Raw genomic sequence first — 134267 nt, forward strand, 5'->3', positions numbered from 1 at the left:
TAGAGTATATCTCTTATATTAGTCTCTAAAACTTATAGCTAGTTATAGATTTAATATATTAGTTTAGTATATTTCTTAATAAAAGAACTATAGATTTTTAAAATACTTATAATAAAAAGATCTAGAGATTATAGGTATTTCCTATATATCTAGAGTTTATATTAAAAGAAACTATAAAAGGGCTTTTAATACTTCTAAATAACTAAGTAATAAAGGGTCTTAAGTTTGTATATAGGGGAAAGAGTCTTAAGAGTATTATTAATTCTTAGTATTAAGCTATTTATACTAAGTGGAATTAGGTTCTCTAATACTACTAGTAGTATTAGTAAAAGTATTTATATTCTAATAATTCCTAGAGGGAGCTATACTTACTTAACCTAATATTCTTACTATCTTAGTAATTTATATAGTAGAACCTATAGATACTCTATCTAGAGATTACTAAGTATAGTAATAAGTACTATATACTTATTACTTACCCCTTTATTCTAAAGCTCTTAATTAATAGAAATTAAGGTTTAAGTCTTAATAATCTTTATTCCTAATACCAAGGTGTAGAATATAATAGAGACTACCTCTAATAGGGACTAAAAGTAGACGAGAATAGGTTTATATATAGAAGGAAGGTAGATAATATTAGGGTTGCTTATATTCGGAGGTAATAAGTAATACCTACATTCTTTAGTAATAATAATATCTTTAAGTCTTAGTTTATTACTATAGTTCTAGAAGTAGTGTTATATAGCCTAAGCTCTATTTTAGACGCGCTATTAGAAAGAGTCTTTTAGTATAATATAGTGATTATTATTAATCTTATAAAGCTCTTTAGTACTCCTACTTCTCGAAAAGAGTATCTTTATACTTAGTATTAGAAGGCCCTTAATTAGTTTAGAATAGCCTATACCACGCTTTACTAAGTGGAGAAGTATTATTTTAAAGATATATCTTTTATTAGAATAGTAGAAGATAATCTATTTATAAGCTAGAAGTATCTATAATCGGAAAAGAATAAGTACTAGTTCAAGAATAACTATATAGTTTATTATAATACCTAGAAAGTTATAACTATAGTAGATTAGTATAAACTATCTATAGATAAGTCTAATATTTCGAACTATAACTTATCTATTACTAGAAGTGTAGCTTACCTTCTTTTAGTAAGAATTCTAAAAGCTTATAGAGCGCCTCTAGCTAAAGAACCTTCTAGTAATAAGTAGTTTAAGGCTAGAGTTCCTAAGGCGAAGGGGTCTAATTAAGAAGAGATTAATAAAAATAAACTAGTTACTAGTATTAAGAGTCTAGCTTTTCTATTAATATAGGACGAGCTAAGCGTTTTTAAGTGACTTAAATTAATTTACTCTATAGTTTCTATAGTATAAGTAGTAGTTACGGACCCTCTATATAATTAGTTAGTAGATTAGCTTTATTAAGATATTATATCTAGTCTTAATCTAAACGCTCTTATTATAATTAGTAATTAAGAGATAGCTAAGAATTCTAGCTTTAAGAGTAACCGATAGTCTCTATATTTAGAATTAAGTAGAAGTTAGAAAGGTGCTTCTAGCCTTACTAGGGATTCTATAGAGGATATTTTTAGTGTAATTAGTAGATCTATAGAGAGTATTTCTAATAAGATAGATAGATCTATAGAGGGTGTTTTTAGAGGTATTAAAAGGCTTATTAAGGGTAGTTCTAGAGGTATTAAGGTACCTAAGAATAGTATTTCTATTAATATTAACTAGCCTAAAAACAGTGCTATAGGTATAATTAAAGAGCTTAAGAAATAGATTCTACCTTCTCTAATAGCTTTAGAGAAGAAGTTAGTAGTTACTATTATATAGGAGCTTAAGAAAGCGAATTAGAAGGCTATTTATAGGGCTATAAAGGAGGTAAATATATTAGAATAAGTTTATAGTAAGCCGAACTGCTATTAGTAAGAGAAATTACTAGTAGTAGGTTATAGTAGCGCTATTAGTAAGAGGACTTACTAGTAGTAAGTTATAGTAGTAGGGTTTAAGGTTCTAATTCTTTAGTAATCTTAGCATTTATCTATACTACTATTTAGAGGATTAGAGTAGCTATAGAATAGCTACTAGGTAAGGGAGATATATAGTAGTATAGGAGGTTTATTATATAGAAGCTAGTATAGAGTGCGCGTACTAAGATTTAAGAATCTTTATTAATCGATTAATTAAGTAAGACAACTAAGATAGTTAGTATTAATTATATTATAGTATTAAGTATTACCACACTCGTTCTATATATTATTTAGCCTTATATAACCTATTACCGTGATTCTATCGCCGCCTTAATAGTTCTACCTTATTATCTCACCTTTGCGGACGCGTATAACCTACTCACCTGAGTCTATACTTAAATCCCTTACCCACAATATTACCCTATAATATTATCTACTATTATTATATCTTACTCTATTCTCTAATACTTTAATTAGTATTAAACTATACTCTAGTATCTACTATTATTATCTAGAGATAGTAGCGTGTTACACTACTAAGCTACTATATAAAGCTTCTATTTATTTAGCTCTACTAAGCTTTATTAAGCCTTTATCAACTACTACTATATATAGAGGCAGCTATACTTATATTATATACTTATAAAACTCTTAAAAAAATAAGTTTAAACTACTTAATTTTTAAAAATCTAGTTATTTTACCTTTACTAGCTAGAGGGTAAAAATTAAGTAAAAATAATAGAACTTTAAAAAGTAGTTTAAGTAGCTTAAATGTTTTAAGTATCTTAAGTATTTTAGCAGCTTAGTAGCTTTAAGATCTTAGAGATAGCTTTAAGAATTTAGTAGTAAAATCTAATAGCTTAAAACTAGCTCTAAGAGTTTAGTAATAAAATCTAATAGCTCAGAGCTAGCTTTAAGCTACTAGAGTTTTTAGAGCTATATATAAGTATTACTAAGATAGTTAAGCTATAAAATAAAATGCTAATATCTCTTTATATCTTACAAATATATTAGTATATTAGATTTTAAATATTCTATAAAAGTAATACTAAAAGTAAAATAGTAAGAGCTCTAATTAAAAAGAATAGAAATAGTACTAAGATATAATTAATAAGAATAAGAATTAATATTACAAATAAGATTAGATTAAGTTATAAGAATACTAGATTCTTATTTTAAGTTAAGTATACTATTTAATAAGTAAAAATAGTATAGACTATATACTAGGCTACTTCTAAATATCTTTATACTATAATTCTCTTAATATAAGTAATTCTCTTAGAAGTAGCTCTATTAGTAGAATTTTTATAACTTCCTTAATTCTATTATTTTTTAGTAGAATTATCTTTATTATATTATATAATTATGTTTTCTAGAAATATTATACTTTTCTTAGAAACTCTATTTTTCCTAGAAAACTCTTTCTAGGAAAGCCTAGTTTATAATACACTCAAGAAAGCTAGTATAGACTCTCTATTCTAGAAGCTATTTTAGTGAAGGAGCTGTTTTAAGCCTCTAGGTGAGCCTAGATAAGTTCCGGGTAATAGCTTAGGTGATATAGGTGAGTACAGGTAAGCGAAGGTGAGCATTATCACTCTAGGCTAGGTGTCGCATTACCTAACTCACCCTGCTCACCCGCCTAAAGCGGTATCGTCCGCATTAGGCGACGACGGGGGTGTCGCAGATAATCCATCAATTTATCTACCTACCTAGGTAGTTAGGAAACGCTAGCGTCTTGATAAACTCGAACAGGACACCGTTCGACGCTTTTGATTCTACTACGTAGGGCCGAATTATGGGAGAAGATTCCAAGCCAGCCAAATTAGCAATGGCCGTACGCAAAGTCAATGCATGACGATCCTCTCTACAAGCAGGCAGTGTTGCTTGATCTTGGGGGCTGTGCAATGGAGCACATCTCGCAGCTTTCACTTAGATTTCAAGGCCAGCAACACAGGGTGCTCTGCTTCTATCCGTCACACTCATCTATCACTACCTTCAGCGTCTTTCAGTTATATCACAGGTCTGGCCTCATCACCGTGCCCTCCCTTTGTTATTAGGCACATTCATCACTAGATTAATAGCACTTCCCTACCTAAATCGCGATGCAGTTTAAGCGAATTGTCCAGTATGTCTTCCACGAGCGCGATGACCGTTGGAGAGGCATCATCCGCTATGGGCCACTACTCCTCATTCCAATCTCCATATCCGTTATCCTCCTCTGGATCTTCAGCACCGCCTCCCTCGTCTACAGCGCCACGATTGGCATGGAAGAGAACTGCTACAACTGCACCTACGGCGCCTGCGCAGGCCGGATATCCTGCTACCCCGTCGCGATCACACCCGGGTATTGGGATAGCGCAGCAGAGGGCGCGTAAGTGACTCCTCTAATCTCCCTCCAAAACCCACAACCCACAACCCCTGCTAACAAACAGTCCCTCAGCTCCGAAGTCTTCGCCCGCATCTCCATACTCATAGTCGAAACTGTCCACCTCCCCCTTCACCTCTGGGCTTACTTCCGCTCCCGCCTGCACCCCGTCTGGGCTCTGTGCCTCTCCATTGCCCTAGTGGGCGGCTGGCTCTGCCAAGCGATGTTCGCTTGGGGAAGGGACGACATCGGCGGCGCTTACAATACGGCGGTGTGGGATGGACTCGCCACTTTTAGAGCCGTGCTGGGGTTCGGCGTCGCCATCGTATATTTCGTGTATATGGGGTTTGCCGCGCATGCTGTTAAGCTGTGGAGGAAGGCGAACAAGCGGAGGGCTAATGAACGGGAGGAGGAGTGGAGGACGACCATGGGAACCGGGAGGGGAGGGAGTGAGGAGGCTAGAGTTGATAGTATGGAGCTGCAGAAGCTGTAGAGGAGGAGACGGACGGCACAAAGAAGAAGGCGAGCATCGTCAGTGCAGTACGAAGCTGCGAGGAGGTTGAATGTTTAATGTGTAATCAGTTGTACCTCAGCAACCACGGACGACGGAGCAGGCTGAAGAAGCGGCCGAGACAGCTCAAATAGAAGAATGTGATTGCACGCTAGCTAATCTTTTTTTGCCTCGGACGGCTCGCTGTCGGTATGTATGTATAGATATATGCATCACTTACCTCTTTCCCATAGCAATGCTCTGTTTTGCTGTTCGCAGTTCTAGGGTACGATGTGTCAACACCGCATCCCTTGGCTTGATCTCATGGTTATGCCTGCTTGTCCACAACGTGCTTTTTGCAGGCGAGCTGTGAACGTGGTATCATGATTTTTCGTTGTGCAGAGCCTATGTGAGACTTCATTGCTTAATACAAATGCATGGGAGATGCCTCTTCATGCAAAGATGCAGAATCACCTTAAACGAGTCCACAATATCCACCACAAAACCCTCGCTGGGGCACTAAGCTGTGCTAAGACTCCAAACCACGTCTTGAAGTAATTTGGCTCGCATACATATTTAACTTGTCAGAGGCGTGCTCACAGCAGTCACGAAAGCTTCTGGTCAGTTAACACTGGGACTTGGAGCGCTGGGTCAAGATCTAGTTGCATCTGAACATCACTCAGTCAATCATCCTGCGGATACTTCACGCCGTTGGCCTTCCTAACTCGATCCATCAGTCTCATCATCCGAGCCGTCTCCTCTAAAGGCATGATCGCGTTCTCTCTCCTTCCCTCAGCGATATCCAAAGCGACCGCATCGGCTTCGTAATGGAAGCCCATTCCCGGCCTCTCGAACTCAAGCACCTCCTCCTCTACACTCTCATTCAACTTGATCCTGAAGCCAAAAGGCGCTGCCGCAGTGCGTCCAAAGACCGTCACACTCCCAAGATCGCCCTCAACGCGGCAGAAGTCCTCAGGAGACTTGTGGAGGACGGTCGCGGTGCAGATGGCTGTCCGTTGAGGTTGAGTCTCACTCGGCGGATAGGATAAGATGACGACGTCGGAGTAGTCGATACCATCGACTATCGTCATGGTGCTCATTACCTCCGGCTCGCTCGCCTCGACACCAGCTTTGCCATCCAAAATCACGCGGGCGAGGGTCAAGCAGTATATACCGATATCGAGCAGTGCGCCAGCGCCAAGGGCGGGGTCTTTCACTCGCGAGGTCGGCGACAACGTCGACATCTGCATATCAAGCCCAAAGTCGCAGAACAGGCGATGCAGCCCACCGACACGTTTCTCCACGTGCAGGATGCTGTGGAGGGAGGAGACGAGGGGGAAGAAACGCGTCCACACTGCTTCCATGAGGAAGACGCCTTTTTCTTTCGCGGCTGCGATCACGGTCTGGGCTTCTTTTTCATTGATGGTCAAAGGCTTCTCGCAGAGCACATGTTTGCCTGCCGCGATGGCGTCGAGGCAGCTTTGCGCGTGCAGAGCGTGCGGGGTGCCGATGTAGACGATGTCGACGTTTGGGTCGTTGTAGACGGAATGGTAGTCGTCGTAGACGGTTGGCCGGGGGGCGGAGCTTGAGGCTGAGGCCCATATTGTCGAGACGAAGGTATTGCCTTTTTGGGTTGATGAGGACCCGATTGCTACGAAAGAGTGCGAGGCCCGGGCATCGGGACGATCGAGCAGAAGATCACGAGTGAACTCTGTTGCAATCCAGCCGGTTCCTGGTTGTCATCCCTTAGAGCTTGTAGGAGGCGGTAGCTTTCATTCTGCAGTCGTACCTATAACTCCCCAGCGGAGCGACGGTTGGATTTTCTCTGTCATGATGGCGGCTGTGCCTTTCGAGATCTGGTTATTGAGCGTAGAGGTTGTACAAGGGTTTGTGCTTATACATGTCCCCAGGAAGAGTCATATGCAATTCGCTCTATATTGTAGCAATAACACAAGATTTGAGCTGAAGGACAGAAAGAACGACTTGAGAAACTGCGAGAGTGCTCTTTACGAATTATTGAAAGTGGATTGCTGTTGATTGTTATGGTACAGTCCACTGCTACGCCGCTTACATATTCGGCCGCATCTCCGCCAGGTGACGGAACAAGGCCGCTTGTTCGTTCCCAGTCATTCCAAGCTCTGTTCCTCAAAAACATTTGATCAACATGTCTTTCACTTCTTCGAGCCAGTTTTCGAGCGTGAGGTGTCTCTGCTTCTTCATTAATGTGGCACACCTACCTGGCCTTCTCTGCAGAGGAAGAGAGTTCAGGACTGGGGGGGCGAGGGGGCTGTTTGGAGGGAGGCCTGTGACTGTTTTTTTTTCCGCCGCATGTCTCCAGGTTCTCCAAGCCCCTGTTTCCAGTCCCTAATGCGGGGTTGGCTTAGGACGGCGGCAAAACAGCCAGTGGACATTTCAGCGGAGCACTGAGTAGCTGATCAGTCAGGCGTGTTAAAAAGCAGGGCTGTAGCCAGAAGTTGGGATGGGCGCAAATGATACAAGCCAACAGAGCATTTGCAACGGCGCAGAAGTTATCATGACTTATTTCGACGATCTTGTCTTCGAATTAACAATATCTCTCTGCACCTACCTAACTACAGCTACCTACACTACCGCGCACTCCACGCCTCTCCCCCCCAACAGCTCCTCCTTCCTCACTCCGCGCCCTCAATTTCATAAAACTTTCCCAGCAACACTAGCCGTACTCCGATCCTTCGTCTCCACCTTCCTCAACGCACTCTTACTAATCCCCTGAATCTGCCCCAACAACGCGCCCCTATCCCCTCCCCCTCCCCCACTCAGATTCGGCATCGGAGGCGGAGGAGGCGCACCACCAGCCGGCATAGGAGGCGGCGGCGGTGCAGCGCCCGGAAACGCGCCCGGCATCGGTGGAGGCGGCGGCGCGCTTTCCAACGGCATAGGCGGCGCAGGAGGCGGAGACGAGACCTGCGGACTGTCGGGCCGGGGGGACTTGTTGTCCATCGACGACAGCGGGCGCGGCGGCCCCATGGTGCCGAAAAGGATGGAGGCGAGTTGTTTAGCCGAGCCGCCGGTGGGGCGGTCGTCGTCGTCTGAGGAGTCTGCGTCGGTGGTAGTGCTGGCGTCCCAGTCGTCTGTGTTTGATGTGTTTGCTCTGCCGCGCGTGGGACGGGTGGCGGGGGGGGAGGTGGTGTCGAAGGAGGGGGTGCGGGCGGAGTCTTGTGCCGCGATGCGGTGGAAGGGGTTGGTCGAGACTTCGCTTGCTGGTGGGGGGTTTTGCGTCACCTGGGCTTGGACGGCGGCGGCGTCGTTGGCTTGGGCCATTTTCTTTAGGAAGGGGTTCTTAGTTTCTGTGTCGGGCGGAGGGCTTGTGACTGATTGAGGTGAGCTGGCTTGGTGTGGTAGGGGCGGCGCGGTCGGTGGCATGGGTGGTGCTGCTGGCGGTGCGTCTCGCGCAGGCAGTTCTTGGCTGGCGGTTGGTGTGGTATCTTGAGGCGTAATCTGTTGGGGTCCTTCTTCGTCTGAAGAATCCTCATCACCCAATCCCTCGAGCTGCAACTGAAGCTGACGTTCCCGTTCTCGTGCTGCTTCAAGCTCCGCACGCTGAGCGGCTAGACGCGCTTCCTTCGCTTTGGCCTCCTGTTGGGCAGCTTCTCTTCGTCGCTTCTCCTCTTGCTTCTTCACTTTGCCTGCTTTTACCTGCTCTTCGAGGGCACGCAGACGGGCCTGAGCGGCCTCTCGCTCTTGAGCAAGCTCTCGTTCTTGCCGCTGCTCTTCGTCTCTGTAAAGAACATTAGCCTGTTGCATTTAGTATAGCATTTGGAGAATATCGCATACTCCATCTGCTTCGTCTCTGCTTCCTGCGCCTCTTGCTGCTCCCTCAGAGCTTGACCAGCAATCTCGTTGTCAGCACGCTTCATCTCTGCTTGCCACTGATTCTTATCGCTCTGAGGCGCTTCGGCCTTGTTCTTGCGAGATGGTGGTGGCGGAGGTTTCTTAGCATCGGCTTTACCGACTGAGGGTGGGATGACGCCCTCAGCCTCCAGCCGCTGCAACCGCTCTTGCTCGCGCCGTTGGTCTTCCTCTTCAGCCTGGCGAAGGCGATCTTCTCGTTCCTTCTTCTCACGCTCCTGCCGTTGCTGCGCCGTCTCACCAGACTTGCTAGGAGCGCGGAGACCGAGCGCTGCAAGACGTTCTGCCATGCGTTGTTCGGCTTGCTGCTTGATGAACGCTGCGCGCTCTTCCGCTGTCTTGTATGACGAGTAAGACGTGCCAGTAGAGGATGGAGTTACTGCAGGGCGAGAGGTCTCCGAGCTAGGCGCTGGACTGTCGTTGCGTGTCGTCGTTGAAGGTCTGCTTGACTCATCACGCGCGGAGGGTGATGCGTAACGATCCCGCGAATCACGGCCCGTGCTATTCGAGGATTAGCGGACAGATCAGCGTGCAACAAGGGCGGGACATACTCTTCTTTCCGGACCTTAGTCGCCCTGCTACTCCTCTGCAGATCAAAGATGAAATCCTTAACCTCATCCTCGACACCCAGACCATCTTCCCACCTTCTACGCTCATGCTCACTAGACGCGTCCTGTGCCCCTTCCTTCAGGCTGTCTTCGAGACCCTTACCAAATTCATTAACGCTGTCCTCAACGTCCTGGACCATACGCTCATTGGTTTCTCTCTCGCTCTTAATACGGGAGCTCTCCTCTTCAAGCCGCCTCGCTGCGCCCTCGGCATCGTCGCCAGTCGCTACTTTCTCGCCTCGCAGGGCTGCAGACCGTTGCTGCATCATAGCTCTTGCGCGCGCTTTCAATCGGTCAGACTCGGTGACTGCACCGCCGGGTCCACTACCGACGATAGCAGCCGCGGCGTTTGGATGTGCCTTTGCGTCCTTCAGCCGGAACAGTTCGAGCTGGGCGTCCGCAATGGCGCGCTCTGTGCGTCTGACATGAGACGCCAGCTCTGGCAGCCGATCTCTTAGGCCTTGCAGCTGTCGCCGGAGTGTCCTACGTTCCGCGTCAGAGTCGCCTGAGTGGAGAGCAGCGCTCGGGTGATTATCGATGTCCTCCTGTATACGCCTGATCCGGTGGTAGAGATCCTCAGCATCGCGTCGGTCTTTGCGGTCGAGTGCATCATCCTGCTCTGCCGCATTCTCGTCCTGAAAGTCGATGGCATCGAGAAGCACCTGCTTCTCGCGAATCATCTTGCGCAGCTGATCGATGGACGGCTCATCAACCGAACGCTCAGACTGGGGAGACGATGGTGCAGCGGGGGAAGGCGAACGCCCACCAGCGCCAATGCGATGGCGAGCACTTGACTTGTAGCCAACCATGTCATCGTCATTGTTGCGGAAGACCGTGGCATCTTTCCGACCCGCAGCAAGTGGGCTTGGGGCACGAAAAGAGTGGGTCTTGAGGTAGCTTACACCTGTTCTTTGTGGTTGCAGGAAGGCGCCGGAATTCTTTCTCTCCTCTGCATCCCTAGAGATCAGAGACTTCATGGCACCTACAGAGTCGTTGAAGTTCCTCGTCGACGGAGGGACCAGCTCCGGTGGGAGCCGATTGGGAACCGGGTATCCGTTGAGTTTACGATAGATGAGATGCATGGCAACCGCAAACTCGTCCAGATTGAGCCTGCCCTTGTTGTTTGGGTCCGACAGCGTCCAAATCCGCTCAAGATCTGCCTTGTCCAGCCCACTTTGACCGAAAATCTCGATTGCCTGATCACCAGTGACGTAGCCCTTGCCAAACCCATCCCATGCCTTGAAGAGGTCGTCGTAGATTCTTTTCTCATCCTTCGTGACTGCCCACGGTACGGTTGCGTTGCCGCGAAGACCGGTTGTTGTGAAGCCAGCTTCCCGGCCAGGCTGCGGCATCATCTGCTGTTGCAACGCCTGGATGTTCGGGAGACCGGATGCAGGCGCGTTGACTAGGCCCCACTGGCCGGGCATACCGGTGGGCTGAGCATTCAGGGGAGCAATCATGCCAGTTTGCTGAGGAGAGAGACCTGTACCGAACCCGGATGGCATGGGTGGCATAGGTGGTCGAGGCCCATTGTAACCAGTGGCTTGAGGCATGGCGCCAAAACCAGTGAGTTGCGGTTGGAGACCTGTAGGCTGCTGGCCAAATCCAGCCTGTCCCGGAAAGCCTGTCATCTGAGGCTGCATGCCGGTAGGCTGGGGCGCTAGTGTGGATAGCAGCTGGCTGTTCGATATTTGAGGCTGTGGCTGCTGTATCGTAGGCGGAGATGCTGCATTCTGCCTTAGAGGCGCATCGAAGTTCGGAGCGTTGCTTTTCGGGGGCGCTTGCGGTCGGTCGTCTGCCACGTTGAACGATATAATGTCCACCATGCTCGACACCTCGTTCTTTATGCGGTCCGGTATCGTGTTTGGAAGCTCCTTGCCAACGAGCTTGAGGTTGCACAAGTACATGGCGAGGGCGAACTCTGGAAAGAGGAGCTGTCCTGATTTGGTTGTGTCTGATAAAGTCCTACAATTCTTTAGTACCAGCGTCGCTACCTCCCTGGGTACCGCACGTACCAAATATGAGACAGAGCGTCTCCCGGCAAGTTCGATCGTAGGAGCAGTTCTCTCGCCTTGTCACCGGAGAGCGCCTGCTCAGTGCCTACAGCAGATTTGAATAGCTGCTCGAATTTGGCCTGGTCAGTCGCCGCGATAAATGACAGTCTGATATTCGGTATCTTCGAGGCACCGCCTGTCGAAGCTTTCCTTGGAGCAGCGGGTGCGGATGCCGATCTAAACGAATCTGCCACCTGCGCAGAGGTCATTCCCGTGGGCTGTGGCCGCTGAGACTGAGCAGGGGGTGGCATGCTCTGCTGTCCAGTCTGGAAGGCCTGCTGCTGTGGAGGCTGTTGAGGCTGCTGGAAAGCCTGCTGCTGTTGGCCCGGGTAGCCAGTAAACTGTGGCTGCATTGGCTGTTGCTGCTGCCCGAAGCCCTGCTGTTGGGGCGGATACCCTGTGAACTGAGGCTGTAATTGGGGCCCGCCAAAGCCTGTGGGTTGCGCACCGAAGCCTGTAGGCTGCTGGAAGGACTGCTGTTGCTGCTGGCCATACTGAGGACCGCCGCGCTGGCTGTTGGCGCCGCCGAGGAAGGAGCTTGAGCCGGAAAACATGATGGCGTGAGACTGTGGTGCCGAATGCAGTTACATGCGGCGTATTCGATGCCCGGTGGCTCGGTGGTGGTCGTCGTGGTGCTGGAGTGGAGGAGGAGGAGTGTTCGACAAGGAGGTTCGGTGGTTTGGTGGTTTGGTGGTTGCGGCGGACTGGCAGCATCCCCGGAGCGACTGGATGCTCGTGCTCGACTAGCGCCGTCATCCGCCAAGGCCCAGCTGGCTGAGCCTCAGAGATGCATACGAGTACAATTCTCTCGTTCCTATACAATTGGATCATCAAAGAAATGAGCGGACAGCAGGACGGAGATAAGCCGGATAAGTCTGGCGAGGCTGATATGGCCCAGGTAACTGCGGCTACATGCTCAACTGCGTATCAGCTAACAATGTCCAGGCATTCAAAGATCTTGCCCGAGGGGAGCAGACGGCATCAGTCCTCGAGAACCATTTGACGGCCCTCGAACGCAAGATTGATGAGCTGCTTGCCAAAGCCGACGAGGACCAGAGAGCCTCTCAACACCGTCCGGAGATCAACGCGAACAATTCTAAGCAAACCACGAGCGGATCCTCGGATGCGAGCGGCAGCTGAGAAACGTCGATATTACTTGGGCAAATTGCTTGCCTCTCGAACAAGATGCGGCAGACGCTGAGAAAGTCAACCGCCTTGCCCGACAGCGTTACGCTTCCTCATCGGACAGCGGCACAAATCCACAGATCAAATTACAAGAGGCAGCACTGCGGATACATGCGGTAGCAGCAGAGAAGTGGCGAGCAGTATCGAGGGCACGCTGTCGTCTGCGGCAGTCACTGTATCGGTGTAGAGGCTTCCATACCTGAGAACAGGTTAAACTCATAGAAAGAGCTGCTATCATATCCCTCCAATGGTCGAGGGCTTATCTAGTGGGGTATCGTCAAACAAGCGTTGCAAATTAAAACCTCCGTCACTCCCCTTCTCCACCACTCCAACTTCCGTGATTATACCATCGATAAGCTCCGCGGGCGTCACATCAAATGCCGGGTTCCATACGCCAATGCCATTCGCCGCAATGCTAACCGTCTCGACGTTCTGCAGGTCCAGCGAAGCCCCGTCGTGTCGCGGGCCCTTGATCATAGTCACCTCCTTGCCCGGCCGCTCTTCTATCACAATGCCCTCGCCGCTCTGAGTGTCCAGATCTATCGTCGTCCTGGGCGCAGCAACCAAGAACTTGACACCGTGATGCTTTGCTGCTATCGCTAGCGAGTACGTGCCTATCTTGTTTGCAGTATCGCCGTTGGCAGCCACCCGATCGGCGCCCACTACGATAGCCGCAATGCGCTCTGATGGTCCTTTGAGCCGTAGCAGGGCGGCAGCCATTGAATCGGTGACAAGAGTTGCAGGAATATTATCATGAACAAGCTCAAAGGCAGTCAACCTGGAGCCTTGGTTGTACGGCCGAGTCTCGGTGCAGAAGGCGTGCTTGAGGGAGCCGTTGGAGTGAAGAGATCGGATGACACCAAGGGCCGTGCCATAACCTGCTGTGGCGAGAGATCTTCTACTGTCAGCAAGCTTACACCAAGCGGACGGTTCACACACATACCCAGTGTTGCAATGCGTCAACATGCTGACTTGCCCGCTCTTCCCTACCTCCGTGTTTTTCACTACCCACTCGGCACCATGTTTACCGATAGCCTCGTTATCCTGTACATCGTCCACCAACATCTTCTCCGCGGCCTTGATGTACGCTTCCTTTACGGCCTCTCCCGATACACTGTCGTCCTTCGCAGCTTCCTCGACAGCCTTCTTCAGCTTTCGTGCCGCATCCGCCAGATTCACTGCCGTCGGTCTGCTCGTAACCAGGTATTCCAGCTTCTCCTCAATGAACACCTTGACCTCCTCTCCAAACTGCGAGAGCTCGCCCTTGGTCGCGATATTCTCAAGCTCGACTGCCAGGGCCAACGCCGCAACGATTGCTATTGCCGGCGCGCCGCGCGTGCGCATTTCCTTGATGGCGTGCCATGCATCGGTGCTGGTGCGGATATCGTCGTAGACTTCGGCGTGAGGAAGTTTCAGCTGGTCCAGAATCTGGAGGGAGCCGCGCGTGTACTTTATTGCTTGGAGAACCATCTTCCCGATCTCCTGAAGCTTGGTTCCATGCAGATGTCACGGAAAACTTCATCCCCACCATACTGCCAAGAGAACCCTGGGCAGAAAGGAAAGGCGGTACGGCCCGCTAGGAACCAGCTTGAATCATGACGTTTTGTATCCTTGTGCCCCACCACGCTTTTCTGTCCCTTAAATTCATCAATCTACTCCCATGCCCCTCTTCCGACCACAGTCCCTCACCTCCGTCCTAAAGTCCCTCACACCAACCCGCACAATGTCGTCCTCCACTCTCTCCCTCAAATCCACCCTCCCACTCCCCAACTCCAAGCACGAGATCCCCCGCCTCGGCTTCGGCGTCTACCAATCCCATGACCAAACCTGCGTAAAATCCTGCCTCACCGCACTGAAAGCAGGCTACCGCCACATCGACACGGCACAGTACTACGCCAACGAGTCGCTGGTCGGAGACGCGGTGCGGCAATCGGGTGTTCCACGCTCCGAGGTCTACATCACGACGAAGATCCTGTCGCCCGGGTCGGACGCGGAGAGCACGTACAAGAGCGTTGTGGAGAGCGTGGAGAAGATTGACGGCGGTAAGGATGGGTACGTGGATCTGTTCTTGATCCATAGCCCGAACGGGGGGAGGGACGCAAGGAAGTTGATGTGGCAGGCGTTGGAAAGGGCAAGGAAGGAGGGGAAGGTGAGGGATATTGGGGTTAGTAACTTTGGGAAGGGGCATATTAAGGAGTTGAAGGAGTGGGCGGAGGTGTGGCCGCCGGCTGTTAATCAGATTGAGGTCAGTTGCTGCTCTGCTTTCGGGGCGGGACTGGGTTGTGTGCGCGAGTGTGCGGGCTGATTGTATACGGTAGCTCCATCCGTGGTGCCAGCAGCGTACCGCTGTCTCCTACTGTGAGGAGAAGGGTATCGTGGTGGAAGCGTACTGCCCACTCGTCCGGAACCAGAAGGCGGATGACAAGACGCTCAAAGCGCTCGCGGAGAAGTATCAAAAATCAACTGGCCAGATCCTCATCAGGTACTGCTTGCAGAAGAACTGGGTGCCGCTGCCGAAGAGCGACACACCGAGCCGTATTGAGGCCAATGCGGATGTGTATGGTTTCGACATCAGCAAGGAGGATATGGAAACGCTAGACGGGCTGGATCAAGGAGACAAGGGGGCGATTGTGCAGGCTGTAACGAACTAAGATAGAAGAGATTATACAAGACGAAGAGAAGTGCATAGAGTGCAGATAGTTGTAAGTTACCATTTGCCCGCCAAAATCTCGGGAATCACCTCTGGGACAATGGTCCAATTCTGTGAACCCTCTGCGTCTTGTTCCGCAGTTGCTTCCTCTACCGAGTGCTCTTATTCTCGCTAGCGCTGTTCCCTAACTTTCTTGAACGCATCAGCGAACTTGCTAAACACCTGGCGTGTGTCTTGACCGATATTCTCAATCCGTTCGCCCGATTTCTCTATTTGTTCTCTCCCTTCCTCGTTCAAATTGCGCGTTTCGCGCTCTGCTTCCTCTTGGTACCTCTCCCGCGCTTCTTCAACGAACGCCACCTCTCGATCCATCATCTCGAGGCGCCCGAGCAGCGCGTCTCTCACAGCTTCCGCCGCTCTCGCGTTCGCTCGATCCACCTCTTGCTTGATGCGTACCACTTCGGTGACGAGAGTAGTTATCGATGGCGTCGTTGCGTCTAGGCCAGACGCCGAGGTTCTCTCACAAGCCACCAATACCACCTGGGCAGCCCTTTTGCAATCAGTCGTCACCGCTCGGCACTACAACCGCATCTAACTGCTTGGAGTATTCCGTTCTACTCTTAGTACTATGCCGGTTGGTTATGCTGGGCGCCGTTCTAATCTGCTGACAATTTTATGACGGCTCGGCGAGTCAAATCACTATACGAGTTTGTGTATACTTTGCTTTCTCGACGAGCTGACGCCGACAGAAAAGCTTTACTAAGCATATGCCAGCGAAGAACTGTCCATCCTCTCTGTCCCTCTTATGCAGAATTCCAAGGCCCCCACGTCTGTAATCTTTCTCACGAACAGCCTCAAGCTTGCCAGAGATCACATCTGGCGGTCTGACCAAGGCCTCGACTTCTACCGTCATGCGAGGACTTGGTTCCACGTGGCTCCTACAAGCTTTATAAAGGCTCCCTTGATCAAGCCCTGAAAGCCTTCCACATCATGAAACCAACTACCAAAGATATATGGAGATGGCTTCCGCGAATGGGAAACGCATAGGAAGAGGAAGAAAAGTGTGGCGGCGGCGAAGAGCGCTGAATTCCCAGCGCGCATGGATATCAAGGTGTCGAGCGAGGAGCTGGTGGAGAGGGCGGGGCGTATTGTGGCCCTCCAGGCGGAGATACCAGCAAAACGTGAGCCTATTGACCGTAAATTTGACCGCCTGGTCCGCAAGATCCTGATCGCTTTCACGTTTCTTTCAGTCAAAGTTTTCTTAGGGGCAATGGTAATGATGGTCCTTTTCCATCCGTACCCTTCGCATTCGTACAAGATAGCAGTCTGCTGAAAGGGGCATAACCAAGGTGAAGGTAAGCATAGGAGAATCTCTAAAGGAGTATGTTGCGAAAAGATTTGTGCTTTGAAAGGAGGTTTTGATGCCCTGGAAGAAGCCATCACCATGAACGCCACCGATCCAAGCTTGCACATTGAAGATTCACTTACGGCGAAGCTCCTCACGAAGGGAAAGGACATCATGGATATGGTCTACAAATACCGCGACTTGCTGTGCGGGAGCACCCTGGATGACTTCCCTGCTCTTTCCAACGACTACATCAACACGACATTGCAGCGGAACAACCAGGTCATGCACTACAACGCCCTGACCACCCTCATTCTGGAGGCACGCATCAAGCGCGACGCAAGCCAGCATACCCAGGTGACGCTTGGGTCTGAAGAAGCCATGCCAATCAATACGGAGATACCTGCACTAGCTGTTTCAATCAAGAGCAATTACCTCAGTCACACTCCGCAAATGCTAGAGAGGAGGCTCACGCACAGCCCGGCCCGTTCGCGCTGTAAAGAATCGGCAATTCTGCCGTGTGGAACCAGCAACCAGACCTCAGTAAGGTGGCTAAGGCATGGTTGAAGCTTCCCGGATTGAGTAAGAGCTTCAAGGGAGGTTGATTGATCTTGGTCCGTCTGCGTGAGTACGGCACGCCGTTAAGGTCACAGCATAAAACTTTCTGGGCTATGATGCGTGCTATCATGATGGCTGTTTGCGGGCTTTGCAGAGTCCAAGCAAAGAAAGAACTCCTAGTGAAGCGTCTTATTACCACACCTGTTTGATCATGCAAAGACAAATCAGTAGAATCACCTGGAGTCTGTAAGAATATCACGCAAGCTAAAGACATTGCTAGCAACACCATTAATAACCCTCTCTTGTACCGTTCATAACTGCAGTTGTCGGCTCACTTCCTGCATCAAGCGCTTACGCCTGGCATACCTTCATGAGTACTAATTCTATCTGGCCCAAGTCCGGCCTACGCTACAGTAAAGAACAGCTGCAACTGGTCGCGCCGCTAGAATGGCTCGATTTTGAGTCACAGGCCATTTACAAGATCAACAACAATATCGTCAAGACCGGCGGCAACACCGAAATGGCAGAAGCCCTGACTATGAAGATCGTCAGCGAGAAGACGAGTGTTCCTGTGCCCAGAGTCCTCAACGCCTACCGACACGAATCTGGCAATGGCGGGACCCACGGCACCATAATCATGGAACAAGTCAAAGGGGAAGAGCTGGGAAATATCTGGGACGATATGACATCCGAAGAGAAATCCGCGATCATTGAACAGCTCCGCGGTTATATGGAGGAGTTGCACGCCATTGAAGGGTATTTCATCGGCTCGGTCAACAACACTATGTGTGAGGACCTGATGCTCAATCTCCATCTAGGAGCATTCGATCGCTACGACAACGAAGCCTCTTTCCACGAAGACATCATCAAAGCCTTGAGGAAGTACGAAGACGAGGAATCTGCCAAGTGGCGCAGCGGTCAAAGAGAGTTGCTGAAAGGGCCGAAGGTCGATCTTGTTGCAGATTTCTTCCACGCACTTCCTCCGCACAAGATTGTCCTTACGCATGGGAATCTCAAGCCGCGAAATATCCTAGTCCGTGAGGGTAAGGTAGTCGCAATCACAGGCTGGGATGCTGCGGGCTACTACCCGGAATATTGGGACTACATGAAAGCTTATTACAAGGCGTTCCCGGGTTGTAGGTGGGACAGAGACCGTGCAAGCGACTTTGACTGGCACAAGGACCGAGCAATCGACAAGATCCTCAAGCCGTTTCCTCTGGAGCTTGCCGTGCTGATGCATGCTCAGAATGTCCTGCAGTAGTGTGCGCTTCAGTGCACCAGAGAACAGACTGGCGGTGTGGAGAATGTCAGTGTACGTAAGGGAAGGAGGGAACATGTAGACAGTACCTTCGACGGATGCAGCTGTACCCATTAGCACTCTCTGAATACAAACTTCAACACCGACCTTCCGCTCTTGCACCTCAGAGTCCTTCGGTCAACCGTCGAAAGTAGAAGAACAAGGCAACTTCATGCGAACGATGTGACTATGCAATGAAAAGGTGGGTTTAGACAACAATTGGAGTGCCTGAAGACCAACGAGATACCAAGCAGTAAATGAGAACAAATCATCATGACGCTGGAATCCTTTTGATACAAGTGGGCCGGATTTAGAGTACGGCAAGCGGCATTTGAACATCTTCAAGAGGCTTTTTATTACCACTACAACAAGTACGCGCTGAGACACGCTCCCATTAATAAAACCAAGCTCCGACTTTAATCAAAACGTACGCCTCTCGCTTCGAACGCTCAAACTTTAGGTAATTGCGGCCCCAGAGAGCTGACCACAGTCCACAATGACAACGTCCCTTAGCGGACGATCTCCGGGCCCCTTCGGCGTGTTCTCGATCGTCCTGACAACATCCATTCCGTCGATGACTTGGCCAAATACAACATGCTTGCCGTCCAAATGCGGAGTTGGGACCGTCGTGAGAAAGAATTGGCAACCGTTGGTGTTCGGCCCGGAGTTCTGACGGAGCATTAGAAACCAATTGGGGGCAGGGAAGGATGGGGAACAGTAAAGATGCACGTACCGCCATACTCAGAAGTCCGGGTTTGGTGTGCTTCAGCTCGAAGTTCTCGTCATCGAACGAGTCTCCGTAAATACATACTCGACCTGTGCCGTCACCGTTGACGAAATCGCCGCCCTGGCACATGAAGTTGGGGATCTGTGAAGTTTGATTGTCAGCCTGGCGTTTCTAAACTGGATACTTGCTGTATGATATTGTATGCATTGGTACGGGTCGATAAGTGTAGCAGAAGGTTGCACACATCGGCCACCAAGCACGTGAACACGTGATGGAGGGTAAGCAGACGGAGCCAACTAGTAGATACGTACAACTCGGTGGAAGATGCTTCCTTTGTAGCCTTGGGAGCGTCCGTTGCGGTCTTTGTATTCGCCAGTACAGAATCGCCTGAAGTTCTCTGCTGTTGCCGGCACAACGTTTACAAAGAGCTCCAGCTGTATGCGCCCTACGGGTTGACCTGTGTGGAGTTAGCCAGGCCCAACTCATCAGATTCTGGAGGAGACAATGAATGGATTTGATAGTTTTGATATCTAGAGAAGATCATAATGGCGAGAAAGACAGCCGCAAAACATGGCGAAGACAATCTAATGATGGAATGATACTGGTGCTTGAGAAAAGGAAGAGACATACCACCAATAGCAACATCGAAGTAAACCACAGGGTTCATCGGATTCGAGGGACTCGCTACTTTCCTCGAGGGTGCAGCTGCAGGAGCCGCATTTGTCGAAGCGGCATTCGCGGTCCTCGCGGGCGGATTGTGTGCTGTGTTACTCGTTGGTGCAGTATGTGATGTTGCAGCAGGTCTTGCGTTGACATCGCCCTGCTCAGCGCCGCGGCTCGACTTGCTGGGCCCGCAACCCATGATTGTGGATAGCGCTGAGGGTCTTCCAATGGAGGTGTAGCACGAGTCGCACAGATATTAATGTTCAGTTGGGATAGGGTGGGTCAGAAAGTCAACAGCAACCAGGTTGGAAGCGAGAGAAGCAGGTATCCCTGAGGGTGGGCCAGCAAATCTTTAAATGGCGATTGCTCAAATTGGCAATAAGGGTGATGCGTTCGAATACCCTGTTGGCTCGACCAAGCTTTTTCCAGTTCGTGGGACTATGATGTCATTAGCCGTCTGGACCGTCGCACTAGGAACCTTATTTGCAATGTTGAGAACGGTGACTTCTTACCTCTGCTGTATGATCTGATGGCAGACTTCGGAACTACTTTGTGCGAGTAATTGCGACCCGCCGAAGCTGTGTTTGCTGTCCGCAGTCGGACTTCAGGTTAAGTGACGAGCCGGGGAAGAAGTCTTACTTGCCACGCCCGGACTCTCAGGGTGTATATCTCCCTCCTCCAAAGCGTCCCACCTGCGCTCAAATATGATAGACTTGAGCTTTGTTGCTCCATCTCAAACACCTAAGCGACATGGTAGAGACTTATTCATGTTCATGGCATTGAGTCGGTTCCATCCTGAAAATCAATCCTCGATTGCGGGTTGCTCGAAACTGCGGTACTAAAGTAACCGGACAATGCTTAATTAAAACCATTCAATGCTTGATCTTATGGTGTAAACTTGGCGCTACGGTCTTTTTGGATGGTCTTTTACGGTTTCGCCTGACTCACATCTTAAACCGTGGAACGGTTAACTAAGCGGGTACTCAAAGCAATATATAATCTCAAGCGTCCGCCTCGTTCAAACTAATCACAACAGCGAGCGAAAAATCACGCTCTCCACTGCTACAACATCTCATCATCCATTCTGAGGAAGCATTAGTAACAGCACTTTCTATCAAAATGGAGCAACCTCAAGCTTCACTTCCTCAAGGCAAGACGGCGGGAAGCAAGAAAGGCTATCCAGAGCCACTTGTCATACTCCCCTCAACAAACCACACCCACAGCATCATCCTCCTCCACGGCCGCGGAAGCAACGCGACACGCTTCGGCCTCGAGCTCCTAAAAGCCAAGACATCCACCGGCCCGACGCTTCAAGAGCTCTTCCCCGGCGCCAAGTTTATCTTTCCCACGGCAAAGAAACGCCGTTCGACAGCCTTAAAGCGTATCCCAATCAACCAATGGTTCGACAATTACTCACTCGAGGATCCCGCTCAGCGGCTGGATCTGCAGTATGACGGCCTGCGGGAGACCTCTGCTTTTGTCCACGCGCTGATTCGTGCGGAGGCGAAAGCAGTCGGGCTGCGCAATGTCATTCTCGGCGGGCTCAGCCAGGGCTGTGCGATGTCTCTGCACATATCGCTGAATTACGATCCTAGCGAAGTCGAGAGAGCGTCAGATGAAGGCGGGCCTCCGTCGCTCGGCGGATATATCGGCATGAGCGGATGGCTTCCATTCGCTGAAAACATCAGCTCAGCTGCCGTGCCCGCCAAGGAAGACGGACAGGATGCTGATGACACCGACCCCTTCGGTAGTGCTGACTGCCCGGATGACGACGAAGGGGTGGATGATTCAGTTCAAGCTCGGCAGCTTCGAGCTGCAAACTTCGCGAGAGACATTGTTGACCTTGATCCGCTGGATAAAGACGAACAGCCAGTGCCATCATTCGCGAGTGTACCCTACCTCTTGGGTCATGGAACGGCGGACGAGAAGGTGTCGGTGCGCCTGGGTGAGCAGGCGAGAGATGTACTCCTGCAGCTTGGATTGGATGTGACGTGGAGGGCGTACCAGGAATTTGGGCATTGGTACAAGGAGCCGGATGAGATAGATGATATCGTACAATTCTTGCGGGAGAAGGTTGGAATGACGCCTGCGCGATCGGAATAACTTAACAGTAGTCAATGTATGAATCCGGCACTGAGGCTTGCACCAAGCCAAAGATGCGCTCTAATACCTCCGTAGCTTGTTGAATCGGCCTACAGAAGCAGATAGGCAGGTCGAACATCCCATCGCGTTCAAGGTGCGCAGCAACGTAAGTGTGTGATCCGCGAATCACCTTGAAATTGCCGCCGATAGGCGGTTCATATTACTAGCATCGCATGCAAACTCTCTTTGTATAGCGCCCAACCTCTGCCGGGCCATTGCGTCACCTCTGTCTATCCGCCGCCAGTTCGACCCTATGTTCAGAATGGAGCTCTTGCATCTTATGTATATCCGGGACAGGATGCTGCCCGTTCCACATTAGCGGTATGGAAGAATGCTGCTCCTGCGCCGCCTGCGATCCCTTGGACGTCTTCTTTCTCCGCACCGCCCGAGCAACTACGATCCCGAGGCCGAGGAAGAGCAACGCTCCGATAGCTGCACCTACTCCGATGCCCGCCTTGGCGCCGGTCGACAGCCCGTTGTTGTGTGAGGTAGACGCCGGGGCTGAGGACGTTTGGGTTGATGGGGAGGTTGAGCTTGCGGCTTCGCCCAGGACCAAAGGTATGGAGACGGCGTCCGGATGGTTCGGCCAGGACAAACAGCAGCTGCTACTATTACGCCCGCAGCACCATTTCGTGGTGTTGTAGTTGTTATAGTCGCAGGGGGTTATCCTACTGTGTCTACCCTAGGTACAAGATTCTCGTAAGTCACCTAACCTTGGTATGGCTCTCAGTAGGTCTATTCTGCTTGAGATGTAGCGAGGCGTACCTACCGAAGCGGTCTCACACACGTTCATCAGACAACCTTTCCAGTCCGGTGAGCTGCATGAATCGCGGAAGTAGTCATAATGTTCCCGGCCTTGAGAATCGACGTACACGTTCTGGCAGAGACCGTTTGGTAAACAGCTATCTCTCACATCGCGCCCTGTACCGGGCGCGTTGGTCCTGTTCGTCGCGCAGCACATTGACGTGGGCCCGGAGGCGGAATTACATGGTTGATAGTCCAGATCCGTGACTAGAGAGCTGTCGGCGTAGTAGCAGGCCGCTACTACCTGACGGGCGAATGCGAAGGAAAGCGTAGAAGAAAGACAAGGGAGATTATTGAGCAACATTGCTCTCTCGTATGATTTAGGAACTGATTACATTCGAGAAACCAAGAGAGAGGGTTAAGATAGAGGAAGGAGCGCCAAAAATGGGAGTGCGGTGGGACAGGGTCAACCGGTTACGATGGACCAGGCGGCACTGCCTGACGCGGGGCGCCCGCATCCTTACGACTCTATTTTAAGGTCTTAATGAGAATAACTCGTATTCCAAAGTCTCTAGGTAAGCAAGGCTCTACATATTGGATTGAAAAAAAACGCAAGAAGCTGACAGATGACTACGCGTACGGTGAAACTTTAAAGAAGTACTAGAAGTCCTCACAAGATAAGTGCGCGGATATCTCACATGAATTGGATAGAGTCATTTCGTAATCGTGAGTTTTAAAACGAAGTTGCTTGATCATCGAACGCGGTGGGAAGTAGAATTGATAGTTTCTGATCAGAGCCACTCAGAGCGTCTGCGCAAAATGCGAGAAATGCGTGCTGGTGGTTCCTCGGTTTGGCGGTTTGGCAATTTGGCGGTGGCTTGTCGTACAACGTCAATCCAACCGCCACACTGCCTCCCGAGGCCGTACAGCGCCTTAACACGTCCGATGGGTAGTACCGCCGTCTACATGAGTTCTCAGCTACCGGGCCAGCAACTGATTGGTCCCAAGGATGTGGCTCTCAAAGCTTGAACCACAATACCTTCAGAGACAAGCTCTGAGGCGCTAATGCGGACTATCAATCGGACGTGGGAGGCTGGTGTAGATGAAGCATGGAGGAGATACTGTGGTGGGCTGTGCAAGGCTGTTTCAGCCTTGTTCAAGCAGTCAGACAAAACCAGACGTAAGACGCTGGCCAAACCTGTGCTGGGCTGTTTGCAGCTCTTCCCATTTCGCCGAAGTGTAAGCTCGTATCGGACTCCTCTATAGAGCTCAATGTCATTCGCTACTAGCAACTGCGGCCATGCTACGGACTAGCAACCCACTGGCAAGCGTACGAGGCTGCCAACACGGATACTAACCTTCGTGCCTGGTGTCAGCAGCTGACTTCTTTACCAAATTACACATCATTTACGAACGAGCTTGGAATATCTTTTGACGTGGAGTCAATCGGTACAGCAATTGCATATCACCCGGTTGCTCTGGTATGTTTCCATTCTTGAATTCGACGCTCGACTGACATTTATAAATTACTAAAACATCGGGGATCTAAACTGGGTATACCTCACGCTGGTCGAGACCAGCGTGTCCAACAAACCGTCGGACGGTCGGAAACGGTTGGACGGTCGGCTATTTCGCCAACCAACCGTCGAGTAATTTATAGCCGTCCAACCATCCGCGAAGGGCCGACGTTTGGTGTTAAAACGGTCAAACGGCTTGGCATAGGGCTGCTAGTGGTTCTAGGCTTAGAAAGTCATCACGTGGTGTTCTTAGCCTTGAAGAATCACGTGGTGGTAAGGTAAGGTCGGGATAACCATCTTTCGGCACCCGCTTTGCGAGCTAAGCGCCTCGCTTAATAGCTCTATTACCCTTTAGGTATAGATCCCCCTAAGCCCTGTCTAACCGTCTAACGGAGCATTCTTTAAGCCCGGTCGCCGTCCAACCGTTTGCGGTCCGGTTTGACCCCCGACCAACCCGTTTGAACCCTCTGACAACGACGGACGGTTTGTTGGTCTCGACCATCAACATAAATATTCTCTTTAAGTCCATCCACGTACGTAAGGAACTAGTGATATCAAACGTTGCTTACACAGTTCAGGATGGTGTATCAGACGGTCAACAAGGCTTCAGTGATCGAGTAGAAGGGCTCGCTGAGACTTTCTTCCCATGTTCAGAGCCAAAGTTCGCCTTTGGTGAGGCGGCGTTCTGGTTTGTAGCTGCAATTGCGATGCTCGTGGGGATCGTCCCTGGCCTTGCCCCGGGTATGGTTGTGGGTGTGCCGGCCTTTGCTGGGGTGGGTGTACAGCATGCATCATATGCCCTTGAGCTAGAGTAAGGACGCCGATTCTCAGTTGCGCCTTGCTAAGGCTATCCAGGCCCAACACTGGCCTTCAAACATTGGCCGAAATGAGTAACTATGCTGCCAGCTTCGGGGAGACAACCCGCACAGCTATGGATATGGTCCAATAAGACCTTTACAGGAGAATTAGATAGATGGGGCAAAAACATACTGTAGGTTCTCTTGTGGATGATACACGAATCTCAATTGATATCGGCAAGTGATTGTGTGTTGAAGAGGTCCTGGAGTAGTTGTCGAGACAGCTTCATGGGATTAAATTCAGACAGCAAGGTCGCCACGCTCGGTGTATATTATACACCGAGCGTGGCTCTCAATCGGGGCGTACGGCCGGTGCTTTCGTCACAGCCTTTGTCTTTGCGCTTGCTACGCCGGCCATTACCGCCCATCGTCTCACTTGTGGCTCTTTGCATGACCTCTTGAAGCGTTGCTTTGGTTGAGGGCAGGAGCAAGAATGCATGAGAAAGCTGCAGCATCGCTCTTGGCGACCGGAGCCCGACGGATCCCGACAAGAAGGCAATACGTCAACGACATTCCAGGAGACCGGTTCGGGTGTTTCGTGGCCGCCATATGAATACATAACAATATGCCCACAAAGCGTGCTCTGAAACGTCCATAGAAGTCGACATCTCCCACATCGTGACCGAGATGCCTACACACGCGGTAAGTGCGAAGCGTGGCCACATCCATGAGCATATGGCCAATGACGCCGATGTAAATATATCGGCTAACTCGCGCATTTTCACGCACAAAGATCTTAGGAGCAACAGGCTCAACAGGAGCCGCGACTCTGCACTATCTCCTCGAAACACAGCCGGAAGACTTACGGATCAACATCTTCGTTCGGAACAAAGCGAAGCTCCTGTCGGCATTCCCTCAGCTAGAGAAGATAACGAGCCCAGAGATCCACATCTACGTTGCGCCCATCACGGATCGCGAGACGCTCACGGAATGCCTTCACGGAGCAGAAGTGATCTACAACTGCATCGCGGGCAACCGATCCAAGCGCGGAATGGACATCGCCCAACAGGGAGCAGCAGGCATCATCGACGCACTCAAGCGACTCAAAACCGAAGATCTCGAAGAGCCGCCAACCGTGCTGGTGAACCGGACCATGTTCTATAACGAAACCATCGACAACGACATGTCCGGTTTCCAGAGGAAGATCGCCGAATTCCTCCTGCACTTTCCCTACACCGACATCAAGAAGGCGGAGCTGCTGTACCGACACGAAGCCGAGCAGCCGAAACCTATATTCAGTTTCATCCTGATGGACGGCCCGGGCTTGCACGATTCCGTGAGCATGGAGCGGACGGGCCACAAGCTCGTTCTCACGCATGAAAAGGTCGGCAAGGAGCTGAACTACGCCGACTTTGGCGCTGCGTGGGTAGAGGCGGCGTCCAGGAAGAAGGAGTTGCGGAATCGCGAGGTCGCGGTGGGTTCGACAGGGAAGGTGAGGACGGAGTATTCGGTGCTGTTGGGTTATCTGTGGCAAGGTCTCCTGGCACATATCATCCCGTGGTAAATCATGACGTTAGGCTACGGCGTCGAAGGCCTCGCTGTCCAGCAAGTATGACGAAAGGAAAGACTTTTGTAGGATGATTTGATGACTTTAATGAAATAGAGCGTGCTTTCATTCTTCATTAGACTCTTTATACAGGTCAGAATTGTAGACGAGGTGAAGAGAGGAGATCGTTCTCACTTCCAGCATTGCCCACGGGACAGCAGATCTGCCAATACTCCTGTGCGGCCACGTAGCTATTAAATACCCACGATGACATCGACAGACATGCCGTCTGTTGGTCTTTTCGGTGAGAACGGCGTCCGAAGTATCGGCTGCCTGTTTGACAGTTTCGAATGGTCTCTTTTGAGTCAAGAGAAAGGATGAGATGTACGCGAAATTGTTGGTGTAGTGCTCCAGCGGTGCTCTGCTGTTTGACGAGGTGAGTGTGAGGGAGAGCAACGCCGCCATGCCGCGACCCACTTGCTCTTGGTAAGAGCTGTTGAAGGGGCCTGCGCCGGAGTAGTGCGTGTACGTCTTGTTGGCGATATTTATGCCGAAGAGACCGTACATAAGGCTCTGCAGGCGACTTAGTCGTTTAACCTACAGTGAATGGGTGATGAAAGGTCGGTGGTTTGGACATGGCAATTCGACTCCATCTCATCTTACACAACGCGATCGTGCCACGATATGCCTCGGCACTCGTCACTCGTCACGACGCGTGCAAATGGTGTCTGTGCTTCTTGAACCTCACAATCTCCATCTCCATCTCCATCCGCCGTCGAGTACTTTACAAAGTAATTTGAAGCGTCCAAGCCCGCCGGGCAGTGTCGAAGGCCACCAAGATGGATGGATCTTCTCCTTCGTCGTCCGGTCGACCGGCGACAGGTGGACCAGCTCCACGAGCAGTAAGTCGACACGATGCTCATGCTCCACAGCAATGCCTGCGCCGTACCAAGACTGTTGATTGCGCAGTGCGATGAATGTCGGTCCAAGAAGACGCGTTGTGATCGTGCTTCACCCTGCTCGCACTGTCGAGCATCGGGAATGACATGCCGGACGACGACGCAACGCAGCAAGGTGCGACCAGAGAGGATCCACCTCACCAAGAAATAGTTCGTCGGCGCCCTGTATTACGCGCATCGAAGAGCAATCATTGATAGCAGGCACAGTGAAGGCAAGCTCGATCTGATGAATGATCGGTTGGCTCGCATTGAGCATATGCTTCAACAGCCTCGCGACCACGCTCAATCATCTCCGCCGATCAATGCGCCACCGCGACCTCTTTCACCAGTCTCCAATGGCCCTTGGAACGACACATCTCGCCGTTCGCATTTCGACCATGTCTCCGCGGCTCCTATGCCTGCCGGTGATACGGGGACTCAAGCAGAGTCCGTGGCAGCGAAGAACGTACTTGAACAAACCGTTGGCCATGATCCGGACCCAGCTGTCCATCAGGATTCAGAGCTGAGAGCTGCTTTGGACGCTTTACGCAGCATTGTTCATCGCGCGCAACTTGAGGCGACGGGCGCTCCAAGAGGCCTATTTCCAACCACCTCATCTTCATCGGAAACTCCCGCGCCAGGCTGGGAACAAGTCGAAGCGGTCTTAGAGAGACTTGAAAGTTCGTCAAGGCAATGTTGTCGCTGATCCGTCTTGCCGCCCCACTGACAATCCTCCCAGCCTCTACACCTGCATACTTCAGTTGGCTTTCGCCAGCTTTGGTTGACGCCTTCCTGAAGAAGTGCCGATCTATGTACCAGCGGGAACAAGAGGGCTCTCCCACAGACAAGCTTCTCGTTTATTCGATGATGGCCAACATATGTTCCGAGCTCAGCGGCAGAGATGAAGGAGAGCTCGCTGGTTATAACTACGGCCTTTCAAGGAGCTTCTCCAACTTGATGTTGCAAGTGTTGGCCACTTTTCCAATGATGACGCCTGCATGCTTGGACGCTGCTGAAGCGTTGATGGTTGCTGTATGTGCAGTCATCTGCTCTGAACTAACAGACGCAAGTATAGCTAAAATACTGACCTGTTCAGGCATCAACAACAGTCGCAATGTGCAAGCCTTTATTGACCTGGTCATTGACAGGCGCCACAGCACGTATGTGTCAGTTCCTAGACTATCACCGGCTTTCGCGACTGAAATCTGAGTCCGGTCCTTTATTACAACGTAAGATTGTTCTATTTTGGAGTACTTACGTCTTGGACCGGAGCAATGCGCTCCGCCTGGGTCGCCCTCCAGCGATTCAGGACCGTGACATTGACAGTCCGATGCTAAGCGACGAGAACCCACCCGCTCTTGTCGCGTTGGTCAAGTTCTGGGTGGACACTGGATGCGTGCAGGGCAAAATCTGTAACAGCTTGTACGGACCAGCCGCGAAATCTCTGTCGTCCGATGCACGAGCTGCAACAGCGGAAGCATTTGCGGACGAGCTAGATCAGATTCACCAACGCAGGCTCAAGGTAATGCTCAATCTCCGAGTGGTGTGAAACATTTCTGACCATCTTTGCCAGACCAACGCTGCTATGTTCGATCGACAAGCGAGCATTCCGGCTGCTGATCTTCTGGTGTCTGGCGAGAGCGTGAGGCACTTTGGAGCGCTGTAAGTCACGAAAAGTCGCAAATGCCATCGAAAAGGCTGACGGCAATAACATCCAGAACCATGGCACTCTCCGCCATACCCCTGAATCATCCACGCTCGTCCCGAGCACTCGAGACAGCCCGAAAATGCCTTCAGGTCAATCGAGAGAATAGTAAAACCCACATGAAGAGTAACAACGTATATGCCTGGACCGTATACTGCCAATGGGTGCTTTTGGACGCACCGTTGACGCCCTTTACTGGTGTCTTTTGCAACGTCATTGCGAACCCGGAATCTTCACAAGAAGACCTGCAACTCCTTGAAGACTTCGTCGCCTCGCTGCAGCCCGCCGTGCCGCTTTCCGAAGGCGTCGAGAAGTTTCATCAGCTCTGCTCGATCTTCGTCAACGTTGCTCGAGCGTATGTGCGAGCGAAAGCCCAACAACGTCATGCCAACGAGCGTAGCGACGATTACGATTTCTCGCAAGCTCTACAGCCCGCAATCGGCGAATTTGACGAACTCTCGGCGGCACTTGGTTTCTTCGGACCAGATTTCACCGCCTCACAAGATTTGTCCATGGGCAGCGAGCCCGGGACGTATTTCAGCGACGGTCTGAATCCCAGCATTGCTGAGCCAGCTATCAAGCCGAGCCTGCTGGACTGGCAGTCTGGTAATGTTTCACTCTATGGATTGCTAGAACAAGACCTCAATGACATCGCTTGTGGCAACCTGGGTGAAAGGCAGGGCAATAATTGAGCGGCGGAGTGTGGTGCAGATACGAAGGGCATGACAGACCTTCAAAGTCACAATGTGCCGATCTTTGAGCACAATGTACTTGGCTCTCGCTTTGTCCACGTCTACTGGCCCTCAACCTTCTGCTTGAGACGACAGATGCCCGGATCAAAGTCTACTGTCGTAATCAGGACAAGCTCGTACGCTTAATCCCTGCTGCCCGTAACAATCCACGAGTCGAGGTCTTTACTGGAAGTATCACCGACGTTGATCTGTTCGCAAAGGCTTTAGAAGGCTCCCATGCAGCTTCTCTGGTGGCCAGTGCCAACGACAACATACCAGGCTGTCATATTAGCCAGGATCTGGCGCGCACTGTGATCGCAACACTGGAGAGGAAAAAGTCCGAAAAGGAATATACGATACCAAGGCTGGTTCTTCTTTCGTCCGCCACCATTGACCCGTGGACCAGTCGCAAGAGCCCATGGGTGAACGCTATCGTCAGACGATCTGCTTGGCACGTGTACCACGATCTCGAGTGAGCTGAAGCATTCCTGCGCCAGCACGAAGATTGTGCGCCTTACGTCTACATCAAGCCCGGAGGATTGTCGGTGGATGTCCAGAGAGGCCACCGGCTCACCTTGGACGAGGAGGAGTCGTTTGTCTCGTATGCCGATATTGCTGCGGGCATGGTGGAGGTGGCGGACTTCGGCAAAGGCGAGTGAAACAAGAAGAATGTTGGCGCGGTGAACGCCCACGGCAAGGCGAGATTCCCGGCTGGTACGCCCAGGTGCATTGTTCTGGGCCTGTTGCGATTCTACTTTCCATGGCTGCATGCGCATCTGCCAACCGGTGCCGGACCTGCGTGAGACGCCGGTGGTGTCTGTGGTCAATGCGAGTTCGATGGGTAATTTCCTCGATGCTTTGTAGCAGATACACCCGCGTAGAAATTTGCCGAGAGGGGTTTAATTGGTACTATCAGCCGAACTCTCTAATTGTTGATCGTAACGAAGCGCCATCATGCTGACATAGCCATACGTTTAAGATAAGTCATTGCATGCGTATGGCGTTGATGGTAATGTAGAAAGAGGTCCAAGGGGAAGTCGTCTTGAAGTGGTGAGGTGTGCCAAGAAATCTGCGCATGCCGACCGGAATCCGAGAGCGTTCAAACAATACAACTCGCCGTGCAGTCGCACTTGACTGTATTTCATTCCAGTGCTGCGCTGCGACTCCGTTCGATGGTCTTCCTCGACGCCTGTGACACAGAAGGCTGATCAATATGCTTGACTCCGAGAAAACTCTGGCAGCACGCGATTCCACATCCAACGACCCAACAAGCAACAAGGAGGAGCGTGGGGAGTCGTTGCGAGAGCCCTCACCTCTGAGCAAACAAACACTGGAGAAGGGTGAACATGATTCTCATAAACCGAATGACGCGGATGAAGATGCGTCGAAAGAATCTGAAAGTAAAGGAGGTGTTGGTGTCTATTTTGTAAGTGCGCCTGATCACCGCTGTGACATGCTCAACATTCCTGATGACCCTAGCGAATCTTCAAATACACAGACCGCTTCGACCGTCTTCTCTACGCCATATCATGTTTCGGAGCCATCGTTTCGGGCGCATCGCTGCCGTTGATGACGCTCGTATTCGGTGCATCGACTCGAACATTCAGCAACTACTCGATGGGCAACAGCGACGCGCAAGCATTCCAGAGCGAAGTCAACGGACTGGTCCTCTACTTCGTCTACCTTTTCGTAGGTCGATTCGTCATCAACTACATAGGTAAGGTTCCTTCTCCCTTTTTACACATGGTCGTCTCCCTCACCAGATTCGCAGGAACACTATGCGTGTGTATCGCGGCAACCCGCACAACGAACTCTCTAAGGAAGGCTTTCCTCGACAGTCTGGTCAGAAAGGAAATCGCGCATTTCGACATAGTCGACAATGGATCCACAGCAGCTCAAGTTGCAACGAGTAAGATCGCCTTCGCTCCCTCTGTTGGGTTGTTGCTGATACAAGTGTCCGACAGACGGCAATCGGATTAATCAGGGCATCGCCGAGAAGCTCTACACATTTGTCAATGGCATTTCGCTATTCTTTTCCGCCTACGTTGTCGCACTGACCGTTCAATGGAAGTTGGCGCTCATCACAATGAGTGTGATTCCGGCCATTGCAGTGACCGTCGCGGGCGTCATCAAGTTCGACGCACCGATTGAGGCTCGCATCGTACGTTCGCCATGCTCGCAAATGTAATGAGGTCTTGGAGCCTGACTTCTCATCCAGGTGAAAATATACTCCCGTGCTGCGACAGTCGCACAAGATGCTCTGTGGTCGATCAAAACCATACATGCATTTGGCGCCGGCCCCAAGGTCGTCAAATGGTACGACGAATACCTCCAGGCCGCACATCAGGAAGGCAAAAAGAAGTCTCTCATTCTCGGAATCCTCTACTCCAACAACTACTTCCTGACTCTTGCAGGCAATGCTCTTGCTTTTTGGGAGGGTTACCGATTGTTTGCAAGCGGTGAAATTCCGGACGTTGGTACGGTCTTCACTGTCGTCCTGAGCGTAACGCTAGGCGCGACATCAATTCTGAGTGTCCTGGCACCTATCTCAGCCGTAACGAATGCTTCTTCAGCTGCGGTGGAACTCTTCGCTATCATCGACAAACCGTCGAAAATCGATCCTCTCGCTTCGGCAGGCATGCGGCCGGAGAAGTGCACAGGCGAGATCGAATTCCGCGATGTAGCTTTTGCTTATCCAGCGCGCCCAACGGCGAAGGTCCTCCGTCGGCTGAACCTATCTGTCCCGGCAGGAAAGACTACGGCTCTTGTCGGACCCAGTGGATGCGGCAAGTCGACGCTTGTTGGCCTTCTCGAGCGCTGGTACCAGCCGGCGTCCGGACATATCCTCTTGGACGGCCACGACGTGGCCGAGCTTAATACGAACTGGCTCCGGAGTAACGTTCGACTTGTCCAACAAGAGTCTACCCTCTTTGATGGCACTGTTTTCGACAACGTAGCGAAAGGCTTGGTGGGCGAGCAAAAGACCCTCTCGCGCGAAGATCAGGCGCAATTGGTTAGACAGGCGTGTGAGGTTGCAGATGCTCATGGCTTTATCGAAAAGCTTCCTCAAGGCTACGACACAGAGCTCGGGGAGAACGCCGGTATGCTGAGCGGCGGGCAACGGCAGAGGCTATCCATTGCTCGGTCCATCATCTCCGATCCGAAAATCTTGCTCTTCGATGAAGCCACCAGCGCCCTGGATCCGCAAGCCGAGCGAGTCGTGCAGGACGCTCTTAACCGTGTGTCAAAGAACAAGACCACCCTGGTGATTGCGCATAAGCTTGCAACAATCAAGAACGCCGACAGCATCGCCGTGATGAGGGAAGGAGAGGTAGTAGAGCAAGGCAACCACGCCGAGCTCATCGAGCAAGACGGCCTCTACGCAGCCATGGTCAGAGCGCAGGGTCTTGGTGACGAAAGCAAGAAAGACCAACTAGAGCACCACGACAACGAAGACCATACTGACAGTACGCTCCGGCCGCTTGCTTCACGTCGCGAAACGCAACCAGCTATGTCGTCCAAAGATCTCGAAGAAGGCCAGCCTGACCACCTCACCGCCGGCACGCTCCATTATTCGCTGTTCAAATGCGTCCGCATTATGTTGAAGGAGAACAAGGCCATGTACAAATGGTATGCGCCTCTCACCTTCGCCTTTGTGATGGTGGGTGGGACCTATCCGGCGCAGGCGCTCCTCTTCGCCCGCTTGCTGAATGTATTCACGATACCAGACGAAGAGGAGGCCCGATCAAAGGTCAATCTATTCTCGCTCATGTTCTTCATCGTTGCTCTGGCCAATCTTGTGGGATACTTCGCCATCGGCGTCATCACCAACATCATCGGGCAGGCTCTTACTCATCGCTATCGGCGAGAGATGTTGGAGCGTATTGTCTCCTGCGACCAAGACTTCTTCGACTATCCTGAAAATTCGTCCAACGCTCTGGCCTCCAAGCTGTCTTCGGTCCCGTCGGCGGTGCAAGAGCTCATGTCTGCAAATATTGGGCTTGTTGTGACCGTCATCGTCAACGTGGTGTCCACGAGCGCACTTGGAATTGTGATTGGCTGGAAGCTGGGACTCGTTATGGTATTCGCTGGACTGTCCGTCATAGTGGGTGCCGGATTCTTGCGTGTGCGCCTCGACATGCGGCTGGAGAGTTCTACCGAGACGCAGTTCACCAAGAGTGCCAGCCTGGCATCTGAAGCTGTCGGTGCCATCAGGACGGTCAACTCTCTGACGCTCGAAGATTCTGTCTTGCACGAGTATAGCCAGTTGTTGGATAGTATCATGGCGCAGGTCATCCGGAGTCTGGTAAGTCTCTTTTATCGAAAGTGAGTAGATCGGTCGCAGGAGTGCTAACGAGACCGGTATCCGCAGGTTCTCACACTGATACCCTACAGCTTCTCCCAATCGGCTGACTTTCTCGTCATGGGACTAGGTAAGTGAAAGCGCACACCCTCTTGCAACTCCAAGCCCCTGTACTGACGGGACTAGGCTTCTGGTATGGATGTCGTCTGATCGCCAGTGGAGAGTACACGGTCACGCAATTCTTTACCATATTTCTCGCGCTCGTTTTCGGAGGCCAGGCCGCAGCCCAGTTTTTCACTTACACAACATCCTTCACAAAGGGAGCGTTCGGCGCAAATTACATGCTATGGCTCCGAACCATCCAGTCGAAGATCCGTGTGAGCGAAGAGAACAAGACCAAAGGGCCATCGGGAGACGATGCGCCAATCGCACTTGACAGGGCCGAGTTCGTTTACAGGCAGCGAGGCTCTGCGAAGGTGTTACGAGATGTGTCCGTGAAGATCGAGCCAGGATCGTACGCCGCACTCGTTGGGGCGTCTGGATGCGGCAAGAGTACCGTCATCTCTCTGCTGGAACGTTTCTACGACCCCACCTCTGGCCGCATTACGTTGAGTGACAAAGACATCTCATCTCTGTCACCTGCGTTGTATCGTCAGCATCTTTCCCTGGTACCGCAGGAAGCGCCCTTGTACCTCGGGTCGGTGCGGCAGAATATTGCGCTGGGGCTTGAATACGACCCTTCGGAGGAGGAAGTGCGAGAGGCGTGCCAGCAAGCCAACGCGCTGGAGTTTGTCTCGTCACTGCCAGAAGGGTTAAACACACATTGCGGCTCGCGAGGTCTGCAATTTTCCGGCGGGCAGCGACAACGGATCGCCGTTGCCCGAGCCTTGATTAGAAAGCCGAGGATTCTGTTGCTTGACGAGGCTACGTCTGCCCTAGACACGCAGAGCGAGAGGATCGTGCAAGAGGCGCTGAACAAAGCTGCGTCGACGAGGACTACTATTGCTATAGCGCATCGGTTGAGCACTATCAAGCATGCGGATCTGATTCTCGTCATGGAGGGCGGGAAGATCGTGGAGAGGGGTACTCACCGGGAGTTGCAACAGCTTAATGGGCGGTATCAGGCCATGTGTGTGGCCCAATCTCTGGATGCCTGAGTTGTCGTGGCCATGACTTTGTATGATAGTGCTGATGGGAAGTTATAACAGAGTGATAGAGGTGGCCAGTGTAATGAACTCATGAGAATTGGAAGCGCTTCCTTAGGTACCATCTCTTGCAGAGTCGCAGGGAGAGCGCGAAGGCTCATCAGAGGGATGTGTGACACCGAATTTAGGGCTGCAGAAGGTGTTGCCAGCAGGACGCCCGCAAAACCCGTCGTCGGAATGCCGCTCTCGAGCCAATATCCGGTTATCGTAGAGTATCGAGACCAGACGGACGCTTTGGTTATAGTCTTCCGAAGCGGCAAGGCGAAGGTGGCACGGTTTGTTCAATGCTCGCTTCTCACCCCTCCTCTCTCTCTCACTCATGCTATCGTCCGTGGATCACAACAGCAGGCGCGCTCGAGCACCGTCCGCGCAAGTTGGCCGACTGTCAAGAGCGAACACGTGAGTGGCGTATCTCTCTGCTCTGCAAGCACCCCGCGGCGAGACCGAAGGCTACAGAGGTCAAATCACGCGCAGCGCTGATCTCTTGCTCCGGCCAGCGATTTGCCATGTCTAAAGGACATCAGCCTCCAGGGAAGCGTGCAGCGTGAAGCCGTCCTACCCGCGAAGGTTCCGGAGAATAAGGAGTCACCCGCTTGGTGGTCAGCTGGTGAAGAAGGGCTGCAGTCGCAACAAGAAGCTGTTCCTCGCCGGCCTTGACGGATTCTGGTTCCAGGAAATGCTCGACCATGTTGCATAGCCATCCGACGTCGATGGACAATGCTCTTCGAAGGCGGCGGGACCGAATGCCAGCATCCAGCCTTTTCAGCTCCATAAGTGGCATTGGCCAATGAGCAGTGCGGGGCCGAAATCACCGCCATCATCCTGCTCCTCCTTCCCGTCACTCCTTCGTTTCCAAAGCCTTGGTGTTGGTCCTAATTTCATCTTCACGATGGAAACTTAACCGCACTTCTTCCAATTCATCACAGAGAAGACACATGTTATCGGCGCTGGCGAGAAAGGACCAGAACCAGAAGGATCATCTCGTCTGATATCTCTAGACCGGTGAAGCCACGATTAACATTTGATCATCGTCTTGCAGGATGGAGACTACAGTCTCGAGTTCAGCTTTCCCTTCTACTAACGCATGCTGAGTCGCCGTGCAATCACTGGACAAAGTATGTTAGCCGTTACTCTCTACAACCGCCAGTCGCCGAGCCGCGGCCATGGCTCACAGGATTGTCCGGCACTGGGCAAACGCTGAGTTGATCCTCCTTCAAGATGCTGGGTATGCTGTCCGGATGACTCGCGTTCCTCGGCTATGTGGCCTGTTGCCTGGAAGTTGATGATTTTCTACGACATGAACGGAGCTTGCCAGGAGTCAAATGACTAACCGGGATGTCCGAGTCTCCACGGTCATCGCCCATGATCAACCCCGATTGCAGACCAGGCAGTCCGTCGTCCGCTTACGAAATGCATCTGTCTGAAGGCCGTAAACCAGCCTCGATCGACTTCGACCACTCAGAGACGGTTCGCCATCACTAAGACTCCGCTATCTTGATGGCAGGCAGCGGCCCGTCGGGAGCTGAAGGTAGCCTATGCAAGGTTCTTTAACTTTGAACACCGCTTGCACGTGGTGTCTGTGCGATATGCTTTCGATAAAAGGTGCTAAACGGCTTCAGTTGGACTGTTAACTCAGCCCTGCGCAATCGTATCGGCCTTCCATTTTGTCACGGTTTGAACTTGATGTTCCTCGGCGTCTGGATCTTCTATTGTTCCGAGGTCACCCGCTCCTATACTAAGATCCCTTCGGAAGCCGACCTTTGATGGCATCAAAGACGACCTAAGGAACCTTATGACTACGAGTCGAAGCCGATCATGGGATCCAAAACACCAGATGGTCATCGTCGAGGTCCAAACGGTATGGGAAAGAAAGTGTTCGCTTCGCGTTGTAAGCTATTGTGACACCCTGAGCAGAGTCACCGGCACGCACCCCAATTGCTGCCGTCAATCCTCCCAAGCTGGCCGCAGCAAGTGGCCTCCTTCATGGTGCACTCGAAGGGGAAGACGAAGACGGAGAGGACGAGGACGATGACAAGATTGGAGCTGACCTGAAGTCCGGTGGTCAGCCCAACAATAGTAAGCCAACTTGAAGTTAACACACACTTGAAGCTAACCCCAGAAGGCAAGAAGAAGAAGAAAAGAAAGAGTAACAAGAAGAAGAAAACGAAGACACTGGGTGGACAGCAGACGACTCCTCCGAGGGTTGCACTCGCCGGCCTCTTTCACGATCAGCGATATCCGGAGGGCGAGATTGTCAAATATGTCACCGACAATGACAATCTTCAGCGCACTACGGCTGAAGAACTTCGTCACCTATCTGTCGTGAACAGCATGGATGATGAGTTCCTGAATGACTATCGCAAAGCTGCCGAAGTCCATCGCCAGGTCCGCCAGTATGTGCAGACGATCGCAAAGCCCGGCATTTCCATGAGCCAGCTTGCCCAAGAAATTGAGGATGGCGTTCGGGCACTGACCAACCACCAAGGTCTTGAGACCGGAGACGCTCTCAAAGCCGGCATGGGGTTTCCGACTGGGCTCTGCTTGAACAACGTAGCTGCTCACTGGACTCCCAATCCTGGAGCTAAGGAGGTTATCCTCCAGTACGACGATCTCCTGAAAGTGGATTTCGGAGTTCATGTCAGCGGTAGGATTGTCGATAGCGCCTTTACCGTGGCTTTCAATCCGGCCTACGATAATTTGCTCGCGGCTGTTAAGGCAGCCACCAATACTGGGCTCAAGGTAAGCGAATCTGCCCTGCAGCACGTCTGCAAAGCTAAATAAACGCCCAGGAAGCTGGCATCGATTCCCGGATGGATCACATCAGTGAGGCAATCCAGGAAGTAATGGAGAGCTACGAAGTCGAGCTCAACCGAAAGATCATCCCTGTCAAAGCGATTCAGAACATCACTGGCCATAACATCCTGCGCTACAAGATCCATGGCGACAAACAAGTCCCCTTCGTCAAGACCCGAACAACCCAACGCATGGAAGAAGGCGATGTGTTCGCCATTGAAACCTTCGGCAGCACTGGCAAAGCTTATCTCAGAGATGACGTAGGAGTTTACGGCTACGGGCGCAATGAGCATGCCAGCGCTGCTGGTCTTCACCATGCCTCCGCCAAGTCGCTGCTGAAGACGATCGATGAGAACTTCGGGACTCTGGTCTTCTCCAGGCGTTACCTTGAGCGCATTGGAGTGAAGAATTACCACCTCGGCATGAGATCGCTCGTCTCGAACGGCATTGTTGAGTCGTACGGACCGCTGGTCGATATTCCTGGCTCTTATGTCGCACAGTTTGAGCATGTGAGTAGTTCACGAGTTGAAGACCGCGGAATATGCTGACGCAACCTTCTAAATAGACCGTTCTGCTGCGACCTAATTGCAAGGAGGTGATCTCCCGAGGAGACGATTACTAAGGAAATGTGGGATGTTGGGGGTCAAATTGATTCTGGGAATACTGGCTGTATTTGATTCTCTGTGGTCCTGACTTCAACAGTCATGGAAAAACACATTGGTAAAGCATTTCAACATGCCTTACTTGGCATATATCTCGCCGATGACACTCTTTTTAAATCGCAAAATATCAAGGATCGAATAACACCATATTTCATTAACCTAAGATACTGCACTATAAGACTCTGCGCTTTCGTTCTATCGCTGATGTCTACTACTAATACAAAGGAGGGGGTATTAACTAAGGAAGCGGCAGCCGCTTAACTACCCTCTAATATTATTAAGAAATATTAACAACTAGTTTATATAATTTAAATCTGTATCTTCTATTCACTAAAGATATATCTAATATGCTAGCCTATCTCTATAAACGCCTTAATGTAACAAGGTACTATTACGAGATAATAAAGGTACTATAATAGTTAGGTTCCTAATTAAGGAGATAGAGAATAGTGCTAAGATATAGTTAATAAGATAAGAATTAATATTATATAGTAAGATCAGATTAATATTATAAAGAATACTAGATTCTTATTTAAGTTAAGCACACTATTCTAATAAACAAGAACGGTACCTTTTATATACTTATGCGCTAATACTATACTTAGTATAATTAGTATGCTTAGTATACCTAGTATGCTTAGTGTATCTAGTGTACTTAGTGTGCTTAGTATACTTAGTATGCTTAAGGCTGCTAAGCCCTTTAATCCAACTAAGTATCTTATAGGTAAATACCTATCCCGTATTTTATTCGTGACACTATCCCCCTTCTAGCTTAGCGGTGCCCTACCGCTTAGCGTACTTATAGAGATGTGCCCCCTACTATACTAGGCTTTATCACTATACCTCATTCTAGTCGTAAATTAAGTACTTTTCGCTATAAAGAACTTACTAACTTTATTAATTCCGCCGGAGACATTATAGTTAAACTGTATAGTACCTATAAATAGTATACTTATAAGTGTTAGGTTTATATTCGTTTAGGAAAGTGTAGCGAGTGCTTCCGCTAGGGTTAGCACTATAACCTTCGTGTTTCTTAGTCTAAATAGGACCGTTTAAAGATAGAGCGAGTGCGACTCTAGGAATAAATCTTAGAGGCGTACTAGGCTTAGGAAAAAGCTTATTAAATCTAAGAGGAAGCCGTCCAAGCCTAGAAAGCGGCTCGGCGCGAGTTAGATAAGGCCTTCGTCCGGGAGATGTAATTACAATAGCGGCTAGACCTTTTAAAGTAGCGTGAAGCTAATATAGTAGTCGTTAAGCTAGTAAATATTAAGCGCTAGGAGCTATCTAAATCACTCTCCTCTGCTATACCCTCTAAGGGTTCAGCCTAGGGCGTGTAGCTATTTTCTTTTACTTAGAACGCCCTAGACAGTAGTCTAAACCTAGATACTAACTTCTAGTTACTTAACCCTACTGTCGTCGTTCCTTTTATCTTAGGGGCTAAGTCCTCTATCTCCGCCCCTTATACTATACAATAATTCGTTCGCACCTATTAAGGTTTATAAGTAGTTCCTAGGTGTTCTCTAACTCTAGGTATTCTTTCTATTTTACGAGGTAGTGTAGTTCGTTATTCTTAAAATTCCTACTACTATCTAAAATCCTTTAGGCCTTATATCGTCCTTCTTATTCTATTAAGTAGTTATTAGATACTCTTACTAATATAGGTATTCCCTTAGGCGCTAGTTCTAGCAGCGAGACATGGAATACTAAATATATTCTTATTCCCTCTAGTAAGTCGAGTTCATAACTCATATTCTTAATGTTTCTAATAATCTTAAAAGGTCCAATCCTAATATAATCGAGTTTCTTGCTTAGCCTTATTATCTTAATATTTTTCTAGAGGAGGTAAACTTTATCCCTCTCTTTAAGTATAGGTCCTCTAGATCTATATTTATTATAGTGAAACGCTAATTATTACAATAGAAATTTAATATCTTTTCGTAATTCTTAGTATATTTATTACATTTTCTCTACTATTAATCTAGCTGCTTCTACTAGTGTCTAGACTTCCCTAGATTTATAGAATATCTAGGCGTAGTATCTATAGTTAGTGTAGAACGGAGTTTATCCCGTTATTTCGTTTACGCTTATATTATATACTAGCTGTGTAAGCGGTAATAGTAATACCTAGTTTATCTATCTATAATCCACGTAACCTCTTAAGTACTACTCTAGTACTTAGTTTATACGCTCTATCTATCCGTCTATCTATAGATAGTAAGCTATCGATAGCTTATAGGATAGTTCTAGCTATACTATAAGCGCGGTCTAGAAGTTTAATATAAATAGTTTATCTCTATCTAAGATAATCTCCTTAAATAGACCCTATATTACTATTATATTTCGGAGGAAGGTGTATGCTAGTTCTTTAGTATTAGACAATTCTTTATATAGTATAAAGTGTACTTTCTTTATTAATTAGTCTATAATAGTAAGTACGAAGTCGTATTTCACCTTCGTTAAAGGTTCTTTAGAAAGAGGTGATTTAATAATAAAATCTATAGCTACTAAAGCCTATAGTTGTGTTAGTATTACTACTAATTTTATTAACCTATACGGCTTATACCGGATTACTTTTATCTTATAGTATAGATTATAAGATGCGATGTATTCCTCTACTTTCTTTCTTAGTCTTAGAAAGAAGTAGGTGCGGTTAATTACTTTAACTATTTTATAGATCCCGCGATATTCTTTAGTTGGACTATTATAGTATTATCGAATAATCTCCGTTCGTTATCCGGGTAGTACGTACACTAGGCTTTTAAATAATAGTAGACCTCTATCTATTTATTTAAATCCTTTAAGAGTTTCGGAAAGTGCTCTCTAAGTATAAGCGTCCTATATATATACTTTCTAAATCTAGTCCTTAAGGTCGTTATTTATAATTACTATAGTAGCCGCTAGTATACCTTAATTATAAGTAATCTTTCTATCTAGATACTATTCTAGAATTAAGCTAACTATCTAGGGCTTTTCTTTTATATAATCTAGTCTTCTACTAAAAGCATCTACTTTCGCGTTCTTAGAGTCTTTCTAGTAGTAAATTTTAAAATTAAATATTAATAATTCCTCAGACTATCGCACTTATCTATAGTTCAACACCTTTATAGTAGTGAAGTACACTAAATTCTTGTAATCCGTAAACACCTAAATTAGATACTTTACTCCTTCTAGATATACCCTCTATTATTTAAAAGCTTTAATAATAGCTAGTAGCTCTTTATCGTGGATTTTATAGTTTAGTTCTCCTATAGCTAAGTCTGAAGTATCCATCTCGATAACAATTACTCTAGTTGGGTTAAATATTATTAGAACTAGTTCCGTGCTAAACTGTTCCTTTAGTATTTAGAAAGTATTATTAGTTTCCTTTTCCTACTAGAACCCTTAATCTTTCTTCGTAAGATCTATTAGTGGCGCTATAATTTAGGAGTAGCCTCATATAAACTTTCTATAGAAATTCGCTAGCCCTAAAAACAATTATACGTCTTTTACTAACTTTAGTATAGGCTATTTAAGTACTACCTACACCTTAGTTTTATCTATCTAGATCCTATAATCCGTAATAATATACTCTAAGAACTTAATCTCCTATTAATAGAATTAGCTCTTCTCTAGTATAATTTATAAGTTCGCTTACTAGAGCGCTTCTAAGACTTATCTAATATAGTATATATATTCTTCTTTAATCTTTAAATATACTAGTATATCGTTAAGGTAGACGACTATAAATATATCTAAGTATTCCCTTAGGATATTATTAATATATACCTAGAATATAGCGGGAGTATTAGTGAGTCTAAATAGTATAACTAAATACTCGTAGAGTACGAAACGGGTTTATATCGCCGTTTTCTATTCTTCACCTTCCTTAATTTAAATCTAGTTATATACTCCTAGAATATTGAATTTTATAAACTATTTACCTCCTTAGAGTTAATTCTATAACTCTAAAATTAAAGGTAACAGATAACTATTCTTAATAGTTATATTATTTAGTTCCTAATAGTTAATATAGAGTCGTAGTTTTTTATCCTTTTTTAGTATAAATAGGATAGGGTATCCTGCGGGTGACTAGGATTTCTATATAAATTCTTTCTTTAGATTCTTATCTAGGTATATTTATAACACCTCTAGCTTCTTTAGTAATAGTAGGTAAATCGCTAATTTCTCTAGTATCTTACCTTCTTATATAGATATTATGTAGTTCTATACCTAATATACTAGTAGGGCTTCCTCTAGAGCCTTATCTATAAATAACCTTATATAGCCCTTATATTTATCTAGAATAGATAATAGGGCTATAGTAGACGCGAGCTCTTATCACTTACTCTATAGAATTTATACTTACTTAGAATTCTTCCGGACTTCCTCTATAAGTTTTTTAGCCGAGATTGCGTATATCTTAAGGCTATCTCCTAGCGTATCTTCGCTTATCTAGATTAGTTTTCCCTAGGAAAAGTCTAGTATTTAATAAATCTAATTAATCTTAGGATTCGCGTTCTTAAGCTATAGTAACCCTAGAACCACGTTATAGGTTCCTATTACTATAATATTAAACTACATATCCTTAATATAAGGTCTAATCTTTAATCTAACTATCTTAGTTTCTTAGTCTACTAATCCCTAATTATAGCCTAAAGGTTAGCTATCTACTATAGCTACTAGGTAGGCATTAAGCTTATATTATAACCGCAAGCTAGCTCCCTAGGCGAACTATAGTAATATAAAGTTCACTATAGTACCTAAATTAATTAGTACTTTAGCCTATTTTTAGCTAATCTTAACCTACACTTATAGGTTTCCGGTATATCTTATTACCATAAGGGTGTGCTTACAGTATCCTACCCTAGGTACCTAGATGCCCTTACACTTATTTAAAAGTCTTTTAGTAGGCGCTTCTATTAATTCTTTAGCTAGAAGGCCCTCTAGTTTTTTAAACTAGAGCTTCCCGAGTTAGAACTCTCCGAGCCCTTATTCTCCACGGGAGTCTCTATACTATTATACTAGAATTTACTTAGATTAATCTAGTGTCCCGGATTCACTTATAGATCCCTAGCTATAAATTCCTATTATAAGGTCGTAACCTTCTATCAAAGTTCCCTAGAAATATAGCCTCCCTTAGGGGTAATATATTCTTTATCTCTAGTAAATCTTACTTCTATAGGTGGATATTCTCGCACTATATTATAGTATTTATATCCTAGGTGGGGTATACTATTAAGTATCTACCCTAGCTAGCATATATATTCTATAACTACAACTAGTCATCCTAAGATAAGGTTGTAGACTTCTTTATATAGCTTACTAAAGCTAATAGCGGATCTCTACTATACTTTATATACAGTTAGGCGGACCTTAATCTTCTAGAGTTTTTCCTTAAATTCTAATTATCCCGCTTATTCTTCTATAAGTTTATATACGTTATAGTAGGCTTAATACTATACCTTAGGTGGGTATCCTTCTATAATAGGGTTTTAGTCTAGTACCCTTTCATCTAGCTCCTTATCTAGGACTAGATTTAAGATATTAGAGCCGAATTCTTCTTCTAATAATACCGCTTCCTTCTTAGTAAGCGTGCTTAGTACTATAGTAGGTGAGAATAGGCCTTTAGCCTACAAACCCTAGCGACTAGATTCCGCTTAAACCCTTTCCCTAATTAAGAGAAGTCGTAGTTCCTCTATCCTTTATCTCTTATTATATATAGAGGTCCTCTAACTCAGTTCTTTCTTAGTAACTTATAATACCTATTTTAATTATTATAGTTTTAGAAACTATCTCGATTTGTTCTTATTACTTAGGTGTATTTAACACCTATTATCGTAGTATATAGTCTAGAATATAGCTCTATAGTAAGTTATAGTAGTAGCTAGCTTATCTTATCTCTTTAAGCTACTTATCTTTACTAGTAATTAGGTTTTCTTTAGCTACCTATAGTCTCAAGCGATATATCTTATGTAATTATAGTTAAAGCACTTTCCTATAAAAGGCTTTCTTTATTCTAAGGATAATTCTTATTCTCTTAAGGGCGTCCTGTATCTTCCCTATAATCTTTTCTTAGAGAAACATCCCGGACGTCTCTCTATTACGTTAAGTTCTATAAGTTAAAGCCTATATAGGTCTTAGTTATACCGAGTAGGGTGGTTCTATTTACGTCCTACCACTACTAGGGTGTTATAGCCTTTCTTCTCTAACCTTTATTCGTATAGTTGATTGTTAATCCTAATTAACGTCGAAATTATTTCTTATAAATAATCCGGTCGGTTGCTTCTAACTAAGTTATTCTTAATATTTTCTTTTAATTCTTAGTAGTACTATACGGTTAAAGCCGTCTCATCCTATAAGGTATTTAATACTACTAATTAAAACTAGGCAGCATAATTAGCTACTAATCCCTTCTAAGTTAGGTTTATTAGTTCCCTTTCTATAGTATATGCTGCGTTAATGTCTCTAAATACTTATTATATTTTTACTTTAAACGAGAGTATATTAGTAAATAGTTCTATTATTTCCTAGAACTAGTTGCGTTTATTATTCTTAAGGAAATCCTTAAAATAGAGCTAAATCTATTTAAATGCTCGTCTCTTTAGATAGGTAACAACGAATATTACTTTATTTTCTTTCTAGAAACATTTCTAGTTATACTAAATATATAGGTTATATTAGAGTAGCTATAAGTCGAGTTTATTACGCTCTCTACTATACTTATCTAGTACTTTAACCTTAATTAGTTTTAGTGCTAGGGGTAGTAGCGGTGCCTATCTCCTTATAGGTCCGGTGGTCGATCCTATAGTAGACATATCGGCGTGTTAATCTTAGGTGCTCTATAGAGTAGGTACTTAAAGTGTAATAAGGTGCTATTACGAGATAATAAAGGTTACTATAATAGTTAGGGCCCTAATTAAGGAGATAGAGAATAGTGCTAAGATATAGTTAATAAGGTAAGGATTAATATTACGTGGTAAGATTAGATTAATATTATAAAGAATACTAGATTCTTATTTAAGTTAAGCACACTATTCTAATAAACAAGAATAGTGCCTTCTATATACTTATACGCTAATACTATACTTAGTATAATTAGTATACTTAGTATACCTAGTGTACTTAGTGTGCCTAGTGTGCTTAGTATACTTAGTATACTTAGTGTGCTCGAGGCTACTAAGCCCTTTAATTTAATTAAGTATCTTATAGGTAAATACCTATCCTGTGTTTTATTCGTGACACTTAATACTATATTAAGAAGTCTTATAGTCGCGCGCTATTAAGCGACTGCTTTCTTAGTAAATACCCCGTCCTTTATATACTTCCATGTCGAAGAAAGCCGATTCAAGACTTAATTGCCGTATAAGAACTATCTAATAGAAATAAAGCGGATATACAAGTAATTACATTAAACTTCTTTCCCCGAGTTAGTTAAAGCTCCTTTAGCCTAGTAATATCGTGATAGTAAAATCCCATTCTCCTAATAACTCTCCTAGCTCTTTAATTGAGAGAGTTCGTTTCTTGCAACCGATAATATACTATTACTAATATCCACACCTATTATAGAGCCTAAAGGACTAACTAATCGAGCTGCAGTAAACGCGACTAGTCCTATTCCGCATACGAAATCTAATATATATATACTAGCAGCCTTACTTCGTGCAGTTGAAATACTTACTTAATTTAGACTAGAAATATCAAAAGTGTTTCTAGGTATACTATATAGTAAATACTAGATTACTAATAAACCCTTAGGATAGAAACTTGGAAGTAGGCTATTATTATTTTTTAGATACTTGCAAGTTCGAATTACACTACGGACGCCTTGAAATACTATATAAAGCTAGTTGTAGTGGTGAACCTAAAATCCTAGTAGAGCGGACTGAGACTACTAGGATAATAGAAGAAGACCCGGATAGTGTTCACTATAGTCTTTATCTTAATAGTAAGAAGTAGAAGAAGTGTTAATAAAGCAATAAAGCGTAGTGTAAATGTATCCTATAGATGTTAATAACAAGTAAGATAGTGTTACCTTAAAGGCTATTAGAATAAAGATCCGCGATAGGAATAAGGAAGTTAGCTTTAATAGGCTGCTATTTACTTTACCTTAGTATACTATACCGCTCGATGTATAAGAAGCTACTAGGTATTATTAATTAATCTTAGTTTCAGATTATAATTTAATGAATGTCTTTATCTTCTATTTTATAATTAGTCTAGCTACTCCACTATTAATAAGATCGCGAGACTAGTTTGATTATAAAGATATAATAATAGACATTTTATAAAGAACGGGTTATTTACTAAGAAAGTAGTCACTTAATAGCGCGCGACTATAAGGCTTCTTAATATAGTATTAAGGCGTTTATAGACGTGAGCTAGCATATTAGATATATCTTTAGTGAATAGAAGGTGCAGATTTAAATTATATAAACTAGTTATTAATATTTCTTAATAGTATTAGAGGGTTATTAATTAGCTGTCGCTTCCTTAGTTAATACCCTCTCCTTCGTAGATAGCGCTTGGTTCTTGACGTGTCAGGCCGTGCTGGATGGCTGGCAGCTACACGTGACTGGCCATGCCACCTGCCGAAGGGCCCCGTCACCGAGTTCGAGTTACATTCATCCCAAGGCGTTCGTGGTGTGATTCGAACTTGCGAGTATCAAAAAAACTTGTAGCTTCTCTTTGATTGAGCGTGTCATCCTTAGTGCAGGGGCCATGCTAATCTTCTCTATTAATAGGTTAGTTTCGGTAGGATTCGAACACGCTGCACAGACTTGCTCACCTGTATCGTTTCAAATTGACCAAATGCCCGAAGGCAACAACTTGACCAGTTTTTAAAAATATATAGTAAGGTTGAAAGGCGACACTGTTTATTTATGTCTACACTCTTCCCTTCGTCGTTGTTTACCCATCATTTGTGCAACGGCGTGGAAGCCAACGTGCAGATGACACTAAACTGTCTCATATGATGTACGGCTCTTCAGGTCGCCCAGTTTGTGCTGCGGGGCATTCTATCTTCTTATTTTAGAGTCTACTTCCCTATCAGAATGCGTAGATTTAATTCGGCTGCCCTCGTGGGCGCTTTATTACGGGGTCCCAGCCCGGCATTTGCTTCGCAGTGACGAACGTACCGGTAACCACCAAGTCCGCGCAACCAATGAAGCGACACTGCACTGCACTGCACTACCTGTTGATCGAGAAGCGCCATTTGCCGTCCTCTTGCTTCACGTATTTTCACTGGATCTCCGTGCTGATCAGAGGCGCGGACAGGTTGGATATTGACACTCGACCCAGACTTGGCTGACCAGATCTCGACAGACTCCACAATACCACACCTAGGTAGCCAACGCCGAACAACAACACGTAACAACCATCAACGACCCCTTCGTGGCAGCCTTCTACCGCCGCTAGGCGTATGCAACCCGCCGACCGGGACCTCGACCAACAACAATGTCATATTACCTTGTCATTGCACTCTGCGTTACCTTTACAAGGAGCATGACTTCTTGACGCACCTGTACCCCTCCACATCGACGGCGGTAAGGCTCATCTAGCCACAGAAATTGGCCGCGAGAAGCGCGAGCTCTGCGACGGCAATGTCATCCCTCTCTTGTCGACACTCGCTTCGTCTTCCGCCACCAGCACGCGCGCAACACTGGCGACTTCGAGCAGCGGTACAGTGTCCAGGAGCTGCTTGGCAAGAGACAATTCGCGTTCTTCTCCTTGCATGGGTATCCAACGCGCTGCATGACCAGTAAGTTCGCGAAGCGGGTCAGGCGGGGTGGGGGGAGTGAGATGGACAGCATTGCAGTAGGGATCGGCGTAGTAAAAGTGATGAGCCATGAGAACGTTACCAACACTCCCGGCCACAGTCACACAAGCGGCTTGCCGCAAAGGATAAAGCTTGCAAAATCGACCCCAGGCCAAATCCATGTATTCCAAAAATTTCCTAGGCTGGCCGACGATTGGTAATACAGCAACAAGCCCCGCGGCATCAGCACGCGGCACGGAGTAGCTGTGGACCTCACGGTCTTGTATCAAGAAGTAGATCACTATGGACACCTACTAAACAAGTCCACCAGGCACCTGGAATGCCGGTGGATGAGAAACGGAGACTGAACATATTCGCGCACAACCACTTCGACATCTGATTCGTTCACGACGCTATCTCGAGATGAATCGGTTCGTTTTCATAAGTAAGGAGCCAATTCGTAAGATCAGATCCGTGATGAAGTATGCAGCAGCGCCCTCTGCTGATCTTACACCACACAACACCCCACACAATTAGAGTTGCGTCAGGCTTGCGGTCTTCGAGACGTTCAATCTAAATGTTGACAGTGTATGGCAAGCAGGAGCACAAGGTCATGTTTCGTATTGGCTTGCACCAGCACGTGTAGACGTGACGCAAACTGGAAGTACATCGAGGTGATCTTGATAAGCAAGAAGTACGCCGTCACTGCTCCGCTGGTGAGGGCCGCAGATTCGGAGCGGCCTGCAAATATCCTCAAGCCGATTCCGGAACATTGCCGGCTGCTAGAGTGTGTTCAGCACATAGTTGCAAATAGTCTAGAGTTGCACTCGCATGAAGGTGAGAACGTCAGCATCAAATCTGAATGAGCTATGTTTGAGCTGGCTCGTTCAAATTTAGGCTCGGCGAGAGGAACTCCTAACCAGAGAAATGCTCGCTGAAGACGTGCACCGGAGGTGTTAATATATTGTTAATATGTACGGAAAAGACCAGCAACATTATCGCTTCCTAGTGCTCTTATATGGTTGAAGTTTTATTCTCCTTCATGATGTTGCCTCTCCCACGTGACTGGGTCATTACAACGTCAATCCTATCTCTCGTCTCCTTTCGCGACCTCACACAGAGCTACATCTCCAGACTGCAAGTGTCTCCGAGATTACCCTGTAGAAATCACACATCACTCTAGCACGCGTATTCCCCGTGGCGCCTTTCCCTCAAGAACTCTTCGGAGTTCATCAGGACTGCTCATTTCAGCAGCTCCATTTATTCAAGAACTCTTCGGAGCAACTCTGGTACGCGTATTTCCGCGCCACCTTACTCAAGAATTCCTTGGACACGCGTACTTCCCGCGTCTTACTCAAGAACTCTTCAGCCACGCGTACTTTCCGCGTCGCCTCACACAAGAGCTTCTCGAAGTTTATCAGGACTGCTCATCTCAGCAGCTCCTTTCTACACACCAAAGAACTCTCCGGGGTCCCTCAGGACTGTGCATCTTCCGCAGCTCCTTTCTACCAAAAGAACATGGCTACAGCTCAAGGCCTCATCGACGGCTTTATGGACGAGATACGCCGCTTGATACGGCTGGCTAGAGCAACGGAAGGTGAGCAGCCCCAGATCAAGCGAACCTCCCCGCCTTTAATGGGTATCCCTATCGAACTAACAGTATCATGGCCCGAGGATGACCCGGAAGAGTGGGACGATTTCAAGGAGCTGCTAGTCAGCATACGCCAACTGGCACAAGACTCCAACCTTGTACACTCCACGTGGACCGAGATTGACGACGACAATGATGAGCCTGCCTTATGGTTATTAATGGGACATGAGGTCTGGCAAAGCGTCCGGCAAGATCGCCTCAGAGGTAGCCGAATCTGGTCCGTCAGCAATAACTTACCACTGAACTCTCCTTCCAGAACGCAAACCGTGGTTCTCCGCCGAGCAATTTCGGTTCTGCCTGTCGAAGATGAGAGGTCATACCGGACAGAGAAACATTTCAATAGCCATCGGGCAGTGTATCAGAATATTGCATGGTTCTTGCAAGCGTCCTTGCGTCTCAACCCCCAGGACACATCAGAGGTGCTAACATACCTCTGCGACCGTCAGCTGGCTGAACGCATCGACCTTGTTTCGAGCTGGAAGTCACCGGAATTCGACGTCAGTCTTACCTTACCCATCAGGGCTGCGGCAGAAGCTCTCCGTTATGCCGTCTATGACGGATATTACGACGACCTCCCCTCAATAGTACAGGATCAAAAGTCGCTGCTAAATCTTGCGTCCGTGCATCAAATCTCTGCCGTCAACAGGAAAGTAGAAGGTATGTGGGCCATATTATTTCATTGCCGTACCAAGGCCTACCTGGAACGTTGCCGGACCCTCTCGCCGTCCTTCTATGTCGACTTCGGGGCAGCTGTTGGCTGTTGGCCACACGTGCATATACTGGACGGTGCCACGGCAAATCGCAGACACGGCCTCTTGCTCTTCTTTCATGTAAAACCCTCCCAGGACACCATAGATAACGCCATGATTCATCTACGCAAAACATTGGGGTTGCCGGTCGACGCACCACTCATCCATACAGCGCCAGATTACCAGGTTACGGAACCCATATTTCGCGTTGACGGATTGGCTGCAATGCGTGTACGCGATCGACAGCTGTGCCCGCGACTGCGGAAAGCAATCAGAGGCAGAGAACAGGCGGATACAGCCATTTTGGCCTGCAGAGACCCCAGCGCGCCCGAACGCAAGCCAGTCACCGTCGTAATTTGGACAAGGACCTCTCGTGAGGATCACATCGAGTCCCTGTCAACCATCAGACAGATTTGGAGTACGCTTGTTACACCACCACCGTGTCTAGAAGCATGGCATCCGGACGATCGCTTGGTCGTTGCACACGAGCAATGCTCGTCTTCTCAACACCCGTGGCAAGATCGATTACTTTGGAAGCGGATACCACAAGACCGGCCCGTATTCCTACTCACTGCGAATCCCGACCGGCTAACGAGGAGGAGCGGTGAGGTAGCCTTACTTGTGGAGCTTATCCAGAATACCGGCGGTGCCTGGTGGAGTCGAGGGATCGTGGACCTTGGTATGGAGACGGGAGAAGAGGCGGACCGGGAATGGCAGTGTGTAGGCGAAGAAGGCGTGCTTAACCAAGTACAGGCACAGCTCGTCCTTGGTAATCCTCCCCGTACATCACCCATGTCCGACGACTAAGGGCTAATCGAATCACAGGTCGTCAACGCGCTTTACAGGGTGGATATTACTGGCGGAGCGTCATAGCCATGACGCGATTGCTGAACGCTGCACAAGGCCGGAGTAGTCAGTTGTCGCAGTTGGCCGTCATCCGTGCTCTGGTCAAACTCGTGTGCGAAGTCCACCAGATCACTTCCGTACTGATCTGCCCGCGCACATCTCCGGGTGCCGAGACGTTGGAGGATGACAGCATCAGCACTTCGATCGTACGGCAACAGACCTTTCTACAACTCTTTGTCCCGGCTGGCATTGATGTACAGCTACTGCAAGGGAAAAGGGTGTCTGCATATGACGGGTCCTACATCAAGCTTGTGGAGCAAAAACTGAAAGCTATGTCTGTCTCTGGAAACGTCCTACTCCTATCCGTATCATTGGACAGGATGACGCGGTCTGAAACAGGCCTAGCTAAACTGACAGAGCTCCTCGGTAGGGCAGGGCACCGTCACATTGCTATGGCAATGCTTTGGGACCATGAAACCATACTACACCCAATAGAGGCGTTACAACTCGGGCCCTCTCATGAACATCACTCAGCCGTCCAAAAATGGTGGCAAGACTCGATCTGGGAACAACTTCGCGCGCCAGCTGCCAGCTCGCTCACTCTTCCCACCGTTCAGCCTGTCGTATGGTCGTTTGCTGACTATTCTAGTGCAGTTCCAATTGCTCCACACGTCGAACGCCATGTTAGCAAAGCCGAGATGTTCGTGCTGTCGCTTCGCACGTCCTCCTTCCAGGGCGAGAGGGACCTCGCTCTTCCACAAGAGCTTCGACGAGAAGATGAAGGAAAGGGCCTTACTCCAGCTCGCGCGATGGAGTGGGAGAATTTTCTTGCGTCACAGGTCGGCCTTCCTACGGACCAAGTAAAAGTCGTTTACGCAAACGGGAAGACCAGCTGGGCTTGCACCTGTTCCTTGCAGGCTTCCCACAGTCAGGATTGCCAATGCAGGTGCGCGTTCTGTGACGGATGCAGGGCCTGTCCGTGCAATGGCGGAGCTTGCGACTGCCCTTTGATATGCAACTGCTCTTGTAAAGGGTGTCACGTCAAGGTTAGTTACCCTTACATGGCTCCGATCCAAGCCGTGGCGAATACCACCGTAAGGCTGTTGGAGCGCTATTGGTGTTCCAGCCGCGAGCTGATATTATTATCAATATTTCATGGATGCTCTATTCGATCACCGATCAAGCAGTTATATACTCATTATATACTGACCGAAACCACAGGAGTCTGAGACTCGGGAGCGGCAGCACAATCACCAGTACACGGCCGACACTACACGCAAATGCAGGGTCGAGAGCTGCAAGCGTCCTGCTCCCCTAGGTTCCGGTCTCTACTGCATACCCTGTTACAACCGCATGCGCAACACTAGACCGTGTAGCACCCCTGGCTGTCGAGGACTTGCTCCTATAGGTGGTGCTGGAGGACCTTTCTGTAAATCATGTTCTAAGAAAAACGGGTATAAGGATGCTACAACAACACGACTTTGTAAAACGCCAGGATGTCCTAGAACAGCTCCCCTAGGCTCTGTATACGGGCGGTATTGTGGCCCATGTAGGAACAGAACCGGGCGGTCGCAGAGGCGACGCCGCAAGGTTGCGGGCAAGCAATAGCTAGTTCTTTGGCTTATCAAGCCGACTGATGCAATTTCGGAGCTTAGAGATCTTCAGGCTTTTCATGCTTAAGAGTGCTATCGTGCAAGCTACAAGACCACTGAGGAGGTCTCGTCGAACCATTGTTCTACAAGCGTGTTGAGCAAGTACAAGTAACCCACTAAAGAGCCTTGAACCGCCTGCACTGAATCCAGTGATGCCCAGACAGAGTACACGAAAGTATCCTAAGTGAGAAGATCACCCCAGCCGCCACAACGCTCGCCGAGAAGGCGTATGTACCGATTCCATAACACTCTGCAACCCCGCTATGCAAACTTCAGTACCGCCGTACTCTCAGCCCATGTCTAAGCTTGGTAGCAGTGTGTTCCAACCACCTTAACTCGTCCGTGTGCCGAAGAGATCACTGTCGACAGAAGTCAGTGTGTGAACATAGGACAGTAATCCGAGATGCGCTCGTACCTGATACGATGAAAGACCCCTTCGGTGCATCTCCGTAGAGTTGTAACCAGCACCAAGACCCGAATGTCCGTTCATTGAGCCCGGTCTCCCGTCCTCAGTAGCTTTGTGCTTGTGTGGGGTATGTACGGAGGGTGGCCTGAAAGCGAGCAGAAATAAACGCGTTAGCTTCGTAGCCGATACGGATGGGACGTGCAAGGACTCTGAACGTGAGGCAAAGACCACAAAAAGAAAGTCGAGACATACCCATTGATTTCCTTGTCCAAGAGCAAGCGCTCTTTGGCAGCATTCGGGATCCCGCGCTCGAGGAGATAGTTCATGTAGTGATCGGAGATGAGGTGTACAGCCTGCGCAGGGATGCGCGACTTCTGCCGCACCTGATCCAGGACGCCCTTGACGCGAGCATGGTGCGCGGACTTTGTCTTGGAGTTTGTCGGCTGCTCAAGCTCGAACATGAAATAGTTGATCCAGAACCGCTCAACGTCAAGATACCAGTGCTGGTTCTTCTGATAGACTTGTCGAGCCTCTTCCGGCAGATCCTCAATCTTCCACAGCAGGCGCGCCCACTCGCTCACCAAAGCACCCTTGGTCTGCGTGTCAAGCGAAGGGGACTCAATCTGTTCTCGGTATGTTGCGATGGCTGCTTCAAGGCCGCTATGGCGAAGTTGTAAAGTGGCTAGCATGATAATCGTGTCGATATGTCCAGGAATGTTGATGAGGATGGCTTCATAGATAGCCCGCGCAACATCCACCCTGCCGGTCATCTCTTCAAAGAGCGCGTACTGGTGCCGGACCAACGGTTCTGCTATTGCAACGTACAAACAGCTGGCACGCTGATAGATATTGCGCACCTCTTCTTCCTTTCCAGGTTGAGCAAGCATCCATCGGGAATAACGCAGCCAGAACTCGTCGTAGAGCGCTGCCGTGACTAGACACCGCTCGTATAGGAAGACGACGCGCTGATAGTCGCCTTCAGACTCCTCGAAGTCCAGGTATCTCCGCCAATTCGTGAGCTGAGCATCGTCAAGATCCGTAACGTGGAAGTACGGCCGCTTGATCTCCTGCTCATACGTCCACCGCTTGGTTGTCTCGGTCTGGGTTCGGTTGAAGATCTCGAGATGAAAGTTGTCGATCCGTGTCCGTAGTTCCCGTTCCAGCTCTGCATCACCCCTCCCGCTAAGCATAGGATCCATGCTGATGGCGGAACGAAGCTGCGCGACAACATCCGAAGGGGCGAGCTCGATGATTGGACGTGAGGCGGCGAGGGTACGGTACCGCTCAAAGTATCGTGCATACTGATGCATCGGGATATGGATAACACGGGTCAGGATGCCGAATATTCTATCCTGAGCTTCAAGGCGCTCTTCAAATTCGACGTACTTGTCCCAAAATGGATGCGCCAAGAAGTCAAGGCCAACACAGTTGGCGCCTCTTTCGAACAATCTAGATTTTGCTTGTCAGTCGTGGCAACACAAACGGAAGGGAGAGCTAGGGAGGTTGAGCGGGGAAGCAAACATATATAAACTGCGAGGTCAGGTGCTATATAGCTCCAGCACCATCCCAATCATCTTGCGAAACGGATAGAAAAATCGGTGGCTTGCGATGCAGATCAAATTAGGCAGCGAAGACATGAAAAGCGTCTGAAGACTAGTGTAAGAAGGACTTTCGAGAATGGGTGGCGGCTGTGAGTATCTCACCCGTTGCCAGTCAAGAATTGGGGGATTTTGTGTGTCTGTCCTTGTCTCTCTCTCTGTCTCTCTCTGTCCCGGTCCCGGTCGGTCTCGTGCTTGTGCTGGTGATGGTTATGGGAAGGAAAGGGTTCTGTCCGCGATACTTACTCTCGAATCAAGTCCGAGTCGTGACTAGTCTCGACCTTGAAGGCGCAGTAGTTCGTCCAAAGATCTACAGAATTGGTGATGCTGGCGACGCCCCGTTCGTAGACCTGTCCTCGTTCAGCGTCTGGGACGAGTCCGATATCAAGTAGCCATCTCACTCACCATCTCGGCTGCCTCAGTGCCCGCGATGGAGAATTCGATGTCGGCATATTTCTTCCAGTACCCGAAGAAGAGAGGGAATCGTGCAAGGAGACGGTCGTAGACATTGCGTGCAGATGCGATTGCTTGCGGGCTCGAGTTTCGGTTCAGGCCGCCTTCCTGCGACTCGGCTGCGCGGACGAGCTTCTCCCATGATTCGAATTCATCAGCGTTCGCAAGCTACGAACGGGTGGTAGTTAGCATTCCGCTAATATGAGAGGAGGGGGGCCTTCCGCAAGCTTTTTGTAACGTACTACTTCCGCGTTGAGCTTCCTAAGCTCGGCGTTCTCCTCGTCGGTGCCGCCAAAGCTGATGTCGGCCATGCTGTTTGGAACGCTTCCCAAGGACCTGAGGGCGTGTCTTGATAAGATCTTGTGTCGCTATGTGTTGATGTGCGCGCGTTAAGATGGCGGGTTGAGAATTGAAGATGGAGGATGAGCGACGGAAACTCGGCGCGAGGTGCTCGAAAGTGGTGCTCGAACGTGGTGCAGCTTCGAGGGCTTCCATGCCGAAAATGTCCCGTTAAGCCTCCTTTTTTGCGCCCCGACCTTAGTGCCAACCTGGAAGTCTGCCCCCATCACGCGTTCAATACTGAGGAATCACGTACTGTGCTCTCAGTTGTGAATTCCTCACCAGGACAGCACAGTATCTGGGGAGCAGGAGATTGATCCCCAAGAGATTTCTCCATGTTCATAGCTATATAAACGTACATCTAAGTAGAACGTCTTGAGCATTCTGATGTTGATGAAACACTGCCAGCCACCAACCAGCTCGAAGAGTGTAGTCCCCACTGCGCATCAACGGATGTCCCAAACGCCGTCCAACCGTGCCGTCATATAGCTGCTTCGCCTTGGAGATACTTCTTGGTATCACTCGCTGCAAACGAGAAAGGGCTTTTGGACATATCTGGACTCCGTGGACTTATCGGCAACGCAAACAGGTCGTCTTCCTTCTCGTCCGCTTGGCTTGCTTGCGGTGGTGGCATCCCGCCCCCGGCGAATGCGTTGAGTGACGCCATACCCCCACGCTGCTGCTGTTGCGCGAGTATCGAGGGCGGCGGTATCTGCATCATCGCAGTCCTAGGCACCTCGGGCCTTTGCGCAGGCTTCGCCGCCAGTATCCCCGGGCCTGCTCCCTTGAATGTCGCAAAACTCGACACGGCGACGTCCGAGCCCTCGGGACTGAGCGGATTCGCTCCGCCCATGTACCCATCATCCTGCGCCCTTGACCCCAGCTCTCTCTCCGTCGTCCCCAGCCTCAAACCCTTCAGCTTCTCCATCAGCCGCCCACCCCCGGGACTCCTCGGGCTCTGCGGACTGAGTGGTATCCCGGCCATGGCGCCCGTCGTTCCGCTCGGCAAACTGATACTGCTCGGTTTAGTCGTGACGCCGAAGTTGCGCTCGATCCATTCTTTCTCCTGCACCGCCATGGTGAGGCCGACGCTCTCCACATTCGTGGCGCTCTCGGTCTCGATCTCGCGCTGCAGGCTCTGCAGCCGCTTCTTCGCCCATATGGTATGCAGCACGCCCTTCTTGCCCTGCGCCCTCGCCGACGCGCCCAGCTCCGGCGGGAAGATCGCTGGCAGCGGGTTCGTGCGCCATACGACCTCTCTCCTGCTCCCTCCCTTCTCCTCGCCCGCAGGCAGGTGTGTAAGCGTCACCTGCGCCGGCACGCTCGCTCCCGGCGGAATGAGGAAGTAAAGCCGGTTGATGTCGTTGCCTGTCTGGTCGTCTGCGCGCAGGACGGTGCTCCGGCTCTTGCCCTCCCAGTCCACGTGCCAGTCGCCTCGTACGCCCCGTGTGCTGTCGTCGTCCTCCCACTCGACCATGAGGATCTTGGTTCCATCTTTGTTCCTGCCGGGCTCGAACTCGAAGCGGGCGAGCGCGTTGGAGTTGGATGTGCTGGGCGACTCGACTTCGTCTTTGTAGACGGTGAGGGAGGCGGTGGACGCGGATGTGTCGACGGGGTTGAAGGGTGGAGGTGGCGGGGCGGTGGCCGCAGCCATCTGTAGGGAGAGGCGGACTATGTACGCTGGCTACGATTGACCGATTTTCAACGAAGCCGCGGGTATTTATTGGGGGGGCCAAGACAGCTACGAAGTCGAGACGGCGTTATGGTAGTGATCTTGCATACACTCGGATCTGTACACGAGACTGCGGTTGCGAAAACTACGAGTGACGCGGCACTGCGCTGGCTGCGTATTCGCCATTCGGGGAGCTCTGCCTGCAAGGTTTCGCATTGCTTGGCCGAGGCTAAATATAGACGTTTCATCTCCAGGGTCCGCCAATCCCAGTAGGGCCATTGCCAAGGAGTTTGTGAACTCAAGCCTGCAGAGACATCATCAAGGGTGCAAAGGAGCTTCGGCTGCTTGAGTTGCTTCAGTTCCCTGTGGGGATTTCGATTCGTGATGTTCCCGTTGGGAAATCCGATGCCTATACTGGCTCTGTTTCTATGTACAACTACAAGCTCTGGCGACTGCACTAGCACCAGGCTGGTTCCCTTCCATGCAATGACCTCAACAGGCCAATGTTCCCGTATGCAAAATGTAATGCGAGTGTGGCCGTGATGCCGTGAATTCGTTGCAAATGCCCACTCATATCTCAACGCCGGTTGAGGTTCGCCGCCCTCGATGCTTCTAGCAATGGCCAGATTAAAGAAATACAGAAGGGGTATATAACTGAAAAACGCAGGAGAAAGAGTGTTGTCGCAGTACTGATCCAGGTACCGCGGTCCGTATATGTAGATGCTGAATGCTTTTGTGTGTAAAGAAAAGTAAAGACTGTCGAGAGAGCAGAAACAGACCAGGATGCTGCTCCCATCAAGGAAGGAGAAAGGTGAGACCTCTAGATCAACAAGAAGTCCCAGCCTTTCTGCCGCATCACGTCCCGCCAGTGGACGCTCTGAATCTCTCCCCTTGCGGATGCGTCATCGTTGATGCGCCAAACGTCCTTCAGAAGCTCGCGAATGCGTCCGAATGAGCCGAACTCGGCAGAGTCGCCAAGGCGTCCCACGCGGTCAGAGAACATGTTTCGGAAAGAGGAGCCGGGTAGAGAGACCGATCCAGCAATCAACAGCGGCCAGACCAGCGAACGGTCAAATCCATCAGAGCCTGCGGGTATGTAGAACATGGCGTCGGTGAGCGCGGCGACCAAGTTCGAGATCATACCGCCTCTTCGGTCAAAGTCTGGCACCAGGCTGCATAGGTAGATGCGCGCCGCAAGGCGGTAGACAGCGGTCATGTTCTTGCCGAGTTGCTTCGGTCGGATGGCGCCAGTTGGAGAGTAGACGTGGGCGATTGTTCCGGCAGCGGGCTCCAGGAGAGAGATCTGCTCGCCAAGCATTGCAATGTGAGCGCATAGTTGCATCTCTTCCATGCCGTCCAGCTTCAGGGCTTCCAAGCACGCAATCTCCGAAATCATGAACATGATCTTGTCCTCGCATCCCATGAGTTCGGCGAGGCCAGCAGATGAGTTCGCAAGGTGCTTGTCCCGGTAGGTATCGGCGAACACTGGAGTGCGTCCAAGCATTGTAGCTCCGAGGATATCGATCCACGCTGCAAGAGTCATGTTGAAAGGAGGCTGTGCATGATTGTTCCCATTCAGCTGCACCAACTGCTGCGGTAGCTCAAGCTTTTGGATGAGGCTCGTAGCGGCCTGATAGTGCTGATGCCAGGGAATATCTGGGAGGCTGTCATCTGGGCGGCCAACGGAGCACTGAAAGAAGATCATGCCGAGAGTCGCTTCGAGTATCTGTGCGTGGTCGGTGTCGCGGTTCAATGCCTCGCAAAGCTCGGAGACGGTCGCGAAACGGTGGCGCATGATGTCGTTATCAATCTCTGCGCCCTCAATGGACTGCGTCGCTTTCAGATGCTGCGCCGCAATACTCAGACAGCAGTGTAGATAGGTCTTGTTCGACTCGAGTGCGGGTAAGATTACATCGGATCGCGCTGAGCCGTGCTGGTTGACCTCCAAGATGGGGAAGATGAGTCGCACCACATTTCCAATGAAATGGTTGAGCAGATGCTGATCGCAATCGTCGACCTGAACCAGAGCTTGATGACCGGGCGTGAAAGGGTCATGCGGAAAGTCGAAGAAGTTGAATTCGACTGGCTCCTCCGTGAAGGACTCCCTACGACTCTCGAAGTAGTCTTGCTGGACCCAGCTGTCCGGTTGGAATGGAGTGCCATGAACAGGAGGTGGCTGATACGTGCTGAATGTCGAGATCGTCGACTCTCGTTGGGTTGGCATGTCGTTTACGAAGATCTGTCGCTCGGTCTTGATATCCACTTCGTACGGTGAGAACAGAGGCTGCTGCGGGTACGGCGTGTATTGAGGCGGTGGCATCGAGGTGGCATCAAAGAATTCCGGTGGAGAAACGTGGTTGAAATCCAAGGAGAACTGAGACTCGATGGAAACTGCCCGGGTGCGTACATCGGAGAACCCATCGGAAGTTGGTAATGAGTGGCACAAGCTTGGCGGAGTGTTGGCGCTCAACTGCACACCGGGCTGGTTGGTCTTCTCGGAGAGTTTCGTGCGCTTGATGATGTTTTTGATGACTTCCTTCTGCTGTCTCCGCTGCTCGTTGATGCTCCACCACATCGGACGCTTGTACTCGCACTTAAGGCCCAAGTGCTTGCAAGCGCGACAACCAGGTTTGCCTTCGTCGCACTTCTTTCTTCGTAAGCGACATGTGAAGCAGCCTGCTCTTGCTGTTAGCGGAGTCCGAGCGTCGTTTCCGGTTGCGCGATTATACTTGCCAGTGCGCGAGCGCCTGTGCATCTTGGCAGGACTTTGTTTGGCGTTGGCTGTTGAGGACGTTGCAGCCATGTCTGCACCAGGTCTGGCGTTTGGTGTTGAGGTACTCGAAGCCATGGATATGTAGGGGGAAATGCGCTTTTATTTGAAAGAACGATAAACAATGCGACAGGGGACCGCGAGGCAATTGATCAACAGGGACAGTGAGGCTTGACCGGGGTAGTATTAGTTCTGAAAAGATAGACTGTCGAGACCGACCAGCGGACTCGGACTTGAGTGATAGAAAAAGGCACCAAATTACTCCCGTCTGCCGTTGCGAATGTTCCAGGACGGTGCCGGGTCGAGTAAGTTATACTTGTGGGGGAAGAAACAGGAAATGTGAGCTAAAAGGGACAGACTCTAATTTTAGATTAGCATATGAGAGATGGCAGGCCGGCAGCTTCCCGTCGCTAGAAAGGGTATGGCGGCAAGCCGTTGAGGGGGGCCGTTGGCACTTGCTATTGGAAGATCTCTAGCGGACGGCTACTTGGCAGCCAAATTATGGGTCAAATCCAGTGAAAGAGGCTATTTTTGCTCCCGCATTGCTTGTCTCACGCCGCGGTCATTGCTTTTTGTGAGGGGTACATGAAAAGCGCAGGGCAAGCGGCAGACATGACCAAAGCTTGCACTTCCCTACGTAGATCAGGCTAGACATCTTAGGACGAGCCAGAAAAGGGCATGGCCTTTGCGGTAGTCCCTGGAGCAGAGCCGTGCTCGAGTATCGAGCCCAGGCAATGATCATAGGCGTACCCGGTTAGAGGCTGGCGAGCCTCTCCCGGAAGCTGCATCTGCAAGCGAAATACTTGCAGAAACGATAGCTCGCCAAAGCGGACCGTAGACGGGAAATGAAAAGGTGCCGATCGTTCGCGCTGAAGCTTCGACAAGGTCGCCAATACGTACACTTGATCGATCGTCAGGTAGCTGACATCTAGCAGAGGTCATGAGGACCAGAAGCTTTCACAAAAACATGCTGGGTGCTGATTCGAGTACTACAACAACTAGCTCATTCCGCTTCCACAAGCGCACTCGTGACATGAGTGTTGTACGTGTCCGCTTTCTGGGCCCCGACGTCGGAGCAGGACGGGCACACAAGGTCCAATACATCATGGTGGCGGGCTCTTCGGAGAAGGCCATGCTCCTAAGCTCACCGGACATATCGACGGTGCAGCTTGGCACAGGGCATGTTTCCCGCGAAAAGCCGTTACGCACACAGGAGTGGAGATGGCAGGAAAAGAAGACGGGACAGAAGAGAGCGTGACTGCTGCCATATCGCATGAACAGGTTGTGATAGGATGTGATGTGGTTGCGTCGCGCAGATTGAACCTTGCGCGATCTGTTTTAGCTTCTGCTAATGCAAGCCGGCACGCTCCGCTCGGCCCAATCACAATGCCAACCAGAGCGTGCTGTCGGCTATGATGGACAAGGATTGACGCCAGATCCGCCGGCTTGGGATTTCGTGCATGGAGACTTGCGTTGCTGCCGACGCTTGCCTGTTTTCTGTTCGTCTCTTGGGGCCGTTTAAGCAAGCTGATAAAGGCCCCTAATTAGCCGCCCAGCACAGAGATCGAATGTCCCAAATTAGCAGCCTATGCAGAAAACACCAAGCTACGATTGATCGCTGGGAATTGATCGCAAGCGGAGCTGTGATTTGCTGGTGCCCGAAAGTCGAGCATTTCAAGCTGCGCGAATGGCGGCACAATCTTTCAACACCTGACTCGAGCTCACCTGGAAAGTGACGTTCTCTTGCCATCCGGTAGCCGATGAGAGCGCGATTTTAATAGAGTGAGTCAATTTGTGAGAAACTCCCCATGGTACTTTGAACCCCGCGATAATGGGCCTGTGGGCCTGCAATGCGCGATATCAGAGCAACATCCGTCGAGACTTGGTGCTCTGAAGGCTGCATCACAACGGCCACATGCATGCTCTTTACGCGTGTACACAGTTATCGTGCATGAGACTTCGTGTATAACAAAAAAGAATCCCTGTTCGCGCTGAAATAGTTCAACAGCAGGCAGACAGAAACTCAGATGGAGATCATGGATGTGATAGCGAGGGTAACTCCAGTTACACAGCAGATGCAGCATGAGCGAGCCTGCTTTACCGACACTACCGCTTCATGCGCCGGTAAACGTTCACAGCAGTCAAGACCTAGCTAGGGTAGAGTTAGTTTCACCCGCTGCCATTGACGGCTGTTCTCGACACCCATCCAAATGGACAAATCGTTTTCTTACCGTGTTGAGGATGCCGCACAATTGGGTCATGTCCGCATGAGCTGCCCGTCAGGTGACGGCGGTGTGGTCGTATCTACACACTACAGATGGTGAGAGCAAGCGGTTAATCGGGACGTCCCTGCACGAGTACAATAGGCCTCGGAGCAGGCAGTTGCTATGGGTCCTCACATCCCGAATGAATTGCGCGACACCCCAAAGAGCGGTCTGGATCCAAAGGACCGGAACATTCAGGCATGGAACAAGTTCAAGAGAGACTGACGCCGCGGTAAGCTCTCCGGCCGCGACCTTTGTAGTACAGGAGCTCCGACAAGATTGTCACACTGCGTTGAATGGGATGAGGTTGTGGTGGTCCGGCCGCGTCTGGGGAACGGCTGTTGGCGGCACTTGCTCCTGCAGTCGCGTGCCTGCAGGCTGCCGTAGCACGTTGATCCGAGCATCAGAACACTTTCCAGTGTGCCGCATGAACTGAGGTCCATATCGGCGTTGTGATGCGGCCTGCCGATACGAAAGCTAGCGAGGAACGTCCCACAGTGGGCTTGACGAAGCGCACGAACATTACAGCCCATCACAAGGAGACGTAGAATAGAGGCAATCTTGCCGCGTTCGCCCAGTCGCAAGAACAGATATTTTATGACAACCCCTATTGGTGGATACTCTAAACAACGCTTAACGATTGATCACGACTCCTCTTCTCCCAATGGTCGAGCTGCACCGAGGCAAATTGACTGATCTACAGGGCATCTGTTGGGAACGAGGGAAGCTGTGTTGGATAGAGTGAGTGGCAGAGGGCCACGAAACGGGCCACACTGCCAGCCTCCGATACTCGAGTCACACAGAGGCATGGCCGATGGTGCACGAACTGGCCGTGGAAGGTGGAGCAAAAACGCAGATGACAGAAAACGGGAATGAGGGTACGGTGCCGCGCCGTGGTAACATCCGGTCAATGCCTGTCAACCCCTCCTCTCAAGCGTGGACCAACGCCCTTCGTGCCGTTCCCCGTGCCGAAGCGAGGCTTGAGATTCCTGGATGGCTTGCCGTAGCGTCGATGGTTTCGGCCTACCAGCGCTATTCTGGGGTTGAAGAGCAGGAAAGAGCTCGCATTAGGCCATGGGCGCCCTGCGAATGAGCGTCGAGTGCTGGGGGGTAGTCAAAGTCCACATACCCTGTTTAAGCGCTGGGCTAAGGCGTCGGTGCACGCGGCCGGCAATCCTCCGCGACGGAGATTGGCGTAAAAGGGTCTGGGTCGGGTGCTTTGGCTGCACTTGGCTGCACTCGACAGCGGTGCTCCAGGTCTTCCAGCCAACCTGAGTAGCTCCCTCCAACGCCTGTCGCCGTATCCTGCCAGCTTGTCACAAGCGGAAAGGCTGGTCTGCTGGCGGAGCACACGATATGCGCCCGCCTGCCATCATGAGCTTCTACAAGAGGACTTCGAGGCGCCCCAGACCCGCAGGGCTTTCTGAACGTTTCAGCTTTTTTACTGCGTCCTTCACGCGTCCGATCATAGAGCTGTTTTACTGGCAACAGTGACGAAAAGTGATACCTATCTGCGCTCTTTACCAGCATTGTCGTTTAGCGTTGCGTCCCATTCACTCTCACTCACAATGGTAGGATATAGTCTGGCGCTTTGCATTGCGGAGAACTCGACTCTGATTGTGTTTCAGCAGTCAATGACACCGATCACGCCGCTGGAATCCGGCGTGGAGATGTTCCAGAAAGGAAAGCTGCAGCCATTCTTTACCGCTCGGCAAAGCAAGCCTCGGCCGGTTTCCGAGGTTACTCAGATATTCGATACTGATTTCGAGGATGATGAGAGTGAGAGCGAGAGCGAGAGCGAGTTTGAAGAAGACTCCCCAAAATATAGCTTCGACTCTGTGAGTCTCTTTCCTTGAAATATGCTAGTGCTGCTGTCTAATCCTCCTTAGCACGAGAGTAGACGCAGTCAAACCACCATTTCAACATACGATGAAGTATCCACGCCGCACTCGAGTCGACAGTCCATGTTTGAACTGCACACACAAGCTCAAATGCAAGCAATGAAACCCGTAGAAGGACCGAAAGGTCCTCATCTCTTTCGTGCATCACAATCGTCCTCTGAGTTCTCTTTCGACTATGCGCTGCAAATGTCGCCTCTACTGCCGAAGCAGCCGCCGCCGAGGATAGAGACCGCTTTCCGTGAGCCTATCCATCCTCGAGCCTTCAACAGTCTGCCGGATGCGGTGGCGGGTCTCGACAGCAGCGAAGTCCGTACGTGGAGCGCACAACAAGTTGCTTCGTGGATGTACAGCTCCGGCTTCGAGGAGTCGATAATAGAGAAGTTTGAAGTGCACGATATTACTGGCGCGGTCTTGCTCGACCTACAATTCGAGGATCTCAAGGAGCTAGATATCCAATCATTCGGCAAGCGTCATCAGCTGTGGAATGAGATCGACGCACTGCGTGGAAACGAGGGAAGAGACAGCCCTGTCCATACGCCCTTCCAAGATATCAGTCGCCCATGCACTCGTAACACCAGGAATAACAGTACGCGAGACCGTTCCCAATCCCGGGCTCCTCACGAAGGGTGCGACAGTGCCGTTGACGGAAACTTCACGCCAATAACGCCGGGCGACAGTCGGCGACGACGAGGACGAAAGCATCGCAATGTTGGCGATGATATAATTACCCCGGCGGAGTCTGTATCGATTGTCGCTATCGAGCAACTTCTGCCCAAGCCACACAAATGTCCGAAAGGCGAGCGGTGTCAAAAATGGAAAAAGCAGCAGAGGCAGCTGGCGCGGTTGCAAGAAGAGCACAGCTTCCCTATCTCCCCTGAGAAAGGGGGACACATTTTCGTTGCCGGAGATCCCGGTAATGCCGCAACTACGGCGGCGCTCCACTCCAATATCGATCTACAGCGCCCGACTTCTGATGCTGTACCGTCAGTCGTAGCGTCCTCAGACCTCCTCGGCCCAGGCCAGCTTCCTGAATTTGCCCTGCAAGAAGACTACCTGCGGAACTTCGAGCTCCGAGATCCTCAGGAGAACGTGAAGCACTTCCTGTCGCTGCAACACATGGAAGCGCATCACATGCACAATTCTCCGCCACCCATGGAGCCTCCTACGACTCCTCCTCTAGAGATGTTTCCACCTCTTCACCCACCAGAGCATACCCCAGGACCACACTGCAACCTCAAGTCTCTACCAAAACTCAGCATCCCTCGCTCTGCTTCTGCTAATCCTTACGTCGGGTCGCAAACTCTTCGGCCGGCCGGCCCTTCCATTGCAAATGGCGTTGACGCGTTCACCCCCTGCCGCAGCGCCACCGCTTCCCCGGGAGGGGCATCACTTTATCGCTTCGGGACACCGGCTTCTGAGATGGACGTGCCCGTTACTGCTATTCTCCTCGGTCCCGTTTCACGTGACGCCTCGCAGTCAGTGCCGCCAAACATGCAGTTCCGTGATCCCGTGCAGCGCAGCGGTGCAACATCTCGTGGCGAGCACTGGCGGCGTCCGTCCCTCCTCCCACAGCTCAACGAGGACGAGGTTTTCTCGCCTACGTCGCCGTCTTCGGACACGCTGCATGAAAGCAACCCAGACTCTCAGGCCGCCCAAACTACGGGAATCCATGACGACGCTAAGACGTCGCAGCAGCCGAAGAAGAAGACCACCGGCTTCCAGTACAGCGGCGTCAACCACCACGGCTGGATGAAGAAGCGCCGTACCAAGCTCCTCCGCCATGAATGGCAAGACCAGCACTTCCGCCTTACTGGGACTCAGCTAGCCATGCATGCGAATTCGCTTCCCACTTCCTCGCCGCTCGACACTATTGACGTGGATGAGTACGCCGTTGCATGTTCGTCGCTCGCTTCCAACAAGCTCGCCGCGAAGCTGAAGACACTCAAGATCGCGGGCGAGAAGAAGAATGCTCAGGGCGTGGACCCGACTGCTTTTACATTCCAGCTCGTGCCGACTGGACCGAATGAAAGAGAGGGGACAGTCGTGAAGAAGGTGGTAAATGGGAAGACGCACCATTTCGCGGTCAAGACTCGGGATGAGCGGATTGACTGGATGAGGGAGCTGATGCTTGCGAAAGCGTTGAGGGCGAAGGGAGAGGGTTACGAAGTTCAGGTCAATGGCGCAGCAGTGTAGGGGCTGCTGATGAGACGGAAGATGGCACTCACTTGCTTGAGACTGGTTACACGTTCCTTTCGGTTTTTGATATACCCATTGAGCTCTTTCTGCTTTTGACAGCATACTACATAGCATTTAACGACTCATGACAGGCGGCGGGCCGCTGGGTAGCCAGCCTCCCGCTGTATGAACACATTCGGTAGCTCCACTTAAGCAAAGTCTTTACTCTGCGAATCCGTCTTCCTGAGCTCATGTGTTTCGTCAACTTGACTCTCCAGTCACACAACCTTACCTAGCATCGAAGAAAACACAAATTGAACATCCAGGCGAACTCTGCCAGCACGGCCGTCTCACAGCCTTTAAGCTAAGGACTGACAGTGCCGAAGGCCTACACATATCGAGGTACCCATGCATTTAAGGCCAAGAGCCCCTTTCCGTCCGCAGAGGAGTAGAGAAACTACAACGTTGATTGCTGAACACTCAACCGGATCTAATGCATTGGACTCTAATGCATTCATGGAGGTTCAACGAACCCGCTTTCACTGCCTTTCGGCCTATCAGGCCTGAACAACATCCATTCTGGCACGATTTTTGCTACCTCAGCTGTGGATGGGATTGGGTGGATGAACACACATGAATTCTACAACACCCCATCCCGGCCTCTAACAACACTCGAGCCCACGTTCTAGCTAGTAGGAATGCACCGATTTGTTATTTTGCTTTGCGTTCAAGGGTGTCAGCAAGCTGCGCTGTCTTGTGTGCGCATCTTTATGGCAGATCTCCGCCTTCTCTCACTTCGCCCAAGCTTCGTGGTGTCCATTGTCCATATCACAAAAGCCGCTATGCTCTTGCATTCGTTCTGCTCCTGAGTCGCCGCTATGCGTTGAGGCTGCCGTGTCACGATCCTGCCCAGCGGCAGTGTGTATGGCCCAAAAGGTGTTACAGACAAACAACGGTCTTCCTTTCCTGGCTGCTGCAACAGCGAAGGACGGAGAATCACGATCCACATAACAGGCCTCAGTATTCACCGCGGCAGAGCCAGTATCAGCAACATCACCAAGAAGTCAGGCAAGAGAGGCCATTCGGAGAGAATATGTGCAAATGCTTCAAATAAATATGTAGCAGAGCACATCTACACTATTGATCGACCGTTTCTCAGAACAGAACCCCAATACGCCTGCTACCCAAATCAACGTGGCTGTAAAGGAAGCAGACCGGGGAACCCCTTGCTTTGTTTCTCACCACCATTACGCCTGCACTTCGCCACGTCCGCCGTTGTTGTCCCTTTGACGTATTCAGGGGAGGGGAAAAAGGGAACTCTCGGAGCCACACTCAGAATTTGACAGGTAAAGGTGATGAGAGGTGAGAAGGAAGGCATCAGACGCGGAACGCTAGAAAAGCAGGAAACACAAACAACGCACATCGCCGAATCTGGGTATAAATCAGAACAAGAAAAAGCCAAGCCAAGCCACCAAACCCCTCCCCTCCCCCCCTTCCTCCAAACAGCAAAGAAAAGATTTGGCACGACAAACCCGCGATGCACCCACGGGAGGAAAGAACATGCCTACCAAGACCAGCTCCACCCGAACGTAACCCTCCACGCATTGAAGGAACGAACAACAACCCGCACACGACGCAGCGAACGTGCAGCATGCGCAAACGCGAACTCAAGCACAAAAGGACAGTTGCGAGCAAGAATAACCGCCTTCGTGACCTTCGTGACCATCGTCCGCGTCCGCTCACATGACCACACATCCATTGCCGCCCTGCGCAGACTTCACAGACCTGACAGAGGGCGCGCGCGCGTGCGCATTGCCGCCATTCACGGCCGAGGGAATCGTCCGGGTGTTCGAGCTACCGGTCTCATTTTTTGGGCCTTTTAACGACTGATTCGGCCGCATGCCGCCGCCTGCAAACCAGCCGAGCACTGACGGTGGCCGGGATTGCTTCCGTGGCCGCCCGCCTCCGTTTCCGGTCCCGCCGCCGCCTCCGCCTATGACCTCGACCAGTGGCACGCCTACGACGGCCGCGGCACCGCCTGGGGGGGAGCCGTGGTGCATGGGCGGGGGGGGGATGCCGCCTATACCGAGGCCGGCGGCAGCACCGTGCGATGGTGGGACAGGAATGGCGGAGGGGCCGGCCATTGCGGCTGCCAGAGCCGCGTGCGAAGCATGGCCGACTTTCGTCGACTTCCTCTTCTCTTCCTTGCCTTTTGAGTTCTTCTTGCCAACAGGGTGGACGGGAAAGGCGCCAACGCCGCCGACGTCGATGCTGACGAAGTCTTCTGGGACGGCAATAATGGCGTCGGCTGCCTTTTCCTCCTTCTTTTCTTTTTTGGGCTCAGCCATCGGCCACATCATCATGCTGATTTGCCAGTCCGGCTGCACGACTGTTTCCCAGACTTGCGGGAGGATGATCTCGCCGTCCGGGCCGACGAGGTCGTATTGGCCTTCTTGGACGCGGGGGCCGAGGCCTTCAACGTGGAGGAAGGCTTGTTTGATTAGCTCTTCCATGCCCTGTTGTAGCGGTTAGCGTACTGGTCAAAACTGGATTTGACAGGTACATGAGAGTGACGAGGGTGAGAGCAAAGCGGAGTGATACGTACTCTCCACGTCTTGCACAAGTGCCACGGGAAGCTGAACTTCCTTCCTACTGCATCCTTGAACCTGATCGGCTTCTTCGCCTCATCCGGCTTCGGCTTCGCGGCCTCCGCAGCCGCCGCAGCCGCCGCCGCAGCATCCTCTTCGGCCTTCTTCTTGTCGGCTTCAGCCTTTGCCTTCAACTCCTCAGCCTCCTTCTTCGCCTTTTCAGCTTCCTCCTGCGCGGTCTTAGCCTCCGCAAGCGCCTTCTCATGCGCCGCCTTGGCGTCCTCAGCCTCCTTCTTTGCCTTTGCCTCAGCCTCTTCCCTCGCCTTCTTCGCCGCGGCAACAAGCTTGGCGGCTTCCTCAGCAGCCGCCTTCTTCTCCGCCGCTTCTGTCGCGGCTTTCGACTCCGCCTCTGCTTTCTCCGCCTTCCGCGCCGCCTCTGCCGCCTCCTCACGCTTGAGCTGTTCCTCCTTCTGGGCGATGAAGAGCTTCTCCAGCTTCTGCAGGTTCATCATTTCGGCCTCCCGCTTCTTCTCAGCTGCAAGAATCTTCGCCTCCGCTTCCGCCGCCTTCTTGGCCGCGATCTTGTCCAGCTTCATCTGCTGCTGGGCCATCAGGAGCGACTCGAGCTTGGCGATTCTCTCGCTCTCCTCCTTCCGCGCCTTCTCTGCTGCCTCTTTGGCTGCTTTCGCCGCAGCTTCGGCGTCGGCCGCAGCTCGGTCATTGATTAATTTCTCCAGAGCGGCTATGCGAGACTCCTCCGGTGAAGGTCCAGGAGGAGGTGGCGGCGCAACCACGACCGGTGCGGGTGGCGGCGCTACGGGTGCCGCAGGCGGAGCGGATGCTGGAGCTGCCGGGGGCACGGAAGGCGTAGCCTCATGGGGGGTGTGCGTTTTGGGCGGCGCGGGGCTTGGGTTGTGCGAATGCGGATGTTGTGGAGGATAGGGAGGGTAGCCGGGATAGCCTGGATAGCCTGGATACGGCTGACCGTAGGGCTGTGGCGGGTATTGAGGATAGCCGTAGGGCATCATGGCATAGGCGGCATCTACCTGCTCAGGGGGTCCGGGCCGACCCATTGGATTCCGTGGACCTCGTCCCTGTCGGCTCGTTTCAGGGAATGGGTAACCTGGAGCGCCAGGAGTGCTATGGCCAGGTGAAAATGGGTATCCAGGTGACGCAAAGGGGTTTGGGGGGTAGCCGTATTGTTCTGGCCGGGAGTATGGCACCAATGAGTCCATCGGCTGGCCTGTGAAAGGGTTAGGGACCGCGTAGGGCGACCCGACACCTGACATCATGCTTGGTGGGTAGCCGTTAGGTGGTACGGAGGGCCATTCCGCCGGTGGGTGTCGGTGCGGGGGCCGGCCGTGCCCGTGGCCGTACGGGTAATCGTCGTGCTCCACACTGCCGGAAGAGTCAGACGGTACCCGCCTGCTAAAGTCTCTTGGGTCTCTGTATTCCGGGTAGTAAGGGTCCCGAGGGGCCTCACGAGGTCGAGGGGGATCTCGGACGGGTACGCGGTTGGATGACTTGCGACGTGGTGGGGGTGGGGGACGGTCATGCGCTGGAAGGGCTCGGTGCTTGCCGGACGTTCGAGGTCGAGAGGCAGAGTCGGAGGGATAGAGGGCGTCTTCGGAGAACTGTTCAGCGCCTACCTCGCTCCAGTCCGACTCGTCGTTGTAGTCTTCTTCTTGGCTCGAGGGCGACTGGGAAGCGGTGACTTGCACTCCAGATTCTTCTTCGTCCGAGGTAGACACAGTGACCGAGCCCGTGGAGTTACTGATGACGATGTTCTTCATCCTGACACCAGTGTTAGTGTGCTTGGCTGGTGCGCGCGGCTCGGGGGCAGTTGCGGCGACGCTGCGCTGGGTGCCGCAAGGCGTACAATAGCTGCGATCGGAAGGGGTGTACTTGGACGCGCGGATGCAAGGAGCCGTAACGTACAGACAGCAGCGCTCAGCAAGGAATTATCCCACTCTTGACCTCTCTGCCAGAGAAGAGGTCGAGTGGTGATAGCCTTGCGGTCAGGTGGTCATGCGCTGAAACCGTAAGCCGTAGCCGGCAATGGACGAGCCGAATTGGGTTTGACGTGTGTCGCTACTCGTCAATGTTTCAGGACGGGGCGAACGCCAACGCTGCCGTGGGGTTCGGTGTGAACAGCAATGTTCTTTGATGAGAGCAGAAGCTGGAGGGCGCCGATGCGAACACAATGCGGTTTCCGTCACTCAAGTAGGATGTAGCGATGTTGTCCGCGAGTACAATGGAAAAGGGGTCTCGCCAGTGTTTGGAACGTGGCAGAGGCAAGGCTGACGATGATTCGAGGATGGCTGCCCCTCGTTACGTCTGATGCGTCTCAGGGCGGCTGCCCAGCAATGGCTGAAGCAAGGACGTGATTTGCCGGATGGTCGACGGTGGCCGCTGCGGAGAGAAGGGCGCGCTTCCAGAGCAGGTGGTGGCAGACTGTGCGCGTAATGGATGGAGTAGCAATGAGGTGTGAGCCCGCAGCCAGCGTTGGCAGCAATGGCAGGGAAATGGTGGGATGAAGAGCGATCGGCTGTGATGAATCGAAATGAGGAGCGCCGTAATCGATAGCGGTGATCCCGGGCCTTAAGTTTCTAGCGCGTCGCTCTTTGGGCTGGAGCAGCGCCGAATCTGTCCGGGTGCTGATGATGGTTGTTGTTGACTGCGGTGATGTTGTTTTTGGGACGGAGGCAGGACTCAGCCCTGCGGTGACGGCTTGCTGCAGCAGATGCCTGTCGTTTTCTGTGCAGCTCCTAACCGATCAGATCTCGCGCCGAGTCGGGAGGGGATTGTTCTGGTCTGCAGCCGGGCTGCTGAATTGGGCGGGATATCAGCGGGGTCGAAGGGAGGTAAGGTGCAGTTAACATGCCTGAAGTCTGTGGATGCTAGGTGTTGAGGGCTGATGGCGGAGGGGTGTTCCGGCAATCTTGAATTCTGCCTGGGAGCACGATGATGATGGAGGAACGGATGGGGTATCGATGATTGGTGGTGAAGAGGATGCGCAGCGTCGCGGAGGCAACAACACCAGGGACGACCTGACGGGAATCCTGTTCTCGTATGCAAGGCCGGTGATGCCTCTCCGATCGGCAGCGTGCGAGGAAGATAGATTCAGGGTTTCCGCCTGATGGGCCTCCTGAATCGGTGTCTGCAGTGATGAATACGATGCTTCTTGACGGCGTGCGGGAACATTCGGGCTACTGGTATGGGGGTGACTGGTGGGTTATGAAGGCCTCCGAAGGACTCCAGGCTCTGACTGCCACAGCTTGTCAGAGGGTACGAAGCATGTATGCTGTGTAACGGCGATAAGCGGGTTCGAGCAGCAAAAGAGACCTTAGTCGGAGTTGCTATACACGGGCAAATGGGTGTCTATCTAATTCAGACCGCTGCGCGAGCAGGCTATGATCCCGCTTTATGGTGTCCGAAGCCTTGCTGCCCCTCTGCTCCATCAATGCCGTGGACAGCTAAGAGTCACACAGCTTCAGTATTCGTTGTGCCTAAGAAGCGCCGGCACGTTTCCGACCTCTCAACTTTCGCAGAGGCGCTTCAAGTTCGCCGCCAGCATGCGTCTCGGGCAGCAGCTTCATTTTGGACACGGAGGAATGCTTATGGGCAGCCCCGCTCCCAGATGGTTTTTCTCTGGTTGAATCAGTGGCAGCGTGCCACGTAGGTGACCGAAAAGCTAGCACACCCTTGCAGCACGCTAGTGTTGGGCCTGCGAATGGTCAACTACAAGCTCACAGTCCAGTGATGCTCAATCTTGGCATTGAGTGCACAACGGCGGACATCCATTCGTCCTTGCCTCGCCTGCTCGTTCTCAGCATCATCCTGATCGATTGGGCCGCCTGGCGGAAGCAGAACTTGAGGCTCGTAGGGCTTCCCGTGAGCCACGAAGTCCAGAGGCGCAATACGCTCAATCAGTGCTTCGCAACCCAACGACTTTGAAACGGGAAGCGGGAGCAAGGGGCGGGAGGATCGCTCAGCCCATCGCCACGATGTCAGTGACGACGACTATCCGACTGGTAGGGCAGCGGCGTCTAGCATCTAGACGCGAAGGACAGAACAAGAGATTCGAGGCTGATACTCAGCATGTCCAAGGTGATAGGATACGGATACACGATGACTCGAACAGTGTACAGCGCACAGGAGCGCGGGTGAGTCTCGTCCAACCCAGAATGTCGTGCACGAAACAAAATATGTAAAGAAAACGATCGTACAAGGAGACTGACTGAAAGGAACCTTGACCGAACGCCAACAGGGTATATCCAACTCCTATTGTCAGTGCCCAAATCTTAGGGCCCCTTCACAGATGTCTAAACAGATCAATATGCCCACCGTACCCCAAGACCTCAACAACAATATTACCAATCGTACTGACAGTCCACAAGCAGATCAAAACGCACCCAATCCAGCGGTCCATCTTCCACTTCCTAAACGGCACCAACACCAGCAGCCCCACAAGCGTAACCAACAAAGTCGCACCAGATATCAACAACGTGCTACTAACATCGATGTGATACGGCTTGAACTTCATCGGTGTGCCCGGATGCCTATGCTCTCTTTTTTCCGCGCCCATGATAGACATGTAGGAGCCACTGATCCCGATGCCCAGCAGGATATTCAGCATCGGGCCGCCGAAACAGGCTGACAACGCCATGACCGGGTAGCCCAGTCGAGCGACGGTGATGTCGGCAACCAGGTCACCGAGTGAGTTTCCGACAGCGAATATGGTGAGGCCGAGAATTGCGTCTGACATGTTCAGAACGACGCCCAGAGTTTTCAGAACGCCCACGACTTCGTTCGCGATTGTGCTTATCCAAGAGATGCTGACCACGAAACCAAGGAAGCAGAGGAGGACACGCCAGCGCGGGGGTCTGGTGGGCGATGTAGTAGTGAGGATGAAAGCCAGGGTGACCAGGGAAGCGAGGAGCGAATAGAGCGTAGGTCTAATGAGGGCTCGAGGTGACTCGGGCTCGCTGTTGGCCCAGACGATCAGCACTATAAAGAACGGAGCGGTAAAGACCTGCACGATAACAAGCCAACGGTTCCAATCTTTGGGAGTGGCGGGCTTAACATCCGTGTTGGGAAGCATCTGAGGCGATTGTAGGATGTGAGGAGCGGAAGGCATGTTAGGCGCAGTGTTGTTGTGGAAAGCGTCTCGATGATGATGTTCCGCATGGGTGGCAACTGCAGCTGTGTTACCATGACCAGTAAGGTCATGAGACCGTGCGGAAGCCATGCTGCGGTCGCCGCTAGGATGCGGAGCCGGCTTTACTATGCCTGGACTTTCAGGCTCAAGGATGGTAACGGTACTCGCTCCTGTTCGCTTAGTTCCATTATCTGTTGCGCCTAGCGAGCTCGACAAACTGAGGTCCGGTATTCGCTCTTGATCTTCATCGCCATCATCTTTTTCGCCTTCAACGACGGGCAGTGTTATAGTAAGCAATAAGACGCTGGGTGCAGCCACGATGCCGAGGAACTTCTCCCAGATATTCTTATCTCTCCACGTGTACAAGGTAGGAAAGAGCGTTGAAATAAGCACCCCAGGAGGTGGTAAGATCTTGTAAGGCCACCAAGAGAGAGGCTTCGGTTCTGGTTCTTCGGTGTCCACGTAGTCTCGGAAGTTGTAGGAGGACTCTGGCGAAATGCTAGCAGGCGGCAAACGTAGGCTCGCTGCTCTCGATCTGCCAGGAGTTGGAAAGTCGAGAAATATTGGGAACGGAGAGCTGGGCGCAGAGCCGAAACCTTTGGCGGAGGCTGGTATTTCGAGTCTTGGCAGAGGGCGCACCTGAGGACTATTGGGTGCAGTATGATTCGGTGAAATGCCAGATTCAGGGGTGAGTGTCGACTGCTGCCGGTTTTGATACATGAAAGCATTTGGGTCAGGTAGTCCGAGCCTGTCAGCCGAGTGTGACCTTCCTATAGGGGGAGGACTAAGTGCCCCAGAGCCAGCTCCTGACGGCGGTGGAGAGACTGTGACGCTTGGCGAAGGCGGTGCTGCTAGAGATATGCTAGATCTCGCTGTTCGAACCCCATCAGAAAGTGGCGGTCTCAGGCTGCCGTTATCCCCTAGCAGTGGTCCCAGAAGATCGATCTGCGGAACAGCATCTGGTCGCAGATTGTCCGGTTCCATTCGAACTCGGTCGATATCATTCGTAGACACTGCTCGAAGGCGAGAGCCTCCAGCAGCTCGAACATCAGCGTTGGGTCGAGTAAGCGAAAGCGACGCGTCTCCTGCCTGCGGCAAATCGTACGGAGGGCGAGCAGCAGGATCCGAGACGCTGGACATGTGGTCCTGCTGCTGCGCTGAAGTGTAGTTGAGATCATCGGAGTAGCGGCGCAGATTCATCGGCATCGTCTGGATGTTTCGTGATTTCTGTAACGATGACAGAACCGCCCGGAACTCCAAGGCTCCTACTAGGCTGGGTCGAATCGGATTGACAGTGGTGCGCCGGTGTCCGAGTCTTGGCCGACTCAAGCGCATGTTACTGCTGAGCTCCCCCATCCATCTCTCGCGAGTGTCGTCTTCCTGGTCGAGGTCCATGTTCGGGAAAGTCTCGTCTCCGCCACGCTCCAGGGCAGAGAAGTCCGCGACCGAGACTCGCCGCGAGGAAGCGCGTGTGCCACCACCTGCAGCTCCGTCTTCATCATCATCCCGGTATTCTTCCTCGAACTCGACTTCTTCGTTCCCGGGAGCCACGTAGTTGCCCCTTGCCGCAGCTATCTTCTGCCTTCTCCTTCGTCGCCGTCCAAGCCACCAATGCCAAATGACCACGAAAACAACGTAGAATATGTAGAAGGCCACCATCGCTAGGCACTCCCACAGAAATAGCTTGCCATCATGCAGAAAGACGATGCTGAAGCTTGCCGCAACGATGAAAAACCCTACATCTCTTATGAAACTCTTCTTCGCGACCTGAAACGGGCGAACCAAGGCCATAGAGCCCGCAACCACTGCGGTGATGAAACCAGCTGCGCCGAAAAGCTCGCCAACAGCAAGACTACCGCTGTTGGTACTCATGGCCGCGAATGTGGAGAAGACGTCAGGGCTACCGTTCCCGAAGGCCAGGAATGTCACCCCGGCCATGCTTTCGCTCATTCCCAGTAGATTGGAGATGGTGCTGAGATTGACGCAGAAGAAGTCGCTGGCGGCTATACCGATGGTGCTGAACAGCAGGCCGAGCCACAACACCATTATCGCGAATGCGACGGGTTGCGCCTTGGGCGTGCGGCAGTAGTATAGGGTGAGGTAGGAGAAGATGCCGGCTTCCTCGTCCGGGCAGTTCGCGCGTACGAAGGCGCATTTGTCTTTCGCATGATGCACGAGGCGGCACTGGACATAGACGTAAGTTAGCTTCTACACTCGCGAGGGGCTTGCATCTGGGCGTGGAGGCGCAACGCACCTCTAGGTCTCTCTGCGTCGAATTGTCATCTCTTCGGTGCAAGGGAGTCTGTCGCGCTGCGCGGAACCGTGGACTGGCAGCGTCTGACAGAAAGCTGAAGGCTGTGAATGCGGCGACAACCAGCAAGGTCAGGTAGAATGCCCGGGCGGAGTACTTCTGTCGTCTTGTGTGACGTCCATGGAGAGGTGTGAGATCACGACGTCGGGAGGCCGCTGGAGGGCGTGGTAATGCCATGGTGCGCCGCCGGATACATGTGAGTAGGTAAGGATATGCCAACGGGGGGACTAGAGGGTATTTGTCTGAAGATAGGGCCCAGGTAGAAGCGATAAATGTCAATGCCTTGGAACACAGCCCGATGAGTAGGTGTGACGCCGCTCGCACAGCCACAGCCAGCAAAGTCAAGCACGTGTGATGCGAGGGCGGACCTTGGCGGGTTGCCTTCCGCTGCCGCCGCCGCCGCTGTGGCTTGACTTTGTTTACCGGAGTCAACACGGGATACGCACTTTGCGACGAAGCGCTGTTCACGATAACTTTGCGACGCGTCCCATCACGCGTAGCAGCAGCCTCACAGGTGTATCCATCGGCTAACCAAACGAAGCTCTATACCGCAACATCATGCCGCGCGCACGAGAGCGACAGTCCGCAGTCGCGACACCACACAAGAATCCTATAAAGTACTACCCAACGCTCCATCTATCCCTTAGCTAGCCTCTAATAGCTCTCAGAATCCCCCTCAATGACGACCGACAAGAAAAGGCGAACCGCCTGCACTCGCGCCAAGCGCTCCACGAAGCACAGATAAACCACATCCGGGCCGCGGCCACGCCCGTACGAAGACGACAGTCCATCATCGGCGGTACTGTTCAGACGCCAGAGAACAGAGAGAACGATGGCATGCCGGCAGTGGGAGGCAACGCGGTCACGCCCATGAAGCGGGTGCCGATTCTGGCGAACTTTGAGGAGTGGATGAAGATGGCTACGGATAATGTAGGTCGACTATGGAGACGGGGATGAGAAAGTGGGGCTAACAAGAGCAGAAAATCAACGCGGCGAATTCGTGGAACTTTGCGCTGATCGATTACTTTCATGATATGTCGCTTTTGAAGGAGGGGGATGGGGTCAACTTCCAGCGCGCTAGCTGCACACTAGACGGATGTGTCAAAATCTACACGAGCCGAGTGGACAGCGTGGCGACTGAGACCGGCAAGTTGCTCAGCGGATTGGCGGATGGTGGCAACAGGAAGCGCAAAGGCGGGGAGGAGGGCGAGGCTGATGGCGCGGATGGAGAGGAAGAGGAGGAGGGCGAGGAGGGTGCCAAGAAGAAGAAGAAAAGGGCTCAGCGGTCATCAGAAGCGACACTTGCGACATCGTTCGCGCAGCTGCAGTTAAAGAAGATGGAGTTGGAGTTCTCGGTCGACCCGCTGTTCAAGAAAGCGTCCGCAGACTTCGACGAAGGAGGCGCAAAGGGGCTGCTGCTGAATCACTTGGCTATTGACAGTAAAGGCAGGATTGTGTTCGACAGCAGCGACGACGCTCAAGATGCGGCCGCAGAAGATCGAACAGACAGCTCCGCGGTCGAAGCGACAGAGACTGATCAAACAGCGGCCGATGAGGGTGCTGAAAACGAGAACTGCGAAATCGATATCTCAACCCTCGCCGCCAAATTCTTCCCCGATCTGGCACGGTTAGACGAGCAAGATATCTGCCCTTCCCTGAAGAATTTTGACCTCGGAGATGCGAACGGCTCGCTTGACCTGCCTTTCCTCAAAGCACCAGAGGACTGGCGGCAAGAGCAGAAGAAAGACGATGAAGACGATGGGAACCGGTCTGGCATCTTTCTGGACGAGGACAACGCAATGGGTTTCGACGACGATGACGGTGACGGATTAGGCGGTTTTGGCTTGGTCGCTGATGCAGGCTTTGGCGAAGGCGGCGAAGCGTGGGCTAAGGAGGCTGCATTGGAACCTCAGAGACGCATCCCCGTCGTGGCTCTAGGCGGCGATGAAGACGAAGGACAAGATGGTGCAGGAGAGGTTGGAGCCTTCGAGACCGGCAACAACCAATACGGCGTCACTCTAACCCAGGGCAAAGCGGACGACCACGAAAACATCCTAGATTACTTCGACCAAGCACTACAAAAGAACTGGGCAGGACCCGAACACTGGCGGATACGAAGAATTAAAGACATTGCAAAGGCGTCCTCGGCCGGTCCGACGAAGCGAAAAGAAAAAGAACCCTTTGCAATCGATTTCGCAGCACCAATGTCACAGACTTTGGCAGACGCGCTGTACACACCAGCAGCATCAAACTCCACCATATCCCTACCAAAAGCGCAATGGAAATCGAGAACAAGAAACCTGCTACCCGATGACAAACACTTCAACTCCCGGCAACTGCTTCGGCTGTTCCTCAAGCCCAAGGCACGTATGGGCTCAAGAAAGTCAGGACAGGCCAATCAGACCGCAAGCAACCGCATCGATGAGGTGCCGGAGGGTGAAATGGACGAAGCTTTCTGGGCGAAGAAGGAGGACCCCGCTGCTTCTGTTGAGGAAGAAGCACCACAGGGCAACTACGACGCGGACTTCTTCCAAGACGACGGTCTGGGACCTCCTGGTGGCGGGATGAACGACGACGATGATGTGTTTGCGGATGCTAGGGAGCAGTTCTCGCCTGCCCTGGACGGTATGGAGGGCGTGCCGGCAGCAATGGACGGTATTTTAACCAGCAGTCAAGAGGGTGCTTTTGGGGCGCAGCTTGTCACACAGAGCCGAAGGCTACGGCCAGAGTACGTGCAGTATGCCAGAGTGGCAAAGAAGGTGGACGTGAGACGGCTGAAAGAGGAGCTCTGGCGCGGGACAGGGTTCGAAAACGTGAGTATCAACTGAACGAGTGCCATTTCTGATATCTGTAGCATACATGTTGACTCTATCCAGGCAATACCCGCTCCGGCACCCTCGAAAGCTCCATCAGTACCGGTCATGAAAACACAAGACGGTTCGCTGAGATTCACCGATCTCATGAATAGCTTGCAAGCGGTGTATCCAAAGCAAGCGATGGCGGACATATCCACGTCGTACTGCTTCATCTGCGTCTTGCATCTGGCAAACGAGAAGGGCTTGACAATAGAGAATCAGCCGGACTTCCAAGAGTTGATGATAAGACGAGATCTAACCGCTGAGATCACAGGCGAAGGTGATTGATATGTTGAGCGGTGTTGTTTTCAGATCCTTGAATGAAGCACTGCAGGCGTTTGGCGGCTGGCGTCAGGCTTTGACACTTTTGGATAGTGAGGCTGGGTCGGAATGCGGATGCTCACGCAGAGCTCTGATTGCAGTGTATCATCTGGTCTTTGCATACGTTAGTGTCATAGTCTGTAACCCACGCCGGTCTTTGTGAGTACCGAGCATGTACTGGAAGTGTGAATAATGCCTTCTAGACACTTTTCGTGAACTTACACCTGCTCTCCTCACATTGTCACCCAGCTCATGTAAGACCGAAGCGTCAAGCTTTCCCATCATGGCGAATACGCTGGGCAATGGCCTTTGAGGCGTACAGAGAAGGGGAGACGGCGTGTCGTGGAGAGTACGGGGAACGACATGGCGTGTTAATGAGCTGTAAGAAAGCCGCGCCTGCTCTCAACATCAGCCGATTTACTCTGTAAAGGTGTGAGCTAAGAAGGGAACACACTCGCTGCATTGGCTATTGCAGCTCAATGAAGAGCTATCAATTTCCTCGGCCGAACAGACACTGAGAGTTTCGATGAGTGAATGATAGGGTAAGCACAACCCCGAGGGTGGTGGAGCATACGAGGTCCGAAGTTTTTGAGAGGCACGATACCTCATTGTGAACGTTTGGCCGGGTCGTCCTCTGAGCTCTGGACACTTCTCGCACACGAAGCGCGCGAAGCCCTAGGCCACTGCGAACACCCTGCTCGGTTGACCATACACTCCGCGGACGAAGCATGCTGGCAGCAAAGGTTGCTTGACGGCTTCAGTGAAAAGCCGTCTTTCTACCCCGAAGAGTAAATTTGAATAAGAAAAGTACAAGTCCGGGAAGGGGACAGTACGATTGGGGTTCTGACGCCCGGTACACCCCACGATGTGTGAAGCGTAGATACTCCGAAGAGTTATTTGAATAACAAAGGTACAACCCCGAAGTGGCGGAGCGTACAAAGTTCAGGATTTGAAGTCCGAGACCTTACTCGAGTTGTTCGTGCGCGAGTTCCAGATCACTAGAACCGTGTGAAAGCCACACAGCTCAAACGACCTAGAACTCGCGCACAGTAAAATGAAGAGACAAGGAGCTCGCAAGAGCAGAAGATAGCGACGGGGGCAACAGAGCACACTCGCAAGCAGAATCCGCATGCAAGGAGATGATGCGTAGAAGGTTGATGAGGAAGAGAGAAGGAGAGGGCGAGGGGGATATTATGCAGCCGTTCTGTGGGTTGGTTTAAGCGAAATGAGTGACGACGTCATGGTGAAGCACACGTTCTCCGATAGAAACACTGAAATCGAAGTGAACGTGCATCACTCTCAGTGAGCGCTGTGCTCCAGTGGTGAGCAAATGGGTACATTAACAGTTGACGGCTGCCCATGCGGCCGACAGGACAAGGAACAAGAGACCACACACCTTTATAGCTACCGGTGCCTTTACGCAGCTTCAACGACAGGTACTGGCGCGTCTCCAGAGCCACATCACGACCAGCGAAGGTTCGCAGACTGCTTATTCAGGTAGCTCAGCATTCTCCATCGCCCGTTGGCCTTTTCAGGACCCTTACCCTCTCTCGCGCGTCCAATAATACCTACAGAGTAAGACGCTCTATGAGTAGGGAATGCGGCCAAGCCGAAGCTGCAGCTCGAGGAGAGAAAGGGTGAGTTGGGATGTGGTATTCTTTAGGTATTTGAACGGTAAGGAAGACGCAGAACCGGGCAGGGTGATTGCGGAACGGAAGGACATAGAAAGCAGAACGATCTGATATACGCATTGAGCCCTGACGAGGATATCGTGGTGCAGAACGGAATTTTTGTGACGTTTCACTTGACTATTTGGACTTTGCGAGCGGATGTGTTTCAGCCTGGTCGGCTCAGATGTCCGGCCTTGACTTGTACCTCAGTAATAAGTCCGAAGGCGGAGGAGAATGTTTTGTTTCGATGGTACCTACTCAGTCGCCGGCGCTTCTTACCTGCTGTGATTTTTTAACTGTACATAAGGTAGCAGAGAACACTGACCGTTGGCGAAGACTTGGGGCTCAAGACGTGCAGCCAGGGGCCCAAGCTCTGTTGCCCGCAACTTTCCGTCAGTGCAAGTGGACAACACCCGCAGCTAAGGACCCTGATGGTGACGCTCCAGGCATGATTTGATCCTGGACTGCAGTATGAGGACGTAAGACATCCTGAAGCACCTCATCATTGACCTGAGCTCACTCTCCATAGTCTCAGACGCGATGCGCTCGAGAAACTTGCCGCCCTCTCCGCCAAATCCCCTAAGACCGCAACGGGCCACTCGGACCTGACAAGACTCTGCAAGACATGCCCCCAGATACACACAGGAGCCAATGGCTACGGCCATGGCGGCTCGTTCAGTCGTCCTCCTGCCGCGAGCATTCCGATGAGCTTGCCAGAACTGGAGGTCCTTCTCGCGCTATGTAAAGCAGCCCCATCCGTACAGAATCTTGAAAATGCGCAACAATTGCAGCAACAAATCTCGCCATATCTTCCTGAGTCACACGTACAAGCCATCAAACCTTCATCCTCCGTCCGCGAACTCGATCCCTCCCCATGGGAGACCCTTACCTTCCAGCTCACGTCGGCCCTCCTGTGTATAGGTGTGAACCACACAAGCCTTCGGCGGAAGGCCGCTGCGACAGCGCAAGATTACATCGAGGCTTGGTCAAGTGTAGCAGCCACCTTGTCGGCAGAGCAATTCGACGGAGATGACACCGTGGATTTCCGGGAGGATGGAGCGCTTTCCAAGGTTGTCACCCTCGCGATGTCACTATTGGGCTTCACCGAAGCAGCCGCTCAATACGCGTGTTTCTGGACAGCTCGAGAAAGGCTTCAGGTCATCGAGTCGTTGCGGGAGGCTCTGTCAGAGAAGTTTGTGGTTGCGCTAGAAACAGCCTTGTCCGTAATCCGGAATGCACGAAGCTCGCAGCGTGGCTTGAGAGAATGGAAGAGATACACGAAGCACTATGCAGCGACCGGACGGCCTCTTGGTGTCATGTTACTGCGACAGGCCTTTACGCGATTGATCGCGTCTTCTGCATCACTGCTTGTCGCTCCCTCGATGCCCCATACCGAGCAATCCGTGCTGGACGTCCTCCGGACTATGAAACGGGTAGACCTCAGGTATACGGAGCCAGTAGATGAAGAGCTGCTGTTCGGTCTTGCCGACATTGCTGCAGACGAGTTAAGATTATTGGAAGAGGGCTCCGACTACCTTCAGATTGGATCAGCATGGCAGCAGCGCCTCGCATGCGCAGTCAAAGCTAATGCGTTGATTAGCTTTCTCTGCTGTTCCATCGTGGATGAAGAGGTCGCAGAGCCGGACACCTTGATAACATGGCTAGAAGCAACTGTCGCAGACCCGGTCCAGCTAGCCGACGAAAACTTGGCTTCGGTCGTGTTCAAGTGTATGAGCGTGCTAGCGAAGACGTCGTCATCAATCGCTGCTACCTTGAGCCGTTTCCTTCCGCGTGTCATTGTGCAAGGGGGCTTCGACGGTCGCACAGCTTCCGTAGCGGCGGACTGTTTAGGATCCATTCTGATGCTGCTCCCACAAGACGCAGTCATCGCAACACTCTACAGCTTGGGAAATGTTCTTAGTGCTGGCGCTGAAAAGGACAGAGCTGCCACAGCTTCACCGTTTGCTGATGGCACATCTACGTCGAGAGCACAACCGAACGGTGGCCTCTACAAGACCAAGACTGGAGGAAGTGCAATATCACTCGCACCTAGTGACGTTGAAGAGCCATCGCTTGTCTATGCAACTGTCATCCAAACCATAGTCAGTATTGCGACGAGCTGCAGTGATGAGAAAATTACGGCATTAGCTCTCTCAATGCTTATACAGAAGGTGGGCCGAGTCAGCGTCTCAGTAGACGCCGAGATCATCACAGAGTCAGCTCTCCTTGGAGCCGGAAGCGGGGAAAGCGAGTTTCGATCTTTACTGAAGCTCTACGATAAACTAGCTCATGATGCACTGATTCGAAACAACTTGCTGATCCTCGAAGCGGTAAGGAAGATATCTATGCAGCAGCGGATTCGGCAGCTGATGAATCCACAGGTGATGACAGCAAGGAACCATCTGTCCCGCTCCATCAAGAAGGACAAACCATCCTTTGGAATCTACGTTATTCACCTGCTCGAGACGATCATTAGCAAAGGAGATGCCCACGAGAAATACAACAGATATATTGCGGACTCTGACCTAGCTGCTCAGGAGATCGGTCAGCTGCTCTCACCGCTGGCTTTGGTGGTTTCGCTCAACATAGCTACCGCTGGCGAGAAGCCTGGGAATGATAGCATCATAATCCTGCAACGCGACGCTTGGTTCAACATCGTCGTTCACGGCTTCGATCTCACAACGCCGCTTGGTCAGAAGCACATCAACGAACTCCGCGTGCTGGCACAGTACAGCCAACCGCTGGTAGCAGAAGATCGTGCAGATCAGTTGGAAAGTGACATCGAGCTGAATGTTGTCTTGAGGAGAGGCAAGGGCGCGGAGCAAGCGGTCGACCAAAAGAAGCATCTTATCGAGCTGCTACCTTCTTGTGAACCGCACATCAGGTCTATAAGCTATCCTGAGGCGGTGTTCCTCAATGCTGCTAATCTCGTTGAGTCTTTGCGGGCGAGTTCTGGGGACTGCACCAAGTCCCTAATCTACTTTCTAGATCCGAAACTACGCAATGGACCGATGGGGAACGTCATGACCGCGATAGCCCTAGGAACAGTCAAGACGTACCTATCGCGGACACTTACGGGCAATATCCAAGCTTTCTCCGCTCCATATCTCGCTCGGCAGCTCTCAATCATTTTCAGCAGGTGCTGCCACCGTATCAGCCGGGTCCAGCAGGTTGCTTATTCATGCGCCGATCTCATTATCAACTCAGTGCCGTCGGCGTTGTGCCAGAAGACATCATTGTTTGCGCTCTTAGAGCTGTTGACCCTCATGTGGTCTAGCTGTCTTGAGGGCGAGACTGATGAGTACGAGTGGACGGCCTATCATGCGTCTGCTCGAGAAGACATAGCCGTGGAGCTGTCAGACGATTACAGCTTCAGGCGCTCGACACTATTGACTTTCCAGAAACACGCTAAAGAGTGGGTAGGAAAAGCACTGAACGTCGCGCCGTTGGACATCAAGGGCTTCCTACAGACTTATCTGTCAGAGATCGATGACGATAACGCGTACGGTCACGTAGCACTTGGGAGATCTTTCGCATTGGAAATGGGCTCTGCTATACCCTCTACAGACCAACGACTTGGAGCGATTGATCAGCACAGGGAGCTCCACATCAACACGGCGTCTGACTTCGTCTCTCAGTACACTACGCGTCAAGAATATCGCCTTGTTGATTGTATCCAAGACCAGCAAGAAGAATGGACGCGTCCCGCCAACGGTACAGACCTTCTCGTTCGCAAGACACTTGGTCTCATCCAGAGCATGGAAGATGCAAAGACTCTACTTCAAGATCTTGAAGCTCGTACCTTTAGCAACCGAGACGTGCCAATTGCCGAGCTACGCGACGCTCTGAGAAGAGCAGCGGCCCTGCTCTGTCGGGCACGGACGGATCAATCTGCGATTGTGCATCACCTTGTGGGCATACCCTTCGCAGTGTTCTCTAAGCAAGCTATCAAGTTGGGCATCTCCTTATGGACGAGCGTCATCAAGGAGAATCCTAGGATGCAGTCAAGAATCCTGGTCGAGATCGTCGAGCAATGGGAGGCAACGGTTCACAACAAGCGTGGCTTCTTCGATGATAGCCATCAGTACGTTTGACAACGTGTTGTCTTGACTTCGCTGACCGTATCTTAGCCATTTCGACCCGTTCTACGTGAAGCAGGAATTCGCGCCTACCGACAAAGCGGCAATTCAAAGACAGCATCAGCGAACCCACAACATGATTGCTCCTCATTTTCGCCTACTGCAATTCTTCTCAAGCCACTTCAACGCTACCAGGCTTGGGAGTCCTCACGTGGAGAAGATTTACAACCGACTTATGCACGTCACTCTGGAAGCCATGCCCTACACCTCCAACCACCCCTTGGCGCGAGAAGTGCATTTCCACATCGTCCTACTCGGGCTTCGAGTGCTCCGCTTCAGCACAGATCTTAGTGCGGCCATGCAATGGAGACTGAAGGATCGCATCCTCTCCGCAGCACTTGTATGGTTTTCGAGGCAGCCAAAGTAGGTATATTTGGACTCTTGCAACATGGTCGTTTGTTAACCCAAGCAGATGGTCATTTGGCGGAAACCGCCTTCAGGTCAAAGCGGAGACGCATATTCTAGCCGATGTCCAGGCTGCACTGCAAGATGTTGCCACAGTCGGCATCAAACCGAATGCTACCCTCAAGTCGTTGCAGACAAAGCAGGACCTGCTACTCATGCTCCTGGCAAATGAACAGTCGCGGCTCATGGTCTGGCTGTTCCCGCTTGATTACGAGAAGAAGCATTACTTCACTTCTGGCCAGCATTCGAAAGAACCAGCAGAGGTAAGCCCATCAATGCCGTTGTAGTTCGGCGCTGACGTTACTAGGGTGCTCTTACTCTCCTACTCAAAACGGCCTGGGCAGAAGACTCAGCATTAGCTGTCCAGCTAGCACACCGCTTTCCTTCTGCGAAGCTCACAAATGAAGTTCGTTGGTTGATTCTCAACTTCCCAGACAAGATCACACATGAACCGGATGCTCTAGAGATCCTGCTTGGCAATTCACTACCCAGTGATGTGTCGTTCCAACTCAAGGTCAGTTACAGCTCTAAGGTCGAGGCCACGGACCAAGTTGACGTGTGCAGTACCTATTATACTGGGCACCAGTCAACCCTATAACAGCTGTGACCTACTTCCTGCCTGCATACGGCAACCATCCGTTCATCATTCAGTATGCCATGCGAGCCTTGGAGAGCCATTCGGTCGATGTCACCTTCTTCTATGTTCCACAGATTGTGCAAACTCTGCGATACGACGTGCTGGGATATGTGGAGAGGTACATCATCGAGACAGCAAAGTTCTCACAGCTTTTCGCCCATCAGATCATCTGGAACATGAAGGCCAATGCATACAAGGACGAAGACTCTCAGATAGTGAATATACCCTGCGACATATTCATTCTTGATTGAGCTAATCTAGCCACAGCCCGATCCTGTAAAACCAACGCTCGACAAAGTCATGGATGCGTTGATCTCAAGCTTCGGAAAAGACGACAAAGCCTTCTATGAGCGCGAGTTCTCCTTCTTCAACGAAGTGACGAGTATTTCAGGCAAGCTACGACCATTCATCAAGAGGCCCAAGCCCGAGAAAAAACAGAAGATTGAAGAAGAGTTGCGCAAGATCAAAGTAGAAGTTGGAGTGTATCTACCGAGTAATCCAGATGGTGTGGTTATCGGCATTGACCGTAAATCCGGCAAGCCTCTTCAGAGCCACGCGAAAGCGCCGTATATGGCTACGTTCCGCATAAGAAAAGAGAAGGGAGAGGTCGAGGAGAGGGAGGAGAAGCTGAACCAGGCAGCCGATGGCCCAAGAGAAAACACTTATGAGGTTTGGCAGTCGGCCATCTTCAAAGTGGGCGACGATTGTCGTCAAGACGTCCTGGCACTGCAGATGATTGCTGCCTTCCGAGGCATATTCCACAACGTCGGTTTGGATGTTTACGTCAATCCCTACCGTGTCACAGCCACGGCACCGGGATGTGGCGTCATCGACGTCCTACCCAATTCCATCTCGCGCGACATGCTCGGCCGCGAAGCGGTGAACGGTCTCTACGAGTATTTTGTCTCCAAGTACGGCGGTGAAGACTCAATCCGCTTCCAGGAAGCACGAACCAACTTCGTAAAGTCCATGGCCGCATACAGTATCATTTCGTACCTGCTCCAGTTCAAGGACCGGCACAATGGTAATATCATGATAGATGACGCAGGGCATATCCTGCATATCGACTTTGGTTTCTGCTTCGACATCGCGCCCGGCGGCATCAAGTTCGAACGTGCCCCTTTCAAGCTTACTTCCGAGATGGTCGCGGTGATGGGCGGCTCCACTACTTCTCAACCGTACCGCTGGTTCGAGGAACTCTGCATCAAGGCGTTTCTTGCGTCGCGTCAGCACTGCGAGCATCTCGTTCACATGGTCGTTGTTATGCTTGATAGCGGTTTGCCGTGTTTCAAGCCGGAGACGGTACAGCACTTTCGAGAGAGGTTTGTGCTCGAGAGGAACGAGAGGGATGCAGCGGATTTCGTGAAGGATCTCATCAAGAAGAGCTACAGCAGCCATTCAACGAAGACGTACGATCAGTTCCAGCTACTGACGAACGGTATTCCTTATTAAGCGGGAGCCGTCTTAGTGCAGTCCGCAATTGCTGTTTAGCAGCTGGAGAGTCCTCGAGGATGGTGAGGGGCGGAGAGTTGCACATTCTAAGATACCCTGTATAGTGCTAGCGGTGCATACTTTACTTAGCCGTCTAGCAAACGAAAGCTATGCGTGTCTTTAGCATCGCATGTCGGCGTTCATGAACTCCGCCAGCTGACAAACGGGTCGGATTTTACTCACCGCTTAATGCAGACGCGTCTATATCGCTGTAGCCTTGAGGGTCTACCTAGCTGTCTTCCCCGCCTAATTGCACCCCTGAAGAAGTGATGGAAGTGAGTTCTGCAGGCAGGTTACTAAGCCTTCCTGACCAATGTCACACACACCAAGCTTTCGCGCTACAGTTTGACCCACGCCTGGATTGGACCGACGCCCAGTCAAACACGCCCGAAATTGTTGATATGTCAGCAAACTCCGTCGGACATCGGGCAAGACAGCAAGCCGACCCCAGATTTTCGGTCCTGTCAACCAATAGCGGCCTTGGTTTTCTAACGGGCCTGCCTGAACCCGGCCATCGAGGTGCCGCGCGGGAGGCGTCGATGGTCGGTCACTTACCTCACCACTCAGCCGATATATCCACCCGAGGCGCGCCTGTCAGTATGCTCCTCCATCTTCATTCTCGACAAAGGACGACTCTGGGAAAATGGCGCCCGTTCCGGGCGAAGAGAAGGAATGGCGGGCAAACGACCAAGTCGCTGCCGCCACCAGCACAAACCATGCCGAGCCCGTGGCAACGGAGCCCTTGAAGCAGGTCAGCAGGGAAAGCGAGTTGAATCCAGAGACGCAGATGGATCCGGAGAAGGGGAGGAGGTTCGACAGGACTGCGAGCAGCGGCACCAGCAGTGAGGAAGATGTGGTGGAGAGGAAAGACGCGACAAACACAACGCCATGGTACAAGAGGTTAAACCCTCTGAGGCGGAACACAAAGCCGCCAATACCCCAGGAACGTGGAGTCTCGCCCGAGTATGGTGCCAGCTTCCTCAGCTTACTCACGTTCCAGTGGATGTCTCCCCTCATGACCGTAAGAGCCGCGCATCCCTTTGGATTCAGAATATTGTGCTGACACAGGCCTGTAGACTGGCTATCAAAGGACCCTCGAATACAACGACCTATGGCTAGTCAATCCAGACCGAAGCGCAGATGCAATGTCCAGCAAACTTAAAGTCGCCTTCAAGAGGCGTGTAGAACAAGGCAACAAGCGTCCGCTTGTGGGAGCCATGTACGAAACATTCAAGTTCGAATTCATACTTGGCGGCGTCTGTCAACTCATTGCGGGCCTTGTACAGGTTCTGGCACCCTTCGTGCTCCGGTTTCTTATCCAGTTCGCGGCCGACGCATACAGGGCGCAGATGAGGGGAGGTCCAGCACCGTCGATTGGTCGCGGGCTGGGTCTGGTTTTCGGCATTACCGCTATGCAGGTAGTGCAGAGCTTGTGTACGAATCACTTCATGTACCGAGGCATGATGGTTGGAGGCGAGGCGCGAGCCGTCATGATCTCAGTAATATTCGACAAGGCCATGGTTCTTTCTGGGCGGGCGAAAGCCGGAGGGAAGTCACTGGAGGCCCCATCGTCACCGCCGCCTGGCGTTCAGCCTGGAAGCGAGGCGGAGAAGAAATGGTACCAGAAGATACTGAAGCGCAAGGCAAAGGATGGCAAGAAGGGCAAGAAAGACTCGGCCAAGGGTGTCGATGGCGACGGCCAGGGATGGGGCAATGGACGGATCGTCAATTTGATGTCCACAGACACCTATCGTATTGATCAGGCCTCCGGCATGTTCCATTTGATTTGGACTTCCCCGATCGCTATCCTTGTCACCTTGGCTCTTCTCCTCGTCAATTTGGGGGAAAGTGCTCTTGCTGGTTTTGGTCTTCTGGTCATCATGATGCCTCTCTTGGGTCGAGCAATCAGAAGTTTGTTCAAGCGCCGAGCTGCCATTAACAAGATCACGGATCAGAGAGTTAGCTTGACTCAGGAGATCCTGCAAGCAGTCCGCTTCGTTAAATACTTCGGCTGGGAGACTAGTTTTCTAGGGAGGATCGCCGCAATACGCAATCGGGAAATCCGGTCCATTCAATGGGTACTGGCCATTCGAAACGCAATCAACGCTGTCGGAATGTCGATGCCGGTTTTTGCATCTATGCTAGCTTTCATTACGTTCTCTTTGACCAACAACGTCCTTAATCCGGCACCGGTCTTCTCCTCCCTAGCGCTTTTTAACTCGCTTCGATTACCACTCAATCTCCTGCCTCTTGTCATTGGACAGGTCATTGATGCCTACGCGTCTGTTCAACGTATTCAGGAGTTCTTACTCGCCGAGGAAGCCCAAGATGACGCAAAATGGGATTATGCCAACAAGAACGCGGTTGTGATCAAGCATGCCGACTTTACTTGGGAGCGATCACCAACTCAAGATCCGGACCAGGTACCCGGTAAGGGGCCGCGCAGCAGGAAGCAAATCAAGAAGGATGAGAAAGCAGAGAAGGAGGCAAAGAAAGAAGCCGCGCGAAAGAGTAGAGACGGGCTGCCCGGTGAAAATGACAGCTCGGATTCGCTGGCTGAGTTAGAACCATTCAAAATTCGAGAGGTTGATATCACTATTGGCAGGGACGAGCTGGTCGCTGTTATCGGTGGCGTGGGATCTGGGAAGAGTTCTCTGCTAGCCGCCCTTGCCGGTGACATGCGCCGCACATCCGGAGAAGTTATACTCGGAGCATCGCGTGCTTTATGCGCGCAGTATGCATGGATTCAGAACACCACCGTCAAGGAGAACATCACCTTCGGAAAAGAGTACAACAAGGAATGGTATACACAGGTCGTAGACGCGTGTGCTCTGCGGCCCGACCTTGAGATGCTGCCAAACGGAGACTTGACCGAGATCGGAGAGCGTGGTATTACGGTTTCTGGAGGCCAGAAGCAGCGGCTCAATATCGCACGTGCCATCTACTTCAACGCCGATATCATCATTATGGACGATCCTCTATCCGCTGTGGATGCGCATGTTGGCCGTCATATCATGGATCACGCCATCTGCGGACTCCTCAAGAACAAATGTCGCATCCTCGCTACCCATCAGCTACATGTCCTCAACCGCTGCGATAGAATCATTATGATGGAGGACGGTCGCATCACCGCCGTTGACACCTTTGACAATCTAATGGCCAACAATCAGGAGTTCGTCAGGTTAATGGCTACGACCGCCGTTGAGGAAGAAGAGGAAGTAGAAAAGGAAGTGAACGAGGATGAAGTGGAGGAGGAAGTCAAGCTCCAGAAGCTCCAAAGCATCAAAAAGCCTGCCGCCGCTCTCATGACAACGGAAGAGCGGGCCGTGAAAAGCGTCTCATGGGGCGTGTACCTGGCTTACATTAAGGCATCGGGTTCGCTCTTGTTCGGCCCAGTAGTGCTCCTCTTCTTGATCCTCTCACAAGTAGCAAATATCGCAACAAGCTTGTGGCTATCATGGTGGACATCGGACAAGTTTGGGTACTCCGACGGTCAATACGTAAGTCGTCTGAACTGACCTCCGAAGCTATCACTGACACATTACAGATCGGCGTGTACGCTGCCCTCGGATTCGTTCAAGCGCTTCTGATGTTCATCTTCTCCATCATGCTTACCGTCTTTGGCACTCACGCGAGTAAGGTCATGCTCCACCGAGCTATAGTCCGTGTTCTCCGCGCTCCAATGTCCTTTTTCGACACAACGCCATTGGGCCGGATCACCAACCGCTTCTCCAAAGATGTCGATACCATGGACAACACACTCACCGACTCGATGCGAATGTTTCTTCTAACCATGGGAATGATCCTGTCCGTCTTCGGCCTGATCATCGCCTATTACCCTTACTACGCAATCGCCCTAGGCCCGCTTTTCATCATGTTCCTCTTTTCCGCAAACTACTACCGCGCTTCTGCACGAGAGATCAAGCGTCACGAATCTGTCCTCCGGAGCCACGTCTTCTCCCGCTTCAGCGAAGCCGTCTCCGGCACCGCCACGGTCCGCGCCTACGGCCTCCAAGACCGCTTCTCGCGCTCCGTCAAGGACGCCATTGACGACATGGACAGCGCGTACTACCTCACCTTTGCGAACCAGCGGTGGCTCAGCGTCCGGCTCGACGCTATTGGCACGCTTCTCGTCTTCGTAACCGGCGTGCTGGTGGTGACATCCCGCTTCTCCGTCAACCCCAGCATTGCTGGCCTCGTGCTCTCGTACATCCTCTCCGTCGTGCAGATGATCCAGTTCACGGTCCGCCAGCTCGCTGAGGTCGAGAACAACATGAACGCCACCGAGCGCATCCACTATTACGGCACCGAGATCGAGGAAGAGCCGCCGCTTAAGGTCGCTGATGTGCGGCCCTCGTGGCCTGAGCGCGGCGAGATCGAATTCGATAACGTTCAGATGCGGTACCGCCCCGGCCTGCCGCTGGTGCTGCAGGGGCTCAGTTTACACGTCAAAGCCGGCGAGCGCGTCGGTGTTGTCGGACGCACGGGCGCGGGCAAGTCGTCTATCATGAGCACGCTTTTCCGTCTCGTTGAGCTCTCGGGTGGGAGCATCACGATTGATGGCGTCGACATTGGCCGCGTGGGTCTCTACGACTTGAGATCCAGATTAGCGATCATACCCCAGGACCCGACGCTCTTCCGCGGCACGATCAGGAGCAACCTTGACCCCTTCAACGAGCACACAGACCTCGAGCTGTGGGCAGCACTCCGACAGGCGGATCTCGTCGCCCAGGACGCGAGCATGGAGGACAGGACGCAGCGGATCCACCTCGACAGCGTCGTCGAAGAGGAGGGCCTGAACTTCTCGCTCGGTCAGCGCCAGCTCATGGCGCTTGCGAGAGCGCTGGTTCGCGGGAGCCAGATCATCGTCTGCGACGAGGCGACGAGCTCCGTGGACATGGAGACGGACCAGAAGATCCAGAAGACGATTGTTGAGGGGTTCAGGGGCAAGACGCTGCTGTGCATTGCCCACAGGCTCAAAACCATTATCGGGTATGACCGTATTTTGGTCATGGATGCAGGGAAGGTGGCGGAGTTGGATACGCCGCTCGCGCTGTACGAGAAGGGAGGTATCTTTAGGGGGATGTGTGAGAGGAGCGGTATCAGAAGGGAGGACTTTTTTGGGTCTGAGTAATGTTTGGGTCTTGCATGAATGCATAGGTACTGTATATAGCTGCTGGGATCAGGCGGCAATCTTGCATGGCATGGAAGGGGAGCATTGGTAGGTGTTTGGGTGAGGGACCGTTCGGCATCGTTGGCATGGGACGGTTTTAGCATCCTGGGAACAAATTGAACAGTTCGTCAACTGGCCTACTTCTGCATCCACCGGTGCGTGGAACACAGTGCCTTCGAGCGCGGACTACTACACGCGCTGCTCGACAGCTCTAACTCTACAGTAGGTATCTTCGTGGCCGCTGACGTACAACCGTACATGCACTCGGCAGAGATCTCGCAACTCTAAGCCGCAATCTGTTCCCCACAGACGCCCACACGTAACCCCACCGGTAATCCCGCCGCTCTTGCTGCCAATGCGAGCAAGATGGCACGGAGAAGCGTCCGCCTGGCGCACCCTTGTGTCGTCAGTTTTCCCCGCATCACGCGGAGCAGGCGAACGAGATGGGGCTGGTGGCAGAGGGCTGGAGCATCGTGGGCTTCTAGCGCGGAAGACTGCCGGCCCGCGAGCAACGGCGTGCAGCAACGCGGCTTATCTGGAGCCATTGCTGCCCTTCGACCGATGTTTCTTATTGACCTCTCTCTCTCTCCCCACTCCAGCTCGGTGGCTGTTTGAACAGCTCACACGGCGCTCGGTTCACGCAGGCAAAAGCACAGGCATGTGAATCTTGGAATAGAAATGCGCATTATCAGTTGGGCGAGAATCACCTTGCTTGTCCCAGCCGATGCCTTTTGCGGCTTAGTGACTGGCGAGTAGCGCAGAGATCGTCTCAGGCAAGAGCCGTTGAGTGGCTCGGCGTAGCACGGAACAGGTTTAGCCACCGGCTGCAGCAAGGATCCAGGCGTTCCCAATCTCTGGGGAGCTTGGGCACACCCTCAGCCCATTCGCTCGTCGCAACTGCCAGGCGGGTGCCGTCTCACGCCCTCTCTCTCTCTCTCTTTCGTTCACTATTCAGTGCATAACTGCGTCCTTTCTCTCTTCTTGTCTATCGTCCTTCTCTTCGATGATCACATAGGCTTCAGCATAATCCCCAAGAGTCTTACCGACTCGTAGCGACTGCTGCTTCTGAGTCTCAACTGTCTCTTGGTTGCCGATTGACTGAGCGGATTCCTTCCTTCCACAACCACCCGACGAGAAATCCACGCATATTAAACCCTCGACCTTGTCTCTTTGGGAGCCGGGGCTTTGCTTCGCGAGCGACACTCCTTATCCATACAATCAGGCCGCTCATCCAAACTCCTACCTCCGCTCCGTCGCTCCTTCACCGCCACCAGCCATCTGTCCGCCCCCAATCCACTCAGCGACCACCTCTACGCCTCGCGTCGACATCCTAACTCCTCCCGCCATGTCGCCCACCGAGAAGACCACCTTTGGCGCGAGCGTCGAGCCGGTCACACCCATAAAAACGACGACCCACCTCAACCTCACAACCCCCCTATCGATCGAGTCCCTCTCACCATCCGCCTCCCACTCACCCAACGTCCCCTCCTCACCCGTAACCCCGATCTCCGCGCACGACCCCAGCAACCCCTTCAGCGCATTCTACTCACACCCGACAACGCGCCGCTCGCTCGAGCAGCAAGCCGCCTCCTCGAAGACGCAGCTAGACGTCTACGCCCACGATCTGGAAGCAGGCTCGGGTCTTCTGCCCCCGCCACCCCTCTCGACAATCACAACCCAGCACACGCTGCCGAAATCCAGCATCGAGGGCCGCCCCAAGGAGTGCACCGTCTGGCCGAGCAAGCAGACGCTGCGCGAGAAGGCGCACGAGGAGAGATGCCAGACGGGGAACCCGGTCGTGAGGAGATGGCGGAACATGGATAACAGGCAGCGGCTGTGGTTCAAGATCCTGATTGCCCTGCTCGTCATCGCGGCCGCGGTGGGCATCGGGATCGGTATCAGTCGCGCTGTAGGGGGTGGCGTGTGGGCAGGGCAGGGGAAGAGCAAGGAGATCCCATCTGCTCGTTGAGAGGTGTCGGTTGTCTCAGCCGAACTGCCTTTTTTTTCCGGAGGCTGCCCGAGTTGTTGGGGCTTCATCCTGCGGCACGTCCTTGTACTTTCTTCATTTCTGCTACCTCCTTTCGATGTCGATACGCATTTTCTAATCACGTTCGTTCGCGGCACTTCTCGGCGTTGTAGCTTTTCATGATGCACTTTGCAGACATTGGGTTGGCGTTGTAGAGTTTTTTCCTTGCAGGGATCAAAGGTATCTACTTGGCTACAATGTGGCACGTGTCCGCTGCGCATTTCGTTGGGCGCTTTCCTCTCTGCTTTCGTTGCGAGAGGGCGATCTTGTTCTCAGGCACCTCCAATGTCCATATCACACGTTTTTTGTATTTAGCGGGAGGGCATACTGTTGTGTAGGAGGGTATACTAGAAGTAGAAGAAAGGCAATGTTCAGCACAGCTTTAAGCTCCTGTGTGAAAAAATGTCTTGCGAACCCGGGGAATGCTGCGCCCATGTTGTCAGAGACGGAGCTCGGCAGCCCAGCCGCTCATCAAAACTCCATTACATACTTGGTGCGAACAGCTCTGGCGCCAGATTGCAAGCCGTACCAGAACTCATATCACAGCTGCTCAATTCCACTAACAAGAACGTCCAGAGCATCAGCAGACCCAACTCCCTCAAGGCGGCTCACAATCCTCGCCCTGCTATCGTCAGTCAAGTTCCTCATCGCTTCGTAGAACAGCCCGAGCAACTCACAGATTCGCCAGCCTGCGCCCCCTCATCGCTTGCTCCATCTCCCCGCTCTTCTCCCTCGCGACCTCGACCACGCTCCTCGGCACGTTCGCCAGCCTCGCGACATTGAGCCCATAGCTCCTATGCGCCACGCCCTCGGCGACCTCGTACAAGAACGTGACAACCTCTTCCCCCGCAGTCCCGCTCTCCTCGAACCGCATGTGCACGTTCCTGAGCCTGCCATCCTCGAACGCGTTGCTCAACCTCGCCAGGCTCTGGTAGTGCGTGATGAAGAGCGTCAGACACTTGACCTCGCTGACGAGATGCTCCAGCACCGCCTCCGCAATCGCCACGCCGTCATGCGTGCTGGTCCCCCTGCCCAGCTCGTCCAAGATGACGAGGCTTCTGGGCGTCGCCTGCTTGAGCAGATCCGCCGTCTCGCTCAACTCAACCATAAACGTGCTCTCGCCCTTCATCATGTTATCGAACGCGCCCATGCGCGTAAATACCGCGTCTAGGAGCCCCAGCCGCGCCGACTCCGCGGGGACGTAGCAGCCTATCTGCGCCATGATGGCTATAAGCGCCACCTGCCTTACATAGCTGCTCTTGCCGCCCATGTTCGGCCCCGTGATTAACAGCGCCGGTTGCGCGGGCGAGAGGTCGACGTCGTTCGGGACGTACGCGTCTAGTAGTAGGCGCTCGACCATTGGATGTCTGCCCGCTTTGACATCGATGACGGGCTCGTCGGCGAAGACTGGCTTGGTGTAGCCCGGCTGGGCGCTGACATCCGCGAGGGAGAGCAGCGCGTCCAGCGTCGCGAGGCTCTGAATACAGTCGCGAAGGGCCTGGTATTTCGTGCCTATTTCCGCGAGCAGGGCGGCGAATGCAGCATCGCACGCCGCGGCCAGCGCCTCCTTATGCTGGTCGCGCTCACGCAGCAGTTTGACGACTTCGGGTGTGTGGAAGCGGGAGAGCTTCTTAGTGCCGCTAATCTTCTGCCACGAGGCAGGAACGTTCTTTAACTGCGCGTTCTCGACCTCAATTAGATATTCGACGGCGCTCACAGTGACGTAGTCGACTTTCTTCTTACGCAGCTTCGCGGCGGCTGCGGCGCGGTGTTCGTTAAGCGAGTCTTCGATGCTGGCGATGGCGAGCTTATGCTCGGTGATAGGCTCGGTTTCGTATTCGTCGCGGAAGAAGGCGTATTTGTCGTCGTCTTTTGCTGCTTGGGGATTGATGCGCTCCAGGTAGTCGAGCACGGAGGTGGAGATCTCGGGGAGGGAGGCGATAGCTTCTTGAAGGAGGGAGGACTTGAAGCCTGCTTCGGACGGGGTCTTGACGTGGGCGTATTCGCTCGAGATGCGCTGGAGACTCTGGAGGAAGCCGAGCAGTTCTGGCCGCGCGCACTTTCTATAGTAAATCCGAATCAGGGATTTTTCGAAGTCACCTTTTGCGAGTGACAGTATGTGTTTGAGCTTGTCTACTGGCATGGTCCGCTCGCCTTCGTTCAACTCTTCGACTGCCGCGATTCGCGCCTCCAGCTTGGTCTTGTCTAGCAGAGGCCTGCCGACCCATTTCCGGAGCAGCCGCTGCCCGAAGCGCGTCCTCGTCCGGTCCATCGTCCAGAACAGGCTGCCTTTTTCAGTGTAGTCTGTCTGATTGCGGTAGATCTCCAAGCTTGTAAGTGTGTTACCGTTCAGCAGCATGTGACTTCTGGCACTGAACGGCTGGAAGTTCTTCGTGAGGTCGAACACATGCTCCAGTCCGTACTCACTCAGGTGAGTTATCATCGCAGACAAGCAGACAGTGACATGCTCTGAGAGTTGATGCACTCGATCCAGTACATTGCTTGCGCCTTGTTGGTCCAATTCGCTACTTCCAGCCTTCATCTTCTCCGCGTAAAAGTTCGAGATGTGGCTGTAAGCTTGTGCAGCCATCGTCTTCGGCTTCTCAACGCGTTCCACGCGAGCTGCGTCACCGAAGACGTTGGTTTTGCTGGCAGACAAATGCTGCACGAGCTTCTCTGTGGCTTTGGAGAGATCCCCTACCACGAGAAATTCGCAGGGCGCGATGTGAAGTAGCCTTGTTTCGATCTCGCTCCTCATGAAGCCATCCTCAAAGTCGTCGTATATGATGTCGCCAGTTGCTGGTTGCACAGCGACGATCCCGACATGCACCTTCTCATCGGTGCCCCACCCTTTGGCGTTGGTTTCTGTGAGGCACAGAAGATATCCCGTTGAAGGTGCTCCACCAGCTGGGCCTGCAACAGGCCCTTCGAGGCCCTCAACATCATCGATGTACGTGCCCTTGGTATAGAGGTTCGTAAGCTTCCGGACGAAGGGCGCATTGCGATTGTCTCCCACAGCTTTGAGCGCTGCGGTCTCGAGCTGTCGGACGACGCCGACCTTATGGCCTGCTTGGACTAGGCGCTTGACGTGAACATGCAATCGGTGGGTGGGAAAGCTCGCGGATGCGAACCGGTCGATATGCGCTTCCGATGGATCTATCAAAATGGGGCAGATGTTAGTGTACCACCTGTATTCCGGGTTCGTGTATAACGCCTTGATGATCATTCAAGTAGTAACGTATGCTTCATGGTGCCACGTGCCGTTTCATGGAGGAAGGCGCGTTCCAAACTAGGAGCATGGGACAGAGCAAACCACCCATCTCCGCCAACCAGAGATTTGCAGACAGGGGAGAGTATCCACCTACGTTCGTCGTATCTGAACTTTCCAGGTATGCACACGATGCCCAGCTGCTTAGCCGCAATCCTCGCGTCTTCACCGAAAAACTTGAACTTATACCCGACTTCAATAACAAGCAGGGCATCCATGTGCTTCCTCTTGAGGTCCAGCACCTGCTTCTCCATAGGCGTGAGCTTGCTTTTGCTCGTCTTGGCAGCTGCGCCCTTCCTGCTTTTCGCTGCCTTTGGCGGTGGCTCTTCCTCTTCTGCCTCCTCATCCTCAGCATCAGGCTCGCCATCCGCTGTCTCTTCTGTGATGAGATGATTGCGCCGCTTGATCTCCGCGATGCTGTCGGGCCTCCCCAGCTTCTTTACAAAGCGCTGGTGTAGTCGCTCCTTGTGTCTGCGAACCTCGTCTGTGTCCGGTTCCTCATGGTTCTCATCTTGGGGAGGCGAGCTCGAGAATATGTATTTCGACGTCCTCGCAGATACTTTAGGCCCTTGGGCGCTGTTGAGTCCGGCGGAGCTGGCTTGGCCGAGAGACTGACGATGCCCGCGTGGAAGAGCGTGTTCTTCTATTCCTGAGGTTTCTTCAGAGGGGCTGGCCTCTAATGTCCCTTCGTCTGCGCCCTCATCGAGCGCCTTAAGCTTCTTGCGGCCGGGAGCACCGTTCTCGATGTCGCAGCCATCACCTTCGTCCAATGTGCGCTTCGACTGATGCGAGGTCCATCGTTGTGGCACTTCATCTTCCTCGTCTGAGCCTACGAACAACGCGTCACCGCTTGCAGCTCTATCATTCGCCGTCGGGGAGCTAGGTACTGGTGGCTTTGCGGCGGATGGCTTAGGGGTTTGTGACGGTTTTGAGGTGAAGAAGCTTGAGATTGACTGTTGCTTTTTTTGCGACGATGGAGGCTGCGATCGCGATGGTGCCATGGTCTCGTGGCTGTTGCTGTACCAATTTACGGGACCAACCACAATGTTCACAATGTTCACAATGTTCATCGTTAGGTCCGCATCGCGTCTGAAGCATCGCGTCGCGGTCCGTGCATCAGTCTGGGGCGAGACGCTAACGTGACGTAGGGCTGAATTGAAGCACTCTGAGGTGCCAAAACCTCACAACTTCAATGCACAATGAAGCGCTGTTAGAGGCGGTTGTCTACTTGCTTGGGATGTCCGCAGGATGATGTTGATCGTCGTTGGGTAAAGCTACAACACCATGAGCGTCGTTGAAACAACGATCCATCAACGGGAAGACCGAAGAGGATCACAGATTGGACGCCCTGGATCTTCGAACACATCACACACTTCGCATTGCTAGTATCAGATTGTTTCTCTATGAATATACACAAACCACTACCACCATCATCGTGTTCCAGGTGGAGAGCCTGTGGTGGCAATCGGAGTCAGGAGATGGTAGACTACCCCCTCATTAAACGATGGAATTGAATAGCAATTTTTCTTAGACAGATCTCCAGTCCCCCAGTCATGGGGAACATCACCTCAACCAGCCTCAGACCGAGTCGTTCTTCACAATCAACATGGTGTTTTCAGGGTTGACAGCTCCCTGAAGTAACAGATCAAGAAATACAGGACTACACAAGATAAGGGTCAAACCAAGGCGCCCAATCTCCATTTCCGAGTTCTTCTTCCACGGTCTCTCTTAGAATCAAAAGCGCCCTGACAAGCCGCTCGAACCTGAACGCGGCCTCCTGACGGTTAATATTCCTTGCGGCAGCGATCATGTCCAGAATGTTTTCGATGCCCTGTATAGTGCGTCCGCTAAATCTGGGGGCCCAGTAAGCTCGCGTCATAAAGTCTTCATGAACCGAGTGCCACGTTTGTGCGAGGTCTGGCCAGAGTGGATCGAACTTCTGTCCCATGTTAGTAACAAGTTGCTGGGGCTAGCTCCATACGAAGCCGGACAGTACATACAAAGTTTGGATAGGCCCAAGTCCAAAGATCGCACCACTCGCATCCGCAATCCCAGTACCGCCCGTTTCCCATGAAGTTCTGCCTAAAAGGGGCACCCCCTCGAAACGGGACAAGTCCTCGGGGTCTGTGCATGTGGGGTCCGAAACGAGGCCTGTTGAAGACGCCATTATGAATTGGAAACGGTACTCCGCGACGGCCACGGCGGCCCCGACCCCAGTCCGGTATCGCCAAACCTCCAACGATGGCGGCACGTTCGAAAGGATGATGGTGAAGGCAGAGTGGGTCATTGCAGCGCCGTTGAATCATGGCCATCGCATAAAACTAGAGGCAACAGCCGCTGTTATCAGGTGAGGGCTTCTCATTGTCGAAAGGCGCAGGCCTTGTCCTGGACCGAGAAGAGGAGCAAGTCGTTGAATAACCGCAGCGAAGTTTATAGTGGCCAGCCCTAAGGACTTCGACCTCAGGGCAGGTTGCATTATCAGGCGACAGAGTTGCACTGGCAATGCAATTGAACTTGCGTCACGCAAGCAAACCTCCTGACAGGTTGCAATGCCGGCAAAACGGGGTTCGACCCGGTCTTCTGCCGCGACTGAGACCCGATGGAGGCCTTCGAGGCGTGCAGTGCAAGTCGATGCTCATATCTCAAGGCTGAGCAAACATTGTGCTCGAGGCCTCGTGTGACATGCAGACAGGCCGGCGACAGACGAGTCTGCAAGTATTGGCCCACAAATCAGACACATGGTTGCGCTAGACGAGCAAGGATTCCTGTGTTTGCTTGATGGGAAGACCGGAGGTACGTCCTTGACCAGTGATGACGACAAGCCGGTCGCCAACTAGCCTGTAGGGCGGAGGTGCTGCTCGAGGCTTGTGAGACTGACGTATCTAACTCAGAACAGTAACTGAGCTGAAGTCGCAATCACGTTACCACAAGAACAAAGCGTCAGAGAGGTATTGTAATACGTGACTTCGAGAGTGGAAATGTTTACTTGACCATCGCTTTCATGTTTCGAATTCTCTGGGAGATCGATGCGCGGAAGCATGAGCTTGTAGTTCCAGCTACGTCGCAACTCTGCATTCAACGCGTTGCTCCAGAGAATGGAGACTGAGGTGAGCGTTCCTGGGGATGGTGGTTGGATGGCTCAATCAAGCGTGCATGCCAAGCCTTGGCACTTTACGCGGGTCGCGCTGCGGACGCGAACGCGCGACACCTACAAAGACGCAAGAAGCACCCACTCTCCCACTTCCACACCAGCAAGCACAACCCACCCACAACACTCTCCGCGCAGTATTCACATCGCAACTTCCAGTATCAATTCGTAGCTATCATCATGCCTGCTACCGTTCTTGGTAAGCGGACGAGGGCATGCGAGGATTCAGCAGGTAAACAATCTCCAAGCACCTTCCCAAAAGCCTGATACTAACCCTCTCTCTACAGCACCACGCTCTCCCGTCCTCACTCGCGCGAAACGGCGCGCGATCACTGTCTGTGTGGACAATGACGAGAACGAGAACCCTTTCGTCGTCCCGACAAAGGCTGGAGATACCGCCCAGGATGGCGACCGCATGGAAGTGGACAAATCGCCTGCGAAAAGTAAACTGTCTGGCAAGAGAATAGCATCCAGCATTACACCTGCGAAACATGGAGCTTTCCAGAGCAGACTCGCATTATCATCCTCAAAAATCGACGCGTACTTCAAGACCACCAAGACCGTATCTGCTCTCGACACAAAATCAGCACAGACAGCAACACCCCAGACTCCCCGGCATCGTGATGCGCTGTCAAAGAAAGTCCCCGTCACGCCATCACATCGCGTCAGGGTTGCTGGAACGCCATTGACGCCTCGAACCCCTCGCACTCCGATAACGCCTCGCGTCTCCGTAGCTACGGTGTATAATGAGGCGCGTCAGCTTTTCAACAAGGGCGCTAGAGCTGGTCGTTTAGTCGGTCGAGACAATGAGAGGCAGGAACTCAATACCTTCGTATCTAGCCGCATCGAGTCCAAATCGTCCGGATGCATCTATATCTCAGGGCCTCCAGGAACGGGGAAAAGCGCGCTCATCACCGAGATCAGCAGCAACATTACCAAGGACAGCTCCGCCAAGCGAGCATACATCAATTGCATGGCCGCCAAAAGCGCGGAAGACATTTACGGGAAGCTCTTGGAAGATCTTAGCGAAGACATTGAGAATCTAGAAGGCTCGGCAATGGAGATCCTAGAAGACTATTTCACCAAACGCGAAGTTGCGTATCTCGTCACCCTTGACGAAGTGGACCACTTGCTAGAACTGGACGTCGAACTCCTCTACAACCTCTTCGAGTGGTCTCTCTCGCCTTCATCCAGCCTTATCCTTATCGGCATAGCCAACGCCCTCGACCTTACCGACCGATTCCTTCCACGCCTCAAGGCGCGTGGTCTGAAGCCTGAGCTCCTGCCATTCATGCCATACACCGCCAACGAGATGGCCTCTATTGTCACATCGAAGCTTAAATCACTCGTGCCGGCCAACACCGCAGCGCCGGCCGGTTACGTCCCTTTCATCCACCCCACGGCCATTCAGTTTCTTTCCAAGAAGATCTCCTCCCAAGCCGGCGATCTCCGCAAAGCCTTCGACATCTGCCGTCGCGCCATCGACGCCATCGAGTCCGAGACCCGAGATCAGCACCTTAAGAGAGCCGTGGAGCAGACGCCCACACCCACACCATCCCCCACGAAGACACCTCTCGTCGAAAACATGAATCTCTCCTCCCCGCCAGCCACCCGCTCACCTTTCAAAACCGTCACCCGCCAAAAGGAGCTCGTCGCGTCATCCCTTACAACGCTAACGATCGAGACCGCACCCCGCGCCACAATCACCCACATCGCACGCATCACATCCGCCGTCTTCAGCAACGGTACAACCCAGCGCCTCTCAGCACTCAACCTTCAGCAGAAAGCCGCTCTCTGTGCGCTCTGCACCCTTGAAAAGCGCAACAAGCGTGCGGCATCCCTGATAGACGCGAACGCGATGCCCAGCACGCCTTCCAAACGAGCAACCGCCGCGGCAGCGCCGACGGTGAAGGCATTATACGAGGCCTACGCGTCCCTCTGCACACGCGAGAATCTACTGCATCCGCTCACGGCAACGGAGTTCAGAGACGTGGTTGGAAGCCTTGAGACGCTGAGTTTGGTGTCGGCGGTAGAGGGGACGGGGAGGAATGGGAGCTTTGTTGTGCCCGCTACGCCCAGTAGGAGGGGAAGGGGAGGGTTTGGGGGCAAAGTGGTTGAGGAAAAGAGAGTCGCGAGCTGCGTGGGAGAGAAGGAGTTGATGGAAAGCTTAAAGGGAGTTGGGAGTGGGATCTTGAGTGCGATGATTGAGGGGAACGGGTCGGCTTGAGGGAAGCTGTGTAGATTTACTGTCGCTTTGGATGTATATGGGAAGATAACATTCGTTGGATGAATCTGGGATATTCCTGTGTGGGAGACATTCGAAGCGCTGGCCTGTTTGGTTAGGTAGAGGCTAAGCTTGTGCTGCGTTGTAGAACAGTAGAACGATCGAACTATCATGTTCACAACAGCAATGTATCACGAAACTTGGTCTTGATGCACTGTAAAGCCAATACCTAACAGTTGGTTTGAACGACGCTAGTATTGCTGCTTGTATTGGCTTCCTCAAGGCTCGCTAAGCGTGTATTCAAAAGACTGGTATGGCAAAAATGAGGGCTATCCGTACCCAAAGATCCGTGAATCCACGTGATCCATCACTCGTCAGGGTGCGCATACACAAGGCTCCAGACGTCCAGATCATCCAGATACGGAAGTGCGGTATCCTCGTAGAACGACGACACGGTCCGATATTGTACCGCAGCCTCGAGTGCGCAGGCAGCACTTCGGATATTCCAGCTGTAGGTGATCTAGTCCGGTATAGGTACCAGTCGACACTCTGAGGTGCTACTGCAACCATATGCATCACAAGTGGATGGCCAGCGCCTCACAAGACGCGGGTTTTCGCGGGGTTCAGCATTATGCCTCAACATACAAGACTCTGCGGTGGCATGCCATAACCACAACCACAACCACAACCACAACCACAGCACCTCACATCCGATCCGCCTCGGCCTTCCTCTTTTCCATCAACTGAATAGCATTCTGCCTCCTCTCGTCCCTCAGCGTAAGAAACACCCAGAACCACGCCGAAAGCTCCAAGAACCCCCACGTAAACATCACGCCATTCTTCAGCTCCTCCCCCACACCCGGTTTGTAGGCTAGGCCCTGCCCCGCGAACATGCCGCCTTTCTTGAAGAGATACGTATACCCCGTGACTAAGAACAGGAAGAGCAGTCGTACTGGGGCCTGGGATGTGAAGAAGGGAATTGACAGCTCCGTAGGCATGGATGCGGCTGTGAAGTCGGAGAGGCCGAGGAAGGCGAAGAGGACGGCGAGGAAGGCTGTTATGGGGGATTTGTAGGCGAGGGAGGGGACGGGGGGCTATTATAGTGGTCAATGGAGTGTGTATACAGGGGCAGATAAGCGGAAGCTTACCAGGCGCATTGATTCTCCAAGCAGGTAGACGAGGTTCTGTTCTGAGATCGTACGCGGCGAGGTCAGGAGGAAGAAGGCAATGGTTAGGTGGAAGATAGAGAGGGCCCGAACGATTGTCATAGAAGAGAAGACAGCCATTGTAACTTGTGTAGCTAGCGGTATGGCTTGTTTGTCTGGAGTGGCAGAGTTGAAGCTTCCAAAAACACATGTCGCGCGAAGCTCGGACGCAGTTGTGCCTGAATGTCTGCCTCACGACGTGTCGTCATGCCCTTGCCCAACCTCTCCAAAAGGACCGCCTCCTGGTTTGAAGGCAGATGTACTTGAGCAGGTTCAGTAGAATCCCGGAGATGTGACAATGCCGCGTAGAATGGACGATTTGACGCCCTTGCTGAACGAAAAGCGGCGTATCTACGAAAACGCGCTGGATAACCTAGAGCATGGCCGGCCTATAAAGCGCGTATCAAGATATCCTTCGCCACTTACTACTTTTCTCATACTGTCACTATGTTGGCTCAGCTTTGTCGCATATAACCTTTTCTTTGACGTGCCCTTAGATGGGGATCACCATGTCCCGGGAGTATTGACGGTCGAAGAAAGAGCTATCAAAATCCTAGAGGAGAATCCACTCATCGATGGCCACAATGATCTCATGATCCTGATCCGATTTTTGTACAAGAACCAGATCTATGGCGAGAATTTCACGGAGACGTTCGAGAAGGGGGGAATGTTAGGGCATGTTGATTTGCCTCGTCTGGATCAGGGGAAGGTTGGAGGCGCGTTCTGGAGTGCCTTCATGCCGTGTCCGAGCAATGCTTCTGATTTCTCAGACGAGGCATACGCACCTAGTAGGTCTCTCCCTGCTCACCTGTTGTCTCTCGAGTCGGGTCTTATCGATCATTATTTTAAGATATTCACTTTTTCTTCTGCTTCGCTTCGAGGTTTCAAACTTATCATCAATTTGCTTGGAAGACTCAGAGATCCGCTTCGCCTGCACGCTCTCCACTCCCTTTGCCGTAGGGCTATCAAATTTGGGTGTTCTTTCAGCTTGCCAAACTAACAGCCCCCCCAGTCGTCAAAGCAACCCTCCAACAACTCGACCTCCACCACCGCCTCCACGCCCTCTACCCCCACTACTTCACCCCCACCCCCTCCGCCGCCTCCGCCCTCCACGCCTTCGCCTCCAACCGCCTCATCTCCCCCCTCGCAATCGAAGGCCTGCACCAGATCGGCAACTCCCTCAGCACCCTGCGCCTCTATCACCAGCTGGGCGTGCGCTACGCAACCCTAACCTGGAACTGCCACAACGCGTACGCCGACGCCGCGCTCGTGACCGATGGCGCCACGAGGAAGACTGTGGTTGCGGAACCGCTGTGGGGTGGAGTTTCGCTGCAGGGGAGGAAGGTGGTGAGGGAGATGAACCGGTTGGGGATGTTGGTTGATTTGGCGCATGTGAGCGGGGCGACTATGAGGGATGTGCTGGGCGGGTCTGCCGAGGAGAAGGCGAAGAAAGACTGGGAAGGAAGCATCGCGCCGCCGATCTTCAGCCACAGCTCTGCGTACGCGCTGTGTCCACATCCGCGTAATGTGCCGGACGATGTGCTCCAGCTTGTGAAGGCGCGGAGGAGTCTTGTCATGGTGAATTTCAGCCCCGACTTCATTTCATGCGTGCCTGGGAACGACACATCTGGACTCCCGGATCCGTACCCGGCGAACGCGACGCTTGCGCAGGTGGTCAGGCATATCATGTATATCGGCAACTTGATCGGCTACGATCACGTGGGCATCGGGACGGATTACGATGGGATTGAGAGCACGCCAAGGGGGTTGGAGGACGTGTCGAAGTTTCCGGACCTGGTTGCTGAGCTTCTGCGACAGGGGGTTAGCGATGAGGATGCGGCGAAGGTGGTGGGGCGAAACCTGTTGAGGGTTTGGAAGGAGGTGGATGAGGTTGCGGAAAGGTTGCAGCGAGAGATGGAGCCGGTGGAGGATGAGCTGGTTGGAGGGTGGGGATGAGCGCGTGACATTGGGGTGTGTATGTATTTGGCCTACGTCTGAAACAGACCATGGTGGTGGTGTTGAGAACTGAAGTGTACAGCGGGGCGATTCTGCACAAACATATAATATTGCATGAGGTATCCTGTGAAATTAATTTATGTTCCCAAGTCCCAGGTTTTTGGACCCTACAAAGAGATATTCCTAAGATGGTAGACATTGACAGCGCTAGGATGTGACCAACGCTGACCAGCAACAATCACAAGGGGTACCAGCCAGGGAACGAAGCAGTGTTGCCATCAGTAGCTAATCCACAATCTCCAACTCACCTTGTCTATCCCTCGCAAATGTATCCTTCCATTGGTCCCAAATCCCCACCAGCTCCTCCACATACCTCTCATGCACCTGATCCACATATGCCTGCTCCGGCCTCTCCTGCCTGATCACCTTAACCGGCTTACCGACCACAATATTGACCGGCCGTCGATACGGCATCATGCCAACATCATAGTTGAACACTCCCCTCGCATGAAACAGCGGCACCGTAAACCCCAACGCCTTCTTCACCATCAACTGCCCCCGATGTATCCACGGATGCTCCTCCTTCTCAACCTGCTCATACAAGTCATTCTCGCCAAATGCAAGCACAGGCACTAGATCCGCGCCCTGACGAATAGCCAGCTTGACGAAGCCTTTGCGGCTGTTGAGCACAAGACGCAGATGCCCAGGGACCGCATCGAGCGACTCTCGCGCGCCGCCGATCACGATCGTGATCGCACGGCCCATGCCTTCGCCGTTCGGGCCGCCACGGCTTAGAAGGTTCTCGCAGCTCTCCCTGCTCACGGACGCGAGGCCCAGGCGCAGGGCGTAGTCCCTATATAGCGGGACCCTGAAGTTGCTATCGAGCGTCAACAGCGTGTTCGTAATACCCGGGAACAGCTGACCGAAACCCAATGCCTCGGTTGCGAAGGCCGCGAAGGCACCGTGGGAGATGATGCCGTGCGGGTGGTATCCGAAGATGTACTTGCGGGTTGGCGGGAGCGGGCAGGTGCGGTGCAGACGCGCGGGAAAGTAGGACGCGAAAAGGGACCACCATGGAAGTCGACGCATGCGCTCCGAGCGGTAGGAGAGCTCGCCGGAGGTGTGGGCGCGGCTGAAGAGGCAGAAGAGGAGGTAGGGGATTAGGAGCGGCCAGAGGAGGGGGATTGAGCAGAGCAGGAAGAAGGTGGTGAGCATGAGAGCGATGCTGAGGGTGTGGAGGAGGACGGCGAGGGTTTGGAGGCGGCGCTTGAGGGGAATGTTCAGGGGCGCAAAGCGGATGCTGTTGGTGTGTTAGGATGCGAGGGTGGCATGTCTGAGGGAAAGGGTGAACTCACGCGCTGCGGTCCCATCCTGTTCCCGCTTGACGGCCGCTGGCGAGCTTGTCCTTGCCTGCTTGTGACTGGGGCTTCCTCTCTTTCTTATCGAGTCGGAGCGCTTTCTCCCAGTCGTCGTCTGGTTTGACACTCATCAGCCGGTCTCCGGCTTTATCCTCAAACTTCTCGTAGACGATGTTGTTCTCATTGGACGACTCCTTCTCATGCCGCTCATGCTTGGGACTGCTGTGTTGTCTTGAACTCCTTCTGCTGTGTCCCTTGCGCGTGGGGCTCCTGGGAAGGTAATCGAGGCCTGCTCCAATATACTCGTTCGGTGTGTGAGACTCGCCATTGGTGAGCGAGCCATTCGAGTCTACCGGCTCCGGCTGGGGCTCAGGCAGCTGCTCCTCTATCGTGTCGAAGCTGCCATTGGTGACCGGTTCGGATTCCGAAGGCTTGTGCGTACCGTTGGGCTTCGGCACATCGAGCGGAATGGGTAGTATGCCATTGGGGTCTTGCACGGCAGCTTCGAGGTAGGTGTTGGGCGGCAGTTCGTAATCGGAGTTGAGAGACATGGTGAGGGCGTGGCGGATGTCTGTGTAGGTGGCTAGGCCTCTCCTGTGCGTTGCTCGACCATCACTGTCGTGCTATGGAGCGATGTCGAGGTCACTGCGAAAGAACACGCTGCTGCTCCCGCTGGGCGGAGTTCAGGCTGTTTTCAGCATGACGTCGCCCGCAGGCCCGCCGCGGTTGGGGCCAAAGCGCAATTCGAGGATCCCTCGTCTTCTGCTGGACGCGGAATACGACAGCGAGCGTCGCCATGGTGGAGATGGCCGAGGCAGTATGCAGTAACTACGACGCCTACGCGGATGTCTCCCAGAGGCGTGGATGGCCTCAGGATGCCAACTATCTCGGTCACGTGCCGGCGAAGCAAGACTCGACATGTTGCTGCCTTGAGAGCGCATTCCTTCCTCCCGCCGACTGACATCGCAGCTTTAAGAGGATAGCATGCCACTGCAGATCACGGCCGCCCACAGCTCTCGCGTTACGAAGTCAACATCTCGCTCGGCGTCCTCTCCGTTTTCCTCGAATCCTCGCCGTAAGCCTTCCCTGACGCCGAGGCGAAAATCCGACGATGGCGCCGGTCAGTCCCAAGAGCGCTTGGAGGATGCAGGCCTCGTTACCACTTTGGCTGGTCCGGACACGCCTTGCAGCGTGCTGCTGCTCATGACATATATCCGTGACCGGATGTTTAGCGACGTCCCGGAACGAGGCTCTGGCATGAACTCGACGAGGACAGCAGAGGTCCTGAACTACCGACTCAACCTCCCACCCATTGTCACTGTAGCGCATATACACTCCTTCACCAACTCTCCCACCTCCATAGACCGCGAGATCGCCGAGCTCATCCGCTCAGGCAAAATCCGTAAACTCGTTATACCCGGCAGGAATGCAGGTCGAGCCGCAGGCCGAGATGCCGTAGGCGATTGCCTCGTCCTCTTCTCCGACTGGGAGCGGCTGGTACGCTCTCACCCGGACCTCACAGACGGCCTGAAGGAGAAATATGTCACCCTGCTCCGCGCCACTCAGACCTCCAGCATCGCCAGCAGCGCCCTGACTCACTCCGAGGCCGCCACCCTTACCTCAGCCGGCTTCCTCATCTCCACCACCGCCTCGGCGCACTCGTCGACCGCAGATTTCTTCCTCCGGCCCAGCGTCGCCTCCTCCGGCACGCTCTCATCCCTCGCTTCCGCTGGCTCCAGAGCTGCAGCTGGCACCCTCGAGGCCGTTGGTGGCGTCAACGCGCTCCACAACGTAGGCGGTAGCGGCGGCGGCACCGCGATATCCGGCGGCGCGCGAGCCGCCGCAGCGAGCGGGGCGCAGTACAACTTCTCCCTGCCGAATACGGGGCCCTACCTCCGCCTCCTGACTACCGCGCGGAGCCACTTGGTCACGTTGCTGGGGAAGAGCTCGCGGTACAGAGAGGCGCCTGTTAGCTTATTGAGGGACCGGTGGGACGGTGGAGTGGCGGATGACAGTACGGCGACTCAAGCGAAAAAGGTGAGGGGGGAGTTTGTGGGGGTGCTGCCAGGGAGGACGAAGAAGTGGAGGACGTTTTGGGGATTGAGGTTCGAGTGGGTGCTCGAGGAAGCGGTGGGGATGGGGTTGGTGGAGGCGTTTCAGACGGGGAGTGTGGGGCTTGGTGTGAGGGTGCCTTGAGGGCTGCATGGGATGCGGGAAGAAGGCAGGGAAGGGCCGCATCGTTCTCGAAAAGATTTTCCCCGTCGTATAGGGAGCAATGCCCTCTTGGTTGGAACCACTGAGCCGCAGTCAACAGTGACTCGCAGTCAAGAGTGGCTCGCATTCACGGGTACAAGGTGACGACGCATGGTCTCTTCGCCGCCTTCTCTATCGGCTGGAATACAAGCGACATTATACATCAAGGATTGAGCTCGGGCAAGAGAGGACCGCTCTTCAGTACTGTTTTAGTAGATGTAACAAGCTACATCATTATAGAAGCTATCTTCCGCAGTACAATGCTATTATACATAGCTTCAGATTCTCTTCCTTATCAAAGATAGTGTAGGACTTTGCGTGTCACTTAGGTCTATGTGTGCCCTTCATCATTCTGAGCAAGTGGACTGGGCTTCTGTATGGTTACTTCTTCCATTTGCAATCCACTATACATATGGCGAATCCATACCGATAGCTCTAGTCTTTGAGAACTCCCAATATACGCCGCCCAATGCACTGCTATGCACACAAATCCTACAGCCACCCACCCAGCGCTCTCTACCCCCTCCGCTCGATCCGATTCAGCTTTCTCGCCGTTTGTATCTGCACCTTGTCAGCCCTCATCCTCTCTCCAATTCCCACCAATCCCCCATCCCCTACAAACATAAACATACCTGCGTTCTCGTCCTCTGCCCCCTGACCGGCAACCCCATAGCGTGCCTCCTGCCCCTATAACTCCCCATATCCCTCAGCCGCGTAATATTTTCCCTGAGCTGCCGCCGGAGGTCATTCTCGATCCGCATGCCCGTCAGCTCGGCGGTCAGGTCTGTGATGTGCTTGTTCTCGAGGTCGCGGATCTTAGCGGTCGGGTGGATGGAGAAGCGGGCCATTATGCGCGTTGAGACGGAGGGGCCGATGCCGTAGAAGGTCTCGAGGGCACGCTGGAGGTGGTGTTAGTCAAGAGGGTCCTGGAGTGTCGTTTTTGCGACGTGCGTTGGGGGGCGCGTCCCGGGCGTCGATTGCTGGGAGACGTACTTTTACGAGCCGCTGCTCGGAGAAATTGACGCCTAGTAGCAGGACCTGGGATGGTTAGCATGAAGTTTGAGACAGCACAGCGAGCTTGTCGTACCATCTTGCTGGATTTGCTGGCTTCACCCTCGCGGTTCGTCTCGTTGCGTCTTGGAAGTTTGGCTCGAAGCTCCACAGTCACGTGCCTGGTGGAGCTAGGGCTTTGGAACGGACACGGTGTGTTTCAACATCGAGAGGGGCAGCGCGGGCACTTCCACAATTCATAGATCCCTCTCGTTCCTGGGAAGCACGCCGGCAGCATTCACCATGAATTTCCTACAGCGGATCCTCGTTTCGGTCCTTGTGGTCTTGACCTTTACCTTCGTCTTCTTCGCGCAGACAAGTCAAGCGGTCAAGGGACCCAAGATCACGCACAAGGTACACGACGTTACTCTAGTGCTTCTGAGGCTGTGGTGTCTAACAATGGCTTGGGTATAGGTTTACTTCGACATTGAACAAGATGGTCAGCCGCTTGGGAGGATTGTCATGGGTCTCTACGGAAAGACGGTCCCAAAGGTGGGTGTTTCCCGTGTCTGGAATACGACCAGGTACACGGCGCTAACTTTACGGCAGACTGCAGAGAACTTCCGGTAAAACCGCATTTAACAACAGATGCAAACTCCCGATAGTTTTGCTTACAGATATCTAGTGCATTAGCTACCGGCGAGAAGGGGTTTGGTTATGAGGGATCGGCCTTCCACCGGGTCATCAAGCAGTTCATGATCCAGGGTGGTGACTTCACTAAGGGCGATGGCACTGGTGGAAAGTCCATCTACGGGAACAAGTTCCCGGATGAGAACTTCAAGCTCAAGCACACCAAGAAGGGTCTCCTCAGTACGTCGCTGGCTGGTGTTCTCTTCTAAAAGTAATTCCAGGCTAACACTTGATAGGCATGGCCAACTCAGGCAAAGACACCAACGGCAGCCAATTCTTCATCACCACCGTCGTTACCTCCTGGCTGGACGGCCGTCACGTCGTCTTCGGCGAGGTCCTCGAGGGCTACAACGTGGTCGAGAAGATCGAAAACATAGACAAGGGCGCCGGCGACAAGCCGAAGAAGCCGGTCAAGATCGCCAAGAGCGGCGAGCTGGAGATGCCCGCGGAAGAAGGTACCAAAGCAGAGCTCTGATCAACCTCATGGCCTACCTACCTGCTCCGGATCCGCTGATGCTTCTCACCCTCTCTACCAAAGATCTCTTGGGTTCCGCTGAACCTGCTGTTGAGGGTGACGAACTGGACGTCACTCGCACCAACGCACCCAAGTTGGCGGCTCCGGATGTTGTGCCAGAGGCGGTCAAAGACACCATCACTTCGCAGGTGTCCAAGGCTGCTGAAGACGGGCTGAGCTTGGGGCAGAAGGTTTTCTTGCTAGCGATCATCTTGGCCGTTGTGGTTGTCTTTCTCCGCACGCGTAAAAGCCAGTCTGGCGCTGCGGCCTCTGGCAAGAGCAAAAGCCTGGTCTGATTACAATAGACATTTGCAATACTGTGGTTGGCTCGATGTGAACTCTCTCCAGCGACCATGGATTGTGACCTGTGAAATCAAAAGTGACGTGTGGATCATATCCGGAGAAACTAGAGCGGTGAGCCGCGAAGGCTGCGTGCTGCAAAGCGGCATCCTGCATTTCCATCCGTGTATAACTAATCCCACGATGCTCGTGAGCAGTGAGCAGTGAAACTTCTGGCTGCATCCATCTGTTGCTGACGCTGCGGTGAGAACCGGAAAGCGGCCGAGTGTCAAAGCTTGGCACAAGGGGCAACGCGGCAAAAAATTTGTGAGCAGCCTTAGCCGCTTAGGTTCGTTTCTACATCTTTCGCTCCAACACAAAACCTCCGCCCTCCCACTCTCAACCACCAAAACACACAAACAATATCCATCTGCTCTCTGCACGCTTCACAGAGCCTTTGTCCTTTTCTATCGTTCGTTTCTTGGGAGTATTAAGGATCTTGTAGTCCTTGCCTCTCCCTTCACGAACGCTTTCACGCTTGTTTCTGCCTGCTCACTCAGCTCGACTTTCGATCCACATCGCCACGTCGCTCTCTACTGCTCTCTCCAGAGTCTGGTAGAGTCTTAATACATCTCGGACGACTCCACGTTCGCCACAAACGACAACCCGACCGTCGTCAGACCTTCATCCGATCTTCACGCTTCGTTGAAAATATCCCGACATCTGAACAACCCATCTTCCAACATGGCTGATCAGCTTAACATGAACGGCTTGTCGCTCAACGACTCTCAGCACGCTCCGCACCAGAACGGGTTCGAGCGTTCGGCTTACATTCCGCCTCACCTTCGAGGCCGTGGTGCAGGAGGACCGCCTCCTGGACCGGAGATGCACGCTCCGCTACCGGCGATGGCTAACGGTGGCATGAACGGCAGCGCCGGCATGAACGGTAGTGCATGGGCAAACGGAGGGTCAGTCCAGAGTCCCCGAAAGCATGCCGATAGTCACTCGCTAATTCGAAATAGTGGCCCTCCACCCCGTCGCGCTGGCGGTAACGACAGCTGGGCCAGTGCTCCAAGCTTCAACCCCCACGGCGCTCGTGACGCTCCGCAAGGCGGATCTTGGGCTACTCCCGCTCCCTATCAACCAACTGGTCGCTTCGACCCGACCGCATACGGAAAGCCTGGTGCTGGTACCAGCGCAGCTGCTCGTGGATCTGGAGACGGACAGTGGAGAGATGGAAAGCACATCCCGGGTCCTGCCAACCAGCGTCTGGAGCGTGAGCTTTTCGGCGTTCCTAACGACCCGTCCAAGCAGCAAACCGGTATCAACTTCGAGAAGTACGACGATATCCCGGTTGAGGCGTCCGGCCAGGGCGTCCCCGATCCCATCACCAGGTTCGAGAACCCGCCTCTGGATGACCATCTTCTCAGCAACATCGAGCTTGCCGGCTACAAAGTTCCCACACCAGTGCAAAAGTACTCTGTTCCGATCGTCATGGCCGGCCGCGATTTGATGGCTTGTGCTCAGACCGGTTCCGGCAAGACTGGCGGCTTCTTGTTCCCTATCCTCTCTCAAGGATTCATCAACGGCCCAAGTGCGACTGCCGCACAACAAGGCGGTTTTGGCCGCAATCGAAAGGCGTATCCTACTTCGTTGATCTTGGCTCCGACTCGTGAGCTGGTCTCGCAGATCTTCGACGAGGCACGAAAGTTCGCCTATCGCTCCTGGATCCGACCGTGCGTCGTCTATGGTGGCGCAGACATTGGATCTCAGCTCCGCCAGATGGAGCGTGGCTGCGATCTGTTGGTTGCCACTCCTGGTCGTCTGGTCGATCTCATCGAGCGCGGACGTATCTCTCTTGCGAACATCAAGTACCTCGTTCTGGACGAGGCTGACCGCATGCTGGACATGGGTTTTGAGCCCCAGATCCGCCGCATCGTAGAGGGCGAGGACATGCCCCCAACGGCTGGCCGTCAGACCCTCATGTTTTCCGCCACGTTTCCGCGCGATATTCAGATGCTTGCACGCGATTTCCTGAAAGACTACGTTTTCCTTTCCGTCGGTCGCGTTGGTTCCACATCTGAGAACATCACGCAGAAGGTTGAGTATGTGGAGGACATTGATAAGCGCTCTGTCCTGCTCGATATCCTGCACACACACGGCGCAGGTCTCACTCTGATCTTCGTCGAGACCAAGCGCATGGCCGATTCGCTCTCCGACTTCCTCATCAACCAAGGTTTCCCTGCAACTTCCATTCACGGAGACCGAACCCAGAGGGAGCGTGAGAAGGCCTTGGAGATGTTCCGTAGCGGCCGCTACCCCATCCTTGTTGCCACCGCTGTCGCAGCCCGTGGTCTTGATATCCCGAATGTCACTCATGTTGTCAACTACGATCTCCCTACCGATATCGACGATTATGTCCACCGTATCGGCCGTACCGGTCGTGCTGGCAACACTGGTATCTCTACTGCCTTCTTCAACCGCGGCAACCGAGGCGTTGTGCGGGACCTCATCGACCTTCTGAAGGAGGCCAATCAGGAAGTGCCGAGCTTCTTGGAGAGCATCTCTCGTGAAGGCAGCGGCTTTGGTGGTGGCAGCCGTGGCGGTGGTCGCTCTGGTGGCGGTCGTGGCCGCGGTGCTACTGCTACACGCGACGTCCGTAGCTATGGCGGCAACCGTGCCCCTGGCGGCGGCTTTGGTGGCGGCTTCGGTGGTGCACCATCTGGAGGCTACGGCGGTGGATACGGCGGCCCTCCTGCTGGTGGCTACGGAGGTGGCTACAGCCAAGGAGGTTATGGCGGCGGCTACGGCAACCCATCAGGTCCTGGCGGTCAGTCCTGGTGGTAGACGTGTTCCACTCCACCGCGATGCCGGTGTCGCTCAACTGGGACACCCGCTGGCGGACTACGTCTTTTCGAGTTTGACGGTTGCTTCTAGTTTTTCAGTTTTTCTGCATCTGTTTTGCGTCGTGCTTCTTACGTCGGACTCGTCAGGTGGCACGAAGGTCCGGGAACTGCTCATACCCCACAAAGCATATAGATAGCGTTGAGTTTCCACTTGCGTTGTTGCCTCCCTTTTTAGAGCTCCTGCATAATGTCCAACGGAGGGCGACGGCGCAATCACTTCTCAGCTGGCAAAACCAAACTCAGCGCACACTGTGGGTCGCGGGCTCAAGAGGGGCCTGGCCTATCTCAGGGGAGCGAAATGCTTTACGACCTCTTTACGCTGCTCGCGTGCTTCCATCATAGATCTCGTTTCTCCTCCTGCTGCCGACGGGGGTTGTTAATTTGCTCGCTCATCAGTCCTAAAAGCGATTCTTCATCTTGCCATCACGGCTTCAGTCAAGTCTTTGCCCTTATATTGGGGCCACTTTCTAGCGTGCTCGTTGCAGGATACGTCAATGGAAAGGTATTCCGGGGGATGGTCATGGCTTCGGGATCGTCTGCGTCGCTCCATCAAGGCTCATGTGCCTTCCTAGAGGGGTAGGTGGTGGAAGTCTGCGCGATGAGTTCTCTGCTCGAGTATCTAGTGGCTATCAAGACTTTGTGCTGCGCGTTACGGTTGAGACGACGGGTCAACCAAAAAAAGTTTCCTTTTTCTTGTAGGCGGATAGCTGGATAGATCAAGCATTCTGTTGCTACTGCAATTCACTTGTGCCATGCGAATGTGAAGATACGAATGTCCTCTAGACTCGGGTATTGCTATCTGCTATGCTCTGCATATAATCATGCGTTCTTGAGGTATACCACAACCAGGAAACGGCGAACTATCTGTTCTCACCTCCATCTAGACGCTGGGGTCTTCGATTTGCTTAGACGTGAGCTGGGGAAGCATCTATCTTAAACAGTAGCTAGGGAGCTTGAACACCCTTGTGATCTAGAGGGCCCATCTGATTAAGTACTAGTGCTTCCCGCTGCAGCTGGCGATGTGACATTATCTGTAGTTACATAGTTACAGATCCCTTAAAATGGTCTCTACCAGCTCAACTAACCAGAGCTGAGCAGCTCTCCACAGGTTGGTCTCTCAGCACTGAATGTATTGTTCCCGAGCCATTTGCTTGTTGACCATTTCCCCTGTTCGGTATTGGAAGGGATGACGGAAAGCCTGACGGAGAATCTTCGGCCAAGGCCATCTTGAGAACTGGATAGCTTCATGAGCAGGAGCGCGAACCACGGCATTCGACGTTCGCTTGGAACAAATTCCGCTCCGATGACCGCCTTCACTAAGAATGCTATTGTCCTGGTGACTTCGACGACTACCACAATAATACCTTAAGAAGGACCCCATTTACCCTCCACTTCCATAATCCTACCATCCCTCTCCAAACCCTCTGCACAAACCCGATCCGATCCAGCCGAGACTGTGCGACATGATGGAAGCCAATACACCTGTCGCACCTCCGCGCTCTGATGCGCCCGATTCGAGAGCCAGTTTGCAACATATACTCGCTGCCGATCCTACCGTGGCCGTCCAGGCGCAAGAACCCGCAACACCCGCCAAGCCCGCGCAAGATGCTGTCAAGCAGGAGGATCATGATGATAGTATGAACGAGGGCAGAGCTTCGAAGGCGGGCTCTGCATCCAAAGAGAAAGAAATCCCCATGTACACATCGACCACCACGACCACTCGCCGCAACGCGAACGGCAGCGTCTCGTCAGTCTATTCGGGCAACAAGATACGCCACCTGAAGAAGGACGACGGTATACCGCTGTGGAGGAAGGATATCCAGTATGACTTCCTGCGGTTCGTCTTCGAAGACGATAAGAAAGTGTTCCACAGATTTTCTGATGGGACCTTCGGCTACACATTTGCAGACATATACCTGGACGCCATGGCGAAGAGCAGCAAGTGCAGCAAGATTCTGAAGGACAAGCTCCTCACGGAGCGCGCTGCGGCGATCAATATGGCCATGGTCTGTCTTCTAGTCAACGTTGGAAGGATGAACACAACCCTCAACTGTATGTCTGTGACGAGCTCCAGTATATACAGCATCCATTAACGGCTTGCAGTCTTCCCCGAGATGCGTGCACAGCTACGGACTTACCACTCTATACCCTCTCTCCAAGCCCAGCAAGACCCAAACGCCTACAAACAGCTTCAAGACGCGCCTCGCCTAAAATCAATTCTCAAAGGCGCCACCGAAGACGTCGAACAGCCCAGCACAATCGAAGAGGTCAAGGCAGCCAAAGTGCCCCGCACGAACCCCGTCAACCTCATCTTCGTACTCGCCCAATATGCCCCCAAGATCTCCGAAGTCCATTTCCCCCCTCCCCGCGACTTCTTCGATCTAGTTATGCGGCCCTCCCTCAGCAGCAGAAGCCGCGCGACTGCATTCCTGTGGTTAATGTGGTGGTATCTCGAGAGCGACTTCTCGGTGGAAGATGCGCAGGAGAACCCCTTCGGACCTGGCCAGTACGGCCAACCGGGCGACGCGACGAACGGCATGCCTCTCAAGTGCCCGCCTTTCAAGCATCTCTCAGAAGCCGAGATCGCAGTGGAGAACGTGGATACTGAGGAGGAGAAGGATTTTGGAGAGCAGAAGCGGAAGGAGCGCGTTGGTGAGCTGGTTTGATGTGCTTGATTGTACCTGAATGCTAACGAGCGGAATAGTTATACTTCAAAGCGATATGGCGCCGGTTGTTACGGGCCCAAAGCGTGGAGGAAAGAAGGGTCAGTCAGCATTTCTTAGTCACTCGCCAGTACCTCGAAGAAGGCCTCGGGTAGGGCTTAACCCTCCGGTAGACGAAGGTGGTAGGTTCAGTGCGAACGGCCAGTTGATCTACGGCTCGACGCCCACTGCCTTCGGAAAATGGCCATCTGGTGCGCTGTTGTGGCATGGCACGCCTAGTATGCAGTGGTCTTTCCGGAAGTTCTCATCGCGGATCAGCTGTACTCTGCCAAGGGCGCGGCTCTGTTCTCAAGACCTCTGAACCCGTTTCTGGGCACTTTCCCTACCTCTACTAACACACGCATTATAGGCTTCACCAACAACCCGGTTTTCTCCGTGGCATCAGACGACGGAGCAAACACACCAGCGCGAGAGCACCTATCTCCCGCGCCACAAGGCAGTACAGGTATTTGCCACCTTTCTACATCACTTGCAGCTACTACACGTCAATTACTACCGCATAAGCTCTTCCACTAACAGCTTTACGAAGGACGCGGCTCCGGTAAACCTCTCCTCAGCACCAAACCTTCCAACCTCGACTACCCTTCTGACACCTCACTCAACACCCGCTCAGCCAGCCCTCCGGCTCCAGCCTCCACAGCACCGAAATCTACTCCCAACATGCGCATCAACCAGCTCCTGAACGAAGAAACCCCACCTCCCGCCCCGCCCACAGCGCCCGAGCGCAAAGGCCCAGGCCGCGGCAACTGGGGCCCCCGCCGCGGCGTCCACAGCAACCATCCCGGCGCCGGCAGCGGGTCGCGCCCCGCCAAGACGAAGGGAGACGCCACCGCGGTTCCGGAAGCGCCGTCGTTATCGTTAGGCGCCGCAGGAGGAGCAGCAGCCGCCGGATCCACCGGACCGCACGGATTCTACCTCCCGCTCAACGGCGCGGATCCAAGCCACAAGCGCAGCAGGCCGCTGACGGCGCACCAGCAGGCGGTCGAGAAGTACAGGAAAGAGCGCGTGGATTTCATCCTCGACAGGCGGCTACGCGAGGAGTTCCGGGCCAAGAGACGGAGGAGGGTGCGCGAGGGCGCGGTCGGCAGGGCGTGGAAGCGGTGTAAAGTCCTGCCGGATGGGTACGATACTGAGGAGGACAATGCGCTAGGCATGGCGCCTGAGGGTGTGGTGAATCCGCCGCAGCAGATCCTCGCGTTTGGGGGGCTAGTACCCGCGAGCTTGGAGTGGGATGATTGGGGCGAAGAAGCGCATGCATGGCTGCAGGTTATGCGGCGGGCGGCTAGGAGGCTGGATAGATGGGAGGGCGGGACGGGGGAGAGTAGGAAGAGGAGGCAGGTCCTGGGTAGGGAGTTGAGGTATCAGGACGCAGAGGAGCAGGAGGAGGAGGAGCGGCGGGAGAGGGAGAAGGAGGAGCTTGAAGGGGATGGGGATATGGATAGGGAGAGGGAGAGCAGTCTGCCGGCCGGGGATGGGGAGGACGAGCAGAGGGAAGAGGAGCTGGATGAGATGGATAGGGAGCTACTTGGGGAGGTGGACGCGGACGAGACAGATGATGAGGATTAGGATATGGGAGCCTGTAAGAGTTCAGCAATGAGGGAGCGATGGTAATGGGTCTAAAGTGTGAGGCGTGCGGGGTCTGGCCGGACAGAATCATTAGAGCTATTACTGGCTGGGTCAAGGGGCATATCGGAGTTCAACCACGGTTCGGGCACACGGATCGGGCCTGTGGATCTCCCGGCGTTCGAGGGGTGACGATCATTAGGGAGCAGTGGTAGCTTAGTTTTTGGGATGAACCTTGTAAGAGTATGGAGCAAAATGCAACAGGAGACCATTGCGATCATTACCTGACCGAGTGGGCATCATGATTTTAACTTGAAGCATGGTGGGTGGTGGAACGAGCCTTACGAGCAACTATGGTAGGACGATCCTCTTGTGGTAAGACTGCACACGGCATTACACCGACTATTTCAGACATCCTCCTCTGCTACGAAATCTTCGCCTCTCCTCTATCTTTCTCCTCCCTCTTTCTCCTCCCTCGCCGCCGCCCCGAATACTCAACCTTCCACTTTCCCCTACGATTTACTTGCCACACTCTCTCTTTGATGGCAGCGTTTATCCACAAATTAGACGTCTTCTACCCCCCATAAAATTGAATACACAGCATACGCAGAAGGTTTCATGACACAGCTGAACGTTCCGCTCCCTCAAGTCAGCGCCCCCTCCAGCATCACGCACCCAGTTTTCCAAACCAACGCCTCAAAGCCGGCCCCTTACTAGCGTAGCCCTCCCCAGCAGCTCCGAAGCCCGTCCCCCAACTACGGTAGCCCAGTCCGCAGCACGGCCGCCCCCAAAACGGAGCCCTGACACCTCCCACGATGCTGGTCCTCGAACTCACGACCTGCGCCTTCATCTTCACCTCGCTCTTCTCCTTCGTCGTCGCCCTGCCGCGCGCACAGCCTGCGGCAAGAAAGCCACCGCTTGGAGCTCGGAAGGCGCCGCTGTTCCGGACGCCGCGGCCGGGAAAGCCGGGAGTGCGGCGCAGGCGCCAGGATGGGAGCGCTGCGGGGGGCGTGAGTGATGGAGGCGCTGCTAGGAGCGTGGGAGCCGCTGGGAGCCCGGGCCCGGCGCGCAGGGTAATAGGGCGGTAGGTGTGCAGCGGGTGGAGAAGGGATGGATGAGTGGCCGTGGTGATGGTGCGGCCTGTTTGGGTTTGGAGGGGACTGCGAAGCGCGTGGTTGGAGGGTTTGAGGTGGAAGAATGATGAGGTTTGATGGGAAAGGCTGCTGGGGGTGTAATGAAAATAATGGGCGAAGTTGAGGCAAAGCGAACTAGGTCCTGCGCTTCGACCGCTAAGATAGCTTGATTTCGCGTTACGTACAGAGGGATTTGTTTGACTGCGGGCATGACTTGAAAACGAGATCGTGATTCAAAGGGTATGTATACCGCGGTGCGGCATCGCGGGAACTACCTGCAGCCTCAGCAAAATGCCTCACCCATGCTGCTGAGTCCCATACCTCTAGTTTTCCATACCAAACGCCGCGCTAATTCACAAGTCGTTGATCATGGCCTCATGGCCGTTGACTTTGATTCTCACATCCCATGATGTTTCGCCCATCTTATTTTTCCGGGGCATCAGGCAACCTCTCGATGACGAATTTTCCTCTTGCAACACTCATAATCGGCACGCCGGGTATCTTTCTTATTCTCCGCTTCAGATCTCGATCGTTTGTCGCGACGATATAGATCTTATGCTTCATGACTCTGTCGACAATACCTGCGCGGGTCAGTCACTGCGCTAGCCAAGGAGACCAGAAAATCGGAAGCTTACAGTCGTCTGCATACGTCCCCTTGTGGTCGCACTGTAGCCGCTCCCACCGCTCATCTCGGGCTATGCGGAGAGCTAACCTGTATTTCTGGCCGAGCTTCTCGAGCTCCGACTATTTGTCATTGTCAGCCCCATCACTGTGAATCCTCTAGCCTAAGAGGTCTACACACCATCACACAAGAGGTTATAACAGGCGTGCATTTGGCATACAGGCAGTCCATCATTGTCGGCAGCAGCTCGAGCTTCCGCTGGATGCTATGGCTCAAAAAATTCTATGAAGCTGTCAGCGAATGGTCCGCGTACAGTGCCAGATTTCATACCGTGTCAACCAAGACCGAATAAGGCGGGACAAGCGCGGTGTTGTACTGGAAGAAAAGGGACTAGCGATAACATGTCAGCAAGCGCTTCGAGGCCTAGACGGTGCGAAGGGAGGCGTACGGATGAGACTTGTGGTCTGAGCGATGGATGTCAGCATTCTGCCAGTGAGGACATGGGAACCGGGCAACGCACATTTCTCGCACTACATCGTCCCCTTTCTTCTTCGCTTCGACCTCGCCCTTGAGCTGGTTCTTCTTGAGGCGCGCGTCCCGCTGTCCGATTATGCGCTTGACCGTGGCGAACTTGCGAGTCTTCTTTTGGACGCCCTGTGATGCTGACATGAGCTTCGGAACACTTTTGTGCGTAGCTCTGCCGGAAACTAACCATTGCAGCAGAAAGTGCAGTTCTCTTCCTTGGCGTCTTCCTGGATCTATCCTGTGTTTTCTCGAGCTCTTCCTGCAGCGCTTCAAGACCTAATGGCCTTGAGGCCTGTGTGTGGTGGAGCGAACGGTGGCGCGAACGGTGGAGCGAAAGCTTAAAGTGCTCGTAGGCGGAGTTGTGGGGATGCGAAAGCTGGACCGGGATGACTTGTTTTGAGATTCGCTGTCTCTGTCTGCTGCGCGGTGGCTTTAATTCGTATGATCGGAAAAGCTATCCGCTCACCGGCGACATGCAGTTGTTGAAGCTGAGTCTTGGCGGCAGAGATGTCTAAATCCGCGAAACTCCGTCAGCCTCAAGAAGCGCGCGTCGGAAAAACTAGCCGGAAGATGCAGGGCTGTAAGTGGCTGACTGGCTGACAGGCTTACCCGCTGCACATTAGCGCACGTTCCTGGTGCAGGAGCGAGCAGCAAACACTTCCCTGCACGTTCCCGTCTGTTCCCGTCTCCTGCGGTGGCTCCCGTGCAAACTGCATTCTTCTGCATTCTTCTGCAACCACTTACACATTTACAGGCAACAGGCTTCTTACTCTTCTTCGTTGCCGCGCTCGTCGCAACAGTCTCATTCATTCGCACACATTCCCCAGCACACCTCGTATACCGCAGCAGACATTAGCGCTCGTCGAGGGAAGCCGTAAGGCTGTAAGGAGGCGAGGGGCATTGCAGCACGCATCCCAGCATCTTCCTGGGCAGAAGACTTAGCAAAAGAAAAGAAAGAGGAGCATTTTCGGCTATTCGCCCAGTCACTCATTATACCAGCTAGTTCATCGGCATAGCACACTCGTTGCGACCCTCGCGACGCTTCCGACCGTCTCACGTTTACTCAACATTTCTTTGTTCGACCGTATAATTGCCGACATCGCGACTCCCTTTCGACACCGGCCAACCCATTCTTGACCACACGCCATCATGAGGCTCTCAGCAGGGTCGCTTCTTGACCCAATGGCAAACCTCTACTCGACCTTCGCGCTCCTCCTCCTCCTCGCATCCTCAGCATACGCGCAAAGCGACCTTCCAGACCTAAGTACAGCCGAACGACCAGGCGAGGCAAGCACGACCGCGGACGCACCAAGCACGACAACACGAGGCCGCGCAACAACCACAGAAGCCGAATCCACAGCCGAATCCACAGCCGAAGCCACAGAGACCGCAGAGCCTACAGAATCCTCCGACGAAAGCACCGCCACAAGCGACGAGACCACCACCGCCCTCCGTGCCGCACCCGTTACGTCCGCGCCTTCTATCCCCACATCCTCCATCTACCACCTAACCAACGTCCCCACCATCGCCGGCGCCGGCATCCCCACAATGGTCGTCCCCTACACCGCAAACGCGCCCTTCATGCAGAAAACCACCCTCCCCGAAGGCACCGTCTTCATCTGCGCAGGCGCAATACTCGGTTTCCTCGGTGCCTCCATCCTCGCCTGGCGCGGGTTGGTCGCCTGGTCACTGCATCGCTCCGTCAAGCGCGCCGCGCTGGGCCAGAACTACCCGACCGACCTCAAGTCCGCCTTCCGCGCGCCCGGCGGCGGCCAAGGCGGGTTCTACAGCGCCGCCGCACAGGGGAGCGCCATGTCGCTCGACCGGCTCAACAGCGCTGCCGGCGGCGTGGGCAAAGCACATCGCGGCGCGACCACTCCGTCCCGAGGGAGTCTGTTCTTCAGCCCGACAGCCGACACGGGGATGCACGGCGCCCTGGACCGCAACTCCGCATACCTCCCCGCGGGGTTCTACAGCGCCACCGCCGCCTCTCCCGCCGGCGGAGCAGGGACAACGCACATCGGTGGCAGCCCCAGCACCTCTGTGTACGGCTCATCCGCACAGGGCTACTCGCGCACGCGGAGCTACGTCGATGCCACCCCGCCAGCGAGCCCCGGCCTGCATTCGCACAGGAGCACCATGCTGTCTGACCGCGGTGGAAGGGGGACGCCGGATACGTACGCGAGGAGCTCGATGGTGGGGACGGTGGGCGGCGGGTACATGGGTGCGCTGGGCCAGTCGGGGAGCTCGAGTACGCTGAACTTGACCGTGCCGGGGGGTACGAGTGCGGCGGGTGGCAGGGCGCCTAGCGCGTATTTGGAGGATCTGTTTGAGAGTCATGGACAGGAGGGTGCGGGGAGGTATTAGTGTACAGTACGTCTTGGGGTGCGAAAGGGGTTGGCTGCATTGGGCGGTACGGTTTGTGCATCTTTGCGGGTTCTGTAGCGATGGTGGAAAGGTTGGTTTGGGCATGCTTGGTTAGCGGTCTTGTAGCGTTTGTAATTCTCTGTATATTCTTTCCACAACGGGAGTCTTTGGTTTATCCACCGTTAATTTTTTCATTGGTCAAAGCAAGACTTGTGTTCTACCCAGCGATTGATTTATCCAAGCTCTTTGGCGTCTGGAAGTATTGTCTATCGAATTTCTCTTGGACTGAGCGAAGCCTCCCGCGTCTGGATTCGAGCTGATCGAGGTTGACCGCCGTAGGCGCCTCTTGAGCGTTTCTGATGTTCTATGTTGACGCCATGGAGGACAAAGATTAATACGTCTCACGATTTGTGGACAATACTCACGGTGCATGTCTAAGTTGTGGGTTCCATGACAATGCAATGCGAGTTCCGCATACCTACTGCCTCCGCACCCAGGGACAATAACCACCGGACTCGAAAACCCATAAACTGGTAGGGGCACTGCGTTGACCGTCAATTGGAGGCTTCATCGTCGAATACAACAACAAGAGCTAGGTTAGGAACCTAGGCGTAAGGCAGCGCATATGGCCTCATAAGCGTGCTCAAGCCACAAGCAGAGGTGAAAACCGTCACAGTAAAAATCTTTGCTCACATGGAGAAGTTCATAAGTTTTGGTGATTTGGGAGTCTGAGCTGGAGGGACTTTTCGATGGTTTTGCTATTTAAATAGCTGCAATGGGAGCACGAGTAAACTTTGATAAGCACACGTCCGTGACTAATGTCACGCCGTATGCATGGCAGGTTCCTTCCGCCTACCTCCATCTGGACGCGGGAGGCTTTGTGTAGATGAGACGGGGGCTTAGCAGTCGTCTATCGCAGACAGTAAAGGGCTGTAAAGTCCTCATCATTCGGTACGCCGCTATAAATATTGGTGTCTCATTCCCTACCGTTAGCGACGTGACATTGTTTATAACTGCATGATATTGCGTTCCGATGGGTATGAGTCGGTCCTCCGAGCGGATCCAGCATGGTACAATCATGGACGCCTTCAGCTATGAAGATGACATTGTGTCCGAGAAAAACAAGGTATGCCGCCTGGGTTGCACGCCACCTGCTTATCCCATTGCCTGCTGACTTTGAGGAACAGAAGCGACAATGGCATAGTGAGGCGGCATTGAGGAACCATTTCACAATCGCCATGCATGCTCCTCGAAGCAAATGGAGGCGACAAATGTCGACATACCACGCAGAGCAGAAGCTGCGTGATTGGCCGTGTTCTTACTGTCCGGCGCAGTCTCCGCTAAGATTCAGCAAGATTGAGAGGCTTGAGAAACACACCAGGGAGAGCACGGCTGAGTCGCATGGCCTGGAGCACGATCGTATGAAGGCCGATGACGGCGTGACGGCTGGTATGAGGATGACTTCTTCGGAGGAACAAGGGATTACCAGCCACGCGAGTGACAGAAAACGCCGGACTCGTAAGCTACCGGACTTACAACTCACTCCTAAATTATCGAAATCTGTTAGATTTATCACGTCTCTAAAGATCTTTGCTCTTGCCATCCTACCTCTAGGTATAGCTTGCACATGTTTATGTAGCAGTATACCACGAAAGAATACGCCTATTCGTAACCTTCGTAAGCTGACTGAAGACCTATCTGTTTTCCGGAGTCCGGCAATTTCTGTCACCCAGGTGCCAGCGTCATGCCAACGCGGTACAGCTGGAAAGGGACCTCGCATTTGCAGGTTTCGAGTTGAACAAGCGTAAGCCAGAGCTCCCTGCTCCGCAGCCGTATCCTACTCTACCTGGAATCGTTCTTGGGGGTTTTAGTGATGGTCGCGTTCCCGACCGTCTTAAGGGCTTAGTGAAAGTCGTCAACCGGAAACAATTTGCACAAGAACCTATTCCCCATCATCTCAAAAGCCTGACTAGGGTCGGAGACCCTAGGGAAGCGGTAGGGGAGCCCATTCCGAAGCGTTTCAGTGCGCACATCACGACGAAGAGCGGAGAGAACGGAGAGTCGGGTGCTTGATCTGGTGGATAGCTTTCATGGCCTGTTATATTGCTTGGGCGGATGGACTATGGTTGCAAGAGGAGCTGCTGTCCCGCGGACCACGATTTGCTCTGGTTATTCATGGAGGTGCTTGACGAACAAGTAATACGTTCATAGCTCTATTCGCTAGGGAATGCATACTCCGTTCTCATGGCTCTTTTGAATCCGTGCGTCACCTTTTCGCCCCAGCATAAGCCCTGAAGGTAGGAGTCGAAGTCCACAGAGCCGAAAGCGCCTTTGCTCCACGGCGTCCCGGCTTGAGGCCCTTGATGAGGAAGGCTGAGTGAGGTTGAGGCCCGTGTTCGATATTGGTGACCGCGTTCAACACCAAGGACTATATTTTGGATAAGGCAAACGGTCCAATTAGCTAAGATCTCGCTTGAAACATTAGATAAAACGCGTCAGCAATCCAGAAAGGAACCAGGAGGAGTTCCAGATAATGCAAAAAGAAAAGGGTCGATCCGGAATTCGAATCCGGGGCCTCTCGCATTTTGTACTTAGGGTAATGCCCTAAGCGAGAATCATACCACTAGACCAATCGACCTAAAGATGAAGGAGCTACGTTCATGCATCTTAGATAAAGGACGGATTTTGCTAGTGCGGCGCGGTCAGAGGTCGGCGGTCGGTAGTTCGACGTTCTACTTACTCTAGGTCGAGTCCGTAGTCACAATCGAGATGTTATAGTAGTAGCTCCTAACTATGAATTCGACCGTAATACTTACGAAGACATAGGACGAAAGCTGTTCGTAGCTCCATCTGCTAAACAATGCAAGCTCCATTCACATGGCTCGCGGGACTTTGGAGCAAGTGCATGCTTGAATCTTCCTAGAAGGGGCAAGGACCAGTTGAGAAGTCTGTCACGGCATGGAAAGCTACTCGTGGCCCCGGAGGTGGACAATCTAAGCATATAGCCTATAGATTAAACACGCCTTAAGTGATTGGTGCATCAAGGGGCTAAACTACTGTAAAATCTTTTGCTTTCTAGTGTATAGAGTTGCCCAGCTGTTCTCGATCAGCAAGATCGTAGGTCAAGCTTGATCATGAATTTGGGTCAAACAAGTGAGAGTATAGATGCAGTGACGATCTTTTCGGGTGACTTTACAGTATCTAGCTACAATTAATAGGGTTAGGAGTCCAGTTCGATCGTGAATCTGGTGTTGAACAAGCCGAGGTACAGATGCAGCAACGGACTTTCCAGATCGCCCTTGGAGCTCTTTCCCGCATACAATCGTACAGAAGCATGAAATGATTCTCAAAGCGCCCTACTGACGTCTGTTGTGAGAAACCAACTATTTCACGAAGCGAGGAATAAACGTATTGATCCAACTCTCTTTGGCCTACATCTACTAAAGAGGCCATTACTTATAGGTGACCAATCTCCAAGGAGGCGAAGTACACGTGCCCGCACCAAATGTCCCATCCACTACTCGAGACCCTCCATAGCTTCAGGTAGCCGACCCATTCAGCTCCAATGATTCGTACATGTAGACGCCACGCCACGGCCTCCGTCACCAGAAATACAATGCATAGTTCCTTGAGGGAACGGAGGATGTTGGGAGAAGAAGAATAGAGTACAAGTATGCATCCGCATTCCAAGACCACCATCGCAGGGTCTAATACTCATCGCTCGCACCAACTGCCGTGAGGCAAGGTCAAAGAAGGCCCAAGTGACTAGTAATTCAGTACAGGAGGTTGACTCCTGAATCGCGAATGTTGATGTGGAACTCAAGGGAACAGGTGGGGAATGTGACACCTAGCCTACCTTCCCACCGAGAAAGAACGACCTATCCGCTCCTTGAACATGGGGAGCGGAGGAAGGTCATCCTGCCAATGGCTCTTAAGCTCGTCGTTCGAACCTGCACACAGCTTACAGCACGTCCCGGCTCCAACTGAAGTCCCAATGCCAGATCCCACCGCCACAATCATCAGCGACTCCCCGGCACAGCCGCCTGATGCTGCCCCATAACCGGACTCCCCTGCATCAGCAGCTGTCCCTGCGGCGTCGCACTCCTGCTCTCCGGTCGCGGTCCCTGCCCCACCACCCCGCCACTCCCCAGCGTTGCGTTGCTCAGCACCGGACTCCCCTGGCCGAGCTGCTGCTGCGACGACGGTGGACGCTGCTGCATAGTATGCTGATGTATCTGGCGCTGATACAGCTGCTGCCTGCTCATACCGCTCGGCGGGCTGGCGCTTCCCGCGTGTATATGGTTGGGTTGCTGGGCCTGCGCCTGCTGGTAGGCGGCCTGGGCCCCCATGTGCTGGCTTGCTTGTTGGGAGCCAAGACCTGCAGCGCCGCCGGCGGCGTTTAGGGCGTTTTGGCGGGTTCCGTTCGTGCGGCTTTTGAGGCGCTCGAGGGCGAGTTGGCGGACTTCGTCCGGGGTCATGTGCGGGTTTTGGGATTGGATGTGGGCTGATATCTCGTTGATGGCGGGGATGTGGCCGCTTGATAGAGGCTGAGGTCGGGATGCTGGATTGGCGTTGCTCATCCGCGGAGAAGCTGAAGATCGCGGGATGCCGGCACCATTCATGTTCGCGCTTGCGGCTGCATTGGCGCTGACAGCATTGCCGTTCATGTGCTGGTTGTTGGCCATAGCAGCTAGCATAGCTGGATTCGGCATCCCCCCTCTATTGATGCCGTTCATGGCCCCTTGCATGCTCCGCTGTATTGGGTACTGTGGCTGGCCCGCTGCGCCTTGGACGGCGCGCTGTTGCATGGCAATGCGTAGGTTGTCTGAGGAGCTCTGCGGCTGTAGGCCACCGCGCATGTTGACTTGCATATTCGCTTGAGGGATGGCCTGTGGGTTCAACGGCACGCCAGGTACAGCACCATTAGCTTGATTCGCCTGACCAGTAGGATGTGGTTGAGCTTGAATGTTGACACCCTGCTGAGGATGGCCGGGCTGGAGGTTGGCGTTGCCCAGAGGGCTTGGACCATGGCCATTCACGCCAGGGTTGTTGTGTGGTTGTTGCTGGGGACCATTCGTCCCGTTAATGCCCTGCTGCTGCATAGCGCGCTGGTGCGACATCGCGAGCATCTGCATCCAGTTGTCAGAGCTCGGATCGATAATACAGGTTTGGCTTGGTTGTGCTTACCCTCTGTTGATGCATCGCCTGGTTGTTGCGCGCTATTGCCGTCTCCTTCTCGTGCTTCATTTGACTGAACTGTTGTGGGGTGTGAGTCTGGTTCCGGGGACGCGCTCCTTCGTGTGCCTTCCGGAGCGCAGCAGCTTTGGCGGCTGTGGGAAGCACATCATTAGCAAGAGCCATGTTGTAATGTCACGTCAGACCAGAGTGCTCGAACTTACCTTCCTGTTGTTTGTGCTGTATAGACTCTCTCTTCCGCGCCAGCTTCCTCATCGCATCTATCAAGGCCAAGTAGCGGTTGTTCCTCCGCCTCTCCACTCTACAAGGCTGTGAGCTTCTCCGCCGTACAGGAGTACCCTGGCCAGGAGTCTGTGCTTGCTGCTGCTGGGAGGCTTGCCACTGAGCCGCGATAGATCTTGCCGCCGTTTCAAGCCTGCTCTGATACGTTCTGAAGTATGCCGTCTTCAACATATCAGCAGGAAGACCTTCCAAAAGGTACCATCGCTCAAAGCATTCCCATGGCGTGCGCCGTTCGGCAGCGGACGTAAAGAGGGAAGGAATCGCAAGGCGGTCAGAGATGATGGACCAGTTGTAGGAATACTCCCTGACAAGCGTACGAAGCCTCTGGTCTTCTTCCCATAGCCATTGCGATGATGTCTTCGCCTCGAACCAGGTTGTGGGTGGCATTCCAAACTCCGCTGGAGGCCGGAAAGCATGACTGGCGTGAATACGGTCTCGCAGAGTTTGATTTTCCTTGTTGAAAAGGGCAACATCGGTGTTCTCTGGAGGAATCTCTTGACGGCTGATGTGATAGCCTTGAGAAGGCCAGACATCTTCGGAAGACTGCCCTGTGCTGCGGTCTCCTTGAACCTCATCCTCTTCTTCATAGTCGTAACGGCTTTTCTTCTTCGGAGGTCCCAGAATTGTGGGTACAATCTTGCCCGTAACGAGCTTAGACACGGGGACGATGGGCAGCGCAGGGGCGGTCGAAGAGGCAGAATCGTTGGGATCATCCGGGGGAATGTCTGGTAAAGGCTTTGGCTCGTACAGGGGAAGTTCCGAAATGAGACTGTTGGTGGCAGCGTTGTCCTCCAAACACAGAATGACGTCGTCGTAATCAAGCGAGAAGAGAGCAGTGGGTGGTTGTGCAGTCCCTGACGCGCAACCCGGCCCTTCGTCGTCAGGAAACCATTCACTCTCCGTCTCGTTAGCAGCGGAGTGGATAAGCTCTGGTACGTCGTGCGATCCTCCACTCATATTGGACTGGCTAGTCGCAAGAGCGTCCGCCCCGGCTGCCCCATTACTCCCTGCACGATCTCGGCGGAACGACGCATTGGGTCGGACCTTGACTTGCAATAGCTTCCGTTGTCGTGGACCCGAAGCGACGAACTCGGCACACCAATGGGCCATCTTTCTTGCGATGGCATGTTTCCATTTACGCTCCTCCCGAAAGTCAGTCCGCATCGCTTTCATCTGACCAAGCAAGTTGTCCCAAACATTAGGTGGACGCCGCGGCTCCTGGGAACGCTCCAGCTGTCGAAAAGACCAGCGGCTAGCGCTCTGCATTTGATAGATCTTCTTAAGGGTCCTGTACTCGTGCACAGCTTCCGCAGCAGCATGCTGGTTCTCTGTGCTGACTGTCTTGTTTGCGGTTTGGAGGACATCCAGGAGTGGACGAGATCGAGGAGATTGGTGTGCCTGCCAACTGAAGAGTGGCTCAAGATAATCTCTGTCGGGATCCTGTGATGCCCCTCGGAGCGCAGCGTAGTCCTCGGATTCACGTACCAGCTCGTCGAGAATTCCTGTATGATCTTGGTTTTTAAAGACGACAGTAGACAGTCGCCTTCTCTTAATACCGCGTTGTCCAGCGTGGCTTAGCTCGCTAAACATTTGCGCAACTGCTTGCGTTGAGTCGACTTCAACAGATCCTAATGCAGTGTTCTCCCCACTGAGTCCAGATGAGTTGATCGCAGACGTGCGTTCAGAATCCTGGATCAGCGGAAAATCTCCCGATCCACTTTGGAGGCCGTCTGCGCGATTCTGGTTCATGCCTATATCTTTACGCTCGCCGCTTTCAATCTCACCTGATGATGCAGACTGGTGGCGCTGAGCAGACGTAGCCAACGGCTGACTTGATTCTAATGTCGTGGCATCACCGTCAGGCACATTGAGAGGTGCGCCCCGGTTGTCCTTGGAAATATCATTCCACATTTTATCAACAGATGCAGGGGTGTTTAGAGAGACGACCCCTAGAGCTGTCGTCAAAGGCTTGACCTCGGGAGGGAATGTGTCACCCCCTGCTCCTTGCGCTGATTCCAAGGCGTTTTGAGATGTTGAACCTTGGTCATTTGCTCCCGCCCCGTTTGGCGTAAAAGCTGCGTCCCGTGCAGCCTTTATGGCCTGCTCGTCTTCTAGATGAAGCTGTGCGTCTGACATTGCTGGGCTTCCCGCTCTAGCTCTCCTTCGAGCTGCATCCATCTGTGATTTGAGGATCCGATGTTCTTCATCCTTGGTCATCTCCTCTTCATAGACGGATAGCGATCCATTACGTCCCGACGCTGCAATGTCTGCTGGAAAAGACTCCTCGTCAGGACTGGTATCTGGAGAAGGATGCGCCGGTCTTGGGGTGGTGGTTGAATGCGGTCCCACAGTGGATGATGGCGAGGACGCCAGGTCTCCGAGGCCCGATCCCAATGATAAGGTAGCTTTCTCGTTTAAGATGCGATCCCTTCGTGCAAGAGCATGCTCTACCTCCCGGAGATGCCGCTCTTGTTGGTCCCTTGGAGGCAAGTGGACTACCTTAGGTTGTCGCGGATCATCCTGAGCCTGGAACCCCGGAATTTCCGCAGCCGGGAGAGCGACAGCATCGTCTGCAGTCAGGGGAGCGGCAACTTTGGGGTCGATGGACGGAGAATCGGGAAGAACCGTTTGAGATAGAACATCCTGAGAAACTCCCTCACTCGATTGACGGTCACGGCCATGGCCAGCAGGGCTTCGGACCGGGTTGCTCTCAATGGGTTTAGCCGTTGTTGCGGCCGGCGTCATCTCAGAAGACGATTTCACAAGTGGAGAGGGCGTTGATTTTGGTACAGCCTTCGCCATTTCATGTGTCATGTCGGCGTCAAGGCCCGAACTTGCAGTTGCGGTTCCGTCCGCCAGGGGTGAAGGTCGTACGTCGATATCCACACCGGGCATCGACTCGCCAACCGCACGTGGTGTCTGCATGTCCGCCGGCAATTGGCTTGACTTTTCTGAGACAGATGACCGTGGAGACTTTGGTGAGACACTCGCATCTTGTGTAGGCCAAGGTAGTGATGCGTCGTTGAAATATCGACCTCTGAAAACGAGACAAGAGCGCAGCGATCAGTGATTGGACTGGATGGAACGGACGTAGAAATGATGTGTTCGAAACAACGACGATGAACTGTAGAAAACGAGGATAACTTACTTGGCAATGTCATTTTCATCTAAGAAATGCAATTCTGCGG

General features: G+C 52.6%; 41 protein-coding genes and 1 non-coding gene across 42 annotated transcripts in view; 25 read left to right on the forward strand and 17 right to left on the reverse strand.

Annotated features, from left to right (window-relative positions):
• Positions 1–4080: 4080 nt before the first annotated feature.
• On the forward strand, positions 4081–4836 carry W97_04140 (uncharacterized protein; the record flags this gene model as incomplete). Its single annotated transcript, XM_007782033.1, has 2 exons — positions 4081–4349; positions 4419–4836. The coding sequence occupies 2 exons, from the start codon at positions 4081–4083 to the stop codon at positions 4834–4836; spliced, it is 687 nt and encodes a 228-aa protein (XP_007780223.1).
• A 680-nt stretch (positions 4837–5516) lies between these two features.
• Positions 5517–6665, reverse strand: W97_04141 (uncharacterized protein; the record flags this gene model as incomplete). Its single annotated transcript, XM_007782034.1, has 2 exons — positions 5517–6565; positions 6623–6665. 2 exons carry the CDS (start codon positions 6663–6665, stop codon positions 5517–5519), a joined length of 1092 nt encoding a protein of 363 aa, XP_007780224.1.
• An 838-nt stretch (positions 6666–7503) lies between these two features.
• On the reverse strand, positions 7504–11937 carry W97_04142 (uncharacterized protein; the record flags this gene model as incomplete). The annotated part of the gene is made up of 4 exons (XM_007782035.1): positions 7504–8590; positions 8647–9165; positions 9258–11294; positions 11345–11937. 4 exons carry the CDS (start codon positions 11935–11937, stop codon positions 7504–7506), a joined length of 4236 nt encoding a protein of 1411 aa, XP_007780225.1.
• Positions 11938–12221: 284 nt separating this feature from the next.
• Positions 12222–12523, forward strand: W97_04143 (uncharacterized protein; the record flags this gene model as incomplete). Its single annotated transcript, XM_007782036.1, has 2 exons — positions 12222–12281; positions 12329–12523. The coding sequence occupies 2 exons, from the start codon at positions 12222–12224 to the stop codon at positions 12521–12523; spliced, it is 255 nt and encodes an 84-aa protein (XP_007780226.1).
• Positions 12524–12802: 279 nt separating this feature from the next.
• W97_04144 (methylthioribose-1-phosphate isomerase) lies at positions 12803–14038 on the reverse strand (the record flags this gene model as incomplete). Its single annotated transcript, XM_007782037.1, has 2 exons — positions 12803–13463; positions 13512–14038. 2 exons carry the CDS (start codon positions 14036–14038, stop codon positions 12803–12805), a joined length of 1188 nt encoding a protein of 395 aa, XP_007780227.1.
• Positions 14039–14291: 253 nt separating this feature from the next.
• On the forward strand, positions 14292–15219 carry W97_04145 (aldo-keto reductase; the record flags this gene model as incomplete). The annotated part of the gene is made up of 2 exons (XM_007782038.1): positions 14292–14813; positions 14887–15219. 2 exons carry the CDS (start codon positions 14292–14294, stop codon positions 15217–15219), a joined length of 855 nt encoding a protein of 284 aa, XP_007780228.1.
• A 1443-nt stretch (positions 15220–16662) lies between these two features.
• On the forward strand, positions 16663–17168 carry W97_04146 (uncharacterized protein; the record flags this gene model as incomplete). The annotated part of the gene is made up of 2 exons (XM_007782039.1): positions 16663–17050; positions 17101–17168. 2 exons carry the CDS (start codon positions 16663–16665, stop codon positions 17166–17168), a joined length of 456 nt encoding a protein of 151 aa, XP_007780229.1.
• A 323-nt stretch (positions 17169–17491) lies between these two features.
• W97_04147 (uncharacterized protein) lies at positions 17492–18382 on the forward strand (the record flags this gene model as incomplete). The annotated part of the gene is made up of 2 exons (XM_007782040.1): positions 17492–18164; positions 18186–18382. The coding sequence occupies 2 exons, from the start codon at positions 17492–17494 to the stop codon at positions 18380–18382; spliced, it is 870 nt and encodes a 289-aa protein (XP_007780230.1).
• Positions 18383–18874: 492 nt separating this feature from the next.
• Positions 18875–20007, reverse strand: W97_04148 (uncharacterized protein; the record flags this gene model as incomplete). The annotated part of the gene is made up of 4 exons (XM_007782041.1): positions 18875–19087; positions 19152–19286; positions 19457–19602; positions 19776–20007. 4 exons carry the CDS (start codon positions 20005–20007, stop codon positions 18875–18877), a joined length of 726 nt encoding a protein of 241 aa, XP_007780231.1.
• Positions 20008–20927: 920 nt separating this feature from the next.
• On the forward strand, positions 20928–21911 carry W97_04149 (uncharacterized protein; the record flags this gene model as incomplete). Its single annotated transcript, XM_007782042.1, has 1 exon — positions 20928–21911. The coding sequence occupies one exon, from the start codon at positions 20928–20930 to the stop codon at positions 21909–21911; it is 984 nt and encodes a 327-aa protein (XP_007780232.1).
• Positions 21912–25695: 3784 nt separating this feature from the next.
• W97_04150 (uncharacterized protein) lies at positions 25696–26572 on the forward strand (the record flags this gene model as incomplete). Its single annotated transcript, XM_007782043.1, has 2 exons — positions 25696–25710; positions 25802–26572. The coding sequence occupies 2 exons, from the start codon at positions 25696–25698 to the stop codon at positions 26570–26572; spliced, it is 786 nt and encodes a 261-aa protein (XP_007780233.1).
• Positions 26573–28606: 2034 nt separating this feature from the next.
• Positions 28607–29889, forward strand: W97_04151 (uncharacterized protein; the record flags this gene model as incomplete). Its single annotated transcript, XM_007782044.1, has 3 exons — positions 28607–29014; positions 29066–29154; positions 29211–29889. The coding sequence occupies 3 exons, from the start codon at positions 28607–28609 to the stop codon at positions 29887–29889; spliced, it is 1176 nt and encodes a 391-aa protein (XP_007780234.1).
• A 1252-nt stretch (positions 29890–31141) lies between these two features.
• On the forward strand, positions 31142–35388 carry W97_04152 (uncharacterized protein; the record flags this gene model as incomplete). Its single annotated transcript, XM_007782045.1, has 7 exons — positions 31142–31354; positions 31408–31645; positions 31700–31837; positions 31893–32089; positions 32147–34234; positions 34301–34361; positions 34418–35388. The coding sequence occupies 7 exons, from the start codon at positions 31142–31144 to the stop codon at positions 35386–35388; spliced, it is 3906 nt and encodes a 1301-aa protein (XP_007780235.1).
• A 1863-nt stretch (positions 35389–37251) lies between these two features.
• W97_04153 (uncharacterized protein) lies at positions 37252–38851 on the forward strand (the record flags this gene model as incomplete). The annotated part of the gene is made up of 5 exons (XM_007782046.1): positions 37252–37294; positions 37348–37512; positions 37559–38175; positions 38226–38738; positions 38795–38851. The coding sequence occupies 5 exons, from the start codon at positions 37252–37254 to the stop codon at positions 38849–38851; spliced, it is 1395 nt and encodes a 464-aa protein (XP_007780236.1).
• Positions 38852–50142: 11291 nt separating this feature from the next.
• On the forward strand, positions 50143–52365 carry W97_04154 (uncharacterized protein; the record flags this gene model as incomplete). The annotated part of the gene is made up of 4 exons (XM_007782047.1): positions 50143–50932; positions 51197–51793; positions 51850–52235; positions 52288–52365. 4 exons carry the CDS (start codon positions 50143–50145, stop codon positions 52363–52365), a joined length of 1851 nt encoding a protein of 616 aa, XP_007780237.1.
• A 1643-nt stretch (positions 52366–54008) lies between these two features.
• W97_04155 (uncharacterized protein) lies at positions 54009–56290 on the reverse strand (the record flags this gene model as incomplete). The annotated part of the gene is made up of 5 exons (XM_007782048.1): positions 54009–54045; positions 54181–55377; positions 55773–55876; positions 55932–56147; positions 56222–56290. The coding sequence occupies 5 exons, from the start codon at positions 56288–56290 to the stop codon at positions 54009–54011; spliced, it is 1623 nt and encodes a 540-aa protein (XP_007780238.1).
• A 509-nt stretch (positions 56291–56799) lies between these two features.
• W97_04156 (uncharacterized protein) lies at positions 56800–57972 on the reverse strand (the record flags this gene model as incomplete). Its single annotated transcript, XM_007782049.1, has 1 exon — positions 56800–57972. One exon carries the CDS (start codon positions 57970–57972, stop codon positions 56800–56802), a length of 1173 nt encoding a protein of 390 aa, XP_007780239.1.
• An 838-nt stretch (positions 57973–58810) lies between these two features.
• On the reverse strand, positions 58811–60793 carry W97_04157 (uncharacterized protein; the record flags this gene model as incomplete). The annotated part of the gene is made up of 1 exon (XM_007782050.1): positions 58811–60793. The coding sequence occupies one exon, from the start codon at positions 60791–60793 to the stop codon at positions 58811–58813; it is 1983 nt and encodes a 660-aa protein (XP_007780240.1).
• A 3799-nt stretch (positions 60794–64592) lies between these two features.
• W97_04158 (uncharacterized protein) lies at positions 64593–67118 on the forward strand (the record flags this gene model as incomplete). The annotated part of the gene is made up of 2 exons (XM_007782051.1): positions 64593–64862; positions 64914–67118. 2 exons carry the CDS (start codon positions 64593–64595, stop codon positions 67116–67118), a joined length of 2475 nt encoding a protein of 824 aa, XP_007780241.1.
• Positions 67119–68839: 1721 nt separating this feature from the next.
• On the reverse strand, positions 68840–71481 carry W97_04159 (uncharacterized protein; the record flags this gene model as incomplete). Its single annotated transcript, XM_007782052.1, has 2 exons — positions 68840–69616; positions 69706–71481. The coding sequence occupies 2 exons, from the start codon at positions 71479–71481 to the stop codon at positions 68840–68842; spliced, it is 2553 nt and encodes an 850-aa protein (XP_007780242.1).
• A 2522-nt stretch (positions 71482–74003) lies between these two features.
• Positions 74004–77337, reverse strand: W97_04160 (uncharacterized protein; the record flags this gene model as incomplete). Its single annotated transcript, XM_007782053.1, has 3 exons — positions 74004–75348; positions 75955–77033; positions 77104–77337. 3 exons carry the CDS (start codon positions 77335–77337, stop codon positions 74004–74006), a joined length of 2658 nt encoding a protein of 885 aa, XP_007780243.1.
• A 381-nt stretch (positions 77338–77718) lies between these two features.
• On the forward strand, positions 77719–80303 carry W97_04161 (uncharacterized protein; the record flags this gene model as incomplete). The annotated part of the gene is made up of 4 exons (XM_007782054.1): positions 77719–77777; positions 77829–78090; positions 78141–79973; positions 80037–80303. 4 exons carry the CDS (start codon positions 77719–77721, stop codon positions 80301–80303), a joined length of 2421 nt encoding a protein of 806 aa, XP_007780244.1.
• Positions 80304–81561: 1258 nt separating this feature from the next.
• W97_04162 (uncharacterized protein) lies at positions 81562–88639 on the forward strand (the record flags this gene model as incomplete). The annotated part of the gene is made up of 8 exons (XM_007782055.1): positions 81562–81638; positions 82536–84336; positions 84388–86090; positions 86137–86508; positions 86558–86813; positions 86858–87064; positions 87115–87402; positions 87455–88639. 8 exons carry the CDS (start codon positions 81562–81564, stop codon positions 88637–88639), a joined length of 5889 nt encoding a protein of 1962 aa, XP_007780245.1.
• A 682-nt stretch (positions 88640–89321) lies between these two features.
• On the forward strand, positions 89322–93812 carry W97_04163 (uncharacterized protein; the record flags this gene model as incomplete). The annotated part of the gene is made up of 3 exons (XM_007782056.1): positions 89322–89699; positions 89755–92178; positions 92226–93812. 3 exons carry the CDS (start codon positions 89322–89324, stop codon positions 93810–93812), a joined length of 4389 nt encoding a protein of 1462 aa, XP_007780246.1.
• Positions 93813–95196: 1384 nt separating this feature from the next.
• Positions 95197–95820, forward strand: W97_04164 (uncharacterized protein; the record flags this gene model as incomplete). The annotated part of the gene is made up of 1 exon (XM_007782057.1): positions 95197–95820. The coding sequence occupies one exon, from the start codon at positions 95197–95199 to the stop codon at positions 95818–95820; it is 624 nt and encodes a 207-aa protein (XP_007780247.1).
• A 730-nt stretch (positions 95821–96550) lies between these two features.
• Positions 96551–100215, reverse strand: W97_04165 (uncharacterized protein; the record flags this gene model as incomplete). Its single annotated transcript, XM_007782058.1, has 2 exons — positions 96551–99033; positions 99243–100215. 2 exons carry the CDS (start codon positions 100213–100215, stop codon positions 96551–96553), a joined length of 3456 nt encoding a protein of 1151 aa, XP_007780248.1.
• Positions 100216–101020: 805 nt separating this feature from the next.
• On the reverse strand, positions 101021–101432 carry W97_04166 (uncharacterized protein; the record flags this gene model as incomplete). The annotated part of the gene is made up of 2 exons (XM_007782059.1): positions 101021–101084; positions 101146–101432. 2 exons carry the CDS (start codon positions 101430–101432, stop codon positions 101021–101023), a joined length of 351 nt encoding a protein of 116 aa, XP_007780249.1.
• A 1041-nt stretch (positions 101433–102473) lies between these two features.
• Positions 102474–104520, forward strand: W97_04167 (uncharacterized protein; the record flags this gene model as incomplete). Its single annotated transcript, XM_007782060.1, has 2 exons — positions 102474–102525; positions 102581–104520. The coding sequence occupies 2 exons, from the start codon at positions 102474–102476 to the stop codon at positions 104518–104520; spliced, it is 1992 nt and encodes a 663-aa protein (XP_007780250.1).
• A 701-nt stretch (positions 104521–105221) lies between these two features.
• W97_04168 (uncharacterized protein) lies at positions 105222–105803 on the reverse strand (the record flags this gene model as incomplete). The annotated part of the gene is made up of 2 exons (XM_007782061.1): positions 105222–105611; positions 105666–105803. The coding sequence occupies 2 exons, from the start codon at positions 105801–105803 to the stop codon at positions 105222–105224; spliced, it is 528 nt and encodes a 175-aa protein (XP_007780251.1).
• A 511-nt stretch (positions 105804–106314) lies between these two features.
• On the forward strand, positions 106315–107678 carry W97_04169 (membrane dipeptidase; the record flags this gene model as incomplete). The annotated part of the gene is made up of 2 exons (XM_007782062.1): positions 106315–106510; positions 106735–107678. 2 exons carry the CDS (start codon positions 106315–106317, stop codon positions 107676–107678), a joined length of 1140 nt encoding a protein of 379 aa, XP_007780252.1.
• A 285-nt stretch (positions 107679–107963) lies between these two features.
• On the reverse strand, positions 107964–109587 carry W97_04170 (uncharacterized protein; the record flags this gene model as incomplete). Its single annotated transcript, XM_007782063.1, has 2 exons — positions 107964–108978; positions 109034–109587. The coding sequence occupies 2 exons, from the start codon at positions 109585–109587 to the stop codon at positions 107964–107966; spliced, it is 1569 nt and encodes a 522-aa protein (XP_007780253.1).
• Positions 109588–110020: 433 nt separating this feature from the next.
• W97_04171 (uncharacterized protein) lies at positions 110021–111232 on the forward strand (the record flags this gene model as incomplete). The annotated part of the gene is made up of 1 exon (XM_007782064.1): positions 110021–111232. One exon carries the CDS (start codon positions 110021–110023, stop codon positions 111230–111232), a length of 1212 nt encoding a protein of 403 aa, XP_007780254.1.
• A 573-nt stretch (positions 111233–111805) lies between these two features.
• W97_04172 (30S ribosomal protein S13p/S18e) lies at positions 111806–112379 on the reverse strand (the record flags this gene model as incomplete). The annotated part of the gene is made up of 4 exons (XM_007782065.1): positions 111806–111850; positions 111922–112188; positions 112283–112327; positions 112377–112379. The coding sequence occupies 4 exons, from the start codon at positions 112377–112379 to the stop codon at positions 111806–111808; spliced, it is 360 nt and encodes a 119-aa protein (XP_007780255.1).
• Positions 112380–112582: 203 nt separating this feature from the next.
• On the forward strand, positions 112583–113444 carry W97_04173 (peptidyl-prolyl cis-trans isomerase B; the record flags this gene model as incomplete). The annotated part of the gene is made up of 5 exons (XM_007782066.1): positions 112583–112693; positions 112754–112831; positions 112889–112905; positions 112965–113149; positions 113206–113444. 5 exons carry the CDS (start codon positions 112583–112585, stop codon positions 113442–113444), a joined length of 630 nt encoding a protein of 209 aa, XP_007780256.1.
• Positions 113445–113452: 8 nt separating this feature from the next.
• W97_04174 (uncharacterized protein) lies at positions 113453–113779 on the forward strand (the record flags this gene model as incomplete). Its single annotated transcript, XM_007782067.1, has 1 exon — positions 113453–113779. The coding sequence occupies one exon, from the start codon at positions 113453–113455 to the stop codon at positions 113777–113779; it is 327 nt and encodes a 108-aa protein (XP_007780257.1).
• Positions 113780–114506: 727 nt separating this feature from the next.
• W97_04175 (ATP-dependent RNA helicase DED1) lies at positions 114507–116609 on the forward strand (the record flags this gene model as incomplete). The annotated part of the gene is made up of 2 exons (XM_007782068.1): positions 114507–114730; positions 114785–116609. The coding sequence occupies 2 exons, from the start codon at positions 114507–114509 to the stop codon at positions 116607–116609; spliced, it is 2049 nt and encodes a 682-aa protein (XP_007780258.1).
• A 1525-nt stretch (positions 116610–118134) lies between these two features.
• On the forward strand, positions 118135–120957 carry W97_04176 (uncharacterized protein; the record flags this gene model as incomplete). Its single annotated transcript, XM_007782069.1, has 5 exons — positions 118135–118720; positions 118772–119320; positions 119373–119609; positions 119741–119836; positions 119921–120957. 5 exons carry the CDS (start codon positions 118135–118137, stop codon positions 120955–120957), a joined length of 2505 nt encoding a protein of 834 aa, XP_007780259.1.
• Positions 120958–121769: 812 nt separating this feature from the next.
• On the forward strand, positions 121770–122042 carry W97_04177 (uncharacterized protein; the record flags this gene model as incomplete). The annotated part of the gene is made up of 1 exon (XM_007782070.1): positions 121770–122042. One exon carries the CDS (start codon positions 121770–121772, stop codon positions 122040–122042), a length of 273 nt encoding a protein of 90 aa, XP_007780260.1.
• A 468-nt stretch (positions 122043–122510) lies between these two features.
• On the reverse strand, positions 122511–123378 carry W97_04178 (rRNA-processing protein FCF1; the record flags this gene model as incomplete). Its single annotated transcript, XM_007782071.1, has 6 exons — positions 122511–122668; positions 122723–122831; positions 122890–122991; positions 123040–123099; positions 123158–123173; positions 123230–123378. The coding sequence occupies 6 exons, from the start codon at positions 123376–123378 to the stop codon at positions 122511–122513; spliced, it is 594 nt and encodes a 197-aa protein (XP_007780261.1).
• A 1005-nt stretch (positions 123379–124383) lies between these two features.
• Positions 124384–125601, forward strand: W97_04179 (uncharacterized protein; the record flags this gene model as incomplete). The annotated part of the gene is made up of 1 exon (XM_007782072.1): positions 124384–125601. One exon carries the CDS (start codon positions 124384–124386, stop codon positions 125599–125601), a length of 1218 nt encoding a protein of 405 aa, XP_007780262.1.
• A 2547-nt stretch (positions 125602–128148) lies between these two features.
• On the reverse strand, positions 128149–128239 carry W97_04180. The gene has a single exon. It is a non-coding gene; the product is annotated as a tRNA-Pro (tRNA).
• A 1381-nt stretch (positions 128240–129620) lies between these two features.
• The window catches only part of W97_04181 (uncharacterized protein), a gene marked incomplete at both ends in the record, with an annotated part of 4936 nt that continues 289 nt past the window's right edge, over positions 129621–134267 (reverse strand). The window contains 4 exons of the mRNA XM_007782073.1: positions 129621–130730; positions 130789–130931; positions 131001–134116; positions 134228–134267. The exon at positions 134228–134267 is cut by the window's right edge and continues 110 nt beyond it. Coding sequence (XP_007780263.1) covers positions 129621–130730; positions 130789–130931; positions 131001–134116; positions 134228–134267 — 4409 coding nt within the window. The remainder of the gene's footprint in view (positions 130731–130788; positions 130932–131000; positions 134117–134227) is intronic.

Source organism: Coniosporium apollinis (assembly GCF_000281105.1).
Source record: "Coniosporium apollinis CBS 100218 chromosome Unknown supercont1.18, whole genome shotgun sequence".
Lineage (NCBI taxonomy): Eukaryota > Fungi > Ascomycota > Dothideomycetes > Coniosporium > Coniosporium apollinis.